This window comes from Sphaeramia orbicularis, chromosome 24, assembly GCF_902148855.1.
Source record: "Sphaeramia orbicularis chromosome 24, fSphaOr1.1, whole genome shotgun sequence".
Lineage (NCBI taxonomy): Eukaryota > Metazoa > Chordata > Actinopteri > Kurtiformes > Apogonidae > Sphaeramia > Sphaeramia orbicularis.
In genome coordinates, this window is record NC_043979.1 from 24290157 (window position 1) to 24434335 (window position 144179).

Consider the following 144179-nt stretch of genomic DNA (forward strand, 5'->3'; position numbering starts at 1 on the left):
ATGAGTATAACAGAGGGGAAACTAATGAGGAAGCTCTTGAGTGAGCAGGTGCATGAGCTGGATTTGTACCTGGGTCTGAGATGTGGCAAGTAGGACAGAAACCTCAGAGCCAGAGAAGCAGGCTGGTTTAACTCACAGATCCTGACACAGAACTCTGGACTCTGACACAGATTGGAACATGGACGAGAAACAGACTCCGACACAGACAGGTACACAGGCAGGGAACAGAACTCAGGGAAACTGAAAACTGATCTCTTAATCCTAAGGCAGACAGCTGGTTGAGTTTCAGGGGCAGAGGCGAGGAGACGTTGTCAGAATCAGGTGGGGTTGGAACCAGGAAAATGGGTACAAAGACAAAAAGGCCGGATAGTCAGACATGAAGTAAGAACAACCTGGCAAAGAATATTCTTGTTCTTCTCGTTTACTGGCGGTTGGCAAGCCAGCTTAGTGGTGCATTATGTGGATCTATGCTAGTAATTATTTTTTACTTTTACTCCTATTGTGTCACTATTTAGCCATACTATGCTATATGTAAACTTTGTACACACTTTTACTCTGTATAAAGTTCATATAAACTGTGAAAAACTGCCTTATTGTGTCAAGGCTTTTCAAGTATACCGTGGTGCCAGCTGAGCCATGGACTTATCTACCATTTACGGAAACACATACGTGTAAACAAAACGACGACAATTACTGCCACCAACTGGACTGGAGTTTGGAACAAAAGCTTGGCAGAAAATAAATAAAGAAATCCTTCCTGTAACACCTATATCCCTTAAGAAATTAATAATATATCTATTGACTAGGCCTGTAACGGTACACGTAGCAAACCGAACCGTTTCGGTACACACCTGTTCAGTTTGGTACACAGCTGTACCGAAACAGCACAGTATGTTGAGAAAAAGAAAAAGGAACGAAAGATGTCGTTCGATGCGGAACTTTAAATCCGTGCATGTTTTACACGGACATATTGAAGGAGCACACATTGACCCGAAATATGAAATGGCAGATGTGAACCTGGAAGGAAGAGACTGAAGACCCTCCACCATCATTACAGTCCTTTTTGGATCGTTCAGGTCCCCGAGAAAAACAACGAGGAAAGAGATGTTAATAAAGACGTTAATAAAGACGTTAATAAGACGGACGTTGTTTAGCCCCTATGAACTACAGTAGTTCTAAACACTTACTGTACACTAGCTCTGTCTGTCTATCTGTCTGTCTGTCTGTCTATCTGTCTGTCTATCACGCACGCTATATAATAGAGGAATAAATAGAATGTTGAAAGTATGTAAAGTTTCACTTTCGTTTCACGACAGCGTTCGTTATGCTAGTTATGGACCGCACCCCTAGGTATATAACTGCACGCCCCCCCTACCCCCCTGGCTCCGAAAAAAAAAAAAAAAAATCCCCCATGCACACAGAAATACACACAGTTTCCTAAACAGTTTGTTCTCTGTCCTAAAATAAATAATTTGGTTCATTGTGTTGTCAAAGTTTCTCTTCAGTTTGTTTAAACAGAATACCAGTTTACCCTCTTGTTAATGTTGCATTTCATGTGGAATTTTTTTGTTATTTTTATGCAGAATGTGAACTGACGAAACTGTGATTAGATTTTTGTTGTTTGTTCAAAACTACCTTTCAGGGAAAAGTGCAATATTAATGTTTAAAATACATTTAGTAATATTAATAATTTATTTCATTTTCTATTTGATTTGTAGCAGCAGAATTATATTATTCCTGTTTTTCTACATTCTATTGTCTCCAAAATTTGGGGGAAAAATGTTAAAAAATTCATTCATTCATTCATTTTCTGAACCTGCTTTATCCTCACTAGGGTCACGGGGGTCGCCTGGAGCCTATCCCAGCTACATGGGGCGAAGGCGGGGTACACCCTGGACAAGTCGCCAGTTCATCACAGGGCTGACATATAGAGACAATCAATCATTCTCACATTCACACCTATGGGCAATTTAGATTAACCAATTGACCTATTAGTGCATGTCTTTGGATGGTGGGAGGAAGCCGGAGTACCCGGAGAGAACCCACGCAGACACGGGGAGAACATGCAAACTCCACACAGAAAGGTCCCACCCCCTGTCGACTGGTGACCCAGGACCTTCTTGCTGTGAGGCACGAGTGCTAACCACTGCAACACTGTGTCACCCAAAAAAATTAATAAATGCATTAATAGACATTTTGAGGGGTTTTCGTTCTTCCCGTACCGAAAAAAAAACGAACCATGGCTTTGAAAACCGAAAACGTACCAAACCGAAAATTTTGTGTACCGTTACAGGCCTACAATTGATCCTTTGCACCAACGTCATAAGACCCTTTCCCACCAAAAGGCCCAGGAACTTTATTACCAGGAACTTTTTGGGGTAAAAAAGTTCCTGGTAACTGCGTTTCCACCGCACCTGAAAGTTCAGGGTAATTTATTCAAATCAGGTTGATGATGTATGAGGGAGCAGTAACAGAAACTGTAGTCCAGTTCGTGCACATTCACAAACTAACCTCTAGTTCAATAAAATGACACAGTACTGAAGTGGACGGTTTGGGTTTAACATTTTACTGGTTGTTGAATCACTTAATCCATCTGGAATACATTTTAAATGAAGTTAACCATCATTACATGTCCTTAATTTGTATTTAAAAATGGTAGAACATGTATTTTCAACTTCTCATTCCTTAAACCAAATCACATCTAACTTTATGTGTGATGGATGGTTCTGTTTCATTTCTTTTGTTTTATAGATATAGTCCAGGTTCAACCCTGAAGTCAGACAGATTTACTCAAATGACTGCATTTAATTCAACTGCATATTACTTATAAAAGTACTTATACTCATATTTTGATGCCTTGTAAATGAACAGACAGTATTAGGTTAGATTTTTTTTTTTTTTTTTTTTAAATTAAAAATTGAAACAAAACAAAGGTGCCTTGAGATTAAAAGGGAAATAAACACGTGTGAAAGGTTCAGGCTTTTGGACCAGGGTCTGGGTCCAGCTAGTCCAGGACAGCTAGTCTGGAACTCCATGGTCCTGCTCCCTTTTTCACTTTCCTACTGGAAGAAGAATAAAAATCTTAAAATGAAGAACAGAACACATGATGACAGATTCCTACCAGTGTGATGTGACATGTCAGATGTCTGACCTGGGCTGTTGTAAACAGCAGTAGATGATGGACCAGGACACAAACGAGCCACAGGTTCAGAAAAAGAGACGAGTCCGTTCGGTCCATTTCAGGTGGAAATCACAAACCTACAGAATAAACCAGTGTTCAGCTCACGGAGAACACACAAATACATCCAGTTCTGTGATTTAGGTTTAGTGTCAGACTGTTGACTAGTTAGTATTAACATTAGTTTTAGGTTAACCGGACTTCACTTTGGACTAAACAGCTGATGCCACTGACTACTGTTACAGCAGGGAATGAACTAAACAGTGAATATTTCTGATGCACATACCATTGGTTTGTTCGACAGTCAGATCCACTGCGACTGTTGTGGTCCTTTAGTGTCCTTTAATCCTGCATAAGTTTCTTCTTCTTTTCTCGTATTTCTTTAGGCTTCTGTCTTATATTTGGCTCCGACAGCTTTTACTCGCTCGTTTTGTGTCGGCGATTCAAAGTCCGTCTGGATTTCCTTGTCGTTCGTCCACTTGTTGTAGCTTCTCTTTTGGTCCATTTTCCGAATTATCAAAATACAAAGCTTGTGGAAATTAAATGAGTTAAATATTGGCGGTGAACAGAACGTGGAAATGCTGCCAGTCTAGTCCACCACTCAGCCTTTTGCAGCACACAGCTCCGCCCCTTTAAGTTCCTGGTAATCTGGAAAGTACTACCTCTGTACCAGGAACTTCTTCGGGGTAAATTCAGGGCCGGGGAAGGGTCAATTACTAGGGTAATTTTTGGTAGAAACGCACCAGGAACTTTGAAAGTTCAGGGTACTACAGAAAGTTCCTGCAAAACTTCCTGCGGTGGGAAAGGGCCTATAGTTATCACGTAGGGGTGCAGCGCCATGGTGGACGGCAAAAGCGACACAGCAAACAAACGAATGAGCGACGGATTATGGCTACCAGTACTGAAAATAATGCTTTGTAGTTGTCCTGCGAAGTGACTAACCTTACTGGACAGCACAAAGAACGCTATTTGGAGAAGCTAGTGATAGCAGGGCTAGCTACCGACCCATACCTTCTCCCTCCTGATGTGTTTACGCATCTAGCAAAATCCTCCAGTCTACCAGAGTTTAAAGCACACGATCTGTACCATTCTGTTCTAAATGGAGTGTTCTCATACACAGGTGCTGATCTAAAAGCATACAAAAGTCTGGATGCTTACCAGTTCTTAGTCTCAGGTTAGATTACCAACACGCTGTACTGCGCCCACTGCAGACGAATGTATCTCATAATGGTAAAGGAAAGATACAGCTAACGTTAGCTAGCTAGCTGTATATGTTTTTAACATGTTTCCCCTAGCATGCCATCAAAACTCAAATAGACTGTAACCAACAGCAGCTCTAATTGACTAACATTGTGTAATAATGTTATTGGCTGTCATAAGTATCTTACAATATTAGCTCTGTTGTTGAAGTGGCTGCCTTTCTACTATCTACACACACTAATATGTACAGTTCTACTATAGAGGGTATGCACGTGATGTCACCGCAATTACGCCCACTGAGTGGCAGAAAGAGGGAGATGAGTAGCGGCTTTGGCTTGGATACTGCGAAAACTTTAGAAAAATCTTTAAAAAATAGGGAAGAGCGGTTGTGCCATTAATTGCACAAATAGATTTAAAAAGCTCTCGGAGCTATCATTTTAGCGGCTACCAAAAGCCAAAGACAGAAGAAGCAGATGGATCGCTGCAATTCGTAGAAATAACTAAAATCCAGGCAATGAAACCTGGATTTGTGGTCGCCATTTCGTGTCAGCTAATGTTAATTTTTGCTGTATTCTTGTGTAAAATCATACCTTAAATTACATATCATTTTGGCTAACGTTACTTCTTAGTAAAGCTCTTAATATTAGCATCTGTCATTTAGTTCTATATTTCATAATTGAAATGTTTTTGTCTTCAGTTGTGTGATTCTGAACCTTGTGTGATTCTGAACCTTGTGCTCTATATGATTTGTAAACTGGCTTAAACTGAGACTAACCTAGTTTTCCAAATAAGGGGGTACTCTAGCACAAAGCTGTTGTAGCTGTGTTGTATCAAGTATTTGATGTAAACTCTACTTAAATATCCACAGTACCAGTAGATCATCCACTCACTTGGGTCAGTACTAAGGGTTCAACTCCAGTAAATCAGTAGTGAACTGTGAGCACTACTGCTGGGCCTTTACCTTGGCAATCACCGCCAAGAAAATACGTCTTCACCGACATAAAACTTCAAAAACAATAGTATGTTGAATTGAAAGTACTCAGCAGCTGTAATCCTCTAATTAACGATGACGGGGATGTCAACAACTCTTTGGCTTTTGTATGCTTTCAGCCTTTGCATTGTGGATTTTCCCGGCATTGAAATCAGGTTCATATAAATGTCAGGATAGGTGATTTCTGTCCACATATCAATGTTCGTAGACCACTTGTTGTTTGGTAGCTTGTATGGATCCATGTCCAGTCCAGTTGTCTTTAATTTCATGTTATATTCCACATTTTTCCCGGTCTCTGTAGTTACTGCTATGCTCCGCCATGTTGAGTCGGTTTGTTTTTGCCACTCAGTCTGACTTAGAGGGGCGTGGCCCAGGGGGGAAGTGACGTATGTACATTCCCTCTATAACATATGGCACAGCATAAGGACAATAACAGCAGGACATATAACATAATGTAGCTGGTAGAAAGGCAGCCACTACAACAACAGAGCAAATATTGAAGGCTGCTTATGACAGCCACTGGAAAATAGTGGCTCATAGTTGTTAACCCACTCTAGCCACCTAGCTAGCATTTGGTGGAGCTAATATGCTATTGACAAAAACAAAACCAGAGCCTGCTCTATCTGTAATATCAGGTCCATCAGAGCCAGGCTCTGTCTGGAACCCAGCTGAAACCATGGGTGTCTGTGAAGAAGGATGGAACTGTTGTGTGTCACCACTGTACGTGTAAAGCAGGGTTAAAAAATGAACAAAAATGAGAATGTTCAGTTTAAATTCGATATTAGCCGGTTTGCCGTCCAGTGTGCAGTCCGGCACTTCTGCCGTCCGTCATGGCACTCATTTGCGGCGCAAACAGAGCGTGACGTAACATGCAAAGAGTCAATAAGTGCTTCCAACCAATTTCCCAAGAAGAGCATGTAATGAAAAATTATCATGTTTCAGTTTCTTAGGTGATGTAAATAATTTAATTACATTGCTCAGTTTATGCCTTGCACTCCAGTAATACATGTGTAACTGTTTCTGACTCATTGCACTTGCAGCATAATCCTGTTGGGTGCTTTCCTGTTTTATGTAATGACTGATTTAATCCAGTGTGTCCTAAATTAAATCGAGTTATGACAACTTTTTTCTGCTGATTCCAACCTCCAATGGGCTCTACGCACAGCCTCACTACTTCCTGATCTTCAGGTGGGTCCTTTATTTCCTGTCTTTCATTATTGGACACACTGATTAATCCAGGTGTGCCTGATTAATCAGTAGTCACAAAGAGAAGTAGCAGACACACCTGGATTAATCAGTGTGTCCAATAATGAAAGACAGGAAATAAAGGACCCACCTGAAGATCAGAAAGTAGTGAGGCTGTGCGTAGAGCCCATTCTTTCTTTTCCTACCTGAATATATGTTATACAGATCTAGCAAAGTGTAGTTGAGCCAGAGCTGCTTATATGCCGGCCAGCTGATTAGACACACCTGTTAGCAACAGGTGGACCTGGTGTTGGTGATGAGTTGTGGCGAGGTGAGGAGGAGACAGAAGGAGGGCAGACTGTGACACTGAGTCCATAAAAAAGCACAAATACATCTTAGGTGGTGGGCCAAGTCAGTCTGTCTCTGTCATACCTGCTGCCAGACGCTAGTCTGGTCTTGTCTGTCTTTTATGTTTTGTCACTTCCTGTTTTATTTTGTTAAGTTTTCCCTCATGTGTCTTGTCTGTCGTCTTTACTTCCTGTTCCCCGTTCATCCTGACCTCTGTTCTGATTACCTGTCTCCGCCCTGATTTGCTTCACCTGTGTCTAGTTGTCTTCCCTCCCTTTTGTGTATTTAAACCCTGTCTCTTCCCGAGGTCATTCGCCAGTTTGTAACTCTAGCAGTTCAGACCAGCGTTTTGACCTCGTTTGCCTGCCTGTTTTTTGACCTGTTTTTGGATCCCTCGGTTTTTCGCCTTTTGCCTGCTCCCGGTCTGGTTTTGTCTGCCTCTCCTGATTCCTGGTTTTGACCTTCTCGCCCTGACTATCGGTACGTGAGTTTTGTCTTGTCCTTATGTCCTGTCGCCCGAGTATTTGCCTGCCTGTGTATGACCTGTTTCCGTCCCTGACCTCCCTTTGCTTCTCCCTAGTCGGGAGAAAAACCCCAAACACCGTACGGGGAGACGGGCTGTCGCCCCCGATCCAGAGAACGAATCAGAGAAGGATATCAACCACCATTATCCTCAAGATTCTGTCACTGTTCATTATTTTTCACCTGTGTGTGATAAATAAATCTTTTGAATTATATTTTTGGCGTTTGAGTTCTGCATTTGGATTCTGGGTTTGTACTAGCACCATTACAGTCTCATTCCGTCCATGAGTTGATCGATAACTCCTTGCTGTGAAGCTGATTTTCAAAAAAAAAGACAAAATGCTAAAACAAATTGAATAGCCTAACTGGTTGTTTCCCAGCTGACTGTTTGCTCCGTAAAGAACAATAATATGCAATTCTTTACAGGCAGATTACAAAAGCATGTCGGGATAAGATCCAATCAGAATTCATGTTGTTACCTCATGTAATTGTTTTGGCCAATCGCAACATTCGTTGAAAGAGCGTCATCCCAGAGCCAGCAAAGTGTTAAATTATATAGTTACATAGATGGTACAGGTTTCTATTATTTGTACTAACAGTTACAGTAGTAGTATATCCACTGTTAATACTTGTATTTGTAGTAGTAGTCGAGGACATTTGTTCTAGGTATTGGTAGTTATACTAGCACCAGCTGTTCCACTTTTCAACAGTTCTAGTTCAGTTTGCTGTGCATCCACTACATCCATGTCTCCCCCTATTTCCCCCCTTCTCCCTCCCTCCCCCAATCTCTCTTTCTCTTCCTTTACCCTCTCTCTTTAACCCCATCTGCTCACCACTCCCCAGTTGCAGCTTCCTCACCACTGTCACCAAGTGTTTGCTCCAGGAGGATTCTGTTGGGTTTCTGTAAATTGGCTTGAGAGTCTGGTTTTGACTGCCTCTATATAAAAAGTGTCATGAGATAACTTTTGTTATGATTTGGTACTATATCAATTAAATTTGATTGACTGACCCACCAGGAAAATGACCGGTACTCCATATGGCCAGTCCAGCCCTGCCTATAACCAGCAGAAGTAGTAGTAACACCACTGTTACAATCAACTACAGACACAGGAACACTTTAATGTAAAACCATTAGACACCCCTAATGTGAACCGTACCGTTTTTAAACACGGCAACATGAAAAGCAACTGAGAAATTCAACTTGTTTTTTCATTCTCTAATGTCGATGATGAGTGACATGGACTGTCTGGTAAATGTGGTTCACCTGTCACAATACTGACACAAACTGGTACATGTATGTGGAAAATGTATTATTTTAAAACCGCCCCCACATGTGTTTACGGGTTACCTGACCCTTTCTTTTTTTTGGGTGGTGGTGGGGGGGGCGTTGCCCGACCCAATTCAGGACTTTGCTCCCGAGTCATGCCATGTTTCTTCTTAATTTTTGTCAGATCACATTTGATCACGTGACATTTCTGGCTTGGAGGACTAGATTCCAGATCGGTGGTGGGACAGAGTCGTTCTGTGTGTGGTGTGCTGGGTTGAGATTATTGGAGCAGACCACACACAGTACGATCAAAACTGTTCAATGCCTGATTTTTTGTCTTCATGTGTGGGGTCTGTAACAGATAAAAAATCACTTCAGATTTAGAAAATCCTTAGGTGTGTACCCCGCCTAAGGCAGTAACCCATTATTACCAAGATTTTATCTGGACCTAAAACATTAAGAATCTCACAAATAGACTGAGGGATGTCAAACTGCTGGAAGAAGTGAAGGGAGCCCCCCCCCCCCAATTATGGAGGGGTCATTCATACTCTGGTCTAAAGCTATAGATGACCTTTTAATTTGGATATCAAGCATGTATTTAACATCCAATCATAAGTGATGGTTTGAGACACATCTGGTGATGCTTTTTAAAACCCAAGTGTGAACAAAGTTCTAACCAGCCACTTGTGTCCAGATATCTCAGGACATATGTTATTGCAAGGTCTGAACGATTCACATAAATATGCAAGCATGTGCAAATAATACTGTACATATTAGACTTTGAACATGTGAACTTCTGTAACCTCTTACATTCTGTCCCTGACATGCAGGGTAATAAATACACTTCTTAAAAAGTGTGACACATTTATTAATCATGGACAAATCATCTCTAATATAAAGACAATCTGCACAGCCAGATATATTTATGAAATACTTGTGATCACCAGGATTTGCAAGAAAAATAAAAAAAGAATCAAAGCAAATAAACAAATCATGTTAAAAGTTGCTTTTCTATATATTCATAAAAAGGGTCTAAATCTGATACATTTCACTAACTGCTTGATTTAAATATGTTCCACACCAACACAGGTAACACCTGCATCCTCATGATGCCAACAGTTATTGTTTCCAAAACCATTGTGGCGACAATGTGTTAGAAATAGTTCTTCACCTCCACACATCACATCATCCAGCCATATTGGACCACTGCCACTCCCAAAGTGGGAACCAGAATGTGCATTAATTGCATGACCACATCCCAGCTGTCTGCATACCACCATGGCATCAGGAAGACCCCAGTCATCATCACACACAGTTCCCCATTGACCTTCATGAAAGATCTCCACTCTACCAGAGCATTCACTGTCGCCATTGACCAACCGAATTGGTGCTGAATAAGAAAACAGAAATGACATTAAATTAAAGGTATGAAAACATTTCAAATCTTTCATCATTTAAATTCTTAAATGTTATTTAAACAATAAATACATATATGTTTATTCACATTATATTAATGCACAAAAGTTTTCGGTTTAGGGTCCACATATTTATGGAAAATGCTAATTCCCACTGGAAAAAAGACAAACTGGAAGTCAAAAGTAAACTGAACATTTTTGTTCTGGAACTGGAAGTCAGAAGTAAGGTGAGGAGGTGGACACAGGAGGCTGCTGATGCACTTCAGGACCGCTATGAGACAACAGACTGGAATGTACACTGTGATCCACATGAGGAGGATATTGACCATATGACTGACTGTGTCACAGAATACATCAGAAGAATATCTATCTATCTATCTATCTATCTATCTATCTATCTATCTATCTATCTATCTATCTATCTATCTATCTATCTATCTATCTATCTATCTATCTATCTATCTATCTATCTATCTATCTATCTATCTATCTAAAATGTCTGAAATCTTACCTGAACAAACCACAGACGCATCGTTCATATGATCACTGCTGGTTCTGACATATTCTGTCAGTGTGCACTGTGTCAGGGAGCTCTCTGTACCGGTGCAACTGACTTTATATCCTCTCAGTTCTTCAACCTGAGAAGATGATCCTGAAAACTGTGCTGCATCTCCACAATTCATCTCTCTGCAAACCACTGTTGCTTCATTCATTCCCCAGTTAAAGTTAAGGGCTGGTAACCACTGGTCATCATGGTAGACCTCCACCCTGCCTGAACACCGGTCTGTCCCATTGACCAGTCTGATGGAAGCTAATAAGGAACAGGAAATAATATCAAAATATGGTGGTATCTGAATGGGATTGATGGAAATATAGATACATATAATTATATTAAAAGACATAGGATTGATGTTCTGAAATGTAAAAAGTTGCAATATCAAATTGCACTTCTTAGAAAGAATCAACAAACAATTCATTAATTGTATCAAAGGTGAAAAGCTAATTAGCCATTTTGTGAAATAAACTGTGTAAATAAAGCAAACACAAAAACACTGACAAACATTTCCAGAAAATAGTCTTCCATACCTGAACACACCACACCAGCATCCTCTCTATGGTCACAGCCAGTTCGTTCAAAAAAGATGCGTCCACAGTGTGAAAGGGAGGACTCATTACCAAAACAGTTGACATCATCCAGCCAAATGGGTCCCTGACCTTCACCGAAGAAGGCACTGGACTTGGCTTTCAGGGCAGTTCCACAGTTCTTGGCTCTGCAGACCACATCCACATCTTTGATGTCCCAGCCATCATCACACACTGTTCCCCACAGACCATTATACAGAACCTCCACTCTGCCTGAACATCGGTCAGTACCATTGACCAGTCGTAAGGTTGGATCACCTGTAGAAAGGTCTCATGTTAGTGGTGCTTGAGCATTAAGCTTAACTAACTGGTATTACACTTCCACAGTAAAAACTTTTTAAACTATAAACCAAATACAATGAAAGAGGAAATGCTCATTATGTTTATCGTTTTTTTACACATAGTTTATATATTTATATACCTGCACAAACAACACCAGCGTCCTTTTCATGTCCACATGTTGAATTTCTGAAACCTCTGACTGAGCATTGTTCAAGAGATGTCACATTGGTAAAACATGAATCAGTTGCTTCCATCACTGGTCCAGTGCCTTGAAGAAACTCAGCACCCTCAGGAACCTTCGCAGACCTTCCACACTCCAACAGCTCACACACCACCTTCGCTTTAGTCCTGGTCCAATCTGTGTCACATACTGTTCCCCACACTCCACCACTGAAAACCTCTACTCTGCCAGAGCAGCGATTGTTACCACTGACTAATCGAACTGGCAAACCCTCTGTGAAGTTTAAAAAAATAATAAAAATCACTTACATCATTAGAAATATTGCATTCTTTGAAAAAACATCAAAAGAATTCAAGTGCATGGCAAAACAATTCTTGTTCAGTGTATACAATATAAGTTGCAAAAGAACACAATTAATAGTTGTGCATTTTGTAATTCAATGAAAACCTGTAAAATAGGATGAGAATTATTAAGAGCACATGGGTATGAATTTAGAATTCTGTGCAAAACAGTGTAAACAGTAATGACTATAGTTGGTCATACCTGTACAGGTGACACCAGCAACTGAGTTGATGTTGCAAGTGTTGTTGCTAAATGAACTTCGTGGGCAAACAGACAGTATGGACTCCTGTCCACGGCAGTCAATCTGATCAGTCCAGACCGGTCCTGTGCCATGACCATATTTGGGCGTGGTGGTGATTTTGTGAGCTATCCCACAGTTCAGCTGTCGACACACCACTGCTGCATCAAACATGTCCCAGGAGTCACCACACACTGCCCCCCACTGGCCTTTGTCATAGAGCGCCACTCTTCCAACACAGCGGTTAGGCCCACCAGCCAATTTAACAATACCTGTAAATAACAAAACATCACCTAATATAAATGTACCCTACAAAAATCATCCCCAGTCTGTTTGTAAAAAATGTCTGAAGTCTTACCTGAACAAACAACAGATGCATCGTTCATATGATCACTGCTGGTTCTGACATATTCTGTCAGTGTGCACTGTGTCAGAGAGCTCTCTGTACCGGTGCAACTGACTTTATATCCTCTCAGGTCTCCAACCTGAGAAGATGATCCTGAAAACTGTACAGCCTCACCACAGTTCATCTCTTTGCAAACCACTGTTGCTTCATTCATTCCCCAGTTAAAGTTAAGGGCTGATAACCACTGGTCATCATGGTAGACCTCCACCCTCCCTGAACACCGGTCTGTCCCATTGACTAGTCTGATGGAAGCTAATAAAGGACAAGAAATAATATCAGGAATTGGTGGTATCTGGATGGGATTGACAGAAATATAGATCCACACAATTATATTAAATGACATATGATTGATGTTCTGAAATAAAAAAATTGCAATATCAAATTGCACTTCTTAGAAAGAATCAACAAATAATCCATTAATTCTATCAAAGGTGAAAAGCTAATTAGCCATTTTGTGAAATACATTGTGTAAATAAAGCAAAGACAAAAACACTGACAAACATTTCCAGAAAATAGTCTTCCATACCTGAACACACCACACCAGCATCCTCACTATGGCCACAGTCACTTCGTCCAAACAAGATGCGTCCACAGTGTGAAAGGGAGGACTCATTACCAAAACATTCGACATCATCCAGCCAAATGGGTCCCTGACCTTCACCGAAGAAGGCACTGGACTTGGCTTTCAGGGCAGTTCCACAGTTCTTGGCTCTGCAGACCACATCCACATCTTTGATGTCCCAGCCATCATCACACACGGTTCCCCACAGACCATTATACAGAACCTCCACTCTGCCTGAACATCGGTCAGTACCATTGACCAGTCGTAAGGTTGGATCACCTGTAGAAAGGTCTCATGTTAGTGGTGCTTGAGCATTAAGCTTAACTAACTGGTATTACACTTCCACAGTAAAAACTTTGTAAACTATAAACCAAATACAATGAAAGAGGAAATGCTCATTATGTTGGTCTGTTTTTTTACACATAGTTTAAAAAGTTTTACCTGCACAAATAACACCAGCGTCCTTTTCATGTCCACATGTTGAATTTCTGAAACCTCTGACTGAACATTGTTCAAGAGATGCCACATTGGTAAAACATGAATCAGTTGCTTCCATCACTGGTCCAGTGCCTTGAAGAAACTCAGCACCCTCAGGAAACTTCGCAGACCTTCCACACTCCAACAGCTCACACACCACCTTCGCTTTAGTCCTGGTCCAATCTGTGTCACATACTGTTCCCCACACTCCACCACTGAAAACCTCTACTCTGCCAGAGCAGCGATTGTTACCATTGACTAATCGGACTGTCAAACCCTCTGTGAAGTTTAAAAAAATAATAAAAATCACTTACATCATTAGAAATATTGCATTCTTTGAAAAAACATCAAAAGAATTCAAGTGCATGGCAAAACAATTCTTGTTCAGTGTATACAATATAAGTTGCAACCGAACACAATTACAGGTTGTGCATTTTGCAATTCAATGAAAACCTTGAAAAATAGGATGAGAAATATTAAGAGCACATGGATATGAATTTAGAATTCTGTGCAAAACAGTGTAAACAGTAATGACTATAGTTGGTCATACCTGTACAGGTGATTCCAGCAACTGAGTTGATGTTGCAAGTGTTGTTGCTAAATGAACTTCGTGGGCAAACAGACAGTATGGACTCCTGTCCACGGCAGTCAATCTGATCAGTCCAGACCGGTCCTGTGCCATGACCATATTTGGGCGTGGTGGTGATTTTGTGAGCTATCCCACAGTTCAGCTGTCGACACACCACTGCTGCATCAAACATGTCCCAGGAGTCACCACACACTGCCCCCCACTGGCCTTTGTCATAGAGCTCCACTCTTCCAACACAGCGGTTAGGCCCACCAGCCAATTTAACAATACCTGTAAATAACAGAACATCACCTAATATAAATGTACCCTACAAAAATCATCCCCAGTCTGGTTGTTGAAAATGTGTGAAGTCTTACCTGAACAAACCACAGACGCATCGTTCATACGATCACTGCTGGTCCTGACATATTCTGTCAGTGTGCACTGTGTCAGAGAGCTCTCTGTACCGGTGCAACTGACTTTATATCCTCTCAGGTCTCCAACCTGAGATAATGATCCTGAAAACTGTACAGGATCTCCACAGTTGATCTCTTTGCAAACCACTGTAGTTTGATTTATTCCCCAGTTAAAGTTAAGGGCTGGTAACCATTGGTCATCATGGTAGACCTCCACCCTGCCTGAACACCGGTCTGTCCCATTGACCAGTCTGATGGAAGCTAATAAAGAACAGGAAATAATATAAAAAATGGTGGTATCTGAATGGGATTGATGGAAATATAGATCCATATAGTTATATTAAATGACATTTGATTGATGTTCTGAAATGTAAAAAGTTGCAATATCAAATTCCACTTCTTAGAAATAATCAACAAATAATTCATTAATTGTATCAAAGGTGAAAAGCTAATTAGCCATTTTGTGAAATAAATTGTGTAAATAAAGCAAAGACAAAAACACTGACAAACATTTCCAGAAAATAGTCTTCCATACCTGAACACACCACAGCAGCATCCTCATTATGGTCACAGCCAGTTCGTTCAAAAAAGATGCGTCCACAGTGTGAAAGGGAGGACTCATTACCAAAACATTCGACATCATCCAGCCAAATGGGTCCCTGACCTTCACCGAAGAAGGCACTGGACTTGGCTTTCAGGGCAGTTCCACAGTTCTTGGCTCTGCAGACCACATCCACATCTTTGATGTCCCAGCCATCATCACACACTGTTCCCCACAGACCATTATACAGAACCTCCACTCTGCCTGAACATCGGTCAGTACCATTGACCAGTCGTAAGGTTGGATCACCTGTAGAAAGGTCTCATGTTAGTGGTGCTTGAGCATTAAGCTTAACTAACTGGTATTACACTTCCACAGTAAAAACTTTGTAAACTATAAACCAAATACAATGAAAGAGGAAAGGCTCATTATGTTTGTCTGTTTGTTTACACATGGTTTATAAGGTTTTACCTGCACAAACAACACCAGCGTCCTTTTCATGTCCACATGTGGAATTTCTGAAACCTCTGACTGAACATTGTTCAAGAGATGTCACATTGGTAAAACATGAATCAGTTGCTTCCATCACTGGTCCAGTGCCTTGAAGAAACTCAGCACCCTCAGGAACCTTCGCAGACCTTCCACACTCCAACAGCTCACACACCACCTTCGCTTTAGTCCTGGTCCAATCTGTGTCACATATTGTTCCCCACACTCCACCACTGAAAACCTCTACTCTGCCAGAGCAGCGATTGTTACCATTGACTAATCGGACTGTCAAACCCTCTGTGAAGTTTAAAAAAATAATAAAAATCACCTACATCATTAGAAATATTGCATTCTTTGAAAAAACATCAAAAGAATTCAAGTGCATGGCAAAACAATTCTTGTTCAGTGTATACAATATAAACTGCAACAGAACACAATTGCAGGTTGTGCATTTTGCAATTCAATGAAAACCTGTAAAATAGGATGAGAATTATTAAGAGCACATGGATATGAATTTAGAATTCTGTGCAAAACAGTGTAAACAGTAATGACTATAGTTGGTCATACCTGTACAGGTGACACCAGCAACTGAGTTGATGTTGCAAGTGTTGTTGCTAAATGAACTTCGTGGGCAAACAGACAGTATGGACTCCTGTCCACGGCAGTCAATCTGATCAGTCCAGACCGGTCCTGTGCCATGACCATATTTGGGCGTGGTGGTGATTTTGTGAGCCATCCCACAGTTCAGCTCTCGACACACCACTGCTGCATCAAACATGTCCCAGGAGTCACCACACACTGCCCCCCACTGGCCTTTGTCATAGAGCTCCACTCTTCCAACACAGCGGTTTGGCCCACCAGCCAATTTAACAATACCTGTAAATAACAAAACATCATGTAATATAAATGTACCCTACAAAAATCATCCCCAGTCTGTTTGGCAAAAATGTCTGAAGTCTTACCTGAACAAACAACAGATGCATCGTTCATATGATCACTGCTGGTCCTGACATATTCTGTCAGTGTGCACTGTGTCAGAGAGCTCTCTGTACCGGAGCAACTGACTTTATATCCTCTCAGTTCTTCAACCTGAGAAGATGATCCTGAAAACTGTACAGCCTCACCACAGTTCATCTCTTTGCAAACCACTGTTGCTTCATTCATTCCCCAGTTAAAGTTAAGGGCTGGTAACCACTGGTCATCATGGTAGACCTCCACCCTGCCTGAACACCGGTCTGTCCCATTGACTAGTCTGATGGAAGCTGAAACAGAAAAGAAGAGACTGTCAAGAATCACCAGTAAATTCCTTTGAACACATTATAGCTGCATATGACATTCGTCAACAATTTTTCATCAAATCTCTATTGAAGCAATGAAGCTGTTTCCGTGTTTGTTGCTGCTGCGGCCATACTGCGGCTGCGTGGAATTCTGAAAAGGACTGAGTGACAGTTTGGTTTAGGTTTCAGTTTAGTATGTAAACAAATGGACTGGTTGTGATGAAGTACACTTCAAAGTTGTTCACCGTGAAGGGAGTGATTCAGGTGTGTAATCACGGAAAGATCAACAGATTCATGATACTTAGGCTATCACTCGGGTGTTACAGATTTGATGAAAATTTGGTGACGAACGTTTTATGTAACTTTAAAGTTAACCCTTACAAGTCCTTTAAAAGTCTATATTTCAACATTACTATATAAGTACTAGTAGCCTAATAAATATGCTTATCAGCTTTGTATCATTACTAAGCAATGTTCTTGCTTCATGCTGAACATATTGTTTATTATGGGGGGGGGGGGGGTGTTGCCAGCCCGATTCAGGACTTTGCTCCTGAGTCATGCTGTTTCTTCTTCTTAATTTTTGTTAGATCACATTTGATCATGTGACATTTCTGGCTTGGAGGACTAGATTCCAGATCGGTGGTGGGACAGAGTCATTATGTGTGTGGTGTGCTGGGTTGAGATTATTGGAGCAGACCACACACAGTACAGTCAAAACTGTTCAATGCCTGAGTTTTTGTCTTCATGTGTGGGGTCTGTAACAGATGAAAAAAATCACTTCAGATTTAGAAAATCCTTAAGTGTGTACCCCGCCTAAGGCAATAACCCCTTATTATCAAGATTTTATCTGGACCTAAAACATTCAGAATCTTACCAATTATCTGAGGGACGCCAAGCTGCTGGAAGAAGTGAAGGGAGTCCCCCCCAATTATGGAAGGGTAGTTCATACTCTGGTTTAAAGCTATAGATGACCTTTTAATTTGGATATCAAGCAGGAATTTAACATCCAATCACAAGTGATGGTTTGAGACACATCTGGTGATGCTTTTAAAAACCCAAGTGTGAACAAAGTTCTTACCAGCCACTTGTGTCCAGATACAGACCTGATCAAAATCTTAAGACCAGTTGAAAAATAGCTAGAATTTACCTTTTGCACATTTGGATCTTAATGAGGTTTTAAGTAGAGCTACAATATACAAAAGCAAGAAGGGGGAGTGAGACAAAAAGCACTTTGAAAAAGTAATTTATTGAAAACAAGTAAACTGAAATAGGCTGTTTATCAGCTGATCAAAAGTTTAAGACCATAGCTCAAAAAATTACAAAAAACTCTCCAAACCAGAACAAAAAATTTTCTCAGTAGGACTCAGTAATGAGTAGCTCCACCGTTCTTGTTAATCACTTCAAAAATTCGTTTGGGCATGCTTGATGCGAGTGTTTCCAGGAGGCTGGTGGGAACATTGCTCCAAGTGGTGAAGATGGCTTCACAAAGGGCATCAACTGTCTGGAACTGATGGCCATTTTTATAAACTTCCCTTGCCATCCATCCCCAAATGTTCTCCATGGGATTTAAATCAGGGGAACATGCGAGATGGTCCAAAAGAGTGATGTTATTCTCCCTGAAGAAGTCCTTCGTCAAGCGAGCATTGTGAACTGCAGCGTTGTCCTGTTTTTAAACCCAGCTGTTCCCACACAGACAAGGGCCCTCAGTCATGAGGGATGCCCGCTGCAACATCTGCACGTAACCAGCCGCCGTTTGACGACCCTGCACCACCTGAAGCTCCAGTGTTCCACTGAATGAAAAAGCACCCCAGATCATGATGGACCCCCCTCCACTGTGCCGGGTAGAAAAGATCTCAGGTGGGATCTCCTTGTCATGCCAGTAACGTTGGAAGCCATCTGGACCGTCAAGGTTAAATTTTTTCTCATCAGAGAATAAAACTTTTTTCCACCTTTCAATGTCCCATGTTTAATTCTCCCTGGCAAAGTCTAAATGGGCAGTTTTGTGGCGTTGTAGGAGACGAGATCTTTGAATTCGTTTTTTGTTTTTGAAACCCTTTTCCCGCAGATGCCGTCTGATGGTTATTGCGCTGCAGTCGGCACCAGTAAGGGCCTTAATTTGGGTCGAGGACGACCCTGTGTCTTGACAGACAGTCAATCGGATCCTCCAGCTCAGCACGGGTGTAATTTTTTTGGGTCTACCACTTGACTTTTTTGTTCCATAATGCTCAGAATCTGTCAAAAAATTTAGAATGACTGTCTTACTGCGTTCAACCTCAGCAGCAATGGCACGCTGCCAGAGGCCTTGCTTATGCAGCTCGACGATCTGACCACGTTCAAGAAGAGAAAGCTTCTTAGCTTTAGCCATCAGGAGGGCATGACCGTGTGAATGCCCGACAGAAAATAAGAATTTTGAGCAGATTTTGGCTTTTATAGCCTGCGGTCTTAAACTTTTGATCAGCTGATAAACAGCCTATTTCAGTTTACTTGTTGTTTTCAATAAATTACTTTTTCAAAGTGCTTTTTGTCTCACTCCCCCTTCTTGCTTTTGTATATTGTAGCTCTACTTAAAACCTCATTAAGATCCAAATGTGCAAAAGGTAAATTCTAGCTATTTTTCAACTGGTCTTAAGATTTTGATCAGGTCTGTATCTCAGGACATATGTTATTGCAAGGTCTGAACGATTCACATAAATATGCAAGCATGTGCAAATAATACTGTACATATTAGACTTTGAACATGTGAACTTCTGTAACCTCTTACATTCCGTCCCTGACATGCAGGGTAATAAATACACTTTTTAAATAGCGTGACACATTTATTAATCATGGACAAATCATCTTGAATATAATGACAATCTGCACAGCCAGATATATTTATAAAATACTTGTGATCACCAGGATTTGAAAGAAAAATAACAAATCAAAGCAAATAAACAAATCATGGTAAAAGTTGCTTTTCTATATATTCATAAAAAGGGTCTAAATCTGATACATTTCACTAACTGCTTGATTTAAATATGTTTCTCACCAACACAGGTAACACCTGCATCCTCATGGTGCCCACAGTTATTGTTTCCAAAACCACTGTGGCGACAATGTGTTAGAAATAGTTCTTCGCCTCCACACATCACATCATCCAGCCATATTGGACCACTGCCACTCCCAAAGTGGGAACCAGAATGTGCATTAATTGCATGACCACATCCCAGCTGTCTGCATACCACCATGGCATCAGGAGTACCCCAGTCATCATCACACACAGTTCCCCATTGACCTTCATGAAAGATCTCCACTCTACCAGAGCATTCACTGTCGCCATTGACCAACCGAATTGGTGCTGAATAAGAAAACAGAAATGACATTAAATTAAAGGTATGAAAACATTTCAAATCTTTCATTATTTAAATTCTTAAATGTTATTTGAAATAAATACATATATGTTTATTCACATTATATTAATGCACAAAAGTTTTCGGTTTAGGGTCCACATATTTATGGAAAATGCTAATTCCCACTGGAAAAAAGACAAACTGGAAGTCAGAAGTAAGGTGAGGAGGTGGACACAGGAGGCTGCTGATGCACTTCAGGACCGCTATGAGACAACAGACTGGAATGTACACTGTGATCCACATGAGGAGGATATTGACCATATGACTGACTGTATCACAGAATACATCAGAATAATATCTGTCTGTCTGTCCGTCCGTCCGTCTATCTATCTATCTAGTCTTGAAGTCTTACCTGAACAAACAACAGATGCATCGTTCATATGATCACTGCTGGTTCTGACATATTCTGTCAGTGTGCACTGTGTCAGGGAGCTCTCTGTACTGGTGCAACTGACTTTATATCCTCTCAGTTCTTCAACCTGAGAAGATGATCCTGAAAACTGTGCAGCATCTCCACAATTCATCTCTCTGCAAACCACTGTAGCTTCATTCATTCCCCAGTTAAAGTTAAGGGCTGGTAACCACTGGTCATCATGGTAGACCTCCACCCTGCCTGAACACCGGTCTGTCCCATTGACCAGTCTGATGGAAGCTAATAAAAAACAGGAAATAATATCAGAAAATGTTGGTATCTGAATGAGATTGATGGAAATATAAATCTATATTGTTACAGACTGAAAAGTATTATTGTGTTTCATACCCTGCACCTCGGAACCTTTGTGTTTATACCTGTGTACCCCACCGTGTTATTGTGCTGATCGCACGGCACCCGTTTGCCTTGAAAATGTATGTTTATGTTAGCCGTGAGCATAAGTTCAGTAAAGACACCAAAACAGAGATGAAAGTGTGCGTGCATTATTGCCCTCGGGTTACCACACTTATTGGCGACGAGGATTAAAATTGTCAACGTAGCTTTAAGTGTAGTTTTGTGTCGAAGTTTCGTGTAACTTTAGTTTAAAATGGCTACAGTCTGCTCGCTAAGTGAATTTGTCGAATGGGATGGTGACTGGATTGAATATGTGGAGAGACTCAAACATTTTTTCCTGGCAAATGATGAGGAGGAAAAGAAAAGATTGATTCTCCTCAGTGTGTGCGATGCCAAGACGTATAAGTTGATGTGCAACTTAGCAACGCTACGGAAGCCGGGGGACTTAGCCTTCAACGAGTTGGTGACGCTGGTGCAAAATCATCACAACCCGAAGCCGTCGGTGGTTGTTCAGCGCTTCAAATTCCATACACATTCACGCAAAGCGGGAGTTCCAGTTGTCACTTTTGTCATGGAGCTTAGACAACTGTCGGAATACTGTGAGTTTGGACCAGTGCTTTGACAACATGCTACGAGGCAGGTTTGTCTGTGGTATTAATGATGACGGCATGCAGCGCAGAATGTTAGAAGAAGCTACGTCAACTTTTAAGAAAGCATTGGATATTGCTCAAGCAATGGAGACGGCAACTAACAACTCCAAAGACATTCAAACGGCTAACGTCAGTGTGCAGCAGAGCGCCATTCACTGTCTGTTCAATGGACACAAAGGTAAGCCGATGAAGTCAGTTGAATGTTACCGGTGTGGGGGTGCGCATCTTGCTAATGACTGTTGTTTTAAAGATGCTGTTTGCCATAACTGCAAGAAAAAGGGGCACATAACGAAGTGCAGAGGTGCTGAAAAGCCATGGAAAAAGGAGTGGGGAAAGTCAAATCCCAAAATGGAAACGCATCACCTGCAAAGTGAGGAGCCTGAGGAGCAGTGTTCATTTAACATGTTTAACATGATCGTTCTCAGTGAACCCCGGACAGACCCGATCTGTGCAACGCTGCCAATAAATGGAGCAGAGCTGGAAATGGGGGTGGAAACGGGTGCCTCTGTTTCGGTTATAAGCCAAACCACCTACTCTAAGTTGTGGTGCTCTGGAGAAGCGCCTGCTCTGAGAAAGACTAACACCAAACTGAGACAACATATGGGTGAGTGCATTCCTCTACTTGGGGCTATAGAAGTAAATGTGGTGTATGAGGGACAGGAGGCAAAAGTGCGGCTGATAGTGGTAATGGGGGATGGACCTAGTCTGCTTGGACGTGACCTTCTGCAGAAAATCCACCTGAACTGGAGGGAAATCATGCACATAAGAGTGATTGGAGACATCCTAGCAAAGTATACAGATGTTTTTAAGGATGAACGTGGCACCCTCCGTGGCACAACAGTGAAGTTGAATGTGGACCCCAGCGCACAGCCACGTTTTTGTAAACCAAGCACAGTGCCATATGCCATGAAGGCTAAGGTGGAAGCTGAGTTGGGACAGGCTGCAGCGGTTAGGTGCTACTGAACCTGTGGAGTTCTCTGACTGGGCAGCGCCAATTGTGCCTGTGGTAAAAGAGGATGGTGAGGTGCATGTCTGTGGTGACTACAAATTGACAATAAACCAAGCCTCACAACTTGACACCTATCCTTTGCCGAAAGTTGAGGATTTGTTTGCAACACTGGCAGGTGGACGGACATTCACAAAGCTGGATATGAGCCATGCATATTGTAAAAACACGTAGACTCAAGGATCTCAGGAAGAGACTGTTGTTCCAATATTTTTTATATTTGTTCCATCGAAAGTGTAACCTTCGGTACTTTAGGAAACATCTACGTGATGCAAAGGACAACGGTGTCTTTTTATCTGCCCAGGAGCCCCATAGAATCTAAGGAGCCAGGGTAAAAACCCCAACTGCTGGGAATGGGGGGTACCCTACAATTTAAAAAGGACTTACCACTTGTAGTCGGTGTCGGGGGAACACAACAGGAGAATGAAGAAAAAGTCACCAAGAGAAGGGTGGAGTTTTTAAAAAAGTCTAGTCCAGAATCTGGTTTATTAAAACAGCAAAAGTTTACAAAAATCAAAACTTGTGAATTATCAGAGAAGGCAGTTTACCACTAGTATCTCTATAAAACACACACTTGTCAAAAAAACACAAAGAAAAAAGGAGGAACAGGAAGGGCGTCTCCCTCATTACATTTTATAGTCTTTAGTGACTGTTGGAGACTCACATTTCCTTGTGACCTCATTAATACAAGACTCACAATTGGTTAATAATAACATATGGGCAAAGCATATCCGTTATACGTCATTTGTTCAGCATTATTTCTAAGAAAAGCTTATAACAAAAGTGCATCTAACGTCAGCATGTGCTGTGTACGCCTGTCAATCAACCTTGGTTAGGCATCTAAACCCAAAAACTTATAAAATAACTATCTTTCTACATAGTCTAACTGCAAAGCGATCCAAGTCTCAACACCTGCACTATTAGGCAGCTTGTCTTGACCACAAAATCTCCTAGTTCGTATTCAGTTTTTTTCTGCTCTATGCTCTCTTTACCACAACTACTTTCTAAAGATGTAAAAATAGATCTTTTAGGTAGAATACGACCTCTGCTCTGAGTTCATCGTAGGCAGGTGTTAGTTCAATCAAAACCACACACACACACACGAATCAAACCTGACTGTTCAGTACCTCTTAAAATAAAAATACAAGATACAGTTGGAAAATATAACTAAATATAAATTAAGATTTGCAAAATTAAAAAGACTCTTCAAGCAAAACAACTTTGTAATGTAAAGATTAAGCAGACAACTAATGATGTTACTTTTCCTCTCCTCCACTTTGGTTCATGATGCATGATGTATGATGTTCACCCGACACTGTAAAATTTAAAGTCCCATTCAACTACCATTAAAAACGATCCGTTTAACAATATCAACAGCTCCTGCTGGATGAGGACTCTAAACAATATGTAACCATCAACACCCACGAGGGACTGTTTAAGTAAAACCACCTAGTTTTTGGTGTTGCATCCAGCCCAGCCATTTTTCAACACACCATGGACAACCTCCTGCAGAACATTCCACATGTTGCTGTCTACCTGGATGACATTTTGATGACAGGTAAAACAGAGGAGGAAATTTCTGCAAAATTCCGACCAGGTGTTAAAGAGAATGAAAGAGACAGGGCTGCGTCTAAAGCGCAACAAGTGTGTTCCAGGCTCCAAGTGTCACCTATCTGGGTCACAGGATTTCAGCTCAGGGTTTTTCTCCATTGACAGAGAAGGTGAGGGCTATTAAGGAGGCTCCAAGTCCAAAGAATGTGGCAGAGTTCAGGTCATTCTTGGGCTGAGTGAACTATTATGGAAAGTTCTTGCCTGACCTCTCCACAGTGCTTGCCCCCCTCTATCAGCTGCTGCACAAAGACTGTTCATGGAAGTGGCGGCAGGCTCAGGAGAAGGCATTTCAGCAGGTAAAAGAACTGTTGCACTCAGCACCACAACTCGTGCACTTTGACCCAGACAAGGAAGCTGTCTTACCCTGTGATGCATCGCCCTACAGAGTGAGGGCGATCCTTTCACATCGCCTGGAGGGCAGAGTTGAAAAGCCTATTGGGTACGTATCTCGCACTCTCACATCAGCAGAAAAGGGTTATTCACAGCTAGAGAAAGAGGGGCTAGCTGTAGTTTTTGCTGTGAAATGGTTTCACCAGTACCTGTATGGACGCCCTTTTACTATTTTTACAGACCATAAGCCCTTAATAGGTCTGTTTAGTGAGTCCAAAGGTATTTCACCAATGGCGTCAACAAGAGTGCAGCGCTGGGCATTAACATTGTCCGCATATCAGTATCGCATAGAGTACAAAGCAGGAAGTGAAAATGAAAAATTAGGGCTGAAAGATATATTGTTGTAGTATCTATATCTAGATATGAACATTCAAGATATTAATATTAAAAAAAAAAGCAATGATATAAATGATTTAGATTTCCCCCGCGCTCACCCTGCATGTACAGCTCTGGAATCACAACAAATATCATTTTTACGATTGCCCTTGAATGCACCGCTAAGGTCAGCCAACCACAAACCTTATTTCATGCTTGCTGTGGATCGACAGCTGAAGCCAACCAATGACAAACATATGAGGGCGGGAGTGAGGGAGATGGAGACTGATGCACACACACACACACACGCACACACACACACACACACACACACACACACACACACACTACATCCACAACGGGGAAATTAAAAAGTAAGAAAGAAAAGTGACATGAGTGCGGAAGATAATGCGGCCGGTGGCGGTGCAGAATCTGATTTGGTGCCAAAACATAAATCATCCTCCATTATTTGAAGGTATTTTGGATTTAAAAAGGATGATGTGAACCAGAGCCAGGTGCTGTGCAAGTAGTGCTTGGCAAAAATTGCGACAAAGCAAGGTAGCACAACAAACATGTTTCACCACCTGAAACAACACCATCGCATGCTGCACGAAGAGTGTATGGCAATGAGAGAAACACCGGGGACTTCTCAGTCATCCCAAAAGAAGCCAAGCAAAGTTTGATTGCTGATGCGTTCAGTAGTGTGACACCGTAAGAGTCGACATCCACTACACATAAAGACATTACAGAAGCTATAGCATACCACATTGCAAAAGACACGGTACCCGTGTATACAGTCTCGAAAGAGGGCTTTAAAAATGGTTCAGACGCTGGACAAGCATTGTGAAATACCATCCCAAACACATTTTAATCAAGTGGCCATTCCGAAACTCTATAATGAGTGTAAAATAAATGTTGAATCTGAGCTCTGTGAAATCGATCATTTTGCCACAACTACGGACCTGTGGTCGAGCCGGACAACTGAATCCTATGTCACTTTAACGGTCCATTTTATTACAAAAAACTTAGACCTGAAGACCCGCTGTCTTCAGACGTCGTTCTTCCCCGGGAAGCATACAGGGGACAATATAGCACAGGAGATGAGAGGTGCGTTAGCAGAGTGGGACCTGAGGGAGGACCAGCAGGTTTGTGTGACGACGTCCCCATCATCAAAGCCAGACTGGTGTCAGAGATGAAGATGATGGAACTTAAGGTAAAAATAATGGTTTGAATGGATAAATGAGAACAGTTTCTTCCATTTGAACGCATTATCTAACATTTTAGTAAATGTTTAAGTTTAAATTTAGCTGAATTGTGTTATTCATACAGTGATGATCATTCATTATGATATTGTATGACAATATAAAACTAATTCAATTGTTCTTTTTTTTAAAACTATTTTCTAGCATTCTGTTGATTGCACCAAAGTGGAAGAAGTTTCACCCTCACCCACCAAAAAGGCTAAGAAGTCGTTGGCAAGCTTCTTCAAAAGATCCACTGCAAGTGCCACAGTACCAATCGATCCCACTCCTGCCACAGAAGCTGAGCTGAGCACCTACATGCAGTCCTCCACAACTGACAACGAAGAGGACCCCCTTCTGTGGTGGAGAACTCTCAAAGTCAACTTTCCCCGGCTTAGCAACATGGCAAGAAAATATTTGTGCATGCAGGCCACCAGCTCTCCCATTAGTGCATCAGGCAACATTGTGAGTTGTGGAGAGGTCCTGTCTGAAGCCAGACATGGTTAACAAGCTAGTGTTCCTGGCAAAGAATCTGTAGAAGCTGTGCTGTAACTACCTCTGTTCTGTGAGAAGCAAATGCATTTTCTGCAAACAGTTATGTTGTCTTTCGAAGAATATAACATGTTGCACTTCAATGCACTTTCAATGTTTCACCTTCCACCAGCTGCTGCATATATTTGTTATTTATTGGTAAAGCAGAGCTGCAGTAAAATGTTTGATTTGCAATTTATTTATTTGTACTTTATGTTAATGTTGATGACTGGCAGTGAGTTCTTATAAATAAAACTGCACTTTCCACACTCTTTTGTATTATGATGTTTGTATTTTTCTGAAAAATGCTTGGTTTTCACCGAACCCGTAGTCGTATCGTATCGATATTGAGATATCTGGCATGAATATCAAGATATGAAATTTTGTCCATATCGTTCAGCCTTAATGCAAATGCACATGCATTTAGCTGTCTTCCCCTCCCAGAGTTCCCAAGCCAAACTAGCCTACTTCCAGAGACTGTGTTTTTGTTAGACAGACTGTCTAACTCACCTGTGACAGCGAAACAAATCAAAATGTGGACTGAAAGAGACCCAGTGTTGTCACAAGTCAAGACATGGCTGTTGCAGGGCTGGCTAGTAACAGTTGAGCAAGAGGAGCTCAAGCCCTATGTCAAGTGTCAGCTGGAGCTTAGTGAGCTGGATGGCTGTATCCTCTGGGGCTCCAGGGTGATTATTCCGCCTCCGGGACGGGCTCAGGTAATGGAGGTGCTACATGAAGCCCACCCCGGGTTGTCAAGGATGAAAAGCCTCGCCAGGTCATTTGTGTGGTGGCCTGGGATGGACGGTGCTGTGGAAGAAAAGGTAAAGGCATGCTCACAGTGTCAGAGTAACCAGAAAATGCCCGCACCTGCGCCTCTCCACCCACGGGAGTGGCCAGCCCGTCCATGGTCCAGGCTCCACCTGGATTTTGCTGGTCCATTTATGGGTCACATGTTTCTGGTGCTGATGGACGCGCATTCAAAGTGGTTGGAAGCACACATCATGTCAAAAATCACAGCCCCAGTTACCACTGACATTCTCAGAAGTGTCTTTGCCACCCACACCCTGCCAGATACTGTTATCAGTGACAACGGGCCCACTTTTACCAGTGAAGTTTTCAAGGAGTTTGTGGAGAAAAATGGGATCCAACACATCTGCACTGCACCTGACCACCCTGCTTCCAACGGCTTAGCAGAACGTGCTGTTGAGACACTGAAGGATGGACTGTGGAAAATGACAGGACACTCGCTGGAAACTAAGCTTGCATGTTTCTTGTTCCAGTATCGGATTACTCCACACATGACAACAGGTTTACCTCCAGCCGAGATGTTGCTGGGGACAAAGCCAAAATCTCATCTGGACCTTCTTCGCCCAGATGTGGGAGCAAAAGTTGCCTGATCACAGGCAGATCAAAAAGTGAGACGGGACCAACATGCCAGAGAGCGGCTGTTTTAAGCAGGGGGACTGTGTGTATGTTAAGAACTTTTCCAGTGGCTCACCATGGTTACCAGGAGTTATCCACCACCAGTCAGGTTCAGTTTCTTTTGTTGTGGACTTGTGGGATGGCAGGCAGGTTCGCAGGCACCAAGATCATGTGTGTTTCCGCACTGAGGCAGAGGGGAAGGGGTCCCAGAGTGTTTCACACAAGGACAGTGTGAAGGGCTCCATGGACTGTGTGGCACCTGTGTGCACTGATGGACTGTCGCTGTCCCCTGATGGACTGTCTGAACAAACTGTCTCACCTGCTGCTGCCTCTGCCCCAAATCCTCCCAGTGGAGCACAGTCTGTTTCTCAATCTGGGGACTCCACTGTTGCACTGAGAAGCTCAAAGAGGCAACACAAGCCTCCAGAAAGACTGAACTGTTAAACTAAAAAAAGAGTACACCTGTTGAGCTGTACAGGATGTTGTTGTATACCTGTTAAAATGGTAGAACTGAAATAGGAATTCAGGTTGGCTCAGGTGCAATTTAATTTCTTTACTTTACAGGACTCATAAATGTGAAGTAATTTTGTAGGTGTTAGTCCTATTATTTGTGTTTACTTAAAGGGGGAGAAGTGTTACAGACTGAAAAGTGTTACTGTGTTGTGACTTTATTTGGGAAAGATAAAGTACAAGTAATTTGTGTTTGGATTTATTATAATTTCATGATGCACATGCAATTTCATGTTAATTTATTTCACAGTAAAAATATACAGTATATTTCATATGTGACTTATGTTAAAAGTTGAGCTAAAGTAAGCCATAGTGAATGCTAAGATTAAGATAACTACGTTTCCCATGAGGCTTAGCATTACCCATAAGGTATAGGAAATTTTCACGGAAGTAGATGTATGTAAAAGTGTAAAAGTAAGTAGTATGAGTTGTGAAAGTTATATGTGTTTTTTTTTTCAAGTTGCCGCACGCAGTAAATGAATGCGTATTTTTAAACCGAGAGTCTCGCTTCCTTATTTTTGGACGTAATTTGGATAATTACAACATACTATGTTTCATACCTTGCACCTCGGAACCTTTGTGTTTATACCTGTGTACCTGACCATGTTATTGTGCTGATCGCACAGCACCTGTTTGCCTCGTGAATGTATGTTTATGTTAGCCATGAGCATAACTTCAGTAAAGACACCAAAACGGAGATGAAAGTGTACGTGCATTATTGCCCTCGGGTTACCGCACATATAGTTATAATAAATGACATATGATTCATGTTCTGAAATGAAAAAAGTTGCAATGTCAAATTGCACTTCTTAGAAAGAATCAACAAATAATTCATTAACTGTATCAAAGGTGATAAGCTAATTAGCCATTTTGTGAAATAAATTGTGTAAATAAAGCAAAGACAAAAACACTGACTAACATTTCCAGAAAATAGTCTTCCATACCTGAACACACCACACCAGCATCCTCACTATGGTCACAGCTACTTCGTCCAAACAAGATGCGTCCACAGTCTGAAAGGGAGGACTCATTACCAAAACAGTTGACATCACTCAGCCAAATGGGTCCCTGACCTTCACCGAAGAAGGCACTGGACTTGGCTTTCAGGGCAGTTCCACAGTTCTTGGCTCTGCAGACCACATCCACATCTTTGATGTCCCAGCCATCATCACACACGGTTCCCCACAGACCATTATACAGAACCTCCACTCTGCCTGAACATCGGTCAGTACCATTGACCAGTCGTAAGGTTGGATCACCTGTAGAAAGGTCTCATGTTAGTGGTGCTTGAGCATTAAGCTTAACTAACTGGTATTACACTTCCACAGTAAAAACTTTGTAAACTATAAACCAAATACAATGAAAGAGGAAATGCTCATTATCTTTGTCGTTTTTTTTTTAACACATAGTTTATAAGGGTTTACCTGCACAAATAACACCAGCGTCCTTTTCATGTCCACATGTTGAATTTCTGAAACCTCTGACTGAACATTGTTCAAGAGATGTCACATTGGTAAAACATGAATCAGTTGCTTCCATCACTGGTCCAGTGCCTTGAAGAAACTCAGCACCCTCAGGAACCTTCGCAGACCTTCCACACTCCAACAGCTCACACACCACCTTCGCTTTAGTCCTGGTCCAATCTGTGTCACATACTGTTCCCCACACTCCACCACTGAAAACCTCTACTCTGCCAGAGCAGCGATTGTTACCATTGACTAATCGGACTGTCAAACCCTCTGTGAAGTTTAAAAAAATTATAAAAATCATATACATCATTAGAAATATTGCCTTCTTTGAAAAAACATCAAAAGAATTCAAGTGCATGGCAAAACAATTCTTGTTCAGTGTATACAAGTTGCAACTGAAAAAAATTGCAGGTTGTGCATTTTGCAATTCAATGAAAACCTTGAAAAATAGGATGAGAATTATTAAGATCACACGGATATGAATTTAGAATTCTGTGCAAAAAAGTGTTGACAGTAATGACTATAGTTGGTCATACCTGTACAGGTGACACCAGCAACTGAGTTGATGTTGCAAGTGTTGTTGCTAAATGAACTTCGTGGGCAAACAGACAGTATGGACTCCTGTCCACGGCAGTCAATCTGATCAGTCCAGACCGGTCCTGTGCCATGACCATATTTGGGCGTGGTGGTGATTTTGTGAGCCATCCCACAGTTCAGCTGTCGACACACCACTGCTGCATCAAACATGTCCCAGGAGTCATCACACACTGCCCCCCACTGGCCTTTGTCATAGAGCTCCACTCTTCCAACACAGCGGTTAGGCCCACCAGCCAATTTAACAATACCTGTAAATAACAAAACATCATGTAATATAAATGTACCCTACAAAAATCATCCACAGTCTTCTTGTTAAAAATGTCTGAAATCTTACCTGAACAAACCACAGATGCATCGTTCATATGATCACTGCTGGTTCTGACATATTCTGTCAGTGTGCACTGTGTCAGAGAGCTCTCTGTACCGGAGCAACTGACTTTATATCCTCTCAGTTCTTCAACCTGAGAAGATGATCCTGAAAACTGTACAGGATCTCCACAGTTGATCTCTTTGCAAAGAACTGTTGCTTCATTCATTCCCCAGTTAAAGTTAAGGACTGGTAACCACTGGTCATCATGGTAGACCTCCACCCTGCCTGAACACCGGTCTGTCCCATTGACCAGTCTGATGGAAGCTGAAACAGAAAAGAAGAGACTGTCAAGAATCACCAGTAAACTCCTTATCACACATTATAGCTGCATATGACATTCATTTACAATTTTCATCAAATCTCTAATGAAGCAATGAAGCTGTTTCCTCGTTTGTTGCTGCTGTGGCCATACTGAGGCTGAGTGGAATTCTGAAAAGGACTGAGTGACAGTTTGGTTTAGGTTTCAGTTTGGTATGTAAACAAATGGACTGGTTGTGATGAAGTACACTTCAAAGTTGTTCACCGTGAGGGGAGTGATTCAGGTGCGTAATCACGGAAAGATCAATGGATTCATGATACTTTGGCTATCACTCGGGTTTTACAGATTTGATGAAAATTTGGTGATGAACGTTTTACGCAACTTTAAAGTTAACCCTTACAAGTCCTCTAAAAATCTATATTTCAACATCACTATATGAGTACTAGTAGCATATTAAATATGCTTTGGATCATTGTTTGTTAAAACCATAAAACTGCTGAGATTAATTAAACTATTTATGTCATTGTTAAACAATTACTAAGCAATTTTCTTGCTTCATGCTGAATATATTGTTTATTTTGTGGGGGGGTGTTTGCCTGGCCCGATTCAGGATTTTGCTCCCGAGTCATGCTGTTTCTTCTTAATTTTTGTTAGATCACGTTTGATCATGTGACATTTCTGGCATGGAGGACTAGATTCCAGATCGGTGGTGGGACAGAGTCATTATGGGTGTGGTGTGCTGGGTTGAGATTATTGGAGCAGACCACACACAGTACGATCAAAAATGTTAGATGACTGATTTTTTGTCTTCATGTGTGGGGTCTGTAACAGATGAAAAAATCACTTCAGATTTAGAAAATCCTTAGGTGTGTACCCCGTCTAAGACAATAACCCCTTATTACCAAGATTTTATCTGGACCTAAAACATTTATATTTATGAAATACTTGTGATCACCAGGATTTGAAAGAAAAATAACAAATCAAAGCAAATAAACAAATCATGGTAAAAGTTACTTTTGTATATATTCATAAAAAGGGTCTAAATCTGATACATTTCACTAACTGCTTGATTTAAATATGTTTCTCACCAACACAGGTAACACCTGCATCCTCATGGTGCCCACAGTTATTTTTTCCAAAACCATTGTGGCGACAATGTGTTAGAAATAGTTCTTCGCCTCCACACATCACATCATCCAGCCATATTGGACCACTGCCACTCCCAAAGTGGGAACCAGAATGTGCATTAATTGCATGACCACATCCCAGCTGTCTGCATACCACCATGGCATCAGGAAGACCCCAGTCATCATCACACACAGTTCCCCATTGACCTTCATGGAAGATCTCCACTCTACCAGAGCATTCACTGTCGCCATTGACCAACCGAATCTGTGCTGTATAAGAAAACAGAAATGACATTAAATTAAAGGAATGAAAACATTTAAAATTTTTCATTATTTAAATTCTTGAATGTGATTTTAAATAAATACATATATGTTTATTCACATTATATTAATGCACAAAAGTTTTCAGTTTAGCTGCCACATATTTATGCAAAATGCTAATTCCCACTGGAAAAAAGACAAACTGGAAGTCAGAAGTAAACTGGACATTTTTAACACATATTTTAAAAGGTTTTACCTGCACAAATAACACCACCATCCTTCTCATGTCCACATGTTGAAGCTCTGAAACCGTTAGCTGAGCATTTGTCAAGGGATGTGGTATTAGTAAAACATGAATCAGTTGCTTCCATCACTGGTCCAGTGCCTTGATGAAAGTGGGCACCACCAGGAACACTGACAGCATGTCCACAGTCCAACAGGTCACACACCACTTGAGCTTTATTCATGGTCCAGTCTGTGTCACACACTGTTCCCCACACTTCACCATTACGAACCTCAACTCTGCCTGAGCACTGATCATTACCATTGACCAATCGGACTGTCAAACCATCTGTGAAGTGAAAAGTACACACACATGCATACATGTGTAGAACCTTTTATAATAATAAAGATGCAACAACACACAATACAATAAAAGGTTATGACTTTTTAGTACAACAATATAAGAACATGTGAAACAGGAATACTAGCAGATATTCAGTAAATATAAAGAATAGTTTTGACATAAATGAAAAAACATAAAGATGTGAATTTAGTGGGCTCAGTTAACTGCTGATCTTTCTTTTACCTGTGCAGATGACACCAGCAACTGAGTTCATGTTACAAGTCCTGGCTCTAGATGGTCTTACTGCACACTGTGACATTGTTAACTCCTGTCCATTACATACATAATCCTCAGTCCAGACCTGTCCTGTCCCAGTACCAAAGAGAGGGGTCGTGGTGATTTTATGAATCATCCCACAATTCAAATGTCGACACACCACTGCTGCATTATTCATGTTCAAGGAATCGCCACATGTTGTCCCCCACCGTCCATTCTCATACAACTCCACTCTTCCAACACAGCGGTTGGGCCCACCACTCAATTTAAGAGGACCTGTAAATAACAAGACATCACTTAATGTGAATAATGTACAGTTTCCCCCTGTAAAATCCCCCTCAGTCCCTCTCTTCAAGATGTCTAGTGATCCATCTACAGCCCCCCCAAGCAGATCAGACCACAACCTGGTCCTGTTGACCCCTAAGTATGTCCCTCTTGTGAGAAGGCAGCCTGTTCACACCAGGACAGTGAGGAGGTGACCATATGACTGACTGCATCACAGAATACATCAGAATTCTATCTATCTATCTATCTATCTATCTATCTATCTATCTATCTATCTATCTATCTAGTCTTGAAGTCTTACCTGAACAAACCACAGATGCATCGTTCATATGATCACTGCTGGTTCTGACATATTCTGTCAGTGTGCACTGTGTCAGGGAGCTCTCTGTACCGGTGCAACTGACTTTAAATCCTCTCAGTTCTTCAACCTGAGAAGATGATCCTGAAAACTGTGCAGCATCTCCACAATTCATCTCTCTGCAAAACACTGTTGCTTCATTCATTCCCCAGTTAAAGTTAAGGGCTGGTAACCACTGGTCATCATGGTAGACCTCCACCCTGCCTGAACACCGGTCTGTCTCATTGACCAGTCTGATGGAAGCTAATAAAGAACAGGAAATAATATCAGAAAATGGTGGTATCTGAAAGGGATTGATGGAAATATAGATCCACACAGTTATATTAAATGACATATGATTGATGTTCTGAAATGACAAAAATTGCAATATCAAATTGCACTTCTTAGAAAGAATCAACAAATAATTCATTAATTGTATCAAAGGTGAAAAGCTAATTAGCCATTTTGTGAAATACATTGTGTAAATAAAGTAAAGACAAAAACACTCACTAACATTTCTGGAAAACAGTCTTCCATACCTGAACACACCACACCAGCATCCTCACTATGGCCACAGTTACTTCGTCCAAACAAGATGCGTCCACAGTGTGAAAGGGAGGACTCATTACCAAAACATTCGACATCATCCAGCCAAATGGGTCCCTGACCTTCACCGAAGAAGGCACTGGACTTGGCTTTCTGGGCACTTCCACAGTTCTTGGCTCTGCAGACCACATCCACATCTTTGATGTCCCAGCCATCATCACACACTGTTCCCCACAGACCATTATACAGAACCTCCACTCTGCCTGAACATCGGTCAGTACCATTGACCAGTCGTAAGGTTGGATCACCTGTAGAAAGGTCTCATGTTAGTGGTGCTTGAGCATTAAGCTTAACTAATTGGTATTACACTTCCACAGTAAAAACTTTGTAAACTATAAACCAAATACAATGAAAGAAGAAAGGCTCATTATGTTTGTCGTTTTTTTTTTTTTTTTTTTGTTTTTTAACACATAGTTTATAAGTTTTTACCTGCACAAACAACACCAGCGTCCTTTTCATGTCCACATGTGGAATTTCTGAAACCTCTGACTGAGCATTGTTCAAGAGATGTCACATTGGTAAAACATGAATCAGTTGCTTCCATCACTGGTCCAGTGCCTTGAAGAAACTCAGCACCCTCAGGAACCTTTGCAGACCTTCCACACTCCAACAGCTCACACACCACCTTCGCTTTAGTCCTGGTCCAATCTGTGTCACATACTGTTCCCCACACTCCACCACTGAAAACTTCTACTCTGCCAGCACAGCGATTGTTACCATTGACTAATCGGATTGCCAAACCCTCTGTGAAGTTTAAAAAAAATAATAAAAATCACTTACATCATTAGAAATATTACATTCTTTGAAAAAACAAAAGAATTCAAGTGTGGTGGTCACAGTTGGCTCTATTCATTCTGTAATTAGCGAGATCATGGCTAAAACAATGGTCGATCTAAAGACGATATGAAAAAGGTACTTGCTGACTTTCGCATTCAGCTCAAAGAAGACATGAGAGCTCAGTTGGAAGAACTAAGAACTGAGATAAATCAGAAAGTACAAGTAGCTATTAACCAGATTGAGGAAAACACACGACGCTTGGAGGAGGTCGAGAAGAACGTGGCTGGGACTAAAAGGTGGGACGTTGCAGTCAAGGAAACTTTAGTTGAGCTTCTAAACAATCAACGTGAGCTGCAGAATACGTTATCTGACTTGGAAAGCCGCTCCAGGTGCAACAATATTCGAATATATGGCGTCCCCGAGAGCACAGAGGGAACCTCAGTAATCACATTTGTGGAAAATTTCATCATGACCGAGTTCGGGGACACTCTTGGCTTCCAACGGGGGACTGAGCTTGGAATCGAACGGGCTCACCAACCACTCGCACTCAAGCCACCACCTGGAGCACCACCGCGCTCAATTGTTGTCCGCTTCCTACGATTTACAACTAAAGAAAAAACTCTTCAAGCAGCTTGGAAAAAGCAGCTGCTCATTGACAACAAAAGAATCTTTTTTGATCGTGACTACGCAGCAGATGTACAGCAGAGGAGAAAGGAGTACATTCCAATAAAGAAAGTGCTGAAAGAAAATCAGATTCGCTTCCAAACGCCACTAACAAAAATGCGGGTACATTTTGTCTCCGGCTCCGTGACCTACAGTGATGCCAGTGAAGCGGCGGAGGATCTACAGAAGCGGGGCTACTCGGTTGGTCCAATACGAACAAAAAAGACAAGGGAGCACAACGTGGAGACCTTATCCAAGATTATGCCATGGCGTACCGTGGGACAACGCCGGACCAGTACACCGAATTACCAAAAGACCATTAAAGAAAGGCTCCGAGGATTTCAGAGAGCTGAGCGGGAGGACACAGGTGACACACACTGGCGCTTTCCTTTCAAGATCAGACTGGCTTCCATCAGACGGCTCTGCATCTTCATTTTGCAAGTACAGTAGATGAACATTAATCTGTTTTTATATACTGTCTATCTGTGATTAATACACAATGAACGGAAATATTTCATATGCTACTAAGACAATGTTAGAGATAATAGTTGTCCCGTGACGTTAAGATATTTAAAAAATGGCTGTTACAGTGTGATAATGATAAGCCACTTTATTTCTGGGGTAACCACAGCTGTTCACCAGTTACCTCTTTACCTGCAGGGTAAATTGATGAGGGGCCCCACCCTGTGGCCGTTCCCCCTCGCTGTTCCTAGAGGAAATAGGTTCTCCTCTTATTTGGAAGCCTTGTTCAGTTTTATAATGTACACTCACAGTTCTTTTTGTGTTGAGTCCGAATTTTGTTATTATAACTTGATGTTAAAGGTCACAGTGTTACATAAAACAGGTATGGTTATCAGAGTTAAAAAATGTTTCACCAATACTATAAATTCCTATCACTTAACGTGAATAGCCTGAATAGTCCCATTAAACGAAGCAAATTGGTAGCAAAATTGAAAAGGGAGAAAATTAATGTGGCTTTTTGGCAGGAGACACATTTGTCTAACACAGAGCATGAAAAACTTAAGAAAATGGGATTTTATAATACTTTTTTCTCTTCACATAATTCAGGAAACAAAAGACGAGTTGCCATTTTAATTTCAAATAATGTTAAGTTTGAATTTATCCCTGAAATTAAGGACAGTGAGGGCAGATATCTCCTTATCAAAGGAAAAATAGAGGATAAAGAAGTTACCTTATTCAATGTCTGTGCACCTCCTACATGCCCAATTTCCTTCTTTAAGAAGATTTTTGATTTGATTGCACTGGAATCATATGGAACTTTAATATGTGCTGGGGACTTAAATATTCTATTGAACCATAAGCTGGATACCACAAATCAAAAGAGAAAGAAGAATCCTATTGAAATTTGGGTAAATAAGACAATGAAACTTCTTTGTCTAACCGATGTCTGGCGTGACCTGCATGGACGAGAGAAGGACTTTACTTTTTACTCTGCCCGTCATGATATGCATTCACGTATTGATTATTTCTTAATGTTTACTAATGAGTGTTACAGAGTAAAATATTATAAAATAGGCCAAAGGGACCTCTCGGACCATGTGGGTCTGTTTTGTAACTCACACCTGGATGGACTTAGAAAGAAAACAAACTGGAGATTGAATCTTGGGATGCTAAATAATGAGATATATAAAAAAGAATTAGTGGAGGAATTCAAGGACTTTCTGTCCTTTAATGATAATGGAGAGGTTAGCCCCCCCCATTCTTTGGGATACAGGAAAGGCTTATCTTAGAGGAACGCTTATAGCAAAAGCTGTGTTCCATAAAAAACAAGAAAGCCAAAAAATTACATGACTTAGAAACTAAATTAAGGGCACTGGAAAAATGTCATATCCATAATAAAAAACCCTTATTTTTGTCTTCAGCATGATCGATCAAACAAGAGATAGACAAAATCTATAGTGTAGACATAGAGAAACAGATCAGATACATGAAACAGAGATATTATGAGGCTGGACCAAAGGCTGCAAAATTGCTAGCGTTGGAGGCTACGTAAGCAACAAGAGGAAAGATCAATTCATAAAATTAAGGATCCAATTACGAATAAAATATCAACCAAATTAAAGGAAATACACAGTTCATCTGAAAAATACTATACAAATTTATATACTCAACCAGGTGAAACCAATGTACAAAAAACTGAACAATTTTTAAATTCACTTGATCTCCCCACTTTGGGTGAGTTCCATAACAAATCTCTCACATCAGAAATCACAGATTCGGAAATTAATAGAGCAATCTCTGCTCTTGAAACAAATAAATCACCGGGTGCAGATGGATACCCAGCAGCGTGGTACAAGTTGATGAGAGAGCCACATTTACCACTACTCAAAAACTGTTTCAATCATATTGTGAAGGGAGGTGCCCCCCCCCCCCCCCTTCGTGGAGGGAGGCTTATATTTCAGTGATTCATAAAGACAGAAAGGACAAACTAGACTGTAAATCGTACAGATCCATTAGTGTTCTAAACATGGATTATAAACTTTCTGCATCGATCTTGGCCAGAAGGATGGAGGACGCAATATCTTTCCTCATAGATGAGGATCAAACGGGGTTTGTTAAAGAACGCCAAACACACGATAACATACATAGGGCTATTCATACTATTGACTATATAACAAAGACAAATTCCAGTGCAGTCCTTCTCAGCTTAGATGCTGAGAAGGCCTTTGACTCTGTAAGTTGGCACTTCCTGTATCAGGCAATGGGTTGTTTTGGCTTCTCAGATCAATTTATAAAATGCATAATGACACTATATTCAAATCCAGCTGCAATGATTACAATAAATGGAGGCTAATCTAACCCTTTAAATCTACAAAGAGGCTGTAGGCAGGGCTGCCCTCTTAGCCCCGCCCTGTTCAGTTTGTTCATTGAACCCTTAGCCCAGATGATCAGAGAGGAGAAGAAGCTACACGGTATTATTATAGGAGGTGTTGAATATAAAATTTGTTTGTTTGCAGATGATGTGTTGGTAACATTACAAAATCCAGGCTCTGGTGTACCCCTGCTTATGAATGTCCTCAAAATGTATGGATCTCTATCAGGATACTCTCTTAATGTGCATAAAACGCAGACCCTTTTATTTAATTTTATCCCCACTCCAGATTTAATTGAAAGATATAAATTTAACTGGAACTCATCCCTTATTCAATATTTAGGTGTGTCCTTGCCAAGGGACTTGACGTCTCTCTTTGCTACAAATTATGAAAAAATTAGTAAAAAAAAATATACAAGGATTTGGAAAGATGGGCTTTGCTTCCCCTAGACGTCGGTGATAGAATAAGGTCAATTAAAATGGTAATCCTTCCTAAACTATTATATTTATTCATGGCTCTACCAGTAGAGGTTCCATTGAAACAATTCAGAGAATGGGACAAGCATATTTCTAGGTTTGTTTGGGGAACAAAAAGACCACGGATAAAGCTCTCTGTTTTGCAGTTGTCGAGGGAAAGGGGAGGCATGGCTTTACCTTGCCTTAGACATTACATCGCAGCCCAAGTACGATCACTAGTACTTTGGTGCAGTGAGTCCTATACGGCCAAATGGAAAGGCATGGAGTTTTCCTCCACTGAACTTCCATTACCTTCAATTCTTGGCTGTCTGGACTGCGCTAGAGCAGTTGGACAATTTATGCGTATGTAACTCAATTAAAATTTGGTTACAAGTGGTCAAGACATTTGGTCTTCATAAACAAATAAGGATCCTAAACTGGCCTGTGAGTGACCTGCACTTCCAACCTGCACTACCTGACTACAGATTTAGACAGTGGTCTAAACATGGTGTAACTGCTTTCTGCAGGATACTTTCAAAAGGACAAATGGACAGCTTTCAAAATCGTTCTCTCAAATTTGGACTTGGTAAACATGATTTTTTCAGATATCTCCAACTCCATGATTACTTTGTAAAGGAAATACAATGTTCTGTGACACAGACTCCCTCTCATCTAATTCAAATACTGGTAGAAGCCTATAAAGGTTTCAGTAACAAAAACATCACTGGTAAAATTTATACAGCTTTGAACTCAAAAGACAATGAGATATATTTTCACGCAAAAAAATCAATGGGAGAGGGACCTGCAAAAGGAAATACCAAATGAGACATGGTCAGAGGGGTAGAAATCTCAAAACTGTACTAAAAACTCACTATCATGGAGGGATTTTTGTTGGAAATGTCTGGCCCATTTCTTTAATACATCTGCACAAAAATCACATTTTTCTCGAATTCATTTTTCCTGCTGGAGGGAGTGCGGTTCACTCGAGGCCGATCAAGCATATGTATTCTGGTCCTGTCCTGTTATTGTTGGCTTTTGGGAGAGATGATTAAGTTGATGTATTCAGTTTTTGGTATTCATTTTGATATGTCATTGGCTACTTTGTTTTTTAGCATTCCCCTAGAGGAATTACAGGAAACTGACAAATATTTATTTAGAATACTGTTTGCCGCAGGCAAAAAAGCCATCACCAAATTGTGGCTTAAAAAGGACCCTCCCTCAGTTTCCTTGGTGATAAAAATTTTCAAACAAATCCATTTAATGGAAATGATGACATAAAATCTCCACCTACAACAGCAAAAGGGTGTAAAGCACTGGAAAAAATGGGACTTTTTGATTCAATCTGTGGACAATAAACAGTACGTAAATGTCTGAATGTACCTGTGACCTGTGACTGTGTTTCTGTTTGTTTTGTAGGTTTTCTTCAAACAATAAAAAACAAAGTACAAAAAAAAGAATTCAAGTGCATGGCAAAACAATTCTTGTTCAGTGTATACAATATAAATTGCAACAAAACAAAATTGCAGGTTGTGCATTTTGCAATTCAATGAAAACCTTGTAAAATAGGATGAGAATTATTAAGAGCACATGGATATGAATTTAGAATTCTGTGCAAAAAAGTGTAAACAGTAATGACTATAGTTGGTCATACCTGTACAGGTGACACCAGCAACTGAGTTGATGTTGCAAGTGTTGTTGCTAAATGAACTTCGTGGGCAAACAGACAGTATGGACTCCTGTCCACGGCAGTCAATCTGATCAGTCCAGACCGGTCCTGTGCCATGACCATATTTGGGCGTGGTGGTGATTTTGTGAGCCATCCCACAGTTCAGCTCTCGACACACCACTGCTGCATCAAACATGTCCCAGGAGTCACCACACACTGCCCCCCACTGGCCTTTGTCATAGAGCTCCACTCTTCCAACACAGCGGTTAGGCCCACCAGCCAATTTAACAATACCTGTAAATAACAAAACATCACCTAATATAAATGTACCCTACAAAAATCATCCCCAGTCTGTTTGTAAAAATGTCTGAACTCTTACCTGAACAAACCACAGATGCATCGTTCATATGATCACTGCTGGTCCTGACATATTCTGTCAGTGTGCACTGTGTCAGAGAGCTCTCTGTACCGGAGCAACTGACTTTATATCCCCTCATGTCTCCAACCTGAGAAGATGATCCTGAAAACTGTACAGGATCTCCACAGTTCATCTCTTTGCAAAGCACTGTAGCTTGATTTATTCCCCAGTTAAAGTTAAGAACTGGTGACCAATGGTCATCATGGTAGACCTCCACCCTGCCTGAACACCGGTCTGTCCCATTGACCAGTCTGATGGAAGCTGAAACAGAAAAGAAGAGACTGTCAAGAATCACCAGGAAATTCCTTGTCACACATTATAGCTGCATATGACATTCGTCAACAATTTTTCATCAAATCTCTAATGAAGCAATGAAGCTGTTTCCATGTTTGTTGCTGCTGCGGCCATACTGAGGCTGCGTGGAATTCTGAAAACGGCCGAGTGAAAGTTTGGTTTAGGTTTCAGTTTGGTATGTAAACAAATGGACTGGTTGTGATGAAGTACACTTCAAAGTTGTTCACCGTAAGGGGAGTGATTCAGGTGCGTAATCACGGAAAGATCAACGGATTCATGATACTTTGGCTATCACTTGGGTTTTACAGATCTGATGAAAATTTGGTGACGAGCGTTTTACACAGCTTTAAAGTTAACCCTTGCAAGTCCTCTAAAAATCTATAATTCAACATTACTATATAAGTACTAGTAGCATAATAAACATGTTTATCAGCTTTGTATCATTGTTAAAACCATAAAACTGCTGAGATTAATTAAACTATTTATGTCATTGTTAAACAATTACTGAGCAATGTTCTTGCTTCATGCTAAATATATTGTTTATTATGGGGGGGTGTTGCCTGGCCCGATTCAGGATTTTGCTCCCGAGTCATGCTGTTTCTTCCTCTTAATTTTTGTTAGATCACTTTTGATCACGCGACATTTCTGGCTTGGAGGACTAGATTCCAGATCGGTGGTGGGACAGAGTCATTATTTGTGTGGTGTGCTGGGTTGAGATTATTAGAGCAGACCACACACAGTACGATCAAAAATGTAAGATGACTGATTTTTTGTCTTCATGTGTGGGGTCTGTAACAGATGAAAAAATCACTTCAGATTTAGAAAATCCTTAGGTGTGTACACCGTCTAAGACAGTAACCCCTTATTACCAAGATGTTATCTGGACCTAAAATTTATATTTATGAAATACCTGTGATCACCAGGATTTGAAAGAAAAATAACAAATCAAAGCAAATAAACAAATCATGGTAAAAGTTGCTTTTGTATATATTCATAAAAAGGGTCTAAATCTGATACATTTCACTAACTGCTTGATTTAAATATGTTTCTCACCAACACAGGTAACACCTGCATCCTCATGGTGCCCACAGTTATTTTTTCCAAAACCATTGTGGCGACAATGTGTAAGAAATAGTTCTTCGCCTCCACACATCACATCATCCAGCCATATTGGACCACTGCCACTCCCAAAGTGGGAACCAGAATGTGCATTAATTGCATGACCACATCCCAGCTGTCTGCATACCACCATGGCATCAGGAAGACCCCAGTCATCATCACACACAGTTCCCCATTGACCTTCATGAAAGATCTCCACTCTACCAGAGCATTCACTGTCACCATTGACCAACCGAATCTGTGCTGTATAAGAAAACAGAAATGACATTAAATTAAAGGAATGAAAACATTTAAAATCTTTCATTATTTAAATTCTTGAATGTGATTTGAAAGAAATACATATATGTTTATTCACATTATGTTAATGCACAAAGGTTTTAAGTTTAGCTGCCACATATTTATGCAAGATGCTAATTCCCACTGGAAAAAAGACAAACTGGAAGTCAGAAGTAAACTGGACATTTCTTAACACATATTTTAAAAGGTTTTACCTGCACAAATAACACCAGCATCCCTCTCATGTCCACATGTTGAAGTTCTGAAACCGTTAGCTGAGCATTTGTCAAGGGATGTGGTATTAGTAAAACATGAATCAGTTACTTCCATCACTGGTCCAGTGCCTTGATGAAAGTGGGCACCACCAGGAACACTGACAGCATGTCCACAGTCCAACAGGTCACACACCACTTGAGCATTATTCATGGTCCAGTCTGTGTCACACACTGTTCCCCACACTTCACCATTACGAACCTCAACTCTGCCTGAGCACTGATCATTCCCATTGACCAATCGGACTGTCAAACCATCTGTGAAGTGAAAAGTACACACACATGCATACATGTGTAGAACCTTCTATAATAATAAAGATGCAACAACACACAATGCAATAAAAGGTTATGACTTTTTAGTACAACAATATAAGAACATGTGAAACAGGAATACTAGCAGATATTCAGTAAATATAAAGAATAGTTTTGACATAAATGAAAAAACATAAAGATGTGAATTTAGTGGGCTCAATCAACTGCTGATCTTTCTTTTACCTGTGCAGATGACACCAGCAACTGAGATCATGTTACAAGTCCTGGCTCTAGATGGTCTTACTGCACACTGTGACATTGTTAACTCCTGTCCATTACATACATAATCCTCAGTCCAGACCTGTCCTGTCCCAGTACCAAAGAGAGGGGTAGTGGTGATTTTATGAATCATCCCACAGTTCAGATGTCGACACACCACTGCTGCATTATTCATGTTCAAGGAATCGCCACATGTTGTCCCCCACCGTCCATTCTCAAACAACTCCACTCTTCCAACACAGCGGTTGGGCCCACCACTCAATTTAAGAGTACCTGTAAATAACAAGACATCACTTAATGTGAATAATGTACAGTTTCCCCCTGTAAAATCCCCCTCAGTCCCTCTCTTCAAGATGTCTAGTGATCTATCCAAAGCCACATCTCTTCCCCCCCTCAGAAGATCAGACCACAACCTGGTCCTGTTGACCCCTAAGTATGTCCCTCTTGTGAGAAGGCAGCCTGTTCACACCAGGACAGTGAGGAGGTGGACACAGGAGGATACTGATGCACTTAAGGACCGCTGTGAGACAACGGACTGGAATGTACACTGTGATCCACATGATGAAATTGACCAATTGACTGATTGTATCACAGAATACATCAGAATATCTATCTATCTATCTATATAGTCTTGAAGTCTTACCTGAACAAACCACAGATGCATCGTTCATATGATCACTGCTGGTTCTGACATATTCTGTCAGTGTGCACTGTGTCAGGGAGCTCTCTGTACCGGTGCAACTGACTTTATATCCTCTCAGTTCTTCAACCTGAGAAGATGATCCTGAAAACTGTGCAGCATCTCCACAATTCATCTCTTTGCAAACCACTGTTGCCTCATTTATTCCCCAGTTAAAGTTAAGGGCTGGTAACCACTGGTCATCATGGTAGACCTCCACCCTGCCGGAACACCGGTCTGTCCCATTGACCAGTTTGATGGAAGCTAATAAGGAACAGGAAATATCAGAAAATGGTGGTATCTGTATGGGATTGTTGGAAATATAGATCCATATAGTTATATTAAATGGCATATGATTGATGTTCTGAAATGGAAAAAGTTGCAATATCAAATTGTTCTTCTTAGAAAGAATCAACAAATAATTCATTAGTTGTATCAAAGGTGAAAAGTTAATTAGCCATTTTGTGAAATAAACTGTGTAAATAAGGCAAAGACAAAAACACTGACTAACATTTCCAGAAAATAGTCTTCCATACCTGAACACACCACACCAGCATCCTCACTATGGCCACAGCCAGTTCGTTCAAAAAAGATGCGTCTACAGTGTGAAAGGGAGGACTCATTACCAAAACAGTTGACATCACTCAGCCAAATGGGTCCCTGACCTTCACCGAAGAAGGCACTGGACTTGGCTTTCTGGGCACTTCCACAGTTCTTGGCTCTGCAGACCACATCCACATCTTTGATGTCCCAGCCATCATCACACACTGTTCCCCACAGACCATTATACAGAACCTCCACTCTGCCTGAACATCGGTCAGTACCATTGACCAGTCGTAAGGTTGGATCACCTGTAGAAAGGTCTCATGTTAGTGGTGCTTGAGCATTAAACTTAACTAATTGGTATTACACTTCCACAGTAAAAACTTTGTAAACTATAAACCAAATACAATGAAAGAGGAAAGGCTCATTATGTTTGTCTGTTTTTTTACACATAGTTTATTAGGTTTTACCTGCACAAACAACACCAGCGTCCTTTTCATGTCCACATGTTGAATTTCTGAAACCTCTGACTGAGCACTGTTCAAGAGATGTCACATTGGTAAAACATGAATCAGTTGCTTCCATCACTGGTCCAGTGCCTTGAAGAAACTCAGCACCCTCAGGAACCTTCGCAGACCTTCCACACTCCAACAGCTCACACACCACCTTCGCTTTAGTCCTGGTCCAATCTGTGTCACATACTGTTCCCCACACTCCACCACTGAAAACCTCTACTCTGCCAGCACAGTGATTGTTACCATTGACTAATCGGACTGTCAAACCCTCTGTGAAGTTTAAAAAAATAATAAAAATCACTTTCATCATTATAAATATTGCATTCTTTGAAAAAACATCAAAAGAATTCAAGTGCACGGCAAAACAATTCTTGTTCAGTGTATACAATATAAATTGCAACAAAAAACAATTAAAGGTTGTGAATTTTGCAATTCAATGAAAACCTGTAAATTAGGATGAGAATTATTAAGAGCACATGGATATAAATTTAGAGTTCCGTGCAAAAAAGTGTAAACAGTAATGACTATAGTTGGTCATACCTGTACACGTGATACCAGCAACTGAGTTGATGTTGCAAGTGTTGTTGCTAAATGAACTTCGTGGGCAAACAGACAGTATGGACTCCTGTCCACGGCAGTCAATCTGATCAGTCCAGACCGGTCCTGTGCCATGACCATATTTGGGCGTGGTGGTGATTTTGTGAGCTATCCCACAGTTCAGCTCTCGACACACCACTGCTGCATCAAACATGTCCCAGGAGTCACCACACACTGCCCCCCACTGGCCTTTGTCATAGAGCTCCACTCTTCCAACACAGCGGTTAGGCCCACCAGCCAATTTAACAATACCTGTAAATAACAAAACATCACCTAATATAAATGTACCCTACAAAAATCATCCCCAGTCTGTTTGTTGAAAATGTGTGAAGTCTTACCTGAACAAACAACAGATGCATCGTTCATATGATCACTGCTGGTCCTGACATATTCTGTCAGTGTGCACTGTGTCAGAGAGCTCTCTGTACCGGTGCAACTGACTTTATATCCTCTCAGGTCTCCAACCTGAGAAGATGATCCTGAAAACTGTACAGGATCTCCACAGTTCATCTCTTTGCAAAGCACTGTTGCTTCATTCATTCCCCAGTTAAAGTTAAGGGCTGGTAACCACTGGTCATCATGGTAGACCTCCACCCTGCCTGAACATCGGTCTGTCCCATTGACCAGTCTGATGGAAGCTGAAACAGCAAAGAAGAGACTGTCAAGAATCACCAGGAAATTCCTTGGAACACAATATAGCTGCATATGACATTCGTCAACAATTTTTCATCAAATCTCTAATGAAGCAATGAAGGTGTTTCCTCGTTTGTTGCTGCTGCGGCCATACTGCGGCTACGTGGAATTCTGAAAAGGACTGAGTGACAGTTTGGTTTAGGTTTCAGTTTAGTATGTAAACAAATGGACTGGTTGTGATGAAGTACACTTCAAAGTTGTTCACCGTGAGAGGAGTGATTCAGCTGCATAATCACGGAAAGATCAACGGATTCATGATACTTTGGCTATCACTTGGATTTTACAGATCTGATGAAAATTTCGTGACGAGCGTTTTACGCAGCTTTAAAGTTAACCCTTACAAGTCCTCTAAAAATCTATATTTCAACATTACTATATAAGTACTAGTAACATAATAAACATGTTTATCAGCTTTGTATCATTGTTAAAACCATAAAACTGCTGAGACTAATTAAACTATTTATGTAATTGTTAAACAATTACTAAGCAATGTTCTTGCTTCATGCTAAATATATTGTTTATTATGGGGGGGTGTTGCCTGGCCCGATTCAGGACTTTGCTCCCGAGTCATGCTGTTTCTTCCTCTTAATTTTTGTTAGATCACTTTTGATCACGTGACATTTCTGGCTTGGAGGACTAGATTCCAGATCGGTGGTGGGACAGAGTCATTATGGGTGTGGTGTGCTGTGTTGAGATTATTAGAGCAGACCACACACAGTACGATCAAAAATGTTAGATGACTGATTTTTTGTCTTCATGTGTGGGGTCTGTAACAGATGAAAAAATCACTTCAGATTTAGAAAATCCTTAGGTGTGTACACCGTCTAAGACAGTAACCCCTTATTACCAAGATGTTATCTGGACCTAAAATTTATATTTATGAAATACCTGTGATCACCAGGATTTGAAAGAAAAATAACAAATCAAAGCAAATAAACAAATCATGGTAAAAGTTGCTTTTGTATATATTCATAAAAAGGGTCTAAATCTGATACATTTCACTAACTGCTTGATTTAAATGTTTCTCACCAACACAGGTAACACCTGCATCCTCATAGTGCCCACAGTTATTTTTTCCAAAACCATTGTGGCGACAATGTGTTAGAAATAGTTCTTCGCCTCCACACATCACATCATCCAGCCATATTGGACCACTGCCACTCCCAAAGTGGGAACTAGAATGTGCATGAATTGCATGACCACATCCCAGCTGTCTGCATACCACCATGGCATCAGAAGTATCCCAATAATCATCACACACAGTTCCCCATTGACCTTCATGAAAGATCTCCACTCTACCAGAGCATTCACTGTCGCCACTGACCAACCGAATCGGTGCTGTATAAGAAAATAGAAATGACATTAAATTAAAGGAATGAAAACATTTAAAATCTTTCATTATTTAAATTCCTGAATGTGATTTGAAAGAAATACTTATATGTTTATTCACATTACATCAATGCACAAAAGTTTTCAGTTTAGGTGCAACATATTTATGCAAAATGCTAATTCCCACTGGAAAAAAGACAAACTGGAAGTCAGAAGTAAACTGGACATTTCTTAACACATATTTTAAAAGGTTTTACCTGCACAAATAACACCAGCATCCTTCTCATGTCCACATGTTGAAGTTCTGAAACCGTTAGCTGAGCATTTGTCAAGGGATGTCATATTAGTAAAACATGAATCAGTTGCTTCCATCACTGGTCCACTGCCTTGATGAAAGTGGGCACCACCAGGAACACTGACAGCATGTCCACAGTCCAACAGGTCACACACCACTTGAGCATTATTCATGGTCCAGTCTGTGTCACACACTGTTCCCCACACTTCACCATTACGAACCTCAACTCTGCCTGAGCACTGATCATTCCCATTGACCAATCGGACTGTCAAACCATCTGTGAAGTGAAAAGTACACACACATGCATACATGTGTAGAACCTTCTATAATAATAAAGATGCAACAACACACAATACAATAAAAGGTTATGACTTTTTAGTACAACAATATAAGAACATGTGAAACAGGAATACTAGCAGATATTCAGTAAATATAAAGAATAGTTTTGACATAAATGAAAAAACATAAAGATGTGAATTTAGTGGGCTCAGTTAACTGCTGATCTTTCTTTTACCTGTGCAGATGACACCAGCAACTGGGTTCATGTTACAAGTCCTGGCTCTAGATGGTCTTACTGCACACTGTGACATTGTTAACTCCTGTCCATTACATACATAATCCTCAGTCCAGACCTGTCCTGTCCCAGTACCAAAGAGAGGGGTAGTGGTGATTTTATGAATCATCCCACAGTTCAGATGTCGACACACCACTGCTGCATTATTCATGTTCAAGGAATCACCACATGTTGTCCCCCACCGTCCATTCTCAAACAACTCCACTCTTCCAACACAGCGGTTGCGCCCACCACTCAATTTAAGAGTACCTGTAAATAACAAGAAATCACTTAATGTGAACAATGTACAGTTTCCCCCTGTAAAATCCCCCTCAGTCCCTCTCTTCAAGGTGTCTAGTGATCTATCCACAGCCACATCTCCCCCCCCGCCTCAGCAGATCAGACCACAACCTGGTCCTGTTGACCCCTAAATCAGCCTGTTCACACCAGGACAGCGAGGAGGTGGACACAGGAGGATACTGATGCACTTAAGGACCGCTATGAGACAACGGACTGGAATGTACACTGTGATCCACATGAGGATATTGACCATATGACTGACTGTATCACAGAATACATCAGAATAATATCTATCTATCTATCTAGTCTTGAAGTCTTACCTGAACAAACAACAGATGCATCGTTCATATGATCACTGCTGGTTCTGACATATTCTGTCAGTGTGCACTGTGTCAGGGAGCTCTCTGTACCGGTGCAACTGACTTTATATCCTCTCAGTTCTTCAACCTGAGAAGATGATCCTAAAAACTGTACAGGATCTCCACAGTTGATCTCTTTGCAAATCACTGTAGCTTGATTTATTCCCCAGTTAAAGTTAAGGGCTGGTAACCACTGGTCATCATGGTAGACCTCCACCCTGCCTGAACACCGGTCTGTCCCATTGACCAGTCTAATGGAAGCTAATAAAGAACAGGAAATAATATCAGAAAATGGTGGTATCTGAAAGGGATTGATGGAAATATAGATCCATGTAGTTATATTAAATGACATATGATTGATGTTCTGAAATGAAAAAAACTGCAATATGAAATTGCACTTCTTAGAAAGAATCAACAAATAATTCATTAGATGTATCAAAGGTAAAAAGCTAATACGCCATTCTGTGAAATAAATTGTGTAAATAAAGCAAAGACAAAAACACAAACATTTCCAGAAAATAGTCTTCCATACCTGAACACACCACACCAGCGTCCTCACTATGGCCACAGCCATTTCGTTCAAAAAACAAGGGTCCACAGTGTGAAAGGGAGGACTCATTACCAAAACATTCGACATCATCCAGCCAAATGGGTCCCTGACCTTCACCGAAGAAGGCACTGGACTTGGCTTTCTGGGCACTTCCACAGTTCTTGGCTCTGCAGACCACATCCACATCTTTGATGTCCCAGCCATCATCACACACTGTTCCCCACAGACCATTATACAGAACCTCCACTCTGCCTGAACATCGGTCAGTACCATTGACCAGTCGTAAGGTTGGATCACCTGTAGAAAGGTCTCATGTTAGTGGTGCTTGAGCATTAAGCTTAAGTAACTGGTATTACACTTCCACAGTAAAAACTTTGTAAACTATAAACCAAATACAATGAAAGAGGAAATGCTCATTATGTTGGTCTGTTTTTTTACACATAGTTTATTAGGTTTTACCTGCACAAACAACACCAGCGTCCTTTTCATGTCCACATGTTGAATTTCTGAAACCTCTGACTGAGCATTGTTCAAGAGATGTCACATTGGTAAAACATGAATCAGTTGCTTCCATCACTGGTCCAGTGCCTTGAAGAAACTCAGCACCCTCAGGAACCTTCGCAGACCTTCCACACTCCAACAGCTCACACACCACCTTTGCTTTAGTCCTGGTCCAATCTGTGTCACATACTGTTCCCCACACTCCACCACTGAAAACCTCTACTCTGCCAGAGCAGCGATTGTTACCGTTGACTAATCGGACTGTCAAACCCTCTGTGAAGTTTAAAAAAATAATAAAAATCATATACATCATTAGAAATATTGCATTCTTTGAAAAAACATCAAAAGAATTCAAGTACATGGCAAAACAATTCTTGTTCAGTGTATACAATATAAGTTGCAACAGAACACAATTGCAGGTTGTGCATTTTGCAATTCAATGAAAACCTTGAAAAATAGGATGAGAATTATTTCGAGCACATGGATATGAATTTAGAATTCCGTGCAAAACAATGTAGACAGTAATGACTATAGTTGGTCATACCTGTACAGGTGACACCAGCAACTGAGTTGATGTTGCAAGTGTTGTTGCTAAATGAACTTCGTGGGCAAACCGACAGTATGGACTCCTGTCCACGGCAGTCAATCTGATCAGTCCAGACCGGTCCTGTGCCATGACCATATTTGGGCGTGGTGGTGATTTTGTGAGCCATCCCACAGTTCAGCTGTCGACACACCACTGCTGCATCAAACATGTCCCAGGAGTCACCACACACTGCCCCCCACTGGCCTTTGTCATAGAGCTCCACTCTTCCAACACAGCGGTTAGGCCCACCAGCCAATTTAACAATACCTGTAAATAACAAAACATCACCTAATATAAATGTACCCTACAAAAATCATCCCCAGTCTGTTTGTCAAAAATGTCTGAAATCTTACCTGAACAAACCACAGATGCATCGTTCATATGATCACTGCTGGTCCTGACATATTCTGTCAGTGTGCACTGTGTCAGAGAGCTCTCTGTACCGGAGCAACTGACTTTATATCCTCTCAGTTCTTCAACCTGAGAAGATGATCCTGAAAACTGTACAGGATCTCCACAATCAGTCTCTCTGCACACCATCATAGTTTCATTCATTCCCCAGTTAAAGTTAAGGGCTGGTAACCACTGGTCATCATGGTAGACCTCCACCCTGCCTGAACACCGGTCTGTCCCACTGACCAGTCTGATGGAAGCTGAAACAGCAAAGAAGAGACTGTCAAGAAACACCAGGAAATTCCTTGTCACATTATAGCTGCATATGACATCCGTCAACAATTTTTCGTCAAGTCTCTAATGAAGCCGTTTCCGTGTTTGTTGCTGCTGCGGCCATACTGAGGCTGCGTGGAATTCTGAAAAGGGAAGAGTGTCAGTTTAGTTTAGGTTTCAGTTTGGTATGTAAACAAATGGACTGGTTGTGATGAAGTACACTTCGAAGTTGTTCACCGTGAGGGGAGTGATTCAGGTGCGTAATCACGGAAAGATCAACGGATTCATGATACTTTGGCTGTCACTCGGGTTTTACAGATTTGATGAAAATTTGGTGACGTATGTTTTATGCAACTTTAAAGTTAACCCTTACAAGTCCTCTAAAAATCTCTATTTCAACATTACTATATAAGTATTACTAGAATAAGAAACATGTTTATCAGCTTTGTATTATTGTTAAAACCATAAAACTCTTGAGGGTAATTAAACTATTTATGTCATTGTTAAACAATTACTAAGCAATTTTCTCGCTTCATGCTGAATATATTGTTTATTATGGGGGGGGTTGCCCGGCCTGATTCAGGACTTTGCTCCCGAGTCATGCTGTTTCTTCTTCTTAATTTTTGTTAGATCACGTTTGATCACGTGACAGTTCTGGCTTGGAGGACTAGATTCCAGATCGGTGGTGGGACAGAGTCATTATGGGTGTGGTGTGCTGGGTTGAGATTATTGGAGCAGACCACACACAGTACGATCAAAAATGTTAGATGACTGATTTTTTGTCTTCATGTGTGGGGTCTGTAACAGATGAAAAAATCACTTCAGATTTAGAAAATCCTTAGGTGTGTACACCGTCTAAGACAATAACCCCTTATTACCAAGATTTTATCTGGACCTAAAACATTTATATTTATGAAACACTTGTGATCAGCAGGATTTGAAAGAAAAATAACAAATCAAAGCAAATAAACAAATCATGGTAAAAGTTGCTTTTGTATATATTCATAAAAAGGGTCTAAATCTGATACATTTCACTAACTGCTTGATTTAAATATGTTTCTCACCAACACAGGTAACACCTGCATCCTCATGGCGCCCACAGTTATTTTTTCCAAAACCATTGTGGCGACAATGTGTTAGAAATAGTTCTTCACCTCCACACATCACATCATCCAGCCATATTGGACCACTGCCACTCCCAAAGTGGGAACCAGAATGTACATTAATTGCAGGACCACATCCCAGCTGTCTGCATACCACCATGGCATCAGGAAGACCCCAGTCATCATCACACACAGTTCCCCATTGACCTTCATGAAAGATCTCCACTCTACCAGAGCATTCACTGTCGCCATTGACCAACCGAATCGGTGCTGTATAAGAAATAGAAATGACATTAAATTAAAGGAATGAAAACATTTAAAATCTTTCATTATTTAAATTCTTGAATGTGATTTGAAAGAAATACATATATGTTTATTCACATTATATTAATACACAAAAGTTTTCAGTTTAGCTGCCACATATTTCTGCAAGATGCTAATTCCCACTGGTAAAAAGTCAAACTGGAAGTCAGAAGTAAACTGGACATTTTTAACACATATTTTAAAAGGTTTTACCTGCACAAACAACACCAGCATCCTTCTCATGTCCACATGTTGAAGCTCTGAAACCGTTAGCCGAGCATTTGTCAAGGGATGTGGTATTAGTAAAACATGAATCAGTTGCTTCCATCACTGGTCCAGTGCCTTGATGAAAGTGGGCACCACCAGGAACACTGACAGCATGTCCACAGTCCAACAGGTCACACACCACTTGAGCTTTATTCATGGTCCAGTCTGTGTCACACACTGTTCCCCACACTTCACCATTACGAACCTCAACTCTGCCTGAGCACTGATCATTACCATTGACCAATCGGACTGTCAAACCATCTGTGAAGTGAAAAGTACACACACACGCATGCATATGTAAACCTTTTATAATTCTAAAGATGCAACAAAACACAATACAATAAAAGGTTATGGCTTTTTAGTACAACAATATAAGAACATGTGAAACAGGAATACTAGCAGATATTCAGGAAATATAAAGAATAGTTTTGACATAAATGAAAAAACATAAAGATGTGAATTTAGTGGGCTCAATCAACTACTGATCTTTCTTTTACCTGTGCAGATGACACCAGCAACTGAGTTCATGTTACAAGTCCTGGCTCTAGATGGTCTTACTGCACACTGTGACATTGTTAACTCCTGTCCATTACATACATAATCCTCAGTCCAGACCTGTCCTGTCCCAGTACCATAGAGAGGGGTAGTGGTGATTTTATGAATCATCCCACAATTCAGATGTCGACACACCACTGCTGCATTATTCATGTTCAAGGAATCGCCACATGTTGTCCCCCACCGTCCATTCTCAAACAACTCCACTCTTCCAACACAGCGGTTGGGCCCACCACTCAATTTAAGAATACCCGTAAATAACAAGACATCACTTAATGTGAATAATGTACAGTTTCCCCCTGTAAAATCCCTCTCAGTCCCTCTCTTCAAGATGTCTAGTGATCTATCCACAGTCACATCTCTTCCCCTCCTCAGCAGATCAGACCACAACCTGGTCTGAGTGTTGCAGGTTTGATGGGTCGAGTTGCAGCAAGAAAGCCATTGCTGAGACTTCAGAATAAGAAAAAGAGGCTTGCCTAGATCATGAAACACCACCAGTGAACTACTGAAGACTGGAAGAAGGTGTTATGGACTGATCAAACCTACAACTGGAAGTCTTCTCTTCACAGTTGAAACTGAGGCTTGCTTACTACCACCACTATTGAGCTGTGCTTGAAGCTGTTGTCCTGTGAGTCTCCTATCACGCAAGCTGTTGACTCTCAGAAACTTGTCTTCTGATTCTGTTGTGGCTTTGGCTCTGCCAGACCTCTTCCTGTTAGCATTTCCCCCAGTTTCTGAGTGCCTTTTGATGGTGAAGGAAACTGGACTTACTGACACCTTGACTTTCTTGGCAATTTCTCTGTAGGAAACACCTACACTTTTAAGTGTTATGATGGTCTGTCTCTCTTCTATTGTTAATTGCCTTTTCCTCTTTTCCATTTTTATAGTAACACACTACTTTCTGCAGTACAATACTGTTCAAATAATGCTCACAACGGTATGGTACCACAGTTTGTGCCAACACTACTTTCATGCAGACAGGGGGTTGTAAGTAATTAAGAAACACTGGGACACCTGTAGGAATTGGTAGGACCAACTTTCGAGGCTTGATCAACCTCCATTGCTGCAGAACTGCTTTAAGTTGTTAACCCATTTCTTTTTCGCCTTTTTGTATAATTCTGAAATGTACATTATTTTTCAGTTTTGTTTAACCTTACCTTGTTTTGTTTGTTTTTTACCTCTGGCAGTTCACACCTTACCTTTGTACCATTTCAAGCTGTTTGTTGGACTTGAACTGCTTGAATTTCAATGCAAAACTGGACAAATTGGGGTGTTCGAAAACTTTTGACTGCTAGTGTATAAGGTCAAGACTTCCGACGAACATTTCTCTGAGTACACCGTAACTGTTTATCAGCAGATGCGGTTGTAGTCCATTCTGAAAATATGTCCAAACTTGAAGCCAATTACCTAAAATGTTCAGTTGTTGGTTGTATTAACGAACACAAGTGGCTGAACGGGACAGAGCAACACAATCAACAACCTGGAGGGGGTGGGGTGTGAAGTGGCTCATGTGCATTTAAAGGGCCAGCGGTAAAAACGACCTTTCTGGTGTCATTACTCAGAAATATTGTTGAAGATGGACCTGTGGAGTTGAATTAATGAAGAATTGAGACCCAAGTACAGCATTTACAGTTTATGAAGACCACAGGGAAATGTTTTAAAATGTATAATTCCATTTAAAAAAGCCAAATATCACTCCTTAAGTAGTGAAACCAGTACAAAATGTCAAACTAAACCTTTCAGGACTTCATAGGTCTCTGCAGCATTGTCTTTGATTCTCAGTCATACAGATGTCCCTGAACTATTCCTCTCACACATCCACACCTGGACCTAGGCTTGCGCTAGCCTATCGCCACTGGCATCCCTGTCAGATACATTACCTGTGCATATAACCCCAGCATCTTCACTGTGGCTACAGTCATGGATACTGAGACCTCTATGACGGCAGTCAGAAAGGGATGTCTCGTTACCAATGCAGTCAATTTCATCAATCAAAATTCTGCCTCCACCGCTGCCAAAAAAGGCACCGGACTTTGCACTCAGAGCATTCCCACAATTCATTTGTCGGCATGCAACCGTTGCATCTTCAAACCCCCATCCGTCATCACAAACTGTTCCCCATTCTCCCATATCGTACATCTCCACTCGACCCGAGCATCGATTATTCCCACTGACCAATCGAATTGGTTTAGCATCTATGACATTGAAAGAATGAAAATTGATTTTATATTTGATTTAAAATGAATGGATAACAAAGGTTGTAAATTTTAAAGACAAAAAGAAAATGTGTAACTTACTTGAGCAGACAACAGTGGCATCAACACAGCTTTCCTGAAATTCCTGAAGACTGCATTCAAAGAGAGACTCCTCATTTCCTGAACAGTTGGCTTTGACTCCAGACAACCCATGTGCCTCTCCAAAATCTAACACTTCACTCTGATCCACAGAAGAGCCACATCCGGCCAATCTGCAGGCTAGATCAGCTTCCTCCTTACCCCAGCCACTATCGCACACTCGTCTCCACTGATTATTGTGGTACAGTTCCACTCTCCCCCTGCAACGATTACTTCCATTGACCAGCTTCACACTGTCTGCAAATGATGTAGAAAAATATTTTAGTATTTTAGACCACAAGTGCCAGGTATGCCATTCTGCACTGACAGCGCAGTACCCTAATACAAATTAACCAATAGGCAAAGAGCTGACCCCAAGACAGGCCTTTAAAGACCACCCTCCCTCATTTGCCTAATGAATCAGAAATGCATACAAAAATGTAAAAAGGACACACAGGAATAAATAGGTTTGGAGAAATAAATAGAGGAAGAAAATGCAAGAGGGAGAATACTGGGGAGGTAAATATGACTATGAATTTAAAAATATGCCAATAAATTAATAAGCTGTCAGATGAAAATAAAACATAGAAATAAGTGAAAAAAAAGAGATAAAGAAAATGTAAATAGAAAACAACACAAAAATAAATGCAGGGATAAGAACAAAATAAATAAATAAATAGTACAGAAAATGAAATGTAAAAGTAAATAAATGCCTTTTAAGTTTTTTTGTATCATGTATTGGCACACAAGTTAATTTATCGAGCCATTTTTATATTTCTGTATATATTATTAAATATGGCAGGGTCGGTCCTCGATAGCCTGGAAAGGAAAAGAGGACATGCCAAGGCAAAAGAGGACATTTGATCTCCCTATTTATATTTAGTTTTTGATTTGGAGCCAGAGAAGAGAGCTATCAGAGAAAGGTGTGACATCCCCCAAGTTCAGCTCCTGCAGATACAATTCTTCATTTTTCTTTTTTTTTTTTTTTTTTTATCAAAAGCTGCATTATTGGTCTTGGCTCAGCTTCTTGGTTGCTGGAGCTAACCCAGTGCTTTCAGGTTATTTCAAATGTAATATACCAGGCATGATTCAGCTTAAAATCATGACAGGTGGTCAAGTAAAAAAAAAGATACAGAATGGTACCTGAACAGATAACGCCAACATCTTCTCCATGGTTACAGTCGTGATCTCCTAGACGATTGTGTTGACAGTTGAGGATGGAAGACTCACTACCAGAGCACCATACATTATCCAGCCAGATGCTGTTATTTCCTCGTCCAAAGAAGGCCCCTTTTTTGAATGTGATAGCTGTTCCACAATTAAGCTCTCGACACAACACTTCAGCATTGCTCATCTCCCAATGGTCATCACATACTGTCCCCCAGCTGTTCATGTAGAAGACCTCCACTCTACCAGAACAACGTTTACCTCCCACCAGCCGTACTTTTGCACAATCTGGATCAAAACATAAATAACTGATGATTGTCACAGCATACTGTAACATATCCTTTTTTATGAAGGCAGGACGATGGCAAAATTTAAATAGGATGTTTCAGCCATTAAACCTAACTGTAACATACTGACCTGTCAACAGTGGTAGACTCAGCAGACCTACAGGTGAAAAATCACAACTACCAGTCAAAACATTTTTGATTCTGTATTTAGGGAATTTTAAAGACGAAATTTATAAAGCAAAATTTTTAAAGCTAAACAAAATGAGAAACTCACCTATTGACAAATAACATGCCAAGTGTAGCTTTTCAGCAGAAATGAACATCATGTTGTTCTGAAGAGAAATTCTGTCAAAAAAGTAACAGTAGAAAGTATTTTTTTACAGAATTAACAATTGTTTTACTTTCTGGCTATGTTGTTTCACCATTTTATTCTATGCTAGAATAATAAATTCCTGCAGTAGAATAGTTTATAATGGTTGCATAACTGTCACTGTCGTTGAACTTAGACATACAGTACGTTAAACTATCGCCATTCTTTTCTGTCACATTATGTAGACGAAATTAAAATCTCAGTGACCATCTGCACAGAATCATAGTGTTAACAGAGCACAACACATGATATGAGTCCAAATCCATGCCACCTCATAATTACATTAAATAAAATTAATCACATATTACCGATTGAAACTCAAGCTCTTAAAATGACCTGTATTTGTGGTCTGAATTTACTGAAATAACGTTCATCATTTTGAGTCAAAATGTGGTATAGACACTGAGCTCTAATCTGCAAGAACAGGTTATTAAACAGTGGTGCCACAGTGGTGAAAGTATTTTCCTTACCTCACAACATTTGAAGCAGGTTTTTTCTCATCACAAAAGTCCTTGTCTGGCAGCAGCTCTCAATCATTCAATAAGGGACAGAAGAAGTAATTTATTACTCTCTTGTCTTCTGGTTAAATGTGTTGTAAGTTTTTTCACTACACATTTGGAGCTAAAATTTAGCTCCGCCTCAAGTGTTTCATAAGAGGACATGAAATGGGACAGTGCACAGTAGGTCATAAGTCCTAATATGAACCGCTCTGACAGTAGAGCCTTTCCTAATGTTTCAGTTCAAGCTAACAGGTGTTTTATACAGATTCATTTATAAATGGACATGACTTGCTGTTTGTATATATTTATTCTCTTGTGTACAGTATGTGATGTGATCAGTGTTCATTAACCTCTACCAAATAAAATAACAAACAGTAAGGTGCATGCACATGGCACATTAATGACATTACACTTTTACATTAAAATCATCATCACTGGACCCTCTATTTGATATCAATATGCTAATGAAATGTGCATGTGAAGGTCTCTGTGTGTATTATGTGAAAAAAGTGTTGCAGTTGTGTAATGGATGAGCACAATGTTGCAACTGACCATTCAGCCTTTTTTAAGGTTCAAGGATCAAGGTTTACTTTATTTATGCCCATGGGTAGATTTGTTTTGGAGTAGAGGTGATTGCTTTGGCATTACAACAAGACATACATTGACCATATTAGGCAGGTACTTGATCAAGCTTACAAAAAGGACAAAAAATACTCAGTGTTCCATCATTCATCAGTATAGCAGCATGGATAAGTAAAAGAATAACATAAATAAATAAATAATTTGAAATAAATAAAAACAAGATGCAATAAAACACAATAAAAACCCAGAGAAGATTAAAACAGTCTGGGATAAAAACCAGGGTAAGAGCATAAAATTTAAAAATTTGAAGTCACAATAACAATAAATAAGCAAAGACATAGAATAAATAACTAAATTGCGTTCATAAAGTGCAATGTCACTATTTCTTATTGAGTTCAGTGACGGCGACAGGAACAAAGCTGTTTTTATAACGCTGTGTCCTGCACCTTGGGATTAAAAACCTCTGTCCAGAGGAAAGGAGCTGGAATTCACCTTGTAAAGGATGGGAGCCATTATTAAGAATTGATGAAGCCATCCTCTGTACTTGTTTAGTGTACAGGGAGGCGGGACAAGACTGGGACTCACCAATCAGGTGACTGGACCATCTAACTATTTGATTCAGTGAGTTTCTCTCTGCAACTGAGGTCTGACTGAACCACGCCACCAGGCAAAAAGATAAAACAGACTCAATAAAGGAACGATAAAACAAAGTTAAAATGGTTCGGTCAATGTGGAAATGTGCCAGTTTTCTAAGGCAGTAAAGGCGCTGATGGCCGTTTTTACACAGATCTGCAATTTTCATTAAAACTCAGTTTTTCATCAATTATAGTCCCAAGGTATTTGTATGATTGCACTTGCTCTATAGTCTGACCTCTAATTAAAGTGACTCCGTGACGGCCCTGTTTTCATATTTACTCTGACACATATCTGTGTAGAGAATGTATAGTAGTGGTGACAGGACACAGCCTTGAGGGGAACCAGTGGAGGAGAACACTGGGTCGGACAAAACCCCATTTATCCTCACTCTTTGTGACCTGTCCGTTAAAAAGTCTAAAATCCAGCCCATCAGATTTTTACTCATTTTAAACTGTTCTAAAAGCCTTTTGGTTAAAATGTGGGGCTAGATGGTGTTGAAAGCAGAGGAGAAGTCTATAAAGAAAAGCCTTGCAGATGCCCCTTTACCCTCCACATGTTTAACAAGAAAAGCACTCAGAGAGCGCAGACCTCTGCCAAGACAGATCTGCCCCCCCCATCACCACCAAAATGTAATCATTTCTTCCTTGTGCCAGTATCAACATTTCCTGAAAATTTCATGAAAATCCATCCTTAACTTTTTGAGTTATCTTGCTAACAAACAAACAAACACACAAAGCAAAGCGATCACAATACTTCCTGGCGGAGGTAAAAATCAGTGAAGTGCGGTGAGGTTTATGGCTGGTGAGGCACTGACTTTTCTTGAGTCAGATTTACAATTGTAAGAACTGAAAAGAGCATCTAATTTCAATATTCATCTGACAACTAGTAATGCTTCATATCCCATCAGCATTCCGCTTTCAACTACATTTACACCAACACAAACATATACACAGGAACATATTTGTCCTACAAAGAACGTTTCTTTTATAGAAATGGATAGAGCACCCTTCTTGTGTCTAAGCAATTCATATTTACTGTAAATAAATTAAAGTATAGAGATGTGTGCCGCACGTATTTAATTTTAACCTTCAGTAAAACTTTGTTATTTTTCAAACTTTAAGTTCTGGTGCTTTAATCAATTTTAATAAAGGTTGTGTTGTGTTTCGATTTATTCATGTTTTGCGAATTGCTGTCCGAAGGAGTCAACATAAGATGGGGTAAAACATTTTTTTATCAAAAATGTACACTTTAAAAATTTAAAATATACTTTCATTAACCCAACAGGTTGTCTATCAAAATTATAAGAAAAAAAAATTAGGCCAAAAATTTAGTTGTCAAGTACTTTAATTTTTTTCTACTTACTCCCATCTTATTTTTAAAAAACAAAAACTTCAAACCATTTTTGGCCTTACTTTTACTTATAGATGAAGTCCATGCGCCCATCCTTCTCCACGAAAAGCTCTATGACTTGATTGTAAAAGTCTTCCTTATTTTCTCTTAGTCCAGTTTCGAGAAATGTTTTAGTTTTGCAATACAATCCTCCATAGTGAGTCGGATCAGGCAGAGCATAAAAAACGCTGTTGTTGACCTGCTAGCTTTAGCTTGGCGCCGACTTTCAATTACTTCTATTAAAGCAGTAATGCAGCTACAAAGCCCCTGTCAGTTCATGTACGCCCCCTTGAGGTGAGGCAGAGTACTGCCTGCCTCACCTTCTGACTTTTCTCTGCACTTTAATGTACGATCAGCAGGAACAATTCTCTCACACGAACATTAAAGACATTACACAGACTGTAGAGAGTCGTACTGTATAACAAATATTTCTGTAAAGTCCATATTGACGATATGCTGAGGAACAGAAACGGGCACGGATCATGTGACCCAGTTTGTATTGAACTGCACAGTCAGATCTGAGGCAGAGCTCTGCACTGACTCACTCAGAATTTCTGCCCTGTAATTTGATCGCGAAATACTCACATTCGGCGATTTTTACTTAATAAAATGTCAAAAACGTGTAGAGTCATACTGAAAATGCATCTTTAACACAGATCACTGGAAAATATTAATATTTATTTTATGTACTTTTTTCTTTTTTTATCATGATGTGCCTCCCCTGACCGAACGCCACTGTTACATAGATGGTACAGGTTTCTATTTTTGTACCAGTGGTGTAGTCTTGTGATACGCAGGTACACGCCGTATACCCACTACAGAAGGTCCCAAATTTCCATATAACCACTGAAAATTTGCAAAGATACGTATCGGCACAGTTTTGTTACATAACTTTCACTTTACTGTTCATAAATTCCACTTCTCTGTGTTACAAAGCAGACACTTTTGGACCATGTGGGGCTTCCGTCATGCGTAACGTTACCTGACGTTTACTACTAAGGAAGTAATCAAATTGTACGGTGGGAATGACTGGTCTAACACTAGACAGTGAAAGACAGTGTTGAAAAATGAAAAGAAAACAAAGCCAAATGACACTGTTTCAGTATTTCAGTAAGTCTACCATTACTACTGCCGCTGCAGGGGACAGTCCAGCTGTGCTGTGGCTGCTGCTAATGCTAGTATTACTGTAAGAGCCTGCTGACTGCAGAGGCCACAGCAGCTTTAGCTGATGGTACAGAAGGACAGTCTGATGACGTCACCATCCTACCTGGTAAGTGTAACTCCTGTATGTTATTATAAAAACAGTAACCACTATTGTAACAGCCAGTGATTGGCACATTGAATTATATCGAACACTGGCTAAGTGGTGGTTTGGTTGAAATTAATGAGGTGCGGCTGCAGGTGTGTGTGTGTGTGTGTGTGTGTGTGTGTGTGTGTGTGTGTGTGTGTGTGTGTGTGTGTGTTGTAGACGAGAACTGGACCTGACCATCCTAATGCAGTGACAGTCAGACAAGGGAATTCAAAAACACATCCTTGGTTAGAGTGGAGAAACGGAAAGTTAGGTAAATATTAGACAACAGATAAAGTTGGTAGAAACCATGTAAATGTACAAAGTTAATGCTATATTCAAATGTTAGTATAGTTCATTCATGAAATTGTTAATAAAAATTAAATTAATTCGTTGGACTAGATCCAGCGGTGCCACAGGGACACATTTCCTGCTCAATAGTCTATGTGTTTAAACTAAATAACTGATCTCCATGTTTAATACATGTATGGTGTTCAGAAGTTGGAAAATGACTGTACAGCAGCCCTATGGGCAGTGTTTGTTTTTTTGTGCATCCTCTTCATTAGCCAGTAGGGACCGCTCTTGACTAACTAATGTCATCACCTTTCCTCTGAATTATCCCACCTCTATCAGCCAGTCGATCATCAACCTGTACCTATCTGTCATTCGAGCTAGCGTTTGCTCACACTATCGGACCCGCCCATCAGTCAGTCGGAGCTCATTCCAGAAGCTGGGCGGAACTAACACTCAATGTGCCTCACGGACACTTTCTATATTTCATGTGTTTGCCATCATGCGTCCAATGAATGTAAGTTGCTACTGGTTCTCACTGTTGGTATATTTCTTGTTCATTTGAGGTGATGTGTGTGTGTGTGTGTGTGTGTGTGTGTGTGTGTGTGTGTGTGTGTGTGTGTGTGTGTGTGTGTGTGTGTCTCTCTCTCTCTCTCTCTCTGTGTGTGTGTGTGTGTGTGTGTGTGTGTGTGTGTGTGTGTGTGTGTGTGTGTGTGTGTGTAGTTGCCTCCGCCAAGGAGGTTATGTTTTTGCCAGAGTTTGTTTGTCTGTCCGTTAGTGTGCAACATAACTCAAAAAGTTATGGACAGATTTTGATGAAATTTTCAGGGTTTATTGGAAATGGGATAAGGAACAAATGATTAAATTTTGGTGGTGATCGGGGGTGGGGGGGCCCACGGGGGGGCCCATTTCCAACAAACCCTGAAAATTTCATCAAAATCTGTCCATAACTTTTTGAGTTATGTTGCACACTAACGGACAGACAGACAGACAGACAGACAGACAAACAAACCCTGGCAAAAACATAACCTCCTTGGCGGGGGGGGGGGGGGGGGGGGGGGGGGGGGGGGGGCACTGATCAGCCTTGGTGGAGGTTTGCGCTCTCCGAGTGCTTCTAGTTTCTCTCTGTTGTGTGATGTTCTTAGTTAGCATCAGTGTTATCGTGTTTAGCAGGTTAGCATTTGCTACGTTCTATTCATGTTCATGTTGCTAAGCTAGTGAAGCTGTATAATAGCACTGGTAAACTGTGAGTGCCCCTTGCTCATGTTAAGTGAGTTTATGAGTGGTTGTTAACCGTGGTGGACTGCTCCGTGACTTTGCCACTGTTCAGATTATGTTAGGGATGTTATATTCTTTGTGTCTGTCAGTTGGTGCCTTTAGGTGGCCGCATGGTTGAGCATCAATGACTAGTTAGCTACACATGTGGTCACTTAGTGGATTGTTTCAGGCTTCCTACAGCCATTGACGGCAATGTTTAAGATCTGGCTCCCTGACTCATCATTACTTTGTGTCATCTACTCGTTCATATTCATTTGCACAGAGTTTATATTTCACCTTCTTTTGCTTGAATAGCTAATGATAACTTTATGTTGTTTGTATGTACATTATGTTGTGTGCTGTGAAGCAACTTTGCAGAATTAATGTATGTTTTGTGTGTTTGTGTATTTATATAGATACCATATTTGGCAAATAAATATACAAGAGGACACTGATCCTTAAAATAACATCCTGGAGTGACCTTTGTGTGTGGATCAAAATAACTAACCAGTCATCAATATCAATCCAGTCCTTACACGACTACCTGCAGTGATAGCTGTCATCCGAACCAATCAATCAATACAGTCCTTCCAACCATCACCAATCTAATATATGGATAGGTTTGAGTACGTACTTTCACATGACATGTTGCAATTTACAGAAAGAAAATTTTGGGTAAAAATACTTAAAATTACTGAGTGTGACATGGGGACTCAAAATTAATGTTTTTTTTTTTTTTTTCACCTTTCACAAACGCATGTACAAAACATGCTGGTCTCATAAGAAATGGATCCTAAATGAATCATAGGGCTTTAACTATGATGGTGAAGTACAATTGTTATCAATATTGGATAAAAATATTGAACATGATAAGTTTTTATGAACGCTAGTATGTTGTGACACAAGGACAGCAATTTGTACCTTTGTTCAGTAGTCAGAGTAAAAGACTTTGCTATGACTAAAGCAATACAAATATGCTAATAAACTTTTATTTACATACATATTTCAACTGCAGTGATATATACAGATAATAGCAGAGCATATTTGACTAAAAATTGGATTGGACTGAACCTTTCTATATTATTGTACTGTTGAATTGTTCGCTCCTTCAGATTCACAGACTTAAAATATCACTGATACCAGCAAGAACAAATATTATTAAAGTTAATAGTGCATTTACATATTTTAGTCCTTTTTAGGTTAATTTTATATTGATTATATCTTTCTTTTTTTCTACATGTAATACTGAAATTTTGTAAACAGTTCAATATAATAGAGTTCTTAAGTCAAAAATGAGCCTATTTGAGAAATGATAGGTGAAACTTCAATTTATGACACTGATGTTCACTTTTGCTTAATCTGGTCCCATTGGCATCTTAACGGTCCATTAATTAAGACACCATGTACACCATTAAATGACTGATATGTTAGATAATAACATAATGTGAGCCCTGGAAAGAGTGGAATTTTTGCCTCTTTTTGTCTATTTTTTATGCATTTTCTTAGCCATGGCTGAAGACTGTAAAACGTTCACTAATAGGTTTTGACCCTATTCAGCAGGTCTGAATGCTAACATAGATACAAAAAAGACAACTTGTGTTATACTTAATGTTAATTACTGATGTTTTTGTTTACCTCCAGGTTATATTATTTATTCATTCACTCTTCTTGATTTGAAACGTCTTTGTTTTTTCTTGTCACAGGCTGTTAAATAGTTAATTGAAGTCCAGCTGCTAATGACAGTTACACATCTTGTCTTGCTTACAATACATTTACATTTAGACAGTGATGTGCAGTCACAGGAGGCAGGGGAGGCAGAGCCTCCCTTGTCAATCTTGAACAGAAAAAAAACTTAACTATAAAATATAATAAATGTTGATAGTTGTCAGCTGGTTTGTCCTATAAACTCATTTTCCGTTCGAATCCAATATTATTATTATTATTATTTTTTTTTTTGTCAATTAGAATAGCAGAATTTCCGCATGCTCCGTTCAAATATAGGGAGGAGGCAGCGCTGTGCCTCCAGGAGAACTGTCTCCTCCCCTCATGAACTCTGCTGGTACCTGAAGAAAATATTGTGTCGCTGTCCCTCTGTATATCGCAGTTAAAATGCTTTCAAACACTCTGATTATATGCTCTATCCTTCCATAATCTGCATAATGTATGGAATGTATTTCTGTAATGTGTTTAGGCTCGCAGATTAATCATAAAACCGCAGTGAAAAAATCACTAGGGGAGGCAAACAGTACCCCTGCCTCATGATAGATGGCGCCTGTGAGTCCACAGATTCATGCGCTGATAATCTTCTTCGTTCTTTTTTACACACTTTAATTCACCTCATCAAAATGGAGGATTACATTTCATGTACAAATAAAGGTAAGACCATAAACTTTTTTTTATTTTTAGTTTGAAATGGCTCTTTTTGAAGGTTTCCTGTTGAGTTCCTGCCAGTCTACCTATGCTGACTTGATGCACAGCCCATATACTCAGGCCATTCCTTTTGCTCACTCTCTCTATTCCAGTTTCTCAGGCCACCATATATTTGTAGATCTGGCTCTGAAAGAGTTAGTGCCTCCCCAGCCATGAACCCCACTGCACGTCACTGCATTTAGATAATACATAACTGGTCTTTTATGATCTCACTTATGTGTAGATGTATACTTTATGCATTAATGAACGTGGTGGTTCTTGTGTGGGGCCGTTTTGGAGCAGCTGCTGCTCTGGGAGGGGTGCTGTGGTACAGATGTTGCTCCAGGACGGGGGTGTATGAACATTCAGAATCTCAGAGGGACGCCAAACTGCTGGAAGAAGTGAAGGGAGTCCCCCCCAATTATGGAGGGGTAATTCACACTCTGGTTTAAATCCATAGATGACATTTTAATTTGGATATCAAGCAGGAATTTAACATCCAGTCACAAGTGATGGTTTGAGACACATCTGGTGATGCTTTTTAAAACCCAAGTGTGAACAAAGTTCTAACCAGCCACTTGTGTCCAGATATCTCAGGACATATGTTATTGCAAGGTCTGAACGATTCACATAAATATGCAAGCATGTGGAAATGATACTGTACATATTAGACTTTGATCATGTGAACTTCTGTAACCTCTTACATTCCCTCCCTGACATACTGGGTAATAAATACACTTCTTAAACCAGGTGAAAAAGTGTGACACATTTATTAATCATGGACAAATCATCTTGAATAGAAAGACAATCTGCACAGCCAGATACATTTATGAAATACTTGTGATCACCAGGATTTGCAAGAAAAATGAAAAATCAAAGCAAATAAACAAATCATGTTACAAGTTGCTTTTGCATATATTCATAAAAAGGATCTAAATCTGATACACTTCACTAACTGCTTGATTTAAATATGTTTCTCACCAAAACAGGTAGGGATGTTCCGATACCGATACCAGTATCGGCTCCGATACTCAGTGTGTGTACTCCTACTTGTAAAAGTAATCCGATACAAATGCACCGATACCACTTACAGCCGTGTGACATTCACAGTTCAGTGCAGCAGGTACGCGGCGGTGGAATAATGTGTGTGTGTGAAAAGTGTGGAGATTTTTCGAAATAAGCGACGGTGATAAAAGTAACGCTGACTGCAAGTAACGTTACAGATACGGACGCAGCGTTCTGTCCCTCCTCTGTATACATTCCATCCATTTTCAGGTGCTGATGGAGACACAAATACCACCGCGAGTACGGAGCGGTGTGGACCGCCGCCAGCGGAAGTGAAAATGAAACTTATCACTCATTTCTCTTGTCTCTTCCTGCTGAAGCTAAGCTTTTATACCTTTGTAGCGAAAACGCTGCAATATTAGTATCACATTAGTGTTGCCTCTGTCGTCTCCACGCTTGTTGTTACTGACTTTCTTCTTCTTCTCAAAAAACTTTACTCTTCTTTGTGGTATTTGTCCAGTATGGTTAATTCAGAGCGGCGCCCCCTGGTGGATTAATTGAGAAACGCTCATTCCAACACATTAAATGTCAGTAGCAGCACTTTGTTCCAGTCAGACTAATGACAACGACAATAAAGAAACATTTACAAAAGGAACTAAGAACTGAAAGGGGATTATTAAGTACTCGTATCGGTACTCGGTATCGGCAAGTACTCAAATGTAAGTACTTGTACTCGGTCTGGAAAAAAGTGGTATCGGTGCATCCCTAAAAACAGGTAACACCTGCATCCTCATGATGCCCACAATTAGTTTTTCCAAAACCATTGTGGCGACAATGTGTTAGAATTGGTTCTTCACCTCCACACATCACATCATCCAGCCATATTGGACCACTGCCTCTCCCAAAGTGGGAACCAGAATGTGCATGAATTGCATGACCACATCCCAGCTGTCTGCATACCACCATGGCATCAGAAGTATCCCAATTATCATCACACACAGTTCCCCATTGACCTTCATGAAAGACCTCCACTCTTCCAGAGCATCCACTGTCGCCATTGACCAACCGAATCCGTGCTGTATAAGAAAACAGAAATGACATTAAAGGAATGAAAACATTTAAAATCTTTCATTATTTAAATTCTTGAATGTTATTTGAAATAAATGCATATATGTTTATTCACATTATATTAATGTACAGAAGTTTTCAGTTTAGGTGTCAAATATTTATGCAAAACGCTAATTCCCACTGGAAAAAAGACAAACTGGAAGTCAGAAGTAAACTGGATTTTTTTTTTTTTTTTTTTTTACATATTTTAAAAGGTTTTACCTGCACAAACAACACCAGCATCCTTCTGATGTCCACATGTTGAAGCTCTGAAACGTTTGCTGAGCCCAGGATTTGAGAGAAAAATAAAAAATCAAAGCAAATAAACAAATCATGTTAAAAGTTGCTTTTGTATATATTCATAAAGAGGGTCTAAATCTGATACATTTCACTAACTGCTTGATTTAAATGTTTCTCACCAAAACAAATAACACCTGCATCCTCATCGTGCTTACAGTTACTTTTTCCAAAACCATTGTGGCGACAATGTGTTAGAATTGGTTCTTCACCTCCACACATCACATCATCCAGCCATATTGGACCACTGCCTCTCCCAAAGTGGGAACCAGAATGTGCATGAATTGCATGACCACATCCCAGCTGTCTGCATACCACCATGGCATCAGAAGTATCCCAATTATCATCACACACAGTTCCCCATTGACCTTCATGAAAGACCTCTACTCTACCAGAGCATTCACTGTCACCATTGACCAACCGAATCTGTGCTGTATAAGAAAACAGAAATGACATTAAAGGAATGAAAACATTTAAAATCTTTCATTATTTAAATTCTTGAATGTGATTTGAAATAAATACATATATGTTTATTCACATTATATTAATGTACAAAAGTTTTCAGTTTAGGTGCCACATACAGGGTGGGGAAGCAAAATTTACAATGAACATTTAGTTGTTTTTTCTCAGCAGGCACTACGTCAGTTGTTTTGAAACCAAACATATATTGATGTCATAATCATACCTAACACTATTATCCATACCTTTTCAGAAACTTCTGCCCACATCAGTAATCAGGAAAGCAAACGTCAAAGAGTGTGTGATTTGCTGAATGCACTCGTCACACCAAAGGAGATTTCACAAATAGTTGGAGTGTCCATAAAGACTGTTTATAATGGAAAGAAGAGAATGACTATGAGCAAAACTATTATGAGAAAGTCTGGAAGATACTATTAAAGAAGAATGGGAGAAGTTGTCACCCCGAATATTTGAGGAACACTTGCGCAAGTTTCAGGAAGCGTGTGAAGGCAGTTATTGAGAAAGAAGGAGGACACACAGAATAAAAACATTTTCTATTATGTAAATTTTCTTGTGGCAAATAAATTCTCATGACTTTCAATAAACTAATTGGTCATACACTGTCTTTCACTCCCTGCCTCAAAATATTGTAAATTTTGCTTCCCCACCCTGTATTTATGCAAATGCTAATTCCCACTGGAAAAAAGACAAACTGGAAGTTGGAAGTAAACTGGAATTTTTTTTTACATATTTTAAAAGGTTTACCTGTACAAACACCAGCATCCTTCTCATTTCCACATGTTGAAGTTTTGAAACTGTTAGCTGAGCCCAGGATTTGCAAGAAAAATAAATCAAAGCAAATAAACAAATCATGTTAAAAGTTGCTTTTCTATATATTCATAAAAAGGGTCTAAATCTGATACATTTCACTAACTGCTTGATTTAAACACGTTTCTCACCAAAACAGGTAACACCTGCATCCTCATTGTGCCCACAGTTACTTCTTCCAAAACCATTGTGGCGACAATGTGTTAGAATTGGTTCTTCACCTCCACACATCACATCATCCAACCATATTGGACCACTGCCTCTCCCAAAATGGGAACCAGAATGTGCATGAATTGCATGACCACATCCCAGTTGTCTGCATACCACCGTGGCATCAGAAGTATCCCAATTATCATCACACACAGTTCCCCATTGACCTTCATGAAAGACCTCCACTCTACCAGAGCATTCACTGTCACCATTGACCAACCGAATCTGTGCTGTATAAGAAAACAGAAATAACATTAAATTGAAGGAATGAAAACATTTAAAATCTTCCATTATTTAAATTCTTGAATGTTATTTGAAATAAATACATACATGTTTATTCACATTATATTCATGCACAAAAGTTTTCAGTTTAGGTGCCACATATTTATGCAAAATGCTAATTCCCACTGGAAGAAAGACAAACTGGAAGTCAGAAGTAAACTGGAAATTTTTTAAAAAATATTTTAAAAGGTTTTACCTGTACAAACACCAGCATCCTTCTCATGTCCACATGCTCTGAAACTGTCAGCTGAGCCCAGGATTTGCAAGAAAAAAAAAAAAAAAAAATCAAAGCAAATAAACAAATCATGTTAAAAGTTGCTTTTGTATATATTCATAAAGAGGGTCTAAATCTGATACATTTCACTAACTGCTTTATTTAAATGTTTCTCACCAAAACAGGTAACACCTGCATCCTCATCGTGCTTACAGTTACTTTTTCCAAAACCATTGTGGCGACAATGTGTTAGAATTGGTTCTTCACCTCCACACATCACATCATCCAGCCATATTGGACCACTGCCACTCCCAAAGTGGGAACCAGAATGTGCATGAATTGCATGACCACATCCCAGCTGTCTGCATACCACCATGGCATCAGAAGTATCCCAATTATCATCACACACAGTTTCCCCATGACCTTCATGAAAGACCTCCACTCTACCAGAGCATTCACTGTCGCCACTGACCAACCGAATCTGTGCTGTATAAGAAAACAGAAATGACATTAAATTAAAGGAATGAAAACATTTAAAATCTTTCATTATTTAAATTCTTAAATGTTATTTGAAATAAATACATATATGTTATTCACATTATATTAATGCACAAAAATTTTGGTTTAGGGTCCACATATTTCTGGAAAATGCTAATTCCCACTGGAAAGAAGACAAACTGGAAGTATGAAGTAAAATGGAAATTTTTAATACATATTTTAAAAGGTTTTACCTGCACAAACAACACCACCATCCTTCTCATGTCCACATGTTGAAGTTCTGACACTGTCAGCTGAGCCCAGGATTTCCAAGAAAATTTAAAAAAAATAAACAAATCATGTTAAAAGTTGCTTTTGTATATATTCATAAAAAGGGTCTAAATCTGATACATTTCACTAACTGCTTGATTTAAATACGTTTCTCACCAAAACAGGTAACACCTGCATCCTCATCGTGCTTACAGTTACTTTTTCCAAAACCATTGTGGCGACAATGTGTTAGAACTGGTTCTTCACCTCCACACATCACCATCATCCGCCATATTGGACCACTGCCTCTCCCAAAGTGGGAACCAGAATGTGCATGAATTGCATGACCACATCCCAGCTGTCTGCATACCACCATGGCATCAGAAGTATCCCAATTATCATCACACACAGTTCCCCATTGACCTTCATGAAAGATCTCCACCCTACCAGAGCATTCACTGTTGCCACTGACCAACCGAATCAGTGCTGTATAAGAAAACAGAAATGACATTAAATTAAAGGAATGAAAACATTTAAAATCTTTCATTATTTAAATTCTTGAATGTTATTTGAAATAAATACATACATGTTTATTCACATTATATTAATGCACAAAAGTTTTCAGTTAGCTGCCACATATTTATGCAAAATGCTAATTCCCACTGGAAAAAAGACAACTGGAAGTCAGAAGTAAACTGGACATTTTTGAACACATATTTAAAAGGTTTACCTGCACAAATAACACCAGCATCCTTCTCATGTCCACATGTTGAAGTTCTGAAACCGTTAGCTGAGCATTTGTCAAGGGATGTGGTATTAGTAAAACATGAATCAGTTGCTTCATCACTGGTCCAGTGCCTTGATGAAAGTGGGCACCACCAGGAACACTGACAGCACGTCCACAGTCCAACAGGTCACACACCACTTGAGCTTTATTCATGGTCCAGTCTGTGTCACACACTGTTCCCCACACTTCACCATTACGAACCTCAACTCTGCCTGAGCACTGATCATTACCGTTGACCAATCGGACTTTCAAACCATCTGTGAAGTGAAAAGTACACACACACACACGCATATATATGTAGAACCTTTTATAATAATAAAGATGCAACAACACACAATACAATAAAAGGGTATGGCTTTTTAGTACAACAATATAAGAACATGTGAAACAGGAATACTAGCAGATATTCAGTAAATATAAAGAATAGTTTTGACATAAATGAAAAAACATAAAGATGTGAATTTAGTGGGCTCAGTTAACTGCTGATCTTTCTTTACCTGTGCAGATGACACCAGCAACTGAGTTCATGTTACAAGTCCTGGCTCTAGATGGTCTTACTGCACACTGTGACATTGTTAACTCCTGTCCATTACATACATAATCCTCAGTCCAGAACCTGTCCTGTCCCAGTACCATAGAGAGGGGTTTTCGTGATTTTATGAAGCATCCACAGTTCAAATGTCGACACACCACTGCTGCATTATTCATGTTCAAGGAATCACCACATGTTGTCCCCCACCGTCCATTCTCAAACAACTCCACTCTTCCAACACAGCGGTTGGGCCCACCACTCAATTTAAGAGTACCTGTAAATAACAAGACATCACTTCATGTGAATAATGTATAGTTTTCCCCTGTAAAATCCCCCTCAGTCCCTCTCTTCAAGATGTCTCACTGCATGAAAAGTGGGGTTTTCGTCAGTTAACGTCCCTGTAAATTGCTGTGGAACTTCAAATTAACGCCTACTGGTGGGAATTTGAAGCCACCACAGAAAATTTTCTCTAACTGCTGGGAATTGCTGTGAATTCCCACCCTCTGGTTAGAGAGCCTTGGCAATAACCCCTCCCCAGCCCCTTGGGCTATGTGAGGTTTTCGTATGTAAATGGTCCTGCTGTGAGGTATACAAATGCAAATGTAGTCGTACATGACACAGCAGTTTACAGTGGAGGTGAGACAACAACTCACTGACTTGAACCAGGCAGACACTGCTGGATGAGCCACCAGACTGTGAACAAGAACCAGAAAAAGGCTGGAGCACAATCCAAAAATTGTGGTAAGTATATATTCAATTAATTATTACATGTGTGCTATTTGGGTGGGAATGTTATCTTAGTGTGACTTTCTTAGTTAATTGCACAGTGTACGATAGTGTGGTTTGACTTGTGGAACTGATTAAAGTCATGAATCTGTCACATTGACCTGCTTGAACCTGGAGGTGTTTGTTCCTCAAAGTGACTTAGTCTTGTATTTTTTTAGGAAGGTGTGCGCCGTCTGCAAAACAGTGAAGGAAACAACAGATGGTATGAACCAGAGCAAGGGTCATATTTTAAAGAGTCTGGATCCAGTCTGCTCTATAGAAGTAAATGTATGCCTTTAATGTATGCTTTTTCTGAACTATTTCTATTTGGTTTTCAGACTGAGCTCACCCCACAATGAGGCAGGGACTTCTCATTTAATGGCAGCTCCAGCTGCAAGTCCAGGCTTGAATGGAGTAGAAAGTGGAGTCCTGTTGATTAATAACTTTAATAGTTTGTTGTGTTTTTGTTTCTCTATTGTTATAATCCTATGCATCTATTTTTTTTTACTCTTCCTAACTTGTATATTTTAATTCCAGTGGCCTGTAAGACATAAAAAAACAGTCCGATGGAACTACACATACAGCCAACCAGATCTACAGTCCAGGCAGAAGCCATGAACATTTCAGCCCACAGCAGAGAAGAAAGACGGTAAGATTTATAAGAATCTGTGTTTAATCTGAATCTGACACAAACAACCACATTCTACTACTGTTAGCCTCACAGTGCAGCACTGATGGTACGTCTGTCTTTACAGCAGCTGGAGGCAAAAGAGGCTGAACTGGACAACAAGGAGGAGATTTATGGAGGGGGATCACAATGGATATGACGTCTGATGAAGAAGATGGCACTGCTGATGGGACATCTGAGTTGACTGTAAGGCCTCCATCCTTCCAGAGTCTGGAGCTCTACCTTTGAGCTGCACTCTAACACACACTACAGCAGAACCAGCATATGTTCTACCACCACAGACACTACAGCAGAACCAACACATGTTCTACCACCACAGACACTACAGCAGAACCAATACATGTTCTACCACCACAGACACTACAGCAGAACCAATACATGTTCTACCACACAGACACTACAGCAGAACCAACACATGTTCTACCACCACAGACACAACAGCAGAACCAACATATGTTCTACCACCACAGAAGACTGGACTGGACCACCCTCAGAGAAGATGGCACCAACACTTGTCTGATGTGATGTTTTTAGGTCAAAGATCAAACTTATTTCATAAGTTGTATAAATTACTTTCATAAGTTACAATAAGTTGATATAGATCAGGGGTCAGCAACCCTGGTCTAGAGAGCCACTATCCTGCATGTTTTAGATGTTTCCCTCTTCCAGCACACCTGATAGGTCATTATCAGGCTTCTGCAGAGCTTGATGATAGGCTTATCATTTGAATCAGGTGTGTTGGAAGAGGAATACATCTAAAACATGCAGGATAGTGGCTCTCTAGACCAGGGTTGCTGACCCATGTAATAGATAAATCGGTTAAAATCTGTTAAAATGCAGTTGGCTTAAGATTGATAGGAGTGAGATTTCGTCTCCTTAAGGATCTTTGTGTTCGCTGTGCCGCTAAGGTTGTATACAGAGTGAGCGCTCTTTTGCTAGAGATGATCTTTGACGTATATTTCCCGTTCGCTATTTTCTCTGCAGTTAAAGTTCAGAAAAACTCGTGTTCGCTAAGTGTGCTCTACTACTGTGTGCCTTGTAAAATTTTCTTCTTTGTAAGTGTATATATCTGAAAACAACATTAGGGTCTAGATGTTGGTTGACTGAAACTGTTCTGTGAACGTGTAATGAAGCTAATGTTTACGCTATTCAAGCTGGTGATGTGAACGCATTAAGTGTGTAGCGTAATTAATAATAACTGTCTGTTAGTAATTTAAGTTGGATGTATTTTATATGTTGCAGTTACAAAACGTTTCAGAAAACGTCAAGTAAAGGAGAAGCTCCAGCTCAGAACAGAAAGCCTTGTTTGGACTCTACTGTGTTGTTGTTTGTGGCTGTAGCTGCACAGTCACATGTTGTGAGGACAGCACATCTGACTGAACTGACTGTGGAAATTCTAAGTTTGTTTTAATTTGAAAGTGTTGGCACTGTTTTCTTAAATATGTAAGTGTGCTTTTTGTATTCTGCATTTTATTAAAGCTTGTCTTTATTTTTTAACATGATCGTGGCAGTTGTGTTCTTTCTTAATTGATATTGGTGGTAATGTTTTCAGTAAGTGAATTATTACCCTGCAACAATAAATAAATATGTAAATAAATATCTGAATAATAAACATAATAATAATAATAATAATAATAATAAATGATAATAATAATACAAACAATAATAATAATATTTTTAATGGGTGGGGCATATTATAATGCTGCACAGATGACCAATCACATGTGAGCTGTCCTTTGTGGTAACATCCAATGGGATGCTATAAAAAGGGAAAAAAAAGAAAAAAAAACATCCAATGGCTGTTTCTGTGGTCGGACATGGCAGGCACCAGTGACATTCAAATGTAAATTAGGGTCGTTCACACCTCCGTGAGCTGTTAACCCCCGCACCCGCTCGCCCCCCCTCCCCCGTTGGCTCCGTTTGCGGCAGTATCCGGCACAACTGAACTTCTCTGTAAACTCACGATAATTACCGGGAATCTTTGAAGTTGGCGGGCGTTTACGGGGTCGATAATCTGTTTTTTCCATGCAGTCTAGTGATCTATCCACACACACCCCCCCCCAGCAGATCAGAATAAAACCTGGTCTTGTTAACCCCTAAATCAGCCTGTTCACACCAGGACAGTGAGGAGGTGGGACACAGGAGGCTGCTGATGCACTTCAGGACCGCTATGAGACAACGGACTGGAATGTACACTGTGATCCACATGAGAAGGATATTGACCATATGACTGATTGTATCACAGAATACATCAGAATAATATCTATCTATCTATCTATCTAGTCTTGAAGTCTTACCTGAACAAACAACAGATGCATCGTTCATATGATCACTGCTGGTTCTGACATGTTCTGTCAGTGTGCACTGTGTCAGGGAGCTTTCTGTACCGGTGCAACTGACTTTATATCCTCTCAGTTCATCAACCTGAGAAGATGATCCTGAAAACTGTGCAGCATCTCCACAATTCATCTCTCTGCAAACCACTGTTGCTTTCATTATTTCACCCAGTTAAAGTTAAGGGCTGGTAACCACTGGTCATCATGGTAGACCTCCACCCTGCCTGAACACCGGTCTGTCCCATTGACCAGTCTGATGAAAGCTAATGAAGAACAGGAAATAATATCACAAATTGGTGGTATCTGGATGGATGCACTTCTTAGAAAGAATCAACAAATAATTCATTAATTGCATCAAGTTGAAAAGCTAATTAGCCATTTTGTGAAATAAATTGTGTAAATAAAGCAAAGACAAAAACACTAACATTTCCAGAAAATAGTCTTCCATACCTGAACACACCACACCAGCGTCCTCACTATGGCCACAGCCAGTTCGTCCAAACAAGATGCGTCCACAGTGTGAAAGGGTGGACTCATTACCAAACAGTTGACATCACTCAGCCAAATGGGTCCCTGACCTTCACCGAAGAAGGCACTGGACTTGGCTTTCTGGGCAGTTCCACAGTTCTTGGCTCTGCAGACCACATCCACATCTTGATGTCCCAGCCATCATCACACACTGTTCCCCACAGACATTATACAGAACCTCCACTCTGCCTGAACATCGGTCAGTACCATTGACCAGTCGTAAGGTTGGATCACCTGTAGAAAGGTCTCATGTTAGTGGTGCTTGAGCATTAAGCTTAACTAACTGGTATTACACTTCCACAGTAAAAACTTGTAAACTATAAACCAAATACAATGAAAGAGGAAATGCTCATATGTTTATCTGTTTTTTTACACATAGTTTTATAAGGTTTTACCTGCACAAACAACACCAGCGTCCTTTTCATGTCCACATGTGGAATTTCTGAAACCTCTGACTGAGCATTGTTCAAGAGATGTCACATTGGTAAACATGAATCAGTTGCTTCCATCCTGGTCCAGTGCCTTGAAGAAACTCAGCACCCTCAGGAACCTTCGCAGACCTTCCACACTCCAACAGCTCACACACCACCTTCGCTTTAGTCCTGGTCCAATCTGTGTCACATACTGTTCCCCACACTCCACCACTGAAAACCTCTACTCTGCCAGCGCAGCGATTGTTACCGTTGACTAATCGGACTGTCAAACCCTCTGTGAGTTTAACAAAATAATAAAAATCACTTACATCATTAGAAATATTGCATTCTTTGAAAAAAAACATCAAAAGAATTCAAGTGCATGGCAAAACAATTCTTGTTCAGTGTATACAATATAAGATGCAACAGAACACAATTGCAGGTTGTGCATTTTGCAATTCAATGAAAACCTTGTAAAATAGGATGAGAATTATTAAGAGCACATGGATATGAATTTAGAATTCTGTGCAAAAAAGTGTAAACAGTAATGACTATAGTTGGTCATACCTGTACAGGTGACACCAGCAACTGAGTTGATGTTGCAAGTGTTGTTGCTAAATGAACTTCGTGGGCAAAGAGACAGTATGGACTCCTGTCCACGGCAGTCAATCTGACCAGTCCAGACCAGTCCTGTGCCATGACCATATTTGGGCGTGGTGGTGATTTGTGAGCCATCCCACAGTTCAGCTGTCGACACACCACTGCTGCATCAAACATGTCCCAGGATTCACCACACACTGCCCCCCACTGGCCTTTGTCATAGAGCTCCACTCTTCCAACACAGCGGTTAGGCCCACCAGCCAATTTAACAATACCTGTAAATAACAAAACATCACCTAATAAATTTACCCTACAAAAATCATCCCAGTCTGTTTGTTGAAAATGTCTGAAATCTTACCTGAACAAACAACAGATGCATCGTTCATATGATCACTGCTGGTCCTGACATATTCTGTCAGTGTGCACTGTGTCAGAGAGCTCTCTGTACCGGTGCAACTGACTTTATATCCTCTCAGTTCGTCAACCTGAGAAGATGATCCTGAAAACTGTGCAGCATCTCCACAGTTGATCTCTTTGCAAAGCACTGTAGCTTGATTTATTCCCCAGTTTAAGTTAAGAACTGGTGACCAATGGTCATCATGGTAGACCTCCACCCTGCCTGAACACCGGTCTGTCCCATTGACCAGTCTGATGGAAGCTAAAACAGAAAAGAAGAGACTGTCAAGAATCACCAGGAAATTGTCACACATTATAGCTGTGTATGACATTCGTCAACAATTTTTCATCAAATCTCTAATGAAGCAATGAAGCTGTTTCCTTGTTTGCTGCTGCTGCAGCCATACTGCGGCTACGTGGAATTCTGAAAAGGACTGAGTGACAGTTTGGTTTAGGTTTCAGTTTGGTATGTAAACAAATGGACTGGTTGTGTTGAAGTACACTTTGAAGTTGTTCACCGTGAGGGGAGTGATTCAGGTGCGTATCACGGAAAGATCAATGGATTCATGATACTTAGGCTATCACTTGGGTTGAAAAATGGGTGATGACGGGTTAACGCACTTTAAAGGTAACCCTTACAAGTCCTTTAAAATCTATATTTCAACATTACTATATAAGTAATAGTACCATAATAACATGTTTATCAGCTTTGTAGCATTGTTTGTTAAAACCATATAACTACATAGATTAATTAAACTACTTTTGTCATTGTTAAACAATTACTAAGCAATTTTCTTGCTTCATGAAGAATATATTGTTATTATGTATTTCAATGCAGTTCAGTCAGGACCACTTTGATCATAAAAAATGTAACATTATTTTTACCAGCGAGTGTGTGTAAAGCCAAAGAATGTCCATCAGACAAGAACCAGGTTTAACTTTTGTGTTTTTTTGTTTTTGGTTTTTTTTTTAAACCATCTAAATAAATTGGAATGCCTTATATTGAGGGAACTTTCACAAAGTGAAGACTATTTAACCTTCATCCTACCAAGCGGGTCATTTATGACCCCAGATGTTGTTTCATGTGTGTCATTGTGTGTTAAACTGAAACATTTATTCATGGTTTCAGGAGTTTATTCCTTGGTGTCATCCGGTGTTTGTATTATAAAAAGTTTTGGATCATCACATCAACTGAACTGTTATGATGGACTGAGTGTCCGGGGTCATGGATGACCCAACATTTTTTCCCAATTGGCAGTATGTGTCTGATGACACATATGTTTTCTAACATACTTACCTGTAATAATCTATCTGTAACATGATATTCTTTTCCTTTACAGTGAAATATGGCTTTGAGAGGTAGACCTGCTCGATATCCTGCTGCACAAGCATTTGTCAGATTAGTTGTTTGTTGATTGTTCCATTGACCATTTCACAATAAACATCACTACAAAATGTATTTTTATACTTTGGTTACATTGCTGCATACTAACTATTTGACTAAGTGACATATCATGACAATTTTTTTCAATTCATACTGAATTGCATCCAAAATAAGACTGGGGTCATAAAAGACCCCACTTGGTAAGTTTTGTATGTAAACTGTCATGGTAGGATGAAGGTTAACTGTTAAAACACTTTTCCTTGAAAGACATTAGTTCATTGTTAACAATGTATTTATAAGACAGGGATTAAAGCAAAAATTTTTCATCTGACTGAAAATTTTCTTTGGTCAAAATCATTGGCCACTATTACAAATGATGCAATACAATACTACTATAGCGTACAAGTTTATATAGTCAAAATTGGCAATACTGTAAAACACACTGAATGGGAGAGTGTACAGGTGTAGAAGATTAGTAACATGGATAGAAAAAATGTCATGAGTGGTATGGTGGGGGGGTCTGGGGGTCCCTCCCCCAGAAAATTTTTAAAGCTTCAGGTCAATTTTGGTGCTCTCTGGTTAATTTTAAAGGGTATGAAAACCTTGAAGCAAGTGAAAATAATAACTAGAAGAAAACCTTACTGCAAAAATGAGTGAAAAACTTTTTATTTAACAATTAGGAACTCCTAAAACATAACTCAACTCCAACAGCACATGAATTTTGGGGAAAATGTCTGTGTAAATGTAACCCTAACCAACTAATCTTTTATTTTTTCTGCTTTTGGCACTGAAACCAAAGTTTCAAGGTTGGTCATCCCGGATGTACGCTTCTGTTCCAGAGACACATGGCACATTGTAGAACTTTTCACTTTGTTGTTGTCACTGCGGTGCCGGGTAAACCGCGATGTGTGCTGCAGAGACCTCACAGCAGCCTTATGTGAAGCTTCAAATTGATGGGGATCAGGACTTTTTTTACCATTGCAACCATACAGAATTTTCTTGTGGCAAACTACGCACATGCACGCACCAGGCTGCTTCATTTATCTGCACCATGAGCTAATTGGAGTTCCATCGTCTCCCTTCTCATCAAGCCATGCCCACCCTCCATCTATGTTTCACGCATCTCTCAATACTTACACTTCAGCACCTTCCTCTACAAACGTGTCCATGATGTCGTATATGCTAGCCAAAATAATCTGTATGTCGTCAAACCTGAGCCCCCCCCCCCCCCCGCCATATCATGTTTCTCTTTTGATTGGAAGAAATTTCGTCAACTGAAACAGAAATTATATTCCGTTACAGATACTCTCTGAGGGTATTTAAAATGCAGTGGCTTTGCAAATACCAAGGGTGTTACTCATTCATTCAATTTTATCTTCGTACTGTACCACACAGATTGAAATAAGATGCTTAACGGGTCAAAATCAAGCACTTATGCAGTTGGGTGCGTAACCGCGTAAGGCCGCGGCGCGCACAGCCGCACGCACGGGAAGGGCACATACACACAAACACAAGTCATATACCGGCAAGAGGAGATAAGCTATGACCCCAAACATGAAGGTACATGTAGATCAGTTCTGTCTTCTTCCCTTTTCGCTGTGGTTCTTTCATAATGAAAGCTACTTGTTAGCACTAAACTAAAGTTAGCGTCTGGAGGCTGAACTTCGGTTAAAGCTGAACTTGTCCATGTGTTTCTGAGGCACAGAATGAGCAGCGTTTTCCTTCCAAAGAGAAATAGTCATCAATCTCTCCTCCCGACATAAAAATAAAGAAGTCATCTTATTATCATCATTGTTAAACCTATCAGCCCCCTGTGCATGGCGTGCCTGTGTTAAACACCTGCAGATTCAGGACAGCAGACCCAGGACCCGGTGCCGACTGGACTCTGCAAAACACGTGGGGAAGTTACTTCAATATGACACCCCCCCCCCCTCAATTTTTCTATTTGACGGAAATCCGTCGTGGTGACGGGAGAACTTTAATCCCTGTTATAAGATGCAACCACTTCATCTATGTTGTCATTCTTGAATTTCTTTTTTACCTCCGAAGGTAAATACACACTTGATCTTTTTTTTTTTTTTTGGCATTCAACAGAGTTCTTAAGTGAGAAAAATAGCTACATTTTTTGAGTCATCAAATATTTATCTCATATCAAATGCTTAAGTAGTTTAGTCACTGTGTATGAAGTCGTACTTACCTGAACACACCACACCAGCATCTCTGTTATGACCATAATCGCTTGGTCCAAATGAAGAACGCTCACAGTTCACAATGGAAGACTCATTACCCAAACAGTTGATCCTATTCAACCAGATACGTCCCTGACCTTCACCAAAGAAGGCTCCAGATTTTGCTGCCAAAGCCGTCCCACAGTCCATTTCTCTGCACAGGGACGTCGGCATCCAAGATGTCCCACCATTCATCAGTCACTGTTCCCCACTCACCACTGTGCACAACCTCCACTCTGCCAGAGCATCGATCAGTGCCGTTCACAATCCTAAATGGAGTACCTGAAAGAAGTTTCTATCATGTTTCAACTGTTCATACACTGAATGCTAATAAGAGTTGGATTATTTTGAACACATTCAGCTTATGTAGGAACTTAGCAGAGGTGTAAATATTGAGATACTGAAAACATCATGGAAAAAGCCAAACTTAAATAAAAATGGATTACAAGAAATCCACCGATTAGAGCCTTTACTATTCTTTCTGAACATGCTGTCTTACCTTTACAGGACAGAGAAACACCCTCACACCTCTCTGGGTTTTCTGTAAATGTACAGTTGTGATTGAGTTCACATCCACAGAGCAGTTACTCAAATAACTCCTTTGTCCACTGTTTTCTCTGTAGATTGGGTGTCATGTGTTTTGATCGGAGCTCCACAGGAGAGCTCGTAACACAGCATCTTTTCTTCACGTGGGCCCCAGTTATTGTTACAGACTTTCCCCCATCTGCCACCACGGTACACCTCCAAATTGCCAGAGCAGCGGTCAGTCCCACCATTCAATCTGATTGATTCTAGGTAGGAAGGCAAAAAATTGAATTAATTCAGATTCTTATTTATCAGTATACATGCATCACACACCGAATTGACCTGCTTTTAACCCATCACTAGAACATGCAGGAACACACACACACTGCAGACTAGGAGCAGTGGGCTGGCCATATCAAACACCCAGGGAGCAAATGAGGGGGTTAAGTGCCTTGCTCAAGGACACATCAACCAACAATTTTTGCCAGTCTGGGGAAATCAGACAGGCGACCCTTCGGTCACAAGCCAACTCTCCAGCCCTCTAGGCCATGACTGCCCCCAAAAGTGAAGACAGAGCTATTAAAACAAGTAAATGAGTTCTATTAACACCAAATATATTTTTTATGTGTTCTTATAAATATCAAGATTGGATGATGAAGAACACAGTGTATTTACTATAAATTGATGGTAAACACTGAAACATATTTTAAGCAGTAAACAGACTTGTATGATTTAGTTTAATTGGGATGAAATAATATAATGAATATTGGTGATGTAATAAAAACTGACAAATAGAATCTGCATTCTACAGATTAAAACAGCCTAATTCTTTGGTTCAGTTTTAAAATCTTTTTGCATATAACACTGCATATAAGTAAATGGACAGAGAAGCTCTGTTGTCAGCTATTGTTTGTGACCTGCCATTCTAAGGCTGGTAGTTTGAGTTTGGACTGTTGCAATCCTAGCTGTTTTCCACCCTGAAGTGACCGTATTTGGATGAAAGAGGCAGAATTATGGGGTATGAGGGTGTCTGATAGGGTCATGGCCAGTGCAACTTATTAACTGTAACTACAGTGGAGCTGTCTGTCAGGAGAAAAAAAAAGTGTTTGAATTAAATAAACACAAGCTCCGACAGTCTGACATACAGATCTGTCAATTAAACCCCAAAACAGCAGACATGAAACCCTTTTATTCAAACTGAGATCTGATTATGGGTTGGGGGGTTAGGAGAAAAAATAAATATGAACCACCAGAACTCTTTTTAGAGGGTACAAATAATGAAAGAGACCTGAATGATGAAAGAAAATAATTAGTTAAACTATTTTTTATAGAATGTTGGGTATATGGTTATGGTACTCAGGGCTTTTTGGAGCAACCCCAGTCACCATCAGTGCATTGGCTTTATTTTGAAGCCCTTGCCCCTCCAATCAAACATGATAATGACTCTGTCATGAAAAGTGTATGAAAAAAGGAAAAAGTTTTTTAACATTGTTTTTTTTTAGAGTGTTGACATATTAATTTTGATGCAGGTCTTTCTCAAAGGGGTCATATTTTTGCTAAACACACTTTTATTAGTCTTTGGTACATTTATTTGTGTATTTGGGACCCTAATAGTTCAAAAAGTTTGAATTTGAAACCCTCCAGGTGCTGCAAAGCTGTCTTTATATTCATTTTGGCAAAAATTTTGTGGATTTCTACAACCCATTTCATTCATTCATTCATTTTCTGAACCTGCTTTATCCTCACTAGGGGTCACGGGGTCGCTTGGAGCCTATCCAGCTACATAGGGGCGAAGGCGGGGTACACCCTGGACAAGTCCGCCAGTTCATCGCAGGGCTGAACATATAGAGACAAACAATCACTCTCACATTCACACCTATGGGCAATTTAGATTAACCAATTAACCTATTAGTGCATTGCTTTGGATGCTTTGGATGGTGGGAGGAAGCGGAGTACCTGGAGAGAACCCACGCAGACACGGGGAGAGAACATGCAAACTCCACACAGAAAGGTCCCACCCCCGTCGACTGGTGTTGGAATCGAACCCAGGACCTTCTTGCTGTGAGGCACGAGTGCTAACCACTGCACCACCGTGTCGCCCAAAAAAATTCATAAATGCATTAATAGACATTTTGAGGGGTTTTCGTTCTTCCCGTACCGGAAAAAAACGAACCATGGCATGAACCATTTTCATTCCTTCTTAATTAGTTACTGTCTATAACTAGTTACGTCACGACATTTTGCACATATAAGGTCAAGACTTTCCAACGGAACATTTCTCCGCGTACGCCATAACTGTTTATCAGCAGATGCAGTTGTAGTCCATACTGAAAATATGTCCAAACTTCAAGCCGATTACCTAAAATGTTCAGTGGTTGGTTGTTTTAACGAACACAAGTGGCTGAATGGGACAGAACAGCACAGCCAACAACCTGGAGGGGGTGGGGTGTAAAGTGGCTCGTGCATTTAAAGGGCCCAGCACTCAAAATGACCTTTCTGGTGTCATTACTCAGAAATATTGTTGAAGATGGACTGTGAGTTGAATAATGAAGATTTCAGACCCAAGAAAAAGCATTTACAGTTTATGTAGACCACAGGGAATGTTTTAAAATGTATAATTCCATTTAAAAAAGGAAAATATCACTCCTTTAAGTAGTGAACCAGTACAAAATGTCAAACTAAACCTTTCAGGACTTCATAGATCTCGCAGCATTGTCTTTGATTCTCAGTCATACAGATGTCCCATGAACTACTCCTCTCACACATTCACACCTGGACATTCAACCAGCATTTTCTCCTACACTTTGTAACAATTTTTCAGAATCATGCATGTGGGTAACAAAACCTGTCATCCCTGTCAGATACATACCTGTGCATATAACCCAGCATCTTCACTGTGCCTACAGTCATGGATACCCAAAGCCTTTCTGACGGCAGTCAGAAAGGGATGTCTCGTACCAATGCAGTCAATGTTATCAATCAAATTCTTCCTCCACCGCTGCCAAAAAGGCACCGGATTTTGCACTCAGAGCATTCCCACAATTCATTTGTCGGCATGCAACCGTCGCATCTTCAAACCCCCATCCGTCATCACAAAACTGTTCCCCATTCTCCCATATCGTACATCTCCACTCGACCCGAGCATCGATTATTCCCGCCGACCAATCGAATATGTTAGCATCTGTGACATTGAAAGAATGAAAACTGATGTTATATTTGCTTTAAAATGAATGGACAACAAAGGTTGTAATTTTAAGACAAAAAGAAAATGTGTAACTTACTTGAGCAGACAACAGTGGCATCAACACAGCTGAAATTCTGAAATTCCTGAAGACTGCATTCAAAGAGAGACTCCTCATTTCCTGAACAGTTGGCTTTGACTCCAGACAACCCATGTGCCTCTCCAAAATCTAACACTTCACTCTGATCCACAGAAGAGCCACATCCGGCCAATCTGCAGGCTAGATCAGCTTCCTCCTTACCCCAGCCACTATCGCACACTCGTCCCACTGATTATTGTGGTACAGTTCCACTCTCCCACTGCAACGATTACTTCCATTGACCAGCTGCACACTGTCTGCAAATGATGTAGAAAAATATTTTAGTGTTTTAGACCACAAGTGCCAGGTATGCCATTCTGCACTGACAAGCGCAGCACCCTAATACAAATTAACCATAGGAAAGAGCTGACCCCAAGACAGGCCTTTAAAGACCACCCTCCCTCAATTTGCCTAATGAAGCAGAAATGCATACAGAAAAAAAGGACACACAGGAATAAATAGTTTGGAGAAATAAATAGAGGAAGAAAATGCAAGAGGGGGAATACTGGGGGAGATAAATAGATTATGAATTTTAAAAAATGCCAATAAATTAATAAGCTGTCAGATGAAAATAAAAGATAGAAAAAATGAAAAAAAGAGATAAAGAAAATGTAAAGAGAAAACAACACAAAAATAATGCAGGGATAGGAACAAAATAAATAATAATGGTATGGAAAATGGACATGTAAATAAATGCCTTTTGAGTTTTTTTTTTTGTATCAGTATTGGCACCAAGTTAATGTTATCGAGCCATTTTTATATTTCTGTATTATTATTAATATGGCTAGGGTCGGTCCTCGATAGCCCGGACCCTCGGGACAGGAACAGATGACATGTCCAGACAAAAGAGGACGTTTGATCATCCTATTTATATTTACTTTTGATTTGGAGCCAGAGAAGTGAGCTATAAGAGAAAGGTGTGACCTCCCCCAAGTTCAGCTCCTGCAGATACAATTCTTCATTTTTCCTTTGATAGATGCGTTATTGGTCTTGGCTCAGCTTCTTGGTTGCTGGAGCTAACCCGTGCTTTTCAGGTTATTTTAAATGTAGGATACCAGGCATGATTCAGCTTAAAATCATGACAGGTGGTCAGTAAAAAAAAAGATACACACAGAATGATACCTGAACAGATAACACCAACATCTTCTCCATGGTTACAGTCGTGATCTCCTAGACGATTGTGTGGACAGTTGAGGATGGAAGACTCACTACCAGAGCACTGTACATTATCCAGCCAGACGCTGTTACTTCCTGTCCAAAGAAGGCCTTTTTTGACTGCGATAGCTTCCACAATTAAGCTCTCGACACAACACTTCAGCATTGCTCATCTCCCAATGTCATCACATACTGTCCCCCAGCTGTTCATGTAGAAGACCTCCACTCTACCAGAACACGTTTACCTCCCACCAGCCGTACTTTTCACAATCTGGATCAAAACATAAATAACTGATGATTATCACAGCATACTGTAACATATCCTTTTTTTGAGGCAGGACTATGGCAAAATTTGAATAGGATGTTTCAGTCATTAAACCTAACTGTAACATACTGACCTGTCAACAGTGGTAGACTCAGCAGAACACAGGTGAAAAATCACAACTACCAGTCAAAACATTTTTGATTCTGTATTTAGGGAATTTTAAAGGCAAAATTTATAAAGCAATTTTTAAAGCTAAACAAATGAGAAACTCACCCAGTGACAAATAACATGCCAAGTGTAGCTTTTCAACAGAAATGAACATCATGTTGTTCTGAAGAAATTCTGTCAAAAAAGTAACAGTAGAAAGTATTTTTACAGAATTAACAATTGTTTTACTTTTTGGCTATGTTGTTTCACCATTTGTTCTATGCTAGAATAATAAATTCCTGCAGTAGAACAGTTTATAATGGTTACATAACTGTCACTGTCATTGTTGAACTTAGACATACAGTATGTTAAACTATCGCCATTCTTTTCTGTCACATTATGTAGACGAAATTAAAATCTCAGTGACCATCTGCACAGAATCATAGTGTTAACAGAGCACAACACATGATATGAGTCCAAATCCATGCCACCTCATAATTACATTAAATAAATTAATCACATATTACCGATTGAAACTCAAGCTCTTAAAATGACCTGTATTTGTGGTCTGAATTTACTGAAATAACGTTCATCATTTTGAGTCAAAATGTGGTATAGACACTGAGCTCTAATCTGCAAGAACAGGTTATTAAACAGTGGTGCAACAGTGGTGAAAGTATTTTCCTTACCTCACAACATTTGAAGCAGGTTTTTTCTCATCACAAGTCCTTATCTGGCAGCAGCTCTCAATCATTCAATAAGGGACAGAAGAAGTATTTATTACTCTCTTGTCTTCTGGTTAAATGTGTTGTAAGTTTTTCACTACACATTGGAGCTAAAATTTATACCCACCCCTCACCTCAAGTGTTTCATAATAGACATGAAATGGCACAGTGCACAGTAGGTCATAAGTCCTAATATGAACCGCTCTGACAGTAGAGCCTTTCCTAATGTTTCAGTTCAAGCTAAGAGGTGTTTTACAGATTCATTTATAAATGGACATGACTTCAGTTTGTATATTTATTCTCTTGTGTACAGTATGTGATGTGATCAGTGTTCATTAACCTCTACAAATAAAATAACAAACAGTAAGGTGCATGCACATGGCACATTGAAACATCACACTTTACATTAAAATCATCATCACTGGACCCTCTATTTGATATCAATATGCTAATGAAATGTGCATGTGAAGGTCTCTGTGTGTATTATGTGGAAAAAGTGTTGCAGTTGTGTAATGGATGAGCACAATGTTGCAACTGACCATTCAGCCTTTTTTAAGGTTCAAGGATCAAGGTTTACTTTATTTATGCCCATGGGTAGATTTGTTTTGGAGTAGAGGTGATTGCTTTGGCATTACAACAAGACATACATTGACCATATTAGGCAGGTACTTGATCAAGCTTACAAAAAGGACAAAAAGTACTCAGTGTTCCATCATTCATCAGTATAGCAGCATGGATAAGTAAAAGAATAACATAAATAAATAAATAATTGAAATAAATAAAAACAAGATGCAATAAAACACAATAAAAACCCAGAGAAGATTAAACAGTCTGGGATAAAAACCAATAAGAGCATAAAATTTAAAAATTTGAAGTCACAATAACAATAAATAAGCAAAGACATAGAATAAATAACTAAATTACGTTCATAAAGTGCAATGTCACTATTTCTTATTGAGTTCAGTGACGGCGACAGGAACAAAGCTGTTTTTATAACGCTGTGTCCTGCACCTTGGGATTAAGAACCTCTGTCCAGAGGAAAGGAGCTGGAATTCACCTTGTAAAGGATGGGAGCCATTATTAAGAATTGATGAAGCCATCCTCTGTACTTGTTTAGTGTACAGGGAGGCGGGACAAGACTGGGACTCACCAATCAGGTGACTGGACCATCTAACTATTTGATTCAGTGAGTTTCTCTCTGCAACTGAGGTCTGACTGAACCACGCCACCAGGCAAAAGATAAAACAGACTCAATAAAGGAACGATAAAACAAAGTTAAAATGGTTCGGTCAATGTGGAAATGTGCCAGTTTTCTAAGGCAGTAAAGGCGCTGATGGCCGTTTTACACAGATCTGCAATTTTCATTAAAACTCAGTTTTTCATCAATTATAGTCCCAAGGTATTTGTATGATTGCACTTGCTCTATAGTCTGACCTCTAATTAAAGTGACTCCGTGACGGCCCTGTTTTCATATTACTCTGACACATATCTGTGTAGAGAATGTATAGTAGTGGTGACAGGACACAGCCTTGAGGGGAACCAGTGGAGGAGAACACTGGGTCGGACAAAACCCCATTTATCCTCATCTTTGTGACCTGTCCGTTAAAAAGTCTAAAATCCAGCCCATCAGATTTTTACTGATTTTAAACTGTTCTAAAAGCCTTTTGGTTAAAATGTGGGGCTAGATGGTGTTGAAAGCAGAGGAGAAGTCTAAAGAAAAGCCTTGCAGATGCCCCTTTACCCTCCACATGTTTAACAAGAAAAGCACTCAGAGAGCGCAGACCTCCGCCAAGACAGATCTGCCCCCCCCATCACCACCAAAATGTATCATTTCTTCCTTGTGCCAGTATCAACATTTCCTGAAAATTTCATGAAAATCCATCCTTAACTTTTTGAGTTATCTTGCTAACAAACAAACAAACACAAAGCAAAGCGATCACAATACTTCCTGGCGGAGGTAAAAATCAGTGAAGTGCGGTGAGGTTTATGGCTGGTGAGGCACTGACTTTTCTTGAGTCAGATTTACAATTGTAAGAACTGAAAAGAGCATCTAATTTCAATATTCATCTGACAACTAGTAATGCTTCATATCCCATCAGCATTCCGCTTTCAACTACATTTACACCAACACATATACACAGGAACATATTTGTCTACAAAGAACGTTTCTTTTATAGAAATGGATAGAGCACCCTTCTTGTGTCTAAGCAATTCATATACTGTAAATAAATTAAAGTATAGAGATGTGTGCCGCACGTATTTAATTTTAACCTTCAGTAAAACTTTGTTATTTTTCAAACTTTAAGTTCTGGTGCTTTAATCAATTTTAATAAAGGTTGTGTTGTGTTTCGATTTATTCATGTTTTGCGAATTGCTGTCCGAAGGAGTCAACAAAGATGGGGTAAAACTTTTTTTTATCAAAAATGTACACTTTAAAAATTTAAAATATACTTTCATTAACCCAACAGGTTGTCTATCAAAATTATAAGGAAAAAAAAATTAGGCCAAAAATTTAGTTGTCAAGTACTTTAATTTTTTCTACTTACTCCCATCTTATTTTTAAAAAACAAAAACTTCAAACCATTTTTGGCCTTACTTTTACTTATAGATGAAGTCCATGCGCCCATCCTTCTCCACGAAAAGCTCTATGACTTGATTGAAAAGTCTTCCTTATTTTCTCTTAGTCCAGTTTCGAGAAATGTTTTAGTTTTGCAATACAATCCTCCATAGTGAGTCGGATCAGGCAGAGCATAAAAAACGCTGTTGTTGACCTGCTAGCTTTAGTTTGGCGACTTCCAATTGCTTCTATTAAAGCAGTAATGCAGCTACAAAGCCCCTGTCAGTTCATGTACGCCCCCTTGAGGTGAGGCAGAGTACTGCCTGCCTCACCTTCTGACTTTCTCTGCACTTTAATGTACGATCAGCAGGAACAATTCTCTCACACGAACATTAAAGACATTACACAGACTGTAGAGAGTCGTACTGTATAACAAATATTTCTGTAAAGTCCATATTGACGATATGCTGAGGAACAGAAACGGGCACGGATCATGTGACCCAGTTTGTATTGAACTGCACAGTCAAATCTGAGGCAGAGCTCTGCACTGACTCACTCAGAATTTTGCCCTGTATTTGATCGCGAAATACTCACATTCGGCGATTTTTACTTAATAAAATGTCAAAAACGTGTAGAGTCATACTGAAAATGCATCTTTAACACAGATCACTGGAAAATATTAATATTTATTTATGTACTTTTTTCTTTTTTTATCATGATGTGCCTCCCCTGACCAAACGCCACTGTTACATAGATGGTACAGGTTTCTATTTTGTACCAGTGGTGTAGTCTTGTGATACGCAGGTACACGCCGTATACCCACTACAGAAGGTCCCAAATTTCCATATAACCACTGAAAATTTGCAAAGATAAGTATCGGCACAGTTTTGTTACATAACTTTCACTTTACTGTTCATAAATTCCACTTCTCTGTGTTACAAAGCAGACACTTTTGGACCATGTGGGGCTTCCGTCAAGCGTAACGTTACCTGACGTTTACTACTAAGGAAGTAATCAAATTGTACGGTGGGAATGACTGGTCTAACACTAGACAGTGAAAGACAGTGTTGAAAAATGAAAGGAAAACAAAGCCAAATGACACTGTTTCAGTATTTCAGTAAGTCTACCATTACTACTGCCGGCTGCAGGGGACAGTCCAGCTGTGCTGTGGCTGCTGCTAATGCTAGTATTACTGTAAGAGCCTGCTGACTGCAGAGGCCACAGCAGCTTAGCTGATGGTACAGAAGGACAGTCTGATGACGTCACCATCCTACCTGGTAAGTGTAACTCCTGTATGTTATTATAAAAACAGTAACCACTGTTGTAACAGCCAGTGATTGGCACATTGAATTATATCGAACACTGGCTAAGTGGTGGTTTGGTTGAAATTAATGAGGTGCGGCTGCAAGTGTGTGTGTGTGTGTGTGTGTGTGTGTGTGTGTGTGTGTGGTAGGTGTGTGTGTGTGTGTGTGTGTGTGTGGTGTGTGTGTGTAGACGAGAACTGGACCGGACCATCCTAATGCAGTGACAGTCAGACAAGGGAATTCAAAACACATCCTTGGTTAGAGTGGAGAAACGGAAAGGTTAGGTAAATATTAGACAACAGATAAAGTTGGTAGAAACCATGTAAATGTACAAAGTTATGCTATATTCAAATGTTAGTATAGTTCATTCATGAAATTGTTAATAAAATTAAATTAATTCGTTGGACTAGATCCAGCGGTGCCACAGGGACACATTTCCTGCTCAATAGTCTATGTGTTTAAACTAAATAACTGATCTCCATGTTTAATACCATGTATGGTGTTCAGAAGTTGGAAAATGACTGTACAGCAGCCCTATGGGCAGTGTTTGTTTTTTTGTGCATCCTCTTCATTAGCCAGTAGGGACCCGCTCTTGACTAACTAATGTCATCACCTTTCCTCTGAATTATCCCACCTCTATCAGCCAGTCGATCATCAACCTGTACCTATCTGTCATTCGAGCTAGCGTTTTGCTCACACTATCGGACCCGCCCATCAGTCAGTCGGAGCTCATTCCAGAAGCTGGCGGAACTAAACTCAATGTGCCTCACGGACACTTTCTATATTTCATGTGTTTGCCATCATGCGTCCAATGAATGTAAGTGGCTACTGGTTCTCACTGTTGGTATATTTCTTTTCATTTGAGGTGATGTGTGTGTGTGTGTGTGTGTGTTGTGTGTAGTTACCTCCGCCAAGGAGGTTATGTTTTTTGCCAGAGTTTGTTTGTCTGTCCGTTAGTGTGCAACATAACTCAAAAAGTTATGGACAGATTTTGATGAAATTTTCAGGGTTTGTTGGAAATGGGATAAGGAAGAAATGATTAAATTTTGGTGGTGATCGGGGGTGGGGGGGCCCACGGGGGGGCCCATTTCCAACAAACCCTGAAAATTTCATCAAAATCTGTCCATAACTTTTTGAGTTATGTTGCACACTAACGGACAGACAGACAGACAAACAAACCCTGGCAAAAACATAACCTCCTTGGCGTGGGGGGGGGGGGGGGGGCACGGGGGGGGGGGGGGGGCACTGATCAGCCTTGGTGGAGGTTTGCGCTCTCCGAGTGCTTCTAGTTTCTCTCTGTTGTGTGATGTTCTTAGTTAGCATCAGTGTTATCGTGTTTAGCAGGTTAGCATTTGCTACGTTCTATTCATGTTCATGTTGCTAAGCTAGTGAAGCTGTATAATAGCACTGGTAAACTGTGAGTGCCCGTTGCTCATGTTAAGTGAGTTTATGAGTGGTTGTTAACCGTGGTGGACTGCTCCGTGACTCTGCCACTGTTCAGATTATGTTAGGGATGTTATATTCTTTGTGTCTGTCAGTTGGTGCCTTTAGGTGGCCGCATGGTTGAGCATCAATGACTAGTTAGCTACACATGTGGCCACTTAGTGGATTGTTTCAGGCTTCCTACAGCCATTGACGGCAATGTTAAGATCTGGCTCCCTGACTCATCATTACTTTGTGTCATCTACTCGTTCATATTCATTTGCATAGAGTTTATATTTCACCTTCTTTTGCTTGAATAGCTAATGATAACTTTATGTTGTTTGTATGTACATTATGTTGTGTGCTGTGAAGCAACTTTGCAGAATTAATGTATGTTTTGTGTGTTGTCTATTTATATAGATACCATATTTGGCAAATAAATATACAAGAGGACACTGATCCTTAAAATAACATCCTGGAGTGACCTTTGTGTGTGGATCAAAATAACTAACCAGTAATCAATATCAATCCAGTCCTTACACGACTACCTGCAGTGATAGCTGTCGTCCGAACCAATCAATCAATACAGTCCTTCCAACCATCACCAATCTAATATATGGATAGGTTTGAGTACGTACTTTCACATGACATGTTGCAATTTACAGAAGAAAATTTTGGGTAAAAATACTTAAAATTACTGAGTGTGACATGGAGACTCAAAATTAATGTTTTTTTTTTTTTTTTTGTCACCTTTCACAAATGCATGTACAAAACATGCTGGTCTCATAAGAAATGGATCCTAAATGAATCATAGGGCTTTAACTATGATGGTGAAGTACAATTGTAATCAATATTGGATAAAATATTGAAATGACAGGGCTCAAAATTAACTTTTTGACCTAGGAGCACTGTGCTCCTAACCCTAAAATGTTAGGAGCACTGTGCTCCTAACCCTAAAATGTTAGGAGCACAGGCTAAAATCTAGGCGCACCACTATTATATAAAAAATTTGGAGAACAAGCAAAACTCTTGGCCATACCAAGTAATATTCCTATATGTATTTAGCAATGTTAACAACCTAGAATAAAGTATTTGAATAGAGTATGAAAGAAAAAGCTTACATTGACACAGGTGCAAAACAATTGTCAATGTGTGGTATATACTTTAGTTGGTTCTTGGAGAAGAATCACACCATTATTTGCAACAACCAACTTTTTTATTTCATGGCCTAAAGGCCCTTAGGGGCCGTTTACACGGCGTTGGATTCAGTTGACTCCAGGAAGATTTCATCGCGGATTAGCCTTCTGTTAACATGGAAACGGTGCCTGGAGTGCTTGAATCCGGAAACTTTTGATACCAGGGTCCAGGGTGGAACGTTATCGATACGCTCCGCATTCCAGCTCCGTGTTAACGCGAGTCGGAGCGTTCGGGGTAAAATATGACGTCACCGCATGCGTGCGCAGCCAAGAACCGCCAGTAACCCACTCCGGGCCAGTTGGTGCGGTAATGCGCCTCCAAGCTGGTTTGCCAGCCTCTATGACACAATAAAGCTGCAGAAAAAGAAGGAACAACCACAACATCAATGGCCGGTTTCAGAACAACATACGTGCTGCTAACTGTGCTCAGCTCGTCTGTCCAGACAAAGAAGTCCTGCGTCTTTGTACGACCACTCGCCATTGTTGTTTGTAAATAGTGTGTCTGCCTCTCCTCTTCTTCTTCTTCTCCTCATTTAAAGGCTGTCTAAACCGGAAATTGTTTGTGCGCAGGCGCCTGTTTTACCACCACTGTTTCACTACAGCTCTACATCGCCAGCTACTGGTCTGGCATGGCCACTACATCGTATTCAGCCGTCCTCGCGGACTCATGTTAACGCAGATCGTTATCATAGCGGCGGCGTCTTAACGCGGAATGATTTTATAACGCAAAGGAGAAATCTTTGCGGAGTGTTGCCGTGTAACGTACCCTTAGTCACTGTGGTCTACACCACGCCTGAAGTCAGGAGATTGTTTCAAACGTCGGTGGAGTTATTTGATCCTTTTGTTTATGCCGCGTGCGCACGCGAGGGGGGGGACTAGATTTTCCGCTTCAGTCAGCGGGGCGTGGAGCTTGTTTATTTTCAGCTGACGAGTTACTTCCGCAGCCATTATTCTAGGCGCACGTATTAATTTTCGCTCAGTTTTTTATTGGCGCACCGTGCGATCGTAATCTCAAAAACAGTCGCACTACCGAAATTTTCAGGCGCATGCGACCGTAATTCAGTCGCAGTCACGAGCCCTGGTTGTGTTTTTGCTGTGATGTTCATCAAATTAAAAGTCTGCGAATGTTGTCTGAGGCGTGCCTATTTTTAATGAAGCCTGTCTGGTCGGGATGGATTATGACTGGAATGACTGTTTCCATTCTAGTTGCTAATGTTTTTGTGATAATTTTGAGATCTGTATTGATTAGTGAGAGAGGACAATAGCTAGAGGGGTGTATTGGGTCCTCATTGGGTTTTAACAGTAACGTTATTATGGCAGTGTTCATGTGGGGGGTATAATGGAGGTAGTTTTTATTTCTGTAGTTACTCTGAAGAGTAGTGGTGATAATATGTTCCAGAAATGTTTGTAGAATTCTGCAGGAAATCCGTCTGGTCCAGGTGATTATTGTTCGGCATTTTGAGCAAAGCTTTATGTAGTTCTTCGAGGCTGAGTGGTGATCTAAAAAGTGGGCTAAATCAGATGGTATTGTTGGTAGGTTGAGATTATTTAAAAATGTGTCTATTTCTGTTTGACTGGGTTTGTTATTTGAAGAGTAGAGGTTGCTGTAAAATTTGTGAAATATATTATTGATTTCTTGTGGGTTATGTGTGACTGTACCTGTAGAATTTAGTATAGCCGGTATTGCTTTTTCTTTTTTGTGTTGTAATACATTAGCCAGATATTTACTTGATTTATTACTGTACTGAAAGTTTTCATATTTGAGTTGTTGAATGATGAATTGTGTTTTCTTGTGTATGATGCTTTCCAATTGAGTTTTAAGTTGAGCTAGTTCATTTTGTTTTGCTTCACAGGGATTGCTGGTAGTTGGTGTGTAAGGTGTTTGATTTTTGTTTCTAAACTAGTTTCTAGTTCCTGTTGCTGTCGTTTCTTATATGATGAATATGAAATGATTATTCCTCTAATGACTGTCTTTCCTGTTTCCCATAAAAGTGATGGTGAGATCTCTGGAGAGTCATTCATCTTTAGAAAGGATGTCCACTCTCTCTGGATTAATGTGGTAAATTCTGGATCCTCAAAAGTGACGTATTGAATCGCCACCTTGTGGGGGACTTGATGTGTTTGACTTTTTATTGATAAGAAGACTGGAGCGTGATCACTGATTATGATGGGATGGATTGTGTTTCTTGGATATGCTGGGTAATTGATTACTTACAAGAAATAAGTCGATTCTAGATGAAGACTGATGGTGGGAGGAAAAATATGAATATTGCCTAGATGATGGGTTTTTCATTCTCCAACTATCGCAAGTCCAAGTTCCTTCATGTATTTTGATTATTTCGTTGAGTGCCAGTGTCTTGTGTTACTGGTGTGCTAGAGCGGTCAGTTGTGGGATCGATGACGGTGTTGAAATCTCCGGCTATGATGATTTGCTGAATTATACAGTAAGGAGAAAAAGTTATGGAAAAAGGATGGGTCATCATTGTTAGGCCGTAAATGTTTGCAAATGTGAATGTTGTATGATTAATAGATGCATTAACAATGACAAATCTTCCTTGTGGGTCAATGATGGATGAGTTATGGATGAATGGGATATTTTTATTGACTAGGATAGAAACACCTCTTTGTTTTGTGTTTAGCGTGGATGAGAATATTTTATCGAATTGTTTGAGTTTAATATATTGTAGTTCTGAGTTTGTAAGGTGGGTTTCTTGTATAAAACATATATCAGCCTTTAATTTTATGAGATGATTGATGATTTGGATTCTTTTAGTTTGTGTACGGAAGCCACGTACATTCCACGTAACCAGATTAAGTGTCTGCATTATTCTGTGTTTGGTATATCTTGTCTTGAATAAGATGTAGAGAAGAAGCCAATAGGGAGGGGGAAGGGAGGGGGGCTGGTTGCTATAACTGCCTCAATTTTCGGTACATTAAACATAGATGACTAAACACATAACTACACATAACGGTGAGTATGACATCAACATAACATGTAAGCAACATAAACACACATAAGAGAGAGAAAAAAAGAGAGAGAGAGAGACAGAAAACAACAGTGAGGTAGATGTATAAGTCCTCTATAGGGCAAGCAGGCGGTTACTCTTTTTTTTTTTGTTAGGAGCGATGTCGGGGTGAGTCTTACAGTTCGAAATGCAGGGTTGTTACAGTTATATGTATGAGTCTATTACAAATTGTTCAGAAGAGCCATGGCGTGATTTTGGAGTTGCGAAATAATTGTCCGTCGATATAAAGTTTGTCCACTATGATCGATGCGTTTGTTGTTTCGTCTGTTTTCTTTGAGGATGGGATACAGTGCTTTCCGACGTTCGTTTATTTCATGTGGATATTGTTCGTTGAGTCCAAATGATGTTCCTTTGAGTTCCTTTCCTCTGCTTCTGACCAGTTCTTTTTGTTTAAGTGTTCGAATTTTGCGATGATGGGTCGGGGTCCTTTGGATGACGGTTTACCTAAGCGGTGTACTCTGTGAAACGTAATGTTTTGAACAGTGTCGGGGGGGATTTTGAGTTGAGTTGTCATGAAGGTTTTGATGAGGCTTTCAGGGTTGTCGGAGGTTTGTTCGGAGATACCAGAAAAGATGAGGTTGTCACGCATGGACCGGGTCTGTAAATCCAACATAGTTTCTTTCAGAGTCTTGTTTTCTTTGGAGATGGCGTGTATTTGTTCGTCGAGTGTTTTGACTGTTGTTTGTAAGTCCTGGTTTGATTTTTGTAGAGTAACGATGCTGTGGTGGGCGAACTCCAGGCTATTGCATATATCTTTAATCTCTTCGTGTAGTGACACTAATAAGTCCAGTTTTTTGTTTATGCTTGCAAGTACACTGACCTCAATTTCAGTAGTTTGTAAATCATCTGTGTCCGTAGAAGAGTCTGTCTTGCGCCTTTTGGAGCTGGGTTTGGCTGAGTCTGGGTCCATGTTGATCTGCCGGTTGTAGTAGTGGTCGATGAATGCTTCCAGGTCTGTTATGTCCTCCACTGTAGAGATGTTATGGTCCGGATAGGTGATGACAAATGATCGGAGAATGAAGTTTAATACGGGAACAGTGTAAATCCTTAGTATATCCTTTTAAAGTTCGCGCGTTTACTTTGTTTACTCAAACACTTGGCGCCGCCATGTTAGGTCTCGTTGATTCTCGCCTCCGACTCTCGCAATGCTCGCGCTCACTCTGCCATCCGCAGAGAAGGGGTGGGATTTAACCAGTAGAGCCTTTTCTAATGTTTCAGTTCAAGCTAACAGGTGTTTTGTACAGATTCATTTATAAATGGACATGACTTGCCGTTTGTATATATTATTCTCTTGTGTACAGTATGTGATGTGATCAGTGTTCATTAACCTCTACCAAATAAAATAAACAGTAAGGTGCATGCACATGGAACATTGATGACATTATACTTTTACGTTCAACATCATCACTGGATCCTCTATTAGATATTAATGTTAACGAAATGTGCATGTGAAGGTCTCTGAGTGTATTATATGAAAAAAGTGTTGCAGTTGTGTAATAGATGAGCGCGATGTTGCAACTGACCATTGTCCATTCAGCATTTTTATATGGTCCATTTCACTTTACCACATACACGCGCTGTATTTCCTAAATTTGCCTCAGTTACAGCTTCATACCAACCCCCTGCTTAAACACTACATGGTGTGCTTCCCCTATTTTCCATTTTAGTCCTCAAATTTCGTGTTTACAGAGCAACTCTTGAATGTGCTTAACTGCATGTCTTTTTGCTTTGAGTGAAACAGGTAGTGGATTGAACCCAAATGCACCACGCTCAAAATGCAGGTAAAAGTCAGTAACAGTCTTTATTATGAGTATAAACGAGGGAAACTAATGAGGAAGCTCTTGAGTGAGCAGGTGCATGAGCTGGATTTGTACATGGATCTGAGATGTGGCAAGCAGCTGCTTGCCACAGAAACCTCAGAGCCAGAGAAGCAGGGTGGTTTAACTCATGGATCCTGACACAGAACTCTGGACCCTGACACAGATTGGAACATGGATGAGAAACAGACTCCGACACAGACAGGTACACAGGCAGGGAACAGAACTCAGGGAAACTGAAAACTGATCTCTTAATCCTAAGGCAGATGGCTGGTTGAGTTTCAGGGGCAGAGGCGAGGAGACGTTGTCAGAATCAGGTGGGGTTGGAACCAGGAAAATGGGTACAAAGACAAAAAGGCCGGATAGTCAGACATGAAGTAAGAACAATCTGGCAAAGAATATTCTTGTTCTTCTCGTTTACTGGCGGTTGGCAAGCCAGCTTAATGGTGCATTATGTGGATCTATGCTAGTTATTACTTTTTACTTTTACTCCTATTGTGTCACTATTTAGCCATACTATGCTATATGTAAACTTTGTACACACTTTTACTCTTTATAAAGTTCATATAAGCTGTGAAAAACTGCCTTATTGTGTCAAGGCTTTTCAAGTATACCGTGGCGCCAGCTGAGCCATGGACTTATCTACCATTTACGTAAACACATACGTGTAACAACTCAGAGGAATCCTTGAAAAACACCAGACACTAGATGCAACTTGTATTGGGACACCAACACGCTGTCAGTATGCCTGTTTACTCCGTTTGTGCCGAAATAAAGCCCTCTTTGAGGTGATCCACTGGCTTCACCTTTTTTCTGTGAAACAAAACGATGACAATTACTGCTACCAACTGGACTGGAGTTTGGAACAAAAGCTTGGCAGAAAATAAATAAAGAAATCCTTCCTGTAATATCTATATCCCTTAAGAAATTAATAATATATCTATTGACTAGGCCTGTAACGGTACACGTACCAAACCGAACCGTTTCGGTACATACCTGTTCGGTTTAGTACACAGCTGTACCGAAACGGCACAGTATGTTGAGAAAAAGAAAAAGGAACGAAAGATGTCGTTCGATGCGGAACTTTAAATCTGTGCATGTTTCACACGGACATATTGAAGGAGCACATATTGACCCGAAATATGAAATAGCAGCTGATGTAAGGTTAAAAAAACAACAAATAGATGTGAACCTGGAAGGAAGAGACTGAAGACCCTTCACCATCATTACAGTCCAGTTTGGATCAGTTCAGGTCCCGGTGAAAGACAACAACGAGGAAAGAGACGTTAATAAGATGGACGCTGTTTGGCCCCTATGAACTACGGTAGTTCTAAAACACTTATACTAGCTCTGTCTGTCTGTCTGTCTATTTGTCTGTCTATCATGCACGCTGTATAATAGAGGAATAAATAGAACGTTGAAAGTATGTAAAGTTTCACTTTCGTTTCACGACAGCGTTCGTTATGTTAGTTATGGACCGCACCCCTAGGTATATAACTGCGCGACCCCCCCACCCCCTGGCTCCAACAAAAAAAAAAAAAAAAAAATCCCCCATGCACACAGAAATACACACAGTGTCTTAAACAGTTTGTTCTCTGTCCTAAAATAAATAATTTGGTTCATTGTGTTGTCAAAGTTTCTCTTCAGTTTGTTTAAACAGAATACCAGTTTACCCTCTTGTTAATGTTGCATTTCATGTGGAATTTTTTTGTTATTTTTATGCAGAATGTGAACTGACAGAACTGTGATTAGATTTTGTTGTTTGTTCAAAACTACCTTTCAGGGAAAAGTGCAATACTAATGTTTAAAATACATTTAGTAATATTAATAATTTATTTTATTTTCTATTTGATTTGTAGCAGCAGAATTATATTATTCCTGTTTTTCTACATTCTATTGTCTCCAAAAATTGGGGGAAAAATGTTAAAAATTCATTCATTCATTTTCTGAACCCGCTCTATCCTCACTAGGGTCACGGGGGTCGCCTGGAGCCTATCCCAGCTACATGGGGCGAAGGCGGGGTACACCCTGGACAAGTCGCCAGTTCATCACAGGGCTGACATATAGAGACAATCAATCATTCTCACATTCACACCTATGGGCAATTTAGATTAACCAATTGACCTATTAGTGCATGTCTTTGGATGGTGGGAGGAAGCCGGAGTACCCGGAGAGAACCCACGCAGACACGGGGAGAACATGCAAACTCCACACAGAAAGGTCCCACCCCCTGTCGACTGGTGTTGGAATCGAACCCAGGACCTTCTTGCTGTGAGGCACGAGTGCTAACCACTGCAACACCGTGTCGCCCAAAACAATTCATAAATGCATTAATAGACATTTTGAGGGGCTTTCGTTCTTTCCGTACCAAAAAAAAAAAGAACCATGGCTTTGAAAACTGAAAACGTACCGAACCGAAAATTTTGTGTACCGTTACAAGCCTACGATTGATCCTTTGCACCAACGTCATAAGGCCCTTTCCCACCAAAAGGCCCAGGAACTTTATTACCAGGAACTTATTTACCAGGAACTTTTTGGGGTAAAAAAGTTCCCGGTAACTGCGTTTCCACAGCACCCGAAAGTTCAGGGTAATTTATTCAAATCAGGTTGATGATGTATGAGGGAGCAGTAACAGAAACTGTAGTCCAGTTCATGCACATTCACAAACTAACCTCTAGTTCAATAAAATGACACAGTACTGAAGTGGATGGTTGGGGTTTAACATTTTACTGGTTGTTGAAACACTTAATCCATCTGGAATACATTTTAAATGAAGTTAACCATTTCATTTCCTTAATTTGTATTTAAAAATGGTAGAACATGTATTTTCAACTTCTCATTCCTTAAACTAAACCACATCTAACTTTAAGTGTGATGGATGGTTCTGTTTCATTTCTATTGTTTTATAGATATAGTCCAGGTTCAACCCTAAAGTCAGACAGATTTACTCAAATGACTGCATTTAATTCGACTGCATATTACTGATAAAAGTACTTATACTCATATTTTGATGCCTTGTAAATGAACAGACAGTATTAGGTTAGATTTTTTTTTAAATTAAAAATTGAAACAAAACAAAGGTGCCTTGAGATTGGAGTTGTCCCTGGTGAACGAGAGGGTCGCGTCCCTACGCCTTCGGGTCGGGGACAGGTGCCTCACTGTTGTCTCGGCCTACGGGCTGAACAGCAGTGCAGAGTACCGGGCCTTCTTGGAGTCCCTGGGAGGGTTGCTGGATGGTGCTCCAAGGGGACTCCATTGTTCTCGTGGGTGACTTCAATGCCCACGTGGGCAACGACAGTGATACCTGGAGGGGGGTGATGGGGAGGAACGGCCTCCCCGATCTGAACCCGAGTGGTGTCTTGTTATTGGACTTCTGTGCTAGTCACAATTTGTCCATAACAACACCATGTTTGAACACAGGGATGTCCATAAGTGCACTTGGCTCCAGGACAGGAATTCCTACACAGCTCATGCATCTCCCATTCCCCCATCCCCCCCCAACCCCCACTTGACGTCTGCACTCGGTCTAATTATTCACACTGTCCCCCGATTCCCTTCAAATCCATGAAAAAATTCCAGCATGTGTCCACGTGTACTGTGTGTAATCTGTATGATGTCTTCATATTTGTGCTTTGCATTATCTTCTGTTCTTCACTGCAATTTTTGAAGAAAGGGTTTTGTGGCAGCGCTCTAGTTGTACTCTGTACTAGGAGCAGCGGCCCGATGTCCCTAATCATCGAACCCAATTTCATTTGATGTACTTTGTACTGTCAAATGACAATAAAGAGCTTCTGATTCTTCTGATTCTTCTGATTCTGACACCCTAGGCCGGAGGTTGATGATCGACTTTGTAGTCGTGTCATCAGACCTCCGACCGCGTGTTTTGGACACTCGGGTGAAGAGAGGGGCAGAGCTGTCAACCGATCACCACCTGGTGGTGAGTTGGCTCTGCTGGCGAAGGAGGAAACCGGATCGACTCGGCAGGCCCAAACGTGTTGTGAACATCTGGCAGAGCCCGATGTCAGTGTGGTCTTCAACTCCCACCTCCAGGAGAGCTTCTCCCAGATCCCGGGGGAGGCTGGGGACATTGAGTCCAAGTGGACCATGTTCTCCACCTCCATTGTCGAAGCGGCTGCTTGGAGCTGTGGTCACAAGGTCTCCGGTGCCTGTTGTGGCGGCAATCCCCGAACCCGGTGGTGGACCCCAGAAGTAAGGGATGCCATCAAGCTGAAGAAGGAGTCTTATCAAGCCTTACTGGCTCATGGGACTGCTGAGGCAGCTGATGGGTACCGGTGGGCCAAGCGTGCCGCAGCCCAAGCGGTTGTGGAGGCAAAAACTCAGGTCTGGGTGGAGTTTGGGGAGGCCATGGAGAAGGACTATCGGTCAGCCTCGAGGAAATTCTGGCAAACCGTCCACCAACACTGTTTACAGTGGAAGTGGGGAGCTGCTGACCTCGACCGGGACACTGTCGGACGGTGGAAGGAATACTTCGAGGATCTCCTCAATCCCGCTGTCATGTCTTCCATAGAGGAAGCAGAGGCTGAGGTCTCAGAGGTGGACTCATCCATCACCCAAGCTGAAGTCACTGAGGTGGCTGGCAAGCTCCTCAGTGGCAGGGCACCAGGGGTGGATGAGATTCACCCTGAGTACCTTAAGTCTCTGGATGTGCAGGGACTGTCTTGGCTGACACGTCTCTGTAACATTGCGTGGCAGACGGGGACAGTACCTCTGGATTGGCAGACCGGGGTGGTGGTCCCCCTTTAAGAAGGGGGACCGGAGGATGTGCTCCAACCACAGGGGGATCACACTCCTCAGCCTCCCAGGGAAAGTCTATTCCAGGGTACTGGAGAGGAGGATCCGACCGATAGTTGAACCTCAGACCAGGAGGAACAATGCGGTTTTTGTCCCGGACGTGGAATGCTGGACCAGCTCTATACTCTCCATCGGGTGCTCAAGGGTTCATGGGAGTTCGCCCAACCGGTCTACATGTGTTTTGTGGATTTGGAGAAGGCGTTCGACTGTGTCCCTCGTGGTATCCTGTGGGGGGTGCTTCGGCAGTATGGGGTCCGGGGCCCTCTGCTGAGGGCAGTCCGGTCCTTGTATGACCGAAGCAGGAGCCTGGTTCGCATTGCCGGCAGTAAGTCAGACCTGTTCCAGGTGCATGTTGGACTCCAGCAGGGCTGCCCTTTGTCACCGGTTCTGTTTATAACTTTTATGGACAGTATTTCTAGGTGCAGCCAAGGACCAGAGGGGGTCTGGTTTGGGGACCATAGGATTTCGTCTCTGCTTTTTGCGGATGACGTTGTCCTGTTGGCCTCATCGAACCTGGACCTTCAGCGTGCCCTGGGGCGGTTTACAGCTGAGTGTGAAGCGAGCGGGATGAGGATCAGCACCTCCAAATCCGAGACCATGGTTCTCAACCGGAAAAAGGTGGTCTGCCCTCTTTGGGTCAGTGGGGAGTCTTTGCCCCAAGTGGAGGAGTTCAAGTATCTTGGGGTCTTGTTCACGAGTGAGGGAGGGATGGAGCGTGAGATTGACAGACGGATTGGTGCAGTGTCTGCAGTGATGCAGTCGTTGTATCGGTCAGTTGTGGTAAAGAGGGAGCAGAGCCGAGAGGCGAAGCTCTCGATTTACCGGTCAATCTACGTTCCTACTCTCATCTATGGTCATGAGCTTTGGGTCATGACTGAAAGGACAAGATCCCGGATACAAGCGGTCGAAATGAGTTTCCTCCGCAGGGTGGCTGGGCGCACCCTTAGGGATAGGGAGAGGACTTCAGCCACCAGAGAGGAACTGGGAGTAGAGCTGCTGCTCCTCCACATTGAGAGGGGCCAGCTGAGGTGGCTCGGGAATCTGTTTCGGATGCCTCCTGGACGCCTCCCTGGGGAGGTGTTCCGGGCATGTCCCACCGGGAGTAGGCCTCGGGGAAGACCTAGGACACGTTGGAGAGACTATGTCTCTCGGCTGGCCTGGGAACACCTCGGGGTCCCCCGGAAGAGCTGGAGGAGGTGTCTGGGGAGAGGGAAATCTGAGCATCCCTTCTTAAGACTGTTGCCCCCATGACCCGGCGGTGGATAATGGATGGATGAATGTCCTATATGAAATCGCGTTATGACAACTTTTTTCTGCCGATTCCAACCTCCACTGGACTCTATGCACAGCCTCACTACTTCCTGATCTTCAGGTGGGTCCTTTATTTCCTGTCTTTCATTATTGGACACACTGATTAATCCAGGTGTGCCTGATTAATCAGTAGTCACAACAAGAAGTAGCAGACACACCTGGATTAATCAGTGTGTCCAATAATGAAAGACAGGAAATAAAGGACCCACCTGAAGATCAGGAAGTAGTGAGGCTGTGCGTAGAGCCCATTCTTTCTTTTCCTACCTGAATATATGTTATACAGATCTAGCAAAGTGTAGTTGAGCCAGAGCTGCTTATATGCCGGCCAGCTGATTAGACACACCTGTTAGCAACAGGTGGACCTGGTGTTGCTGATGAGTTGTGGCGAGGTGAGGAGAAGACTGTGACACTGAGTCCATAAAAAAGCACAAATACATCTTAGGTGGTGGGCCAAGTCAGTCTGTCTCATTCCGTTCATGAGTTGATCGATAACTCTTTGCTGTGAAGCTGATTTTTGAAAAAAAAAAAAAAAAAAAATTGCTAAAATAAATTGAATACCCTAACTGGTTGTTTCCCAGCTGACTGTTTGCTCTGTAAAGAACAATATATGCAATTCTTTACGGGCAGATTACAAAAGCATGCCAGGATAAGATCCAATCAGAATTCATGTTACCTCATGTAATTGTTTTGGCCAATCGCAACATTCACTGAAAGAGCGTCATCCCAGAGCCAGCAAAGTGTTAAATTATATAGTTACATAGATGGTACAGGTTTCTATTATTTGTACTAACAGTTACAGTAGTAGTATATCCACTGTTAATACTTGTATTTGTATTTGTAGTAGTAGTCGAGGACATTTGTTCTAGGTATTGGTAGTTATACTAGCACCAGCTGTTCCACTTTTTAACAGTTCTAGTTCAGTTTGCTGTGCATCCACTACATCCATGTGTCTCCCCCTATTTCCGTCCTTCTCCCTCCCTCCGCCAATCTCTCTCTCTCTTCCTTTACCCTCTCTCTTTAACCCCATCTGCTCACCACTCCCCAGTTGCAGCTTCCTCACCACTGTCACCAAGTGTTTGCTCCAGGAGGATTCTGTTGGGTTTCTGTAAATTGGCTTGAGAGTCTGGTTTTGACTGCCTCTATGTTAAAAGTGTCATGAGATAACTTTTGTTCTGATTTGGTACTATATCAATTAAATTTGATTGACTGACCCACCAGGAAAATGACCGGTACTCCATATGGCCAGTCCAGCCCTGCCTATAACCAGCAGAAGTAGTAGTAACACCACTGTTACAATCAACTACAGACACAGGAACACTTTAATGTTAAACCATTAGACACCCCTAATGTGAACCGTACCGTTTTTAAACACGGCAACATGAAAAGCAACTGAGAAATTCAACTTGTTTATTCATTCTCTAATGTCGATGATGAGTGACATGGACTGTCTGGTAAATGTGGTTCACCTGTCACAATACTGACACAAACTGGTACATGTATGTGGAAAATGTATTATTTTAAAACCGTCCCCGCATGTGTTTACGGGTTACCTGACCCTTTCTTTTTTTGGGAGGTGGTGGGAGGGGTTGCCCGACCCAATTCAGGACTTTGCTCCCAAGTCATGCTATGTTTCTTCTTAATTTTTGTTTGATCACATTTGATCATGTGACATTTCTGGCTTGGAGGACTAGATTCCAGATCGGTGGTGGGACAGAGTCGTTCTGTGTGTGGTGTGCTGAGTTGAGATTATTGGAGCAGACCACACACAGTACGATCAAAACTGTTCAATGCCTGATTTTTTGTCTTCATGTGTGGGGTCTGTAACAGATAAAATCACTTCAGATTTAGAAAATCCTTAGGTGTGTACAATAACCCCTTATTACCAAGATTTTATCTGGACCTAAGACATTCGGAATCTAACGAATAGTCTGAGGGACGTCAAACTGCTGGAAGAAGTGAAGGGAGTCCCCCCCAATTATGGAGGGGTAATTCACACTCTGGTTTAAAGCTATAGATGACCTTTTAATTTGGATATCAAGCAGGAATTTAACATCCAATCACAAGTGATGGTTTGAAACACATCTGGTGATGCTTTTTAAAACCCAAGTGTGAACAAAGTTCTAACCAGCCACTTGTGTCCGGATATCTCAGGACATATGTTATTGCAAGGTCTGAACGATTCACATAAATATGCAAACATGTGCAAATGATACTGTACATATTAGACTTTGAACATGTGAACTTCTGTAACCTCTTACATTCCGTCCCTGACATGCAGGGTAATAAATACACTTCTTAAAAAGCGTGACACATTTATTAATCATGGACAAATTATCTTGAATATAAAGACAATCTGCACAGCCAGATATATTTAAGAAATACTTGTGATCACCAGGATTAGCAAGAAAAAAAAAAAAAATCAAAGCAAATAGAAAAATCATGTTAAAAGTTGCTTTTGTATATTATCATAAAAAGGGTCTAAATCTGATATATTTCACTAACTGCTTGATTTAAATATGTTCCACACCAACACAGGTAACACCTGCATCCTCATCGTGCCGACAGTTATGTTTTCCAAAACCATTGTGGCGACAATGTGTTAGAACTGGTTCTTCACCTCCACACATCACATCATCCAGCCATATTGGACCACTGCCACTCCCAAAGCGGGAACTAGAATGGGCATTAATTGCATGACCACATCCCAGCTGTCTGCATACCACCATGGCATCAGGAAGACCCCAGTCATCATCACACACAGTTCCCCATTGACCTTCATGAAAGATCTCCACTCTACCAGAGCATTCACTGTCACCATTGACCAACCGAATCGGTGCTGTATAAGAAAGAGACATGACACTAAATGAAAGGAATGAAAACATTTAAAATCTTTCATTATTTAAATTCTTAAATGTTATTTTAAAAATAAATACATATATTTATTCACATTATATTAATGTACAAAAGTTTTCGGTTTAGGGTCCACATATTTATGGAAAATGCTAATTCCGACTGGATAAAAGACAAACTGGAAGCCAGAAGAAAGGTGAGGAGGTGGACACAGGAGGCTGCTGATACACTTCAGGACCGCTATGAGAAAAAAGACTGGAATGTACACTGGGATCCAGGAGGAGGAGGATACTGACCATATGACTGACGGTCTCACAGAATACATCAGAATAATATCTATCTATCTATCTATCTATCTAGTCTTGAAGTCTTACCTGAACAAACCACAGATGCATCGTTCATATGATCACTGCTGGTTCTGACATATTCTGTCAGTGTGCACTGTGTCAGGGAGCTCTCTGTACCGGTGCAACTGACTTTATATCCTCTCAGTTCTTCAACCTGGGAAGACGATCCTGAAAACTGTGCAGCATCTCCACAATTCGTCTCTCTGCAAACCACTGTTGCTTCATTCATTCCCCAGTTAAAGTTAAGGGCTGGTAACCACTGGTCATCATGGTAGACCACCACCCTGCCTGAACACCGGTCTGTCCCATTGACCAGTCTGATGGAAGCTAATAAAGAACAGGAAATAATATCACGAACTGGTGGTATCTGGATGGAATTGTTGGAAAAATAGATCCATATAGTTATATTAAATGACATATGACTGATGTTCTGAAATGAAAAAAGTTGCAATATCAAATTGTTCTTCTTAGAAAGAATCAACAAATAAGTCATTAATTGTATCAAAGGTGAAAAGCTAACTAGCCATTTTGTGAAATAAATTGTGTAAATAAAGCAAAGACAAAAACACTCACTAACATTTCCAGAAAATAGTCTTCCATACCTGAACACAACACCAGCATCCTCATTATGGCCACAGCCAGTTCGTTCAAACAAGATGCATCCACAGTGTGAAAGGGAGGACTCATTACCAAAACATTCGACATCATCCAGCCAAATGGGTCCCTGACCTTCACCGAAGAAGGCACTGGACTTGGCTTTCAGGGCAGTTCCACAGTTCTTGGCTCTGCAGACCACATCCACATCTTTGATGTCCCAGCCATCACACACACTGTTCCCCACAGACCATTATACAGAACCTCCACTCTGCCTGAACATCGGTCAGTACCATTGACCAGTCGTAAGGTTGGATCACATGTAGAAAGGTCTCATGTTAGTGGTGCTTGAGCATTAAGCTTAACTAACTGGTATTACACTTTGTTAGAATAATTGTACATAAGTTATCACATTCATGCCATACTTATGATGTTATTATATGCTATGTTGAATGAGGGCAAAGTGCTCTTAGAGTTCTTTTACAGGTTTTGCAGAAGTGAAAGCACCTTGGAAGATGGGGACCATGCCTTGGAGACCAGTTGACCCATGTCGTCTGATCGAAAGCAGAAGTTCACACAAAGGCTACACAGATGTGTCTAGACGATTAAGTTTGGACATTTAATAAGAGGAAATAATCATGCACCCATGTACTAACAATGTGATCAATATGTAAACCCTCAGACTAAACACACCCATGTAACTAGGGAACACCCAAATGAAATAAATGAGGAGAGCAAGGGCAGGACCCTCAGAGTTAGTTGGGACATTGTGACTGAGCAGTGTTCTGTCAACTACTCTCCTCGCGAGCAAGAGATACTTGACTCCTGTGTGTTCTTGTGTCTTTCCTTGAATTTAGGTGGTCTGAACCTGACATTTTTAATTGGTCCTTCGAGCCGGATCTCAATACACCTGAGGATTGCCAGCCTGTGGGACAGTCTCCGTGTAGACCGTGGCCACGGCCGGGACACAACAAAACAGCGGACCGAAACCGACCCTTTCCGGGAACGGCAGTCTGACCCACTGGCTGGGATCTGATGGTTGACGAGAATCCTTGAACAGAACAACAGGAGGGTGAGTATGGTCTTGAATTAAAAAAGGAAACGGGTGACTGAGGGTTACCGCGTAGAAAACCCTATAATCCTAGGCACTGATAGGTGAATAAATAGGTTGGAAGGGCCTTTGACAGGGAAGTCATAAAACTCCGTAAAATTGCCGGCCAAGGCGGAAGTTGGCATAATTTAAGCGGTGCAAAAATGCCAGGCAGGGCGGGAGCTGCCAATTAAATTAGGTTTGCTAGGTCAAGGCGAGAGTTGACCGCCGCAAAAACGGAAGTGTGTGTGAGTAGTGGTGCAAAAATGCCAGGCAGGGCGGGAGCTGCCAAGTAAATTAGGTTTGCCAGGTCAAGGCGAGAGTTGACCGCCATGAAAACTGCAAGTGTGTGTGAGTGTGAGTGGAACGAAGGATTTTTGTCCTTTGTTCATACCAAAACTGACTGAAGTAAACAGTGTGCTATTGGTGGAAGCAATAGGCAAGATTTCTCCGCCTCGTTGAGGTAGAAGCTTGAGAAATACCACTGATAGAGGATTGAAAACACTGTACAGTCAGGTTGAAAACTAGTCTAAGTAGAGACTCCACTAGGGATACACATGAGACTGGTCTAAATTGTTTAACAAAATGGGGAAAACTCATAGTAAGAAGCTAACAAAACAGAAGTAAAAACAAATGATTGGAAATATAGGGAACTGAAGGATCCCAGTTCCATAAAAAACCTTTCAGATTGGAGATGACAATTTGAATTCGATGGTAAATTAACCACACAAAATGTTAGTGAATTGATAGGGAAAATTAAATTAAAAGCCTATAATAATCTAAAGAAAATGGAAAAATTAGGTCTTAAAGAAGCTCAAATATGGCTAAAAGAAGCTTAGAAAAGAGAAGACGGAGGTAAAAATAAGTTGGGCAAAAGTAAAAACGACAGAGGAAACAAGTATAAAGACACAATGTTTCACAGAAAAGAGGATGATGAAACACAACCATGTAGGCGACAACAACCTCAAGCTCAAAATGTAGTAGAAGGAGGAGCGCAGGAGGAGGAAGGAGCGGTGGGAGGTGCTGTGCCTGTTTTAGCAGCACCCTCCGCTCCCCTCCACCACCTCAGATTCAAAATGAACTATATCCAAAGTTAGCTGGGCAACCTCCACCCTACTGCCCAAAAGAATCAGACAAATACATGCAAACACGTAGCCAGACAGAAAAGAAAAACAAAAATAGTCTGGTCTAGAATAGTGGGGGGAGGAGTGAGTTACTAAGAAAGAAGATTCAGAAGACTTTGACCATGACCATGACTCAGACTCCGAGGTACAGGCTTACCCAATGATCGAGGTAGCAAATCCTAGGACAGGAGAGGAGGGACAAAACCCTACAGTCTTGGTGTATAGGACATGGACTATGGAAGACGTAAAAAAGACAGTGGACGATGTGACAAGTCCTAAAATAGATGTAGAACAATGTATAATTGACATGGAAAATTTAAGGAAGTCTTACAACCTTAACGGATTGGAGACTCAGCAGATTTGGATGACAACGGTGAATTGGTGACAAGAGTCGCTGCCCTAGTGCAAAGAGTAAGAACTAAATTCAACAAACGAGCAAATTACACTGAAATTGGACACACAAAACAAAAGGATGATGAGTCCTTTGAAAATTTTGCAGTCAGAATGACAACAGTTTTTAAGGCTCGCAGTGGTCTTACGGAGGACAGTGACGAAAATGGTGCATACCGACAACAATTAAAAATGCTTTACATGCAGGATCATTAGACAGGATTAGACACTGGGTGGACAAACATTACATTGGACTGACTGGAGGAACACTGGACGAATACATAAATCATGCTATCCATGCAGAAAAGTGACAAAAAGAAAACTAACAAGGTAAATGACATAATGTATGGAGAACAAGATAATGTTGTATTCTATCAAGGAAGAAGCAGAGGAGGTTTCAGAAAAGGACAAGGTAGAGGAGGATTCAGAGGAGGCTTTAGAGGACGTGGAGCTTATGGTAGTTACAGAAGCAGAGACGGAGAGGAATGTTGGAAGTGCGGACAGAGAGGACACTTTGCACGTGAATGTCCAAACCGAAATCAAGCATGACTAGGTAAGGATAGGAGAGAAAGTGATGAGGGAAGTGAAATTGACCCACATGAGGAAGGAGAATTGGCTATGAAACGACTGAAAGGATTAGACAAAGAGTGAAGGACCTTTAGCACACATGTATGATTCCTTTAACACAGAAGTTGAACTAAACTTACAAGACTTGTTTTTAACGGACACTTCTCGACCTACGGTAACTTTACTGCTAAATGGAAAACCAGTAGAGTTTCTATGTGGCACAGGAGCATGTAGAACTACTTGCAGAGAAATCTAGAGTTTCCTGTGACTAAATGTTTGACCTAGAACAAAACAGACGTGACTTGGCAACGAAATCCACAACTAGACCTATATTCAGTAGTGAAATAGCACCAGGAAATTTCACTAGTTTTTATAACGAAACCGATGCGACCTTTGTGGGATATATTAACTCGACCTTATGCCAAACTAACCAAAGTCTGTCTACTTGGGTACATAGGAAACGGTCAGACATATGGTGGCTTTGTGGAGGAGAATGTGTTAAGAGATGCTTTATCAAGGAAATTTTATGGAACGTGTGCTCTAGTATCCTTACTGATGCCTGTAAATGTAATCAAAGTTGATAAAGATTCATTGTCATCAACATTGTTGACAGAAACACACAACCAATTGATTAGGAATAAATGAGCTACGAGAAAATTATGGGGAGACGACCCTACATATATAGATTCAATAGGAGTACCCAGGGGAGTTCCAGATGAGTACAAACTAGCAGATCAAGTAGCTAGTGGTTTTGAAAGCTTCCCAATGCCAGTGCCATTTTTCCTGTGACCCCAAATAAGAATGTTGATAGAACAAACTACATCCACTACAACGTGTTGAAACTGACCAGTTACACTGAGGACGGATTTAATGTAATTCATGAGCAACTGGTAGCCACATCCTTAATGGCCTTCCAAAACCGAATAGCTCTTGAGATGCTATTGGCGGAGAAAGGAGTGTGTGGAATGTTTGGAGAACAGTGTTGTACTTCCATCCCTAACAACACGGCACCAGGTGACAAGTTGACCAAAGCTATAGAGGGACTGAGGACCCTCAACGCAAAGATGCAAGACCATTCTGGTATAAATGCATTTGTGTGGGATGGATGGATAAGTTTGGAAGGTTTAAGGGACTGGCATCCTCTATATTGATATCAGTTGCTGTATTTGCTGCACTCGTCACCTTGTGTGGATGTTGTTGTATTCTATGTATTAGGGCACTGATTGTGAAACTCACTGCCACTGCCCTGGGACCTCAGCCTAAAGAATCTGACAAAGAAGCTTTACTAAATATGATTTCAAATGATGATGACGATGAAATTAATTTATCAGATTTGTTTCTTAATCCAGAGAACCTTGAATCTACAACAGTCTAAATTGATAACATGACTGAGTGTAAATGTGAATGTTCTTATGAAAATGATCAAATGATCGAAAGTCTATGTGAAGTGATCATACTGTGAAGTGAGAATTTAAGCATTCATGTGATAAACAGGAGGGAATTGTTAGAATAATTGTACATAAGTTATCACATTCATGCCATACTTAAGATGATTATATGCTATGTTGAATGAGGGCAAAGTGCTCTTAGAGTTCTTTTACAGGTTTTGCAGAAGTGAAAGCACCTTGGAAGATGGGGACCATGCCTTGGAGACCAGTTGACCCATGTCGTCTGATCGAAAGCAGAAGTTCACACAAAGGCTACACAGATGTGTCTAGACGATTAAGTTTGGACATTTAATAAGAGGAAAATAATCATGCACCCATGTACTAACAATGTGATCAATACGTAAACCCTCAGACTAAACACACCCATGTAACTAGGGAACACCCAAATGAAATAAATGAGGAGAGCAAGGGCAGGACCCTCAGAGTTAGTTGGGACATTGTGACTGAGCAGTGTTCTGTCAACTACTCTCCTCGCGAGCAAGAGATACTTGACTCCTGTGTGTTCTTGTGTCTTTCCTTGAATTTAGGTGGTCTGAACCTGACACACTTCCACAGTAAAAACTTTGTAAACTATAAACCAAATACAATGAAAGAGGAAATGCTCATTATATTTGTTTTTTACACACAGTTTATAAGGGTTTACCTGCACAAACAACACCAGCATCCTTTTCATGTCCACATGTTGAATTTCTGAAACCTCTGACTGAGCATTGTTCAAGAGATGTCACATTGGTAAAACATGAATCAGTTGCTTCCATCACTGGTCCAGTGCCTTGAAGAAACTCAGCACCCTCAGGAACCTTCGCAGACCTTCCACACTCCAACAGCTCACACACCACCTTCGCTTTAGTCCTGGTCCAATCTGTGTCACATATTGTTCCCCACACTCCACCACTGAAAACCTCTACTCTGCCAGCGCAGCGATTGTCACCGTTGACTAATCGGACTGTCAAACCCTCTGTGAAGTTTAAAAAAATAATAAGAATCACTTGCATCATTAGAAATATTGCATTCTTTGAAAAAACATCAAAAGAATTCAAGTGCATGACAAAACAATTCTTGTTCAGTGTATACAATATAAGTTGCAAAAGAACAAAATTGCAGGTTGTGCATTTTGCAATTCAATGAAAACCTTGTAAAAGAGGATGAGAATTATTAAGTGTACATGGATATGAATTTAGAATTCCGTGCAAAACAGTGTAAACAGTAATGACTATAGCTGGTCATACCTGTACAGGTGACACCAGCAACTGAGTTGATGTTGCAAGTGTTGTTGCTAAATGAACTTCGTGGGCAAATAGACAATATGGACTCCTGTCCACGGCAGTCAATCTGATCAGTCCAGACCGGTCCTGTGCCATGACCATATTTGGGCGTGGTGGTGATTTTGTGAGCCATCCCACAGTTCAGCTGTCGACACACCACTGCTGCATCAAACATGTCCCAGGAGTCACCACACACTGCCCCCCACTGGCCTTTGTCATAGAGCTCCACTCTTCCAACACAGCCGTTAGGCCCACCAGCCAATTTAACAATAACTGTGAATAACAAAACATCACCTAATATAAATGTACCCTACAAAAATCATCCCCAGTCTGTTTGTTAAAAAGTCTGAAATCTTACCTGAAAAAACCACAGATGCATCGTTCATATGATCACTGCTGGTCCTGACATATTCTGTCAGTGTGCACTGTGTCAGAGAGCTCTCTGTACCAGTGCAACTGACTTTATATCCTCTCAGGTCTCCAACCTGAGAAGATGATCCTGAAAACTGTACAGGATCTCCACAGTTGATCTCTTTGCAAAGCACTGTAGCTTGATTTATTCCCCAGTTAAAGTTAAGAACTGGTGACCAATGGCCACCTCGGTAGACCTCCACCCTCCCTGAACACCGGTCTGTCCCACTGACCAGTCTGATGGAAGCTAAAACAGCAAAGAAGAGACTATCAAGCATCACCAGTATAGTCCTTGTAACACATTTACATAAACCCTTTTAAGTCCTTTAAAAATCTATAACTATATTTTAAAAGCCAAGTGGCCTCTGTGTGCATGCATGCATGTATGTGTTTCTGGGGATTCACACAAAATCTGGAAAGAGCTGACTGCTGCAGTTAGCATACAAATGTATTTTTGGTCAAGGAACAGACTAGCGAAAATGACAAGTTGTTAAGACTGATACTTTGGAGATATTAGTAATTATGGAGTACAATGCCTTACAATCATGCTGGTATACAGCTTGGCGGTGACTGCTGGACAAATGTGGTATAGCATGCACAAACACACAACAGCATAAACTACGACATCTCGAACCTGTGAATCCCCACAGGTCAACACACTAGTTTCAAGGTATTTATTTAAGTACTAGTAGCAATAAACATGTTTATCAGCTTTGTATAATTGTTTGTTAAAATCACAAATCTACTGAAATTAATTCACCTATTCATGTCATTGTTAAACCATTACTAAGCAATTTTCAGGCTTCATCCTGAATATATTGTTTATTGTGCAGTTGAATGCAGTTCAGTCAGGACCACTTTGATCATAAAAAATTACTCTTATTTTTTACCACGTAGTGTGTGTAAAGCAAAAAAAATGTCCATCAGACAAGAAGCAGGTTAAACTTTTTTTTGTTTTTAAATAAAACATCTAAATGAATTGTAATGCCGTATATTGAGGAACTTTTGCAAGACATTAATTCATGAGTTTGCAATTGTTAAAAATTTTCAATAAATATATTATGAGATGCAACCACTTCACCTATGTTGTCATTCTTGAATTTCTTTTTTACCTCCTGAAGGTAAATACACAATTTATTATACATTTTTACCTACGCCAGGATGGTAATGTTTTTGTCGGCGTTGGTTTGGTTTGTCTGCTCTGTCTGTTGTGTGCACGATAACTCAAAAAGTTATGGACGGATTTGAATGAAAATTTCAGGAATGTTGATACTGGCACAAGGAACAAATGATTAAATTTTAGTGGTGATCAGGGGTGAGGAAAGGGAGGGCCCCACTGATCAGTCTTGGCGGAGGTCTGCCACCTCTCCGAGTGCTCTAGTTTTTATTTTGCATTCAGTAGATGTTTTTGAGTCATCAAATATTTATCTCATATCAAATGCTTAAGTAGTTTAATCACTGTGTTATGAATGTCATACTTACCTGAACACACCACACCAGCATCTTTGTTATGACCATAACTCCTTGATGGAAATGATGAATGCTCACAGTTCACAATGGAAGACTCATTACCCAAACAGTTGATCCTATTCAACCAGATACGTCCCTGACCTTCACCAAAGAAAGCTCCAGATTTTGCTGCCAAAGCCATCCCACAGTCCATTTCTCTGCACAGGACGTCGGCATCCAAGATGTCACACCATTCATCAGTCACTGTTCCCCACTCACCACTGTTCACAACCTCCACTCTGCCAGAGCACCGATCAGTGCCGTTCACAATCCTAAATGGAGTACCTGAAAGAAGTTCTATCATGTTTCAACTATTCACACACTGAATGCTAATAAGAGTTGCATTATTTTATATCAGTATTTTATTCTTTTATTATTTTATCAGTAATTTATATTATTTACTAAATGCTGCTGACAGTCAGGGACCTGAGTACATTGTTTTGCTTCTGTGTATTTTTTTATTATGCTGAAATGACCAACTTGAATCTGAATCTAAACACATTCAGCTTATGTAGGAACTTAGCAGAGGTGTAAATATTGAGACATTGAAACATCATGGAAGAAGCCAAAGTTTAAATGAAAATGGATTACATGAAATCAACATTAGAGCCTTTACTTTTCTTTCTGAACATGCTGTCTGGCCTTTACAGGACAGAGAAACACCCTCACACCTCTCTGGGTTTTCTGTAAATGTACAGTTTGCGATTGAGTTCACATTCTCAGAGCAGTTACTCAAATAACTCCTTAGTCCACTGTTTTCCCTGTAGATTGGTATGTCATGTGTTTTGATCGGCGCTCCACAGGAGAGTTCGTAACACAGCATCTTTTCTTCACGTGGGCCCCAGTTATTGTTACAGACTTTCCCCCATCTGTCACCACGGAGGACCTCCAATCTGCCAGAGCAGGGATCAGTCCCACCATTCAATCTGATTGATTCTAGGTAGGAAGGCAAAAAACTGAATTAATTCAGATTCTTTATTTATCAGCTATACATGCATCACACACGAAATTGACCTGCTTTTAACCATCACTAGAAGATGCAGGAACACACCACACACTGCAGACTAGGAGCAGTGGGCTAGCCATATCAAGCACCAGGGATTATTAAAACACCCAAAGAATAAGTAATATCAAGTTAATAATAAGTTCATATTAACACCAATATATATTTTCATGTGCTCTTATAGATATCAACATTTGGATAGTGAAGAAAAGAGTGTATTTACTATAAATTGATGGTAAACACAAACGTATTTTAAACAGACTTGTATGACTTATAATATGGTGATGTATAAAAATGACAAATATGTAAAAAAAATTCTATAGATCAAACAGCTTCACTCTTTTCTTCAGTTTTAAAATCTTTTGCATATACAGAGGAGCCATGTTGTGAACTTTTAGTTTATGAACTGCCATTCTAAGGCTGGTAGTTTGAGCTTGGACTGTTGCAGTGTTAGCTGTTTTAGAGCCGGAGGTGACCATATCTGAATGAAAGAGGCAGACTTAAGGGGTATGAGGGTGTCTGATAGGGTCATGGCCAGTGCAACTTATTAACCATAACTACAGTGGAGCTGTCTGTCAGGAGAAAAAAAGTATTTTAATTCAATAAACACAAGCTCTGACAGTCCGACACACAGATCTGTCAATTAAATCCCAAAACAGCAGACATGAAACCTTTGTATTCAACCTGAGGTCTGATTATGGTTGGGGGGTTAGGAGAAGACAAAATATCCTGCAGTGTTTCAACTTCACACAACACATTCACTTCCCCACGCACAACTGTGGCCACATACTAGACCTGTTCTGCTCCACTGGTCTCCAGACATCATTGTCATCTTGTCATAACCTTCACATCTCTGATCATTGGTTAATCAAAATAGACATAAGCTCCCCCCCCAAACTCAAACGTACCATAAATTTCCATAATATAAAATCCATCAGTCCTCAGGTCTCACCACTGCACTCTGCCATAGCCTAGCCCAGTGTTGTTCAACCTTGGGGTCGGGAACCCCACATGGGGTCACCTGAAATTCAAATGGGGCGCTTGAAATTTCTAGTATTGATAAAAATAAAACTTACTCATAAAAAATATATGGTGAGTTGACAGAGACAATCACAATACATAGAAGACATGACAAACTCTGAAGCTGAACTGAAGCACTGTGGTAGTGTTTATCTTTCAAATGTTCATTGTGGTCGGTTTCAGATGCTACAGTTCTTCATAATTCATAGTTTGGGTTATTGTTTGTTCAGTATTATTTCTCATCCTGGAAATCCAAGCTGGACTGACTGTACCTATCCTGACCAAGGAAAATAAAGTTCTCACTTTGTGCAGTAATCTACACCTGGCTTTTCTGCCTCCGTCCACAATAATATACACATACTAGACTAAATGTCCTCTAAGATTAACGTTTATTCACAACTTAGTATAGCGAAACTATTACCTGATCAAAACCAACTAATTTTAGCAAAACCAAACGTCTCCGTTTTGAATGTCTGGGGTCGCCACAAATTTGTGATGTTAAAATGGGGTCACGAGCCAAAAAAGGTTGGACAACACTGGCCTAGCTGCTTTCCCCCCACTATCATCTGACAATCCCTCTGATCTTGTCACTCACTACAATAACACCTGCTCCTGTCGGGGCCTACTTGCCCCAACAAAACCAAAACAGTCCATTCACACACTCTGCCCTGGTACACCCCTGCACTTCACTAGATGAAAACACAGAAATGTAGACTTGAACAACTCCACAGGAAAACGGACTAACAATTCATCTTCCAAAACTACAAAGACCACATCCAAAACTACAGAAACACACTCACTTCTGCCCGGTCAAACTACTAGCACACATCATCCACTCTGGCTCCAGTAAACCCAAGACACTGTTCTCCATCATCAATTCCATGCTGAAACCACATGACAACACTACCTCAACAATCACATCCCACAAATGCCAGACTTTGTCATTTTCAATCCAAAATTGACTCCATCTACAGTAGCCTCCATACCTGCCCCCCCAGCCACTATCTCAGTTCACTCCTATCTCTCCTGCTCAAGTTTCCCAGTTTATGACCGACATGAAGACACCGACCTGCACCCTGGACCCCATCCCATCCAAGCTAGTTAAGACCTGCCTTCCTGTCGTTTTCCCCACTCATCACTACCATTATCAACTCCTCCCTCTGCTCCGGATCAGTCCCCGACATCCTCAAACTAGCCCCCATCACTCCCATTCTAAGAAACCTGGACTTGACCCTGACATCTCTTCCAACTTCCGCCCCATCTCCAACCTTCCCTTGCTCTCTAAAATACTCGAGCATGTGGTTTCTTTTCAGCTCTAAACCCACCTCACCTCCAATAACCTCTTTGAAACATTTCAATCTGGTTTTTGCTCCAAACACCAGCCTGAACAGCCCTCCTAAAATATCAAACGACTCTCCTTTCTGTGACTCTGGCACATAACCATTCTTATCCTCCTAGACCTCACCGCTGACTTTGACACCATCCACCACTCCGTCCTTCCTCTACGTCTTGAAAAAACACTCCAATCAGTGGCTCAGCACTCACTTACCTCTCCAACTGACAACAATTCATACACATAAATAACCACTCCTCCTCCATTGCTCCCCTGTCACAGGGTGTCCCCCAAGGTTCGGTGCTTGGCCCTCTGCTTTTCATCCTCTACATCCTCCCCCCTTGGCAGTAAATCATTCATTGTCACGGTCTCAAATTCCACTGCTATGCTGATGACGTTCAACTTTATACATCCTCCAAATCCATCAACTCCTCCACCCTCTCTACCCTGTCAAACTGCTCCTCTGAAATAAAACCTGGATGCAAACCACCTACCTTAAACTCACTTGTGATAAATCTGACCTCTTAATCATCGGCCCAGATCCCTTACCCAGTCCATCCCCAACATATGTCTCACTGTTGACAATTCATCCCTGACTCCCTCTTCCCAAACCCGTAACCTCGGAATCATCTTCGACACCAACCTCACTTTTGAACAGCACATCAAACAGGTCACAAAACTTCCTTCTTTCACCTTAAAAATATAGCCTGTCTTCGTCCATCTCGCTCCCTTCCTGCAGCTGGAACACTCATTCACACTTTTATCACCTCTATTGCAATAGCCTTCTCTATGGTCTACCCCTCAAAACTCCTCAGTAAACTCCAGCTCATTCAAAACTCTGCCGCCCATCTCCTCACCCACACCCGATCACGTGAACACATCACCCCGGTCCTCCAACATCTCCACTGGCTCCTTGTCAAACATAGAATAACATTCAAGATTCTCCTCCTCACCCACAAAGCCCCCCAAACCAGGCCCCCCCCTACCTCACTGACCTACTTAAGGCCCATGCCCCCTCCGATCCTCCTCTGCTTACCTCTTTGCCCCACCATTAAAAGCCAAGCATCAAACCTGGGGGGACAGAGCTTTCTCTATTGCTGCCCCAACTCTCTGGAACTCTCTCCCACCTACCATCTGACATTGCTCCCGACCTCAACACCTTCAAATCCCTTTTAAAAACTCACTTATTTAAGATTGCTTTTAATGTTTAACTGTTTTACATTTATATACCTGCTTCTGCACCTGTTTTATCTGTTTTTAATGTGTTTGGTTTCTGTTTTATCTGCTGTATGTAAGTGTCTTTGAGTTCCATGAAAAGCGCTATACAAATGAAATGTATTATTATTATTATCATTATTATTATTATAAAATGAACACCAGAACTCTTATTAGAGGTTACAAATAATAAAAGAGAACTGAATGATCAAAATGTAATTATATTAACTATTTTTTTATAGAAATGTTTGAGTGTAAGTTTATGGTACTCAGGGCTTTTGGAGCCAACCCCAGTCACCATCAGTGCTTTGGCTCTTATTTGAAGCCCTTGCCCCTCTAATCAAACATTATAACGACTCTGTCATGAAATCTGTATGAAAAAAAACAACCTTTTTTAAAGTGTTTTTAGAGTGTTGACAGATATTAATTTTGATGCAGGCCTTTCTTAAGCAGTGAAAGCAATACAAAATGTCAAACTAACCCTTCAGGACTTCATAGGTTTCTGCAGCATTGACTTTGATTCTCAGGTCATACAGATGTCCCTGAACTACTCCTCTCACACATTCACACCTGGACATTCAACCAGCAATTTTCTCCTACACTTTGTAACAATTTTTCAGAATCATGCAGTAGGTAACACAAACTGTCACTCCCTGTCAGATACATTACCTGTGCATCAAGCCCGGATTAACCATATGGGCAACTGGGCAATTGCCAGGGGCCCCGCGACCTTGAAGGGCCCTGGGTAGCTCGGGCATAACGAAAATATCTGGTTATCTTTTGCTTATAAATGAAACTGTCCGCTGCCCGGAGCCATTGCACTGCACAGAAACCTGCTCCTGCTGTCTGTGACCGTGAGCTGAGACCCTCTCCTCATTGGTCAGTCCAAAAAGCCAATCAGCGGTGACGCAAATCAAAGTGCGTGCACTGAGCGGGATGTGAGACGTCAAGAACTACGCGACATACGCGAATCAAACATGCAAACATGGAGAAGCAGCTAAGTGGGAAGTTTAGTATTGGTCAGGTAAGTATTTCTTTGAGAGAAATGACGGTTTTCCAGATGTTATAGCAGTGGCGATTTCTCATAGACTGCAAGGGAAGCCCGGCTTCCCCTAAAATGATGAAATGAAATGGTTAATATGTTCGGTTGTGTTGACATTTTATGACTACAAATGGTGTTAGAACACGTTCATCTCAAAGATGAGTTCGCTTCAAATACAGCTTTATCACAAACCAACGGACGCGATGTTGTTCACTCTCATAACTTCCCGTTGCGCTGTTTCTCCTCCATCTCTGCTCAGTGCATTGTCTGCAGACTGTGTCCGTCTCTGGGCTTCAATGGGACTGAATGGAAGTTTTTTTCATTGCGTCAAAACTGGACGGTAATTGGAATAACTGCCACGATGTTGTCCCGCCCCGGACACCGGGTGTCTCTGCGGGTGAATGGAGCTGTGGGCGGAGCTCGAACGGGCTATGTCAGAATCCCACGTGCTGATTGGAGGATCGGTCGAAAGGCTGAATCCCCGTTTGATTGACAGCTGTTTTCAGATCTACTCCTTCACTGACAGTTCAGTTTAATACCATCACACATTCTGCTGTGAAATCAAGAGAGAAAGTACCTACGAATTACTCGTTCATTTTTGCACTGTAAATAAAACACACTCATTGTACTTCCTTGTTTCAATTTAACATAGTTTCAGCGTTTTCTTGTTTCAGTTCCATAATTTAATCATTTCTTGTTCGAGTTTAATATCGTTTTGTAGATAGTTAAATCAGTCAAACTGTCGGCTAGGTCGGAGTGAAAGGAGCATCTGTAGTTAAAAGGCTGAAGTCTTACACCCACAACACAATGAGCCAAGGCAATCTAAGCAGCCTAGGTCTACTGGATATTGAGAGGACACTGGTCCAGTCCCTGGAAAAGACGCCTACTTGGTACGATAAGGTTACTGAACATTTTCTTAATTTTTTTTATTTATTTATTTATTTATTTATTTTTATGTAAGCCGACAGTGAGCTTCCCCTGTCTAAAAGACGAGCAGCCGGCACTGGTTTATAGTATTTAGTATATGTAGTATTTAGTATTAAATGTTTAACCCTCGCCTTGACATGCCTTGAATTGTGATGTGTTTTCTGTTAAAAGTTAAACTGGGACCAAAATGTTTATTTTATCAGATATACTACATTATATTTATTTTTTCCTTGTGGTGGCTCCATGAAATGTTGAGATATGTTTATTGTTGAGAGAAAGCAGATTTCAAGATGGTTTACATTGCACTTACTTTAACTCTCTTGTTGAATTCTGAGGTGACAAGGGGATTTCTGTTTTAAAATTCATATCTGAGTCTATCAGATTATGTTTGTGTTTTGTCTGTGGGCTTTTTCTGACGATTCAATACATTTGTGTTGGCAAAAAGTGTTCTTAAATAATACTGGATACTTTGGAAATGGTTATTTATTTTTGTGAAAATGGAGGACACTTCCCTCTCTTTCTAATGTAGTGGATCAATTTTAGATTATACTGATGATGAGGATGTGTTTTGTTTTCATACTCATCATAGCAAGTGAGTGGCCTTGACAAGAGGCTATAGTGGTGTGCACTTATAGTTCTACGAGCATTTTACACATTTGTACATCAAAATGCAATTGATAATAGTTAGATATTGGAGTATGGGGTATGTTTACATATATTCCTGGAACTTATTCTGTATTTTGCCAGATTATAGGATCCTGGGGTTGTGATGATGGGGCCCTTGAATATGTTGCCCAGGGTACAATGAAGTGTTAATCTGGCCCTGCTGTGCATATAACCCCAGCATCTTCACTGAGGCTACAGTCATGGATACCGAAGCCTCTATGACGGCAGTCAGGAAGGGATGTCTCGTTACCAATGCAGTTAATGTCATCAATCAAAATTCTGCCTCCACCGCTGCCAAAAAAGGCACCGGATTTTGCACTCCGAGAATTCCCACAATTCATTTGTCGGCATGCAACCGTCGCATCTTCAAACCCCCATCCATCATCACAAACTGTTCCCCATTGTCCCATATCGTACATCTCCACTCGACCCGAGCATCGATTATTCCCACCAACCAATCGAATTGGTTTAGCATCTATGACATTGAAAGAACGAAAATTGATGTTATATTTGATTTAAAATGAATGGATAACAAAGGCTGTACATTTTTAAGACAAAAAAGAAATGTGTAACTTACTTGAGCAGACAACAGTGGCATCAACACAGCTTTCCTGAAATTCCTGAAGACTGCATTCAAAGAGAGATTCCTCATTTCCTGAACAGTTGGCTTTGACTCCAGACAACCATGTTGCCTCTCCAAAATTTAACACTTCACTCTGATCCCCAGAAGAGCCACACTCAGCCAATCCGCAGGCTAGCTCAGCTTCTTCCTTACCCCAGCCGCTATCGCACACTCGTCTCCACTGATTATTGTGGTACAGTTTCCACTCTCCCACTGCAATGATACTTCCCATTGACCAGCTTCCCATTGTCTGCAAATGATGTAGAACAATTTTAGTAGTCAAAGATGCTAAATTAATGTAACAAGCTGAGGCTGCACTGCAGTGGGTCATGCATTTACTACATTGCTTCAAGCTGAAACACAACGGTGTCATGTCGGCGTTTGGACTTTGTCTGTCTTTTCTGTTTTGTTTGTCATTTCCTGTTTTATTTTTGTTAAGTTTCCCTCATGTGTCTTGTCTGTTGTCTTTACTTCCTCTCCCTGACCGTGTTCACCTTTTCCCTGATTACCCTGACTCCTCCCTGATTATCTCCACCTGTGTCTCATTGTCTTCCCGCCCTCCTGTGTATTTAAACCCTCAGTCCTTCCCCTGTTTAGTTGCCAGTTCGTGCTCTACAACTCGTTTGTGTTCACTAACCAGCGTTTCTTGGATCCTGTTCGTTTGTCTGCCGGTTTGACCTGTTTTCGTCCTTCGACCACCGATTCAGCCTGTTCCTATCCTGCCTGCTTCTTCTCGACCTGGTTCGTGTACCCGACTCTGTCTCTGCCTGCTCCCTTTAATACCTCAGCCTCCCACGACTACCTGTGCTTCGACCTCCGCCTGGATTACTACCGTGAGTCTGCCTGTCCCCCATGTACCGTTGCTGTTTGACTGCTTATCCGTGTATGACCTGGCTTGTTTTTTGACCACCCTCTGTTTGTCCCTAGTGGGGATTCCGTTGGGGTTTTCCCGGCTCGGCCAGGCCCGGTCGTCTGCCGTATTCACCCGCAGCCCAGACGTTTATCCCCGGAATCGGAGGCTCACAGAAGTACATTATCTCTGTGTTGTATATTATTCCCTGTTAAAAGTGTTTAATAAAAAACTAAACCTTACTGGTTATTGGTGGTCTTGCTTTTGGGTTCAGCCTTTGTACTTAGCCTTTCACAAACGGCATGAAAGACTGGTAGCATGATAATGAAAACCCCATTAGGCAAGAATTAGAAAAAATATGTTAAGTGGTGCACAGTTTTTCTCAGCATCCCAGGCTCCTTTAAACCACTGAGAAAACCTTAGGGGGTGTGACTGAATTCAGTAATACTGTTACTGTGGTCATGACAGACCCCATCACTGACAGTAATGACCTGAAAAATGACACAGATTTTCAGATTTTTATAGTCTACTGCACATAGTCTGCAGGAGGGAAATGATTCTGACATAAACACTTTGGTTATGGGTGTTAATATATGACTGAACAAACATGCACCAGTGGATTCTGCCTCTACTCAGCTTTCAGAAATAACTACATAATTTTTAAAATCAGGACTATGGCAAGGCCTTGAGCCACAAATGCATCAAAAAACTTGTTAGCAAATTAGACAATGACTTGGTTTAAGGTCCAACTTCATCACATGCCCTTTGTGTTTTACATGTGCAACAGCAGGTTCATTTGTTAGCAGACTATTAATCTTCTGTTGCAACAAGTAGGCAATTTGGTAAAACTATTTGTGAGCTGACTTTCCCCTGTTTTGATTATAAAGCTGCAGGGCTTTAGAATTTGTTTTTTGGCATCCATGGACAAAAATTCCTGAAGGACATGAATTCAAGTCATCTGAGGGGACACAAGACTTGTGCACTTACTCTTTACATGTGTTTTCTGGCTGACTGCAATTTTGTTTATCTTTTTCCCAGACAGGTGGGTGATTAAATGCCTGATTGACAGCTGTAATTACCAAATGCTCCTTAAACTCTATCAGAGATAATCTGCACATGACTACACTTATGTTATGCTGCTATCGGCTTAGACTGCTGGGAGGACACCTCATAATACACTGAGCTCCTCTCTGCTCCTCCTCCTGTCTATCCCCCTCTCTTCATGTCCCAGTATCTACATGTTCCCTGACGTCACGTGCTTTATGTCCTCACAGGTTTTCCCTGGACCATCTCTGGACCTGCTGCCGTGGTCTTGCTTCTCTCCTGCCTCCATCATTATTATTTATGTATCCTTATAGTTGTGATAGTGTTGATTATATAGTTACTGGGATGATAGAGGTCTCTAGTATTGTTTACTAACAGCTGCAGTTGTAGCATATCCATGATCCATCCACATGACTATTAATCTTCTGTTGCAACAGGTAGGCAACTGGTAAAAACTATTTGTGAACGACTTTCCCCTCTTTTTATTATTAAGCTGCAGGGCTTTATAGTTGTATGTTTATTAGCATCCCTGGACAAAAATTCCTGACGGACCTAAATTCACATTGTCTGAGTGGACACAAGACTTCCTGCCACTTACTCTTTAGACTGGTGAGGATCAATCTCTTTCAGTGCCATAATGTCCTATATGTCACTGGAAAAGCACAAAGTCTTTTCCTCCAGCAGCATTTGGAACTTTGCGCAAATGGTAACAGTTACAGTCATTGAAAACTGGACATTTTTGCTAATTTATAACCCTGCTCAGACCCTCTGGACAGGAAAAGAGGAAATGTCCAGGCAAAAGAGGATGTTGATCACCGCATCTATATTTAGTTTTTGATTTGGAGCCAGAGAAGAGACCTATAGGAAAAAGGTGTGACATCCCCGGTGTAACAGAATAACTTCCCCCCTAGACAAGTCCCCCCCAGCCCACCATGGCATTGTGCCGTAGTGCACTGGTCTTTTCTGAGAAGATTCAGGAAGTACACAACTACTTGTTGTCGGGATCATACCCCGATGGCCTAAAACTGCCTTTTATTTATTATTTCTTTAGAAGGTACGTGTCTTTAGTATGTAATTAACAGTGTAATCAGTACAATATCATTTTCATGTAATATGTACCTTCTTTTATCTGGGGAAGTAGTTGATGAGGGGGGAAGTTATCCTGTTACACCGGTTCAGCTCCTGCAGATACAATTCTTCATTTTTCTTTGATAGATGCATTATTGGTCTTGGCTCAGCTTCTTGGTTGCTAGAGCTAACCCAGTGCTTTCAGGTGATTTTAAATGTAGGATACCAGGCATGATTCAGCTTAAAATCATGACACGTGGTCAAGTAAAAAAAAGATACACACAGAATAGTACCTGAACAGATAACACCAACATCTTTTCCATGTGACAGTCATGATCCCCTGGATAATTGTGTGGACAGTTGAGGATGGAAGACTCACTACCGGAGCACCGTACATCATCCAGCCAGATGCTGTTACTTCCTCGTCCAAAGAAGGCATCTTTTTGACTTCGATAGCTGGTCCACAATTAAGCTCTCGACACAACACTTCAGCATTGCTCATCTCCCAATGGTCATCACATACTGTCCCCCACCTGTTCCTGTAGAAGACCTCCACTCTACCAGAACACCGTTTACCTCCCACCAGCCGTACTTTTGCACAATCTGGATCAAAACATAAATAACTGCAGATTATCATAGCATACTGTAACATATCCTTTTTTATGAAGGCAGGACTATGGCAAAATTTGATTAGGATGTTTCAGTCATTAAACCTAACTGTAACATACTGACCTGTTAAAAGCAGTAAACTCAGCAGAACTACAGGTGAAAAAAATCACAACTACCAGTCAAACATTTTTGATTCTGTATTTAGGGAATTTTAAAGTCAAAATTTTAAGGGAAATTTTTTAAAGCCAAAAAAATGAGAACTCACCCATTGACAAATAACATGCCAAGTGTAGCTTTTCAGCAGAAAATGAACATCATGTTTTTCTGAAGTGAAATTCTGTCAGAAAAGTAACATAGTAGGAAGTATTTTTACAGAATTAACAATTGTTTTACTTTTTGGCTATGCTGTAAGAATATTAAATTCCTGCAGTAGAATAGTTTATAATGGTTGCATAACTGTCACTGTCATTGTTGAACTCAGACATACAGTATCTATCTCCATTCTTTTCTGTCACATTATGTAGACGAAATTAAAATCTCAGTGACCATCTGCAAAGAATCATAGTGTTAACAGAGCACAACACATGATATGAGTCCAAATCCATGCCACTTTATAATTACATTAAATAAAATTAGCAACATATTATTGATATAAACTCAAGCTCTTAAAATGACCTGTATTTGTGGTCTGAATTTAGGTGCAAGTATTTTCCTTACCTCACATTTGAAGCAGGTTTTTTCTCATCACAAAAGTCCTTGTCTGGCAGCAGCTCTCAATCCTTCAATAAGGGACAGAAGAAGTGCTCTATTACTCTTTTGTCTTCTGGTTAAATGTGTTGTAAGTTTTTTCACTACACATTTGGAGCTAAAACTTATACCCACCCCTCCCACCTCAAGTGTTTCATAATAGGATATGAAATGGCACAGTGCACAGTAGGTCATAAGTCTCTAATATGAACCGCTCCGACAGTAGAGCCTTTCCTAACGTTCAGTTCAAGCTAACAGGTGTTTTGTACAGATTCATTTATAAATGGACATGACTTGCCGTTTGTATATATTTATTCTCTTGTATACAGTATGTGATGTGATCAGTGTTCATTAACCTCTACCAAATAAAATAAACAGTAAGGTGCATGCACATGGCACATTGATGACATTATACTTTTACGTTCAACATCATCATCACTGGATCCTCTATTAGATATTAATGTTAATGAAATGTGCATGTGAAGGTCTCCGAGTGTATTATATGAAAAAAGTGTTGCAGTTGTGTAATAGATGAGTGCGATGTTGCAACTGACCATTGTCCATTCAGCATTTCTATATGGTCCATTTGAGTATTGTTACCACATACACGCGTTGTATTTCCCAAATTTGCCTCAGTTACAGCTACATACCAACCCCTGCTTAAACACTACATAGTGTGCTTCCCCTATTTTCCATTTTAGTCCCCAAATTTCATGTTTACAGAGCAACTCTTGAATGTGCTTAACTGCATGTCTTTTTGCTTTGAGTGAAACAGGTAGTGGATTGAACCCAATGCAACACACTCAGAATGCAGGTAAAAGTCAGTAACAGTTTTTATTACGAGTATAACAGAGGGAAACTAATGAGGAAGCTCTTGAGTGAGCAGGTGCATGAGCTGGATTTGTACCTGGGTCTGAGATGTGGCAAGCAGGACAGAAACCTCAGAGCCAGAGAAGCAGGGTGGTTTAACTCACAGATCCTGACACAGAACTCTGGACTCTGACACAGATTGGAACATGGATGAGAAACAGACTCCGACACAGACAGGTACACAGGCAGGGAACAGAACTCAGGGAAACTGAAAACTGATCTCTTAATCCTAAGGCAGACCGGGGCAGAGGCGAGGAGACGTTGTCAGAATCAGGCGGGGTTGGAACCAGGAAAATGGGTACAAAGAAAAAAAGGCCGGATAGTCAGACATGAAGTAAGAACAATCCGGCAAGGTGTATTCTTGTTCTTCTAGTTTATTGGCGGTTGGCAAGCCAGCTTAATGGTGCATTACTGCCACCAACTGGACTGGAGTGTGGAACAAAAGCTTGGCAGAAAATAAATAAATCCTTCCTTCCTATAATATCTATATCCCTTAAGAAATTGATAATATATCTATAAGTGCTTCCAACCAGTTTCCCAAGAAGACCCTGTAATGAAAAATTATCATGTTTCAGTTTCTTAAGTGATGTAAATAATTTAATTACATTGCTCAGTTTATGCCTTGCACTCCAGTAATACATGTGTAACTGTTTCTGACTCATTGCATTTGCAGCATAATCCTGTTGGATGCTTTCCTATTTTATGTAATGACTGATTTAATCCAGTGTGTCCTATAAGTGTGTGTCCTAAAAGAGTTATGACACCTTTCTGTCAATTCCAACCTCCAATTTTTTTCTTTTCCTACCTGAGTATTATGTTGTATAGATCTAGCAAAGTGTAGTTGAGCCAGAGCTGCTTATATGCCGGCCAGCTGATTAGACACACCTGTTAGCAACAGGTGGAGCTGGTGTTGCTGATGAGTTGTGGCAAGGTGAGGAGGAGACAGAAGGAGGGCAGACTGTGACACTGAGTCCATAAAAAAGCACAAATACATCTTAGGTGGTGAGCCAAGTCAGTCTGTCTCATTCTGTCCATGAGTTGATCAATAACTCTTTGCTGTGAAGCTGATTTTCGAAAAAAAAAAAAACCAAATTGCTAAAATAAATTGAATAGCCTAACTGGTTGTTTCCCAGCTGACTGTTTGCTCCGTAAAGAACAACAATATGCAATTCTTTACGGGCAGATTACAAAGCATGTCGGGATAAGATCCAATCAGAATTCATGTTGTTACCTCATGTAATTGTTTTGTTTTTAGTCTCTATTTCAGTGGTTCTTAACCTGGGTTCGATCGAACCCTAGGGGTTCGGTGAGTCAGTCTCAGGGGTTCGGCAGAGGTCAAGACACACACTTGACTCATTAGTCAGGTGTGTATGTCGGGCTAGGTCAGTGTATGTAAACAAACGGCTTCAGAGACTCTTTCTCTGATTGACATCCAATATACGCGGTGTATTGTTGTTGCTTATAGCACTACAACACAATCCGGAAGTGTTTATAATCTCTTCCACTCGTCTGACGATGAATTATTTGAATATTTTCCACATCGTTGTTATGACTTTTGCTACTTCCTGTAATCACGGAGGCAGCCATGTGTAGCGTTTGTTTACATTTTTCGGTCACCGCACTGGTCAGTTACAATCATGCGACAACCGACGCGCTGTCATGGATAGAGAAATCGTTTTACGCTAAAGCCGTCAGTCACACTGATTTGCAGTAAATATTCATTATTATTGTAGCCTGATGGAAATTAGGTGATGGGTGTGAGTTAAAATGTTAAAATGATAAATAGCATAAATACAAAAAGTTCTTTATTGGAATACATAGGTTAAAAATTAAAACCCATTTCAGTGTGGTAGTATTAAAAAAGGTCGTGTCTTTGTGAAAAGGTATGTAATTTGTTGTGATTCATGCACTGTATTGGTTTTGTTCTTTAAAACACAGTGATGTTAATGCACAGTTCATTTTGTGCACCAGTAAATATATACCTGTGTCTTGAATTTGAAAAAAAATCATATTTTATTTTTAATAAAGAAGGGTTCGGTGAATGCGCATATGAAACTGGTGGGGTTCAGTACCTCCAACAAGGTTAAGAACCACTGCTCTGTTTAAACCAAGCTTATTACATTTTGAGGTAAAATTGATTAGAATTTCCAAGGAGATAAACTTTCTGTTTCCATTCTCATTTTATCGTGAATAAACTATATAATAATAACCATTTTTAAACACGGCACCATGAAAAGCAACTGAGAAATTCAACTTGTTCATTCATTCTCTAATGTCGATGGTGACATGGACTGTCTGCTAAATTTGGTTCACCTGTCACGATACTGAAAAACTGGTAAATGTATGTGGTAAAATGTCTTATTTTAAAACCTTATTGAAGTGTTTTGTTTGTTTATAGATACAAGCTGATGTCTTTATAAGTTCAAATACTTAATATTGTTCCACTGAGGCTGGTACAGTCAATGTTCATGTTAGCTAACTTGTTAGCAAAGAGATAAACTGTTTCCATTCTATTGTGAATAAATTGAGCTGTAGGAGTACAATTAGTGACAGTGTTGAGTAAGTTTATACTTCACATGAACTACTTCAAAATTCAGTTCATGCAGAATAAAATTAATCAATTCATTTATCTTTCTAAATAAACCATTCAGAATCTCCCAAATAGACTGAGGGACGCCAAGCTGCTGGAAGAAGTGAAGGGAGTCCCCCCCAATTATGGAGGGGTAATTCACACTGGTTTAAAGCTATAGATGACCTTTTAAGTTAGATATCAAGCAGGAATTTAACATCCGATCACAAGTGATGGTTTGAGACACATCTGGTGATGCTTTTTAAAACCCAAGTGTGAACAAAGTTCTAACCAGCCACTTGTGTCCAGATATCTCAGGACATATGTTATTGCAAGGTCTGAACGACTCACATAAATATGCAAACATGTGCAAATGTACATATTAGACTTTGAACATATGAACTTCTGTAACCTCTTACATTTTCCCCATGACATGCTGGGTAATAAATACACTTCTTAAACCAGGTGAAACAGCATGTTTTTTGTAGACGCATTTATTAATCATGGACAAATCATCTTGAATATAAAAGCAATCTGCACAGCCAGATATATTCATGAAATATTTGATCACGATTTGCAAGAAAAATAAAAATCAAAGCAAATAACAAATCTTGTCAAAAGTTGCTTTTGTATATATTCATAAAGAAGATCTAAATCTGATACATTTCAGAATAAATGGTTTACTGTAGAAATACCAATAAACATGTCTGTATGTGGGTCATTTGTACAGATCCCTGTCAGGTGTGGTTACATGTACAGCAGACTTGAACCTGTCGACAAAAGAGGTCAGTGATACACGGCCTTTAGGCCTCACTGGGTTCCTCTGATGGTGAAGGGATGTTATTTCTTGAGTTTGTTCAGCATCAAGAGAAGACAAGTGGCTCATGATCATAACACAGTTTCCCTGCCAGGTCTTCTGGGATTTTCTCAACACCTGAGTCATAATTAGGATTCCTGCCATCCAGTTCTTTTGAGTCATAATTAGGATTCTTGCCATCCAGTTCTTTTGAGTCATAATTAGGATTCTTACCATCCAATTCTTGATTGAATCCATACTGCTCATTTCTTTGAGTATTGTGGTCTCTGAAAGGGAAAAGGAAGGTGACTGCTGATCCACTATCAACATCTCTATACTATATGAACATTCATACATCACAACTAGTGACTTACTTGTATCCCATATACTGTTCTATTGCTCCTCCAAATCTGCTGGTAAACCTAACAATGGTATCTGGAAGATGAACACAAACAGAAAAAGGCATTTTTATAATTGCAAAATGTGTTGAACTGAAATCAAGTTCTTGTGAAATTACTCACAATATTAATTAATGTGTTTCACTACTTGAGAGACATGCAGGCTTACTGGTGGTTCCTAGAATCTCCAAAAGTAGGACGGGAGCTAGAGCCTTCAGCTATCAAGCTCCACTGTTATGGAACCACCTCCCAGTCCCCCAGTCGGGAGGCAGACACCCTCTCTATGTTTAAGAGTAGGCTAAAAACTTTCCTTTTTGACTAATCTTATAGTTAAGGTGGCTCAGGCTGCTCTTTGTTATGCTGCTATAGGCTTAGACTGTTGGGAGACTCATGATACACTGAACTCTTCTCTGCTCCTCCTCTTCTCTGACCTCCTCTCCAGAGGTTGCGTTAATTGAAAACATTCCATCATTGACAGATTTTTTTTTTAAAGATGACAAAAATTCTGAAGACTGTTCCATCATTTTGACAGATGAAAATATTGAGGGTAATCTACCAAAGAAAGTTTTCACACAACACTGTGAACAGAACCTGCTCGCAGGATAGCTGGTCTGTCTCTCTTCACAAGGCATCAAACTGTCCCTAACAGTATCCTACCTGTACAGAACCATACAGCACCACCGTTCACAACTACGCTGAATACAACGCCGGTACGTCTTTCAAATGACTCACCATTAGTTCACCTGTAGTAGACCCCCTGTCCAGTCGATGATGAGTGTGCATATTAATCAGTCATTGTCAAGTCTTATCTCGGTGTTTAGCTGACTTTAGCCAAAATTATATGCTACTTTGCCAGCACAAATTGTCAAGACAGCCGAGTCTGCTTAGTTATTTTTAAAAGCCCCGTAAATGTGATGGCACTGATAAATGTGATGAAAAAACAGGGACTGATGCGGTGGAGGATGAAGGACAAGCAAGTAACACAACAGTTCTTTTGGTATTTGGCGTGCTATATGTACACATTTTCTACCTTCCCTGTGTTATTCAATGCCATTTGATAGTGTGTCAATTTACACCAAGATCTCCGGTTCACATAACCCAAACCGTAATCCTCAGTGCATGGTATCTGACGCGGCATGAACATACACACGGAAAGCTTGTAATGCATACAGATAACACGCCAGTTACAAGTGGTGTGTATATTCACGCCAAGTCATGATATCACATTGGTTTATCAACTACAATTACTGCATTGAAATGTTTTTGAACATTAAATACTACGAAATATGTCTTATCATTAAAAAATTTTATTGAAATGACAGATAATGTGTTATGAAAAATTTTTTACAACCCTGTTCGTCATTTTGATGGACAATAACAATGTGTAGCGCCACCTCTGCTCCTCTATTCTCCTCCTCTCTGAGCTCTGTGCCCCTCCTCTTCTCTGACCTTCTCTCTCTTGATCTTCTCCTCTATTTACGTCCCAGCAAATATATGTTACTGATTTGACTTCTTCCCCAGAGTCACTGTGCTTTCTGTCCTCACAGGTTTTCCCTGGATCATCTCTGGACCTGCTGCTGTGGTTCCTCTTTCCTGCCTTCATCATCATCATGTATCCACATTGCTGTGATTGTGTTTATTATATAGTTACATAGATGGGACAGGTATCTATTATTTGTACTAACAGTTGCAGTAGTAGTATATCCAATGTTAACACTTGTATTTGTAGTAGTACTATTAACAGTCATGAACACTTGTTCTAGCTGTTGGTAGTTATACTAGCACCAGCTGTTCTACTTTTAACGCTTTAAATTCAGTTTGCTGTGCATCCATGTGGCTCTCCCTATCCCCCCCCCAAATCTCTCTCTCTCTCTCTCTTTTCTCTTCCTTTACCCTCTCTCTTTAATCCCAACTGGTCAAGGCAGACGACCATCCTCCAGGAGTTGTGGTCCGCTCAAGGTTTCTGCCTGTTAAACTGTTGCTCCTGGAAGATTCTTTTGGCTTCTGTAAATTGGCTTAAGAGACTGGTTTCGACCAGCTCTATATGTAAAGTGTCATGAGATAACTTTTGTTATGATTTGGTGCTATATAATAAAATTTGATTGATTGATTGATACTTGTAAACTGTGCAATGAATGTCATGCCACATATGAATGTATTATTACCTCAAACAGTGTTCAGTTGAATATTTACACATCGTTAGCCTCATAGCATAATTGCCGAAGTCATACATTATATGGACAAAGTTTTGGGACACACTGAATTCAGGTATTCCTTTTCTAACAGGGGTCTGGGATATAGAACAATTATGCAAATGTCATACTTAAGTTTATACTGTGATAAATATCATTGCATTGGTTAGTTTTGTTTTAATTGTTATCTTGACTTCCAAAATGCCTCAGACGTGGTTTTTACTTTCTCAACTCTACTCAACGTTTTTATCCATGACTATGATTATAAATGTTCTACCTTTAAATTTCTAAAATATTTTTAGTGTTTTGAGTGTAAATAATAATTTTGTAACAGAACTAACCATCTACTTTCTTCACATCTCACTTTGGAAGAAAATCTCCCATTAAACTCAAAAAGGAAATGTTTTGATGTTTTCTAAAGTATGGAAAAAAATAGTGGAACACATCATGGCTAAAAATCATAAAATGTCCTCTTCACACTGATATGAGATATAAACATTCGTATTAACAATCAATATATTTATCACAAAATAAGACTATACTATAACATTTGTCATTATTGCTTTGTATCTCAGACTCCTGTTGGAAAAAATTCAACATGTCCCAATACTTTTGTCCATACAGTGTATAACTTAGGCAATTATGCTATGAGGCTAACCACATGTAACAGACACATGTTGGGCTGCATAATAAATTCAAGTTCACCTGTAAGAAAAATGTCGACAGATTGTGGCAAAATAAAACACTGATGTTGCAGTGTGTTTCACATACCAGCACTCCACCTTCTCTTTCTCCAGACCACGTAACCGATAACCAGCAGAAGTATCAACACCACAATGGCAATCAGTACTCCAGAAACAGCTGAAGAGGACACACCACCTGTAATAATCAGATGTTAGATAAAGGTTAGTGAATTTCATACATTAAACAGGGTAATGGCTACATTTATTGTTAAAACCTAGATAACTGATCCAGGACTCTTACCAACGACAGTGACTTGGATTGTTTTTGATGGAACAGACGTGAAGGCCTTGGATGACAAATTAACACCAAAGACACAACTGTACTCTCCTTGGTGTTCATGGTCCACTGAGGGGAATTCAAAGGATGCAACATAAACTATACCATGACCAAATGCTGGTTTAGCTTCAGTGGTGCTGATGTTAGACATTTTCAGATAGAAGTAACCTCCAGGATATATGGAATTAATAGAACAGCTGATGGAGAGGCTCTCGCCTTTGTTGACCGATTTTTTGTCAGGGCTGTTAATCATCATTGCATGAGGCATCGTCAGGGAAATGCTGGGCTTCTCCAGTTTTACTGTAGCACAAAGACAAGTTTTTAGTTTTCAGCCACTCACATTTTACTAACCTTATCAACAATTTTGTTAAACAAAAAGCTTTAAGTTATGTACCAGTAACAGAGAGCTTAACAACATCCCCTTGAGGAAAATTAACCACTTGATTATGCATTTGCTTCTTATATTCACAGAAGTATGACCCAGCCTGACTGAAGTCAACTTTAGGGAGGAGAAATGTTGCAGCTCCATTTTCAGCGTTCCTCTCCAATTGAAATGAATCTTGACTTTTCCCCAACACAAACGTCCCACCCAATTGTGCTGTTGCTATAGTGCAGGTGATTTCAACTCTGGCTCCCCAGTTTACCTCTGAAGCAGGACTCAGAGTAATTTGGGGCTTATGAAGACGACCTGAGACAGAGAAGAAGTGAAAACATATTTTGTTAATCAGAACAGCTGCATCAAAATAGTAGAAGTTGTGAACTAACTGCTTGATTTAAATATGTTTCTCACCAACACAGGTAACACCTGCATCCTCATCGTGCCCACAGTTATTTTTTTCCAAAACCATTGTGGCGACAATGTGTGAGAACTGGTTCTTCACCTCTGCACATCACATCATCCAGCCATATTGGACCACTACCTCTCCCAAACTGGGAACCAGAATGTGCATTAATTGCATGACCACATCCCAGCTGTCTGCATACCACCATGGCATCAGGAGTACCCCAGTCATCATCACACACAGTTCCCCATTGACCCTTATGAAAGATCTCCACTCTACCAGAGCATTCACTGGCGCCACTGACCACCGAATCTGTGCTGTATAAGAAAACAGAAATGACATTAAATTAAAGGAATGAAAACATTTAAAATCTTTCATTATTTAAATTCTTGAATGTTATTTAAAATAAATATGTACATGTTTATTCACATTATATTAATGCACAAAAGTTTTCAATTTAGGTGCAACACATATTTATGCAAAATGCTAATTCCCACTGGAAAAAAGACAAACTGAAAGTCAAAAGTAAACTGGACATTTTTTAACAGATATTTTAATAGGTTTTACCTGTACAAATAACACCAGCATCCTTCTCATGTCCACATGTTGAAGTTCTGAAACCGTTAGCTGAGCATTTGTCAAGGGATGTGGTATTAGTAAAACATGAATCAGTTGCTTCCATCACTGGTCCAGTGCCTTGATGAAAGTGGGCACCACCAGGAACACTGACAGCACGTCCACAGTCCAACAGGTCACACACCACTTGAGCTTTATTCATGGTCCAGTCTGTGTCACACACTGTTCCCCACACTTCACCATTACGAACCTCAACTCTGCCTGAGCACTGATCATTACCATTGACCAATCGGACTGTCAAACCATCTGTGAAGTGAAAAGTACACACACATGCATACATATGTAAACCTTTTATAATAATAAAGATGCAACAAAACACTATATAATAAAAGGTTATGACTTTTTAGTACAACAATATAAGAAATGTGAAACAGGAATACTAGCAGATATTCAGTAAATATAAAGAATAGTTCTGACTAGTTTTGTCAATTAAACGATTAAAATTTTTAATCAGATTCATCGCAGGGTTACTGTGGATTAATTTGATTAATCATGATTAAATATCATTCAGTTTTCATCCATATTAATTGTGTTTCATTTTGCATGAGCAAACAGGATCAAGAAAGAAGGGAATATATATGCACTTAACATGTTTCAACAAAACAACTTGAAACAACTGTTCCGTCTTGGGTTTTTTGTACTAAAATTTCCTGTGGAGAGGGCCAACGTGCTGTTTAGGCCTTTTCCATCATTATGAGTCGGTTCTACTGCCTGTCACTAAAGAATCAACTCCCCATTTGTTCATGCGCGAGGCATTCTGTGCTGCAGATGCGTTATTTGCATTAAAATTTTAGTCAGATAAATCATGATGATGGATTAATCCACGTTAACACAATAATTTTGACAGCCCTAGTTTTGATGTAAATGCAAATAAACATAAAGATGTGAATTTAGTGGGCTCAATTAACTGCTGATCGTTCTTTTACCTGTGCAGACGACACCAGCAACTGAGCTGATGTTGCAAGTCCTGGCTCTAGATGGTCTTACTGCACACTGTGACATTGTTAACTCCCATCCATTACATACATAATCCTCAGACCAGACCTTTCCTGTCCCAGTACCATAGAGAGGGGTAGTGGTGATTTTATGAAGCATCCCACAATTCAGATGTCGACACACCACTGCTGCATTATTCATGTTCAAGGAATCGCCACATGTTGTCCCCACCGTCCATTCTCATACAACTCCACTCTTCCAACACAGCGGTTGGGCCCACCACTCAATTTAAGAGTACCTGTAATAACAAGACATCACTTCATGTGAATAATGTTCAGTTTCCCCCTGTAAAATCCCTCAGTCCCTCTCTTCAAGATGTCTAGTGATCTATCCACAGCCACATCTCTTCCCCCCCTCAGCAGATCAGACCACAACCTGGTCCTGTTAACCCCTAAGTATGTCCCTCTTGTGAGAAGGCAGCCTGTTAACACCAGGACAGTGAGGAGGTGGACACAGGAGGCTGCTGATGCACTTCAGGACCACTATGAGACAACGGACTGGAATGTACATTGTGATCCACATGAGGAGGATATTGTCCATATGACTGACTGTATCACAGAATACATCAGAATAATATCTATGTATCTATGTGTGTATCTATGTATCTATCCATCTATCTGGTCTTGAAGTCTTACCTGAACAAACCACAGATGCATCGCTCATATGATCACTGCTGGTTCTGACATATTCTGTCAGTGTGCACTGTGTCAGGGAGCTCTCTGTACCGGTGCAACTGACTTTATATCCTCTCAGTTCTTCAACCTGAGAAGATGATCCTGAAAACTGTGCAGCATCTCCACAATTCATCTCTCTGCAAACCACTGTTGCTTCATTCATTCCCCAGTTAAAATTAAGGGCTGGTAACCACTGGTCATCATGGTAGACCTCCACCCTGCCTGAACACCGGTCTGTCCCATTGACCAGTCTGATGGAAGCTAATAGAGAACAGGAAATAAAATCAGAAAATGGTGGTATCTGGATGGGATTGATGGAAATATAGATCCATATAGATATAGTTATATTAAATTACATATGATTGATGTTCTGAAATGAAAACAATTGCAATATCAAACTGCACTTCTTACAAAGAATCAACAAATAATTCATTAATTGTATCAAAGGTGAAAAGCTAATTAGCCATTATGTGAAATAAATTGTGTAAATAAAGCAAAGACAAAAACACTAACATTTCCAGAAAATAGTCTTCCATACCTGAACACACCACACCAGCATCCTCACTGTGGCCACAGTCACTTCGTCCAAACAAGATGCGGCCACAGTGTGAAAGGGAGGACTCATTACCAAAACAGTCGACATCAGCCAGCCAAATGGGTCCCTGACCTACACCAAAGAAGGCACTGGACTTGGCTTTCTGGGCAGTTCCACAGTTCTTGGCTCTGCAGACCACATCCACATCTTTGATGTCCCAGCCATCATCACACACTGTTCCCCACAGACCATTATACAGAACCTCCACTCTGCCTGAACATCGGTCAGTACCATTGACCAGTCGTAAGGTTGGATCACCTGTAGAAAGGTCTCATGTTAGTGGTGCTTGAGCATTAAGCTTAAGTAACTGGTATTACACTTCCACAGTAAAAACTTTGTAAACCATAAACCAAATACAATGAAAGAGGAAATGCTCATTATATTTGTTTTTTTCCACATAGTTTATAAGGTTTTACCTGCACAAACAACACCAGCGTCCTTTTCATGTCCACATGTTGAATTTCTGAAACCTCTGACTGAGCATTGTTCAAGAGATGCCACATTGGTAAAACATGAATCAGTTGCTTCCATCACTGGTCCAGTGCCTTGAAGAAACTCAGCACCCTCAGGAACCTTCGCAGACCTTCCACACTCCAACAGCTCACACACCACCTTCGCTTTAGTCCTGGTCCAATCTGTGTCACATACTGTTCCCCACACTCCACCACTGAAAACCTCTACTCTGCCAGCGCAGCGATTGTTACCATTGACTAATCGGACTGTTAAACCCTCTGTGAAGTTTAAAAAAATAATAAAAATCACTTTCATCATTAGAAATATTGCATTCTTTGAAAAAACATCAAAAGAATTCAAGTGCATGGCAAAACAATTCTTGTTCAGTGTATACAATATAAGTTGCAACAGAACACAATTGCAGGTTGTGCATTTTGCAATTCAATGAAAACCTTGTAAAATAGGATGAGAATTATTAAAAGCACATGGATATGAATTTAGAATTCCATGCAAAACAGTGTAGACAGTAATGACTATAGTTGGTCATACCTGTACAGGTGACACCAGCAACTGAGCTGATGTTGCAAGTGTTGTTGCTAAATGAACTTCGTGGGCAAAGAGACAGTATGGACTCCTGTCCACGGCAGTCAATCTGATCAGTCCAGACCGGTCCTGTGCCATGACCATATTTGGGCGTGGTGGTGATTTTGTGAGCCATCCCACAGTTCAGCTGTCGACACACCACTGCTGCATCAAACATGTCCCAGGAGTCACCACACACTGCCCCCCACTGGCCTTTGTCATAGAGCTCCACTCTTCCAACACAGCGGTTAGGCCCACCAGCCAATTTAACAATACCTGTAAATAACAAAACATCACCTAACATAAATGTACCCTACAAAAATCATCCCAGTCTGTTTGTTGAAAATGTCTGAAATCTTACCTGAACAAACAACAGATGCATCGTTCATATGATCACTGCTGGTCCTGACATATTCTGTCAGTGTGCACTGTGTCAGAGAGCTCTCTCTACCGGTGCAACTGACTTTATATCCTCTCAGTTCTTCAACCTGAGAAGATGATCCTAAAAACTGTAAAGGATCTCCACAGTTGATCTCTTTGCAAAGCACTGTAGCTTGATTTATTCCCCAGTTAAAGTTAAGAACTGGTGACCAATGGCCACCTCGGTAGACCTCCACCCTGCCTGAACACCGGTCTGTCCCATTGACCAGTCTGATGGAAGCTGAAACAGCAAAGAAGAGACTGTCAAGAATCAGCAGTAAAATTCCTTGTCACACATATAGCTGCGTATGACATTCGTCAACAATTTTTCATCAAATCTCTAATGAAGCAATGAAGCTGTTTCCGTGTTTGTTGCTGCTAGCGGCCATACTGCGGCTGAGTGGAATTCTGAAAAGGACTGAGTGACAGTTTGGTTTAGGTTTCAGTTTGGTATGTAAACAAATGGACTGGTTGTGTTGAGGTACACTTCAAAGTTGCTCACAGTGAGGGGAGTGATTCAGGTGCGTAATCATGGAAAGATCAATGGATTCATGATACTTAGGTTATCACTTGGGTTTTACAGATTTGATGAAAAATTGGTGACGAACGTTTAACGCAACTTTAAAGTTAACCCTTACAAGTCCTTTAAAAATCTATATTTCATTCATTTTCTGAACCCGCTTTATCCTCACTAGGGTCACGAGGGTCGCTTGGAGCCTATCCCAGCTACTTATGGGCGAAGGCGGGGTACACCCTGGACATTTCACCAGTTCATCGCAGGGCTGACATAGAGAGACAAACAATCACTCTCACATTCACACCTATGAGCAATTTAGATTAACCAATTA

General features: G+C 40.6%; 7 protein-coding genes and 1 long non-coding RNA gene across 8 annotated transcripts in view; 1 reads left to right on the plus strand and 7 right to left on the minus strand.

Moving 5' to 3' along the window:
- Positions 1–10588: 10588 nt before the first annotated feature.
- On the minus strand, positions 10589–31181 carry LOC115414842 (deleted in malignant brain tumors 1 protein-like). The gene is made up of 16 exons (XM_030128204.1): positions 30865–31181; positions 30284–30598; positions 29804–30118; positions 20770–21069; positions 16319–16627; positions 15734–16048; positions 15257–15571; positions 14683–14982; positions 14288–14596; positions 13702–14016; positions 13225–13539; positions 12651–12950; positions 12256–12564; positions 11671–11985; positions 11193–11507; positions 10589–10917 (listed from the first exon to the last, which is right to left on the minus strand). Exons 1-16 carry the CDS (start codon positions 31073–31075, stop codon positions 10589–10591), a joined length of 4887 nt encoding a protein of 1628 aa, XP_029984064.1. The 5' UTR covers positions 31076–31181.
- A 9-nt stretch (positions 31182–31190) lies between these two features.
- Positions 31191–41903, minus strand: LOC115414843 (deleted in malignant brain tumors 1 protein-like). Its single transcript, XM_030128205.1, has 10 exons — positions 41786–41903; positions 41392–41700; positions 35441–35755; positions 34945–35259; positions 34370–34669; positions 33751–34059; positions 33199–33513; positions 32643–32951; positions 31260–31559; positions 31191–31210 (listed from the first exon to the last, which is right to left on the minus strand). The coding sequence occupies exons 1-10, from the start codon at positions 41901–41903 to the stop codon at positions 31191–31193; spliced, it is 2610 nt and encodes an 869-aa protein (XP_029984065.1).
- Positions 41900–46360, minus strand: LOC115414844 (deleted in malignant brain tumors 1 protein-like). The gene is made up of 8 exons (XM_030128206.1): positions 46009–46360; positions 45532–45846; positions 44960–45259; positions 44281–44589; positions 43729–44043; positions 43172–43480; positions 42016–42085; positions 41900–41912 (listed from the first exon to the last, which is right to left on the minus strand). Exons 1-8 carry the CDS (start codon positions 46358–46360, stop codon positions 41900–41902), a joined length of 1983 nt encoding a protein of 660 aa, XP_029984066.1.
- A 126-nt stretch (positions 46361–46486) lies between these two features.
- Positions 46487–48399, minus strand: LOC115414845 (scavenger receptor cysteine-rich type 1 protein M130-like). The gene is made up of 4 exons (XM_030128207.1): positions 48377–48399; positions 46989–47332; positions 46594–46902; positions 46487–46497 (listed from the first exon to the last, which is right to left on the minus strand). Exons 1-4 carry the CDS (start codon positions 48397–48399, stop codon positions 46487–46489), a joined length of 687 nt encoding a protein of 228 aa, XP_029984067.1.
- A 72-nt stretch (positions 48400–48471) lies between these two features.
- Positions 48472–83641, minus strand: LOC115414846 (deleted in malignant brain tumors 1 protein-like). The gene is made up of 11 exons (XM_030128209.1): positions 83525–83641; positions 82995–83307; positions 79376–79675; positions 54653–54961; positions 51189–51503; positions 50712–51026; positions 50141–50440; positions 49482–49790; positions 49093–49244; positions 48930–48989; positions 48472–48681 (listed from the first exon to the last, which is right to left on the minus strand). Exons 2-11 carry the CDS (start codon positions 83218–83220, stop codon positions 48472–48474), a joined length of 2496 nt encoding a protein of 831 aa, XP_029984069.1. The 5' UTR covers positions 83221–83307; positions 83525–83641.
- A 37-nt stretch (positions 83642–83678) lies between these two features.
- Positions 83679–98747, plus strand: LOC115415097 (uncharacterized). The gene is made up of 3 exons (XR_003934761.1): positions 83679–83791; positions 95070–95075; positions 98737–98747. It is a non-coding gene; the product is annotated as an uncharacterized LOC115415097 (long non-coding RNA).
- A 227-nt stretch (positions 98748–98974) lies between these two features.
- On the minus strand, positions 98975–118506 carry LOC115414847 (deleted in malignant brain tumors 1 protein-like). Its single transcript, XM_030128210.1, has 6 exons — positions 118176–118506; positions 116641–116940; positions 116247–116555; positions 115661–115975; positions 109135–109443; positions 98975–99636 (listed from the first exon to the last, which is right to left on the minus strand). The coding sequence occupies exons 1-6, from the start codon at positions 118504–118506 to the stop codon at positions 98975–98977; spliced, it is 2226 nt and encodes a 741-aa protein (XP_029984070.1).
- A 20547-nt stretch (positions 118507–139053) lies between these two features.
- Positions 139054–144179, minus strand: part of LOC115415095 (deleted in malignant brain tumors 1 protein-like) — a 6486-nt gene continuing 1360 nt past the window's right edge. The window contains exons 3-10 of the mRNA XM_030128545.1: positions 143273–143572; positions 142879–143187; positions 142293–142607; positions 141820–142134; positions 141243–141542; positions 140538–140845; positions 139543–139857; positions 139054–139292 (exon numbers count right to left, since the gene is read on the minus strand). Coding sequence (XP_029984405.1) covers positions 140751–140845; positions 141243–141542; positions 141820–142134; positions 142293–142607; positions 142879–143187; positions 143273–143572 — 1634 coding nt within the window. The 3' untranslated portion in view covers positions 139054–139292; positions 139543–139857; positions 140538–140750. The remainder of the gene's footprint in view (positions 139293–139542; positions 139858–140537; positions 140846–141242; positions 141543–141819; positions 142135–142292; positions 142608–142878; positions 143188–143272; positions 143573–144179) is intronic.

What these genes read in the sequence shown, in the direction of transcription:
- LOC115414842 (XM_030128204.1), bottom strand. Translation starts at nt 31,075, where the DNA reads ATGTTTGATGCAGCAGTGGTGTGTCGACAGCTGAACTGTGGGATGGCT. An exon ending in TGCTGGTGTGGTGTGTTCAG is followed by an intron (nt 12,951 to 13,224) that starts GTATGGAAGACT and finishes GTCCTTTATTAG; the next exon opens with CTTCCATCAGACTAGTCAAT. An exon ending in CGCTGGTGTTGTTTGTGCAG is followed by an intron (nt 11,508 to 11,670) that starts GTATATAAATAT and finishes ACCTTTCTACAG; the next exon opens with GTGATCCAACCTTACGACTG.
- LOC115414843 (XM_030128205.1), bottom strand. Translation starts at nt 41,903, where the DNA reads ATGAGGGGATATAAAGTCAGTTGCTCCGGTACAGAGAGCTCTCTGACA. An exon ending in TGCTGGTGTGGTGTGTTCAG is followed by an intron (nt 34,670 to 34,944) that starts GTATGGAAGACT and finishes GTTCTTTATTAG; the next exon opens with CTTCCATCAGACTGGTCAAT. An exon ending in TGCAGGTGTTACCTGTGTTG is followed by an intron (nt 31,560 to 32,642) that starts GTGAGAAACATA and finishes TTTCTGTTTCAG; the next exon opens with CTTCCATCAGACTGGTCAAT.
- LOC115414844 (XM_030128206.1), bottom strand. Translation starts at nt 46,360, where the DNA reads ATGAAAGTGATTTTTATTATTTTTTTAAACTTCACAGAGGGTTTGACA. An exon ending in CGCTGGTGTTGTTTGTGCAG is followed by an intron (nt 45,847 to 46,008) that starts GTAAAACCTAAT and finishes ACCTTTCTACAG; the next exon opens with GTGATCCAACCTTACGACTG. An exon ending in TGCAGGTGTTACCTGTGTTG is followed by an intron (nt 42,086 to 43,171) that starts GTGAGAAACATA and finishes TTTCTGTTTCAG; the next exon opens with CTTCCATCAGACTGGTCAAT.
- LOC115414845 (XM_030128207.1), bottom strand. Translation starts at nt 48,399, where the DNA reads ATGAGGATGCAGGTGTTACCTGT. An exon ending in AGGATGCAGGTGTTACCTGT is followed by an intron (nt 47,333 to 48,376) that starts GTTGGTGAGAAA and finishes TTGTGTTCCAAG; the next exon opens with GAATTTCCTGGTGATTCTTG. An exon ending in TGCATCTGTTGTTTGTTCAG is followed by an intron (nt 46,903 to 46,988) that starts GTAAGACTTCAC and finishes TGTTATTTACAG; the next exon opens with GTATTGTTAAATTGGCTGGT.
- LOC115414846 (XM_030128209.1), bottom strand. Translation starts at nt 83,220, where the DNA reads ATGAATGGTGGGACATCTTGGATGCCGACGTCCCTGTGCAGAGAAATG. An exon ending in TGCTGGTGTCATCTGCACAG is followed by an intron (nt 51,504 to 54,652) that starts GTAAAAGAAAGA and finishes TAAACTTCACAG; the next exon opens with AGGGTTTGACAGTCCGATTA. An exon ending in TGTTGGACTGTGGACATGCT is followed by an intron (nt 48,990 to 49,092) that starts GTCAGTGTTCCT and finishes ACAAATGCTCAG; the next exon opens with CTAACGGTTTCAGAACTTCA.
- LOC115414847 (XM_030128210.1), bottom strand. Translation starts at nt 118,506, where the DNA reads ATGATAGAACTTCTTTCAGGTACTCCATTTAGGATTGTGAACGGCACT. An exon ending in TGCTGGTGTGGTGTGTTCAG is followed by an intron (nt 116,941 to 118,175) that starts GTAAGTATGACA and finishes TTGCTGTTTTAG; the next exon opens with CTTCCATCAGACTGGTCAGT. An exon ending in TGCAGGTGTTACCTGTGTTG is followed by an intron (nt 99,637 to 109,134) that starts GTGTGGAACATA and finishes ACATCTCTACAG; the next exon opens with TGGAGGACATAACAGACCTG.